Here is a 144179-nt window from a genome sequence, read left to right as displayed (position 1 = left end):
CCTTAGGGATATTTTTAGAGGAACTCTCAGCTAGGAAAAAGACAAACTCCTGAGAACAATAAGAAGGAACATTTTGAAAAGTAGATGAGAAGTACAATTCAATTTTATCTTTGTTTAAAATTAGGATGCCTTGTTGTACGTGAAGGAATTTTATTCATGTGCATCATTTCCTTGTTTTAAATAGAAAAGGATTTGTGACTGACATAGGGTCTGTTCTGTTCAAGTGACGAAAAGACAGCCCTCTATATACTTATAATATTATCTAAGTAAAGAAGTCCCTACTTTATCGAAGTAAAGGTAGTGTAGAAGCTTTTTTTGTTGCCATTGTGGTTATTTTCATTGTCATAGCTTTGACGCAGCATATAGGAAAAGCAATGGGTGCTGGCACACAGGATCCGTGCCCTGTACCATGGGAGAAAATGGGAGCTCTTGCGTCTGGGGCTGAGCTGGGGACCCCCTGGCAGGGGCAGAGTCTTCTGTCTTATAGAGATAAATGAGCTAAAAGCTTTCCAAATGTTGTCTACATGTGAAAGAAATAATAACTTTCTCCTGATATGTTTTGCTAAGGTGCTGCTTCTCTTTTGAACGAAAAGCCTCTTCAAAGGCTCATCTCAATGCTGTAGTGAAACAATTCTCAATTCTTGGTACTGAATGTCTTCAATTACCACAATACCTTGCAGGATATGACATTAGAAAGGTTATGCATAGAGAGGATAATTTTGGTTCATAGCCTCTAAATGTTCCCAGCCGCAATAGCGTGGTGAAAGAAGATGTCTTCCAAGAAGTTCACATTACTGGCTGGAGTAAAATAAAATAGCTATATTGTTTCAGCCAGCAATTTCTTCCCATTGTCTTCGCTTTAAAAACCGAGCATACTCAAAGGCGAAGGGATGTGTTTCACTACAATTTGAGAACTGTACTGTAACCAAATATTATCTTCATTTTGCTCCTTGTTTCATGTTACTTTTTGGTCCTTGAGTTCTCCAAAGTTCATCACTGTCTGTGACATTACTGTGACTTGCTAACTTTCTCATTATTTCCCCAATCAATAGGAGAACAATATATGGTGTTATTCTGTGTTTCAGTTACCTGTCACTCAGTGTTTTATCTCCATTGATACTCCAGGTACTGCTCACAGAAACCAAAGTAGGCTGTCTTGTCTTCCGCTAATCTTGAATGCCTTTTGTTCAAGAGGTGTTTTGTATTCATCAGTCAACTAAGGACTCATCCTGAAGAAGCCCTCAGTCAGCACATAGATCTCAGTGAAAAAGGGATATGCAGCTCGTGAAATATTCATGGCAAAAGGTACCTCAATCATTTTCACCTTTTGACCCTTTGAGGCTAAAAGGATTATCAGCAGTAAGTGGCAAATCTTCTGGATGGGAAATTTTCATAGGTGAAATATCTTGCCATTCCTTTTAGCTACTTTTGGTATTAAGCCTATTCAGAAGGTCCATTTATCTACCCACTCTACCTGCCACTAAAATTATGTCAAACTCAAAATACTTTTAATAAAGGTCCAAAGTTAAAATGATAGTGATCAAAACCTGGAAACAGCCAAGACTTTTTTGAGAAATGAAAAAATGCCGTGGATGTTTTCTTCTTCCTGCACTTCACTGGGAGCAATGAAGAGTCCTTTTAGAATAGCTGTAATAAATACAGCATAGTACTATTCATACCCAGAAGTGTCATTTGGGGAATCAAGTGACAAGTCATATCAATTTGTGAAGTTAAAGTCTAGCACAATAAGTGAGATTTTCTGATACTTACAGTCTGCTAAAGGAGAAAGATGAATGCTGATGGTGGGCAATTAACTTGTTCAGGGATCTCCACAGCAAAGAACAAGGCTGCAAAATCTGCAGCAATGGCTTGAGGAATGACTGCAAATAGAAACAGTCTTCAGAAATTGGATATCAGTTCTCCACATCTAAAAAAAATTAAATTTTACCTACCTAAATAAATTAAATCATCTCTGCTTTGGCACTAATCCATACAGTCCAATCCGCAGTCTGTATACTCTAAGTAACAGGATCCATCCTTTCTAAACAGCAGATTAGCAGCATCAGAGGTGTGCTCCAAGGCAATGAAAACAAGTGGCAAAATACAGTGTACACCTGGGCAGAAACAAGGACAAGTTTGGGGAATCCTGAACTCATACCCCGAGGTCTACTGGGAAAAGGAAAATTTTCTTGATGGGGCAATCCCATTGGAAGCATCAGCATAAACAACCCTGATGTCAGGGCTGTCCAGATGCATGGCTTGTCCCATGCAGCCCAAAGATTTGGGTGACTCTGGTGTCATTGTCTAAAAGGCCAGGTGGTCACCAGACCACCCGCCAGCAGTGTTGGTCATGCCTTCCGCTGGCATGGACTAGCACATGGCTTCATAATCATCCCAGTGTAGAAACAGCTCTTCTGGTGGTATTTCATCAATGCAGATGAACAGTCAGACATACATCCATTGCTTAACAAGCAAATACCAGTGGCCGGGAGATAACACATCCTGAAACATGAAATGCAGTCAGGATCCTTGAGGATAAGTCAGTGCTGTGCTCTCAGGCCAGAGAAAGAACAGCAAAGTTATCCAAGACGGCAGAGATTGCCTGTGACAAGACACCTGGTTTGTGCCTCAATTTCCTGAACTGCAAATCTGAGTCAGGATCAACACCTTTTAAAAAATATTAACAACCCCCCTTTTCTGTAGGGGAATTTGGCTTTCTATGTTCTGCAGCATTCTTTTGCCTCCTGCTGATGAATCCATGGGTGAAGTATATACCATCAATAGACAGAGAATGCTATTGTATCAAATTTTACACAGAAATGTCCTTGATTTCGATAACACCTCTGCAGGTTCTTGCCATGGCTTGAAAATTACTTTGGAATTGCTTGCAGTGTGCCCTTTGTGCTTGAATGCCCTCTGCCTTCCCTCCTTGCTAGAAGAATTTTTGGTTATGCATTCACATGAGAAAGACTCATTGAAAAAATAGGGCAAAACAAAGACAATTAGTGTAAATAACAGGCCTTGTGTCCTCTCTCCTAAATATTTTCTTTACATCAGGGAATGAACAGAATATTTCAGTCCAATGTGATTCTTGGAGTGCATGAAAAAGTATGCTTGGTGGAAATAAATGGTAAAATGTTTTTCTCTTTGATTTCTGTTAGAAGTATTCTTTCAATAGGCATATTGGATAGCAGATTGACAGAAGAATACTCTTGGTTGGAGGTATCCTTCTGGATGACAAAAGCAGGCTTCCCTTCAGTGGTAAATCATATGGATGTAGCTACTATAAAGATTTATATTTCTCTTGGAGTCACGTGTTGTGATTGTTATTCTCTTCCCTATGGAAAACCACAGGTCTGAGGCTTTAAAATGAATTAGCAGATTTCCAGAGTTATTTCAACATTGTTGCTATAGGGGAGAAATGAATGTGTTTCTGAAAACACTCCCCAGCAGGTTCAACACTTAACTCTCTTTGAGATGTCCGTGTTTCCAGAAATCTGTCAGTTGGTGGCTGAAGTTGGAATATAAATGCTGATCTGGACACCTGGAGGAAGAAACATGGTCTGGGAGGTGCCAGGAGTCCAGCAGTTTTCCCAGACCCTACTAGGACTGGCTGAGTGAGTTACACTGGAAATCAGAGCATGCTTTTGTGGATTAACCACTCGGTTTGAGCACGTTTAAGCAGAAAGAAAGAGCTCTCCGAGGTCTGGATCATGCAGTAGAGTGCATGGCTCCAGGACATTCATCCCTGATGTGCTCTCTCTGTAAGCTCCCTGGCATCCTGTAAGGGCCTGGCACACTGAAGGGAAAAGCTCTACCCTGCACTGCCGGGGCAAAGAGCCATGGAGTGCCCATCTCCTTCAGGAACTGTAAAAGTGTCACTTTCTGTGCTGCGGAACCCTTCTTAGATTGTGTCAGAAAACATAGGATAACTAATTACACTCCTGGGAGAGCTATACCCATTACATGCATGCATAAACCGGATATTCCCCGAAATCTGTATTTGTTTCCCCCATAATGGATCCAAGGCATAGGATCTGTGTAAAATGTCAAATTTTACAAACCTGCTGGAAAAGAAGCTTCTGCAATAGCAAATCTACCTCTGTTTCTCTCTTGGAGGCCTCAAAATATTCAATGAGCAATTCTGAAGCCAAAAAAAACACAGACAGAGAGGCACATCCTGCCATTAACTTCAAAAGAAACTTAACAAATGAGTGTGCTCAGAGGGAAACCCCACGGCTCAGGGAGAGGTGGGGCAACCCAGAGCCTTTCACCTCAGGGTCCTGGATCCAAATCCCGTTGAGCTCACAGTCTATCTCCAGGACAACACCAAATGGGTCCTTCACCTCAGCCCAGCTTCAGGTGTACAGATCTGCTTCTTGCTAATACCTGGGAAAATGAGCAGTGTTGAGGCATATGCATGATCCTATTGGTTTCACTGATTGAAGACTCATACTTGTTATGCGTCTGTAGGTCTGGCTCTTTAGTATATACACCTCTTGTCTGATCAAAAAAATAATTATAATTTAACCACTGAAACCAGAAGTAGGAATTAACATAAACAAAACCAGTGATTAGAGCTGCTGATTGTAGGCAAAGAAAGTGTAAAGGATGGTATCAATAGCCCACTGTCGCCTCATAAAACAAGAAACATCCTTAGAAACTCAGCACAAACTTCACCATTTTAATGCTCAAGATAGCAGCACATGCAAAGAGGTTTTCCTTTTAACTTCTATTAATGTACCCAATATGAAAAAAAAAGGCAACACCTTGCTGTCACACCTACTTAAGTATCAAAGAGCAGCATTAGCTAGAAATGAATCCCAGTGACTGTCTGCAAATGGGCTGAATGTTTTCATTTTGCATGCTGAACCAATTGAGTCATGAGGAAGCAGCAGCAGCAAGATTTTAATTCCATATAGTACATCCCAACCTCTGAATTTATTTACCAAGTATAACATTTATTTAATGTAATTTAGTTCTAAATATTTAAAAGCTCACTTTGTTTAATATGTTTTCAAGTACAAGATGTTAAGTAATTATGGATGATGTGGTGGTCTTTTATTAGGTAGTTAATGACCATCTGGGAATTCAAGCCCCAAGGCAATGCCAAGGGCTTCTGAGTATTAGCTGGCCATTAACATAGTGGTAATGGACTAGCACACTCTACATGATTATGACTATTAACTAAGCATAAAAAAGTAACATTCAAATTAAAATAGGAAATTCAGGTTTAAGGCTTCTCTAGCATCCTTAATTTAATCAGATCATAGTGACCCATATGGCTGAGTCTTGTGCTGAACTGGATCATACAGCAGGGATTCAAGCTGGCATCTCCTCTGGCCATAGCAGAGCTGTAGTCAGGTCACCAATGCTCCCAGGTGCCACTGTCCCCTTGTCACAGTCACAATCTGGGACCAGCTCATGCTGGGACTGCTGCCATCCCAGTCCCATTGCATCATCTGGGTGTCTGAAACAGGAGTATGGAAGGATGCTGCTCTTCTCTTGCACCAGGAATGGAGCCAAGAGGGATGCCCCTACCTCCTTCCCACCCCTGGGGCTTGGAGACTCCTTGCTGGACCAGCTGGCATTTTGGAGACTGGCATTACCCCAGAGCAATGGCAAAACAAGCTCAAGGCTAGGATTGTATTTCCCTACTGCACACTTTGCAGTCATTGCATTTTTTCTGCTGCTTTCTTTTCTCTTTTAATTAGGTGATGAAAGACAAAGATACTCATTGTGAACAAATCTTAGATAAAAAGGTTTAGGGCAGTTTAATATGCTCAGGCAGTGTTGCAGCTCATAAACAATACTTGGGAGAGGAGACGAGCAGATACTGATTTCATTTTGCTGCTGGCTCAGTTCTGCACTTTTCTTAGGCAGGTATCAACACTGCTTTCACAGAAGTTAGAGGCAGAAAAGATCTATTAGATTATACTGTTCTCTTGACATGATAATGTGCTCTGTATAGACTTGTATTGAGTTTGTTTTGCCATTGCTTGTCAGAAAGTCTCTGCAGGCTTGAATTGCCATCATTTTGCCATCAGAATGACATCTTAATATGGTCTCTGCTCCACAGAGTTTCCGTGACATTATCATGAGATCATTAGACTATGCTAAGTCACATGTAAGAGAGAAAAACATGATGTTATAGAAAACTGCTATTGGGATTTGAAAATTTGATTTCTATTTCTTCATTGCACTACAGGTCTTTGGTCAGGAAAAAGACTTCACTGGAAACCTAATGGGCTGTGATAATCTGTGAAAATGCTCTTTATTGTTATCACAAAATGCTAAAACATTTCAAAAATGTCTTTATTGTTATCACAGAGTCCTTTAAAAAAAAGTGAAAAATGTGCAACATTAAAACAAAACAAAACAAAAGAATCAGCATCAAATAAATGTTCTTCACAGAGAAGAAATCACAGTACATAAGGGTTTAGCTGAAGACTTGACATATTTTTCTTTCTTTTTTTTAAATGTAAAATAAAATATTTGGAGATTTCTTACCCATTTATTTGTATAGCTCAGTGCATCCCCAAAAGAGCCAGAGAAATCTGAACTCTTAACAAGCCCTATGCTTTTGAGGTAAGAGTTTCTCCACTGGTGAATGCAGCCATCTCTGGACTGAAATACAGCAGTTTAATAGGACATAGCAATGCTACATGAAGCTGAGAGCCAAAGGAAAAAAAAATATGCCCAAGTTGTGTGCAGTTAATGCAAAATATTTGTACTGCTGTGTCCCTGGAATACACATGATCTCAGGTTCAGGAAAAAATTAAAAGGTTAAAAAAGTTACAACCAAAGAAACAACAGGACAGTGCCAAGTGAAAGGTCACAAGACAAATGAAAAACACATCAAATGGCTCACCCACTGATGTGCTCTAATAGCAAAATGACCCCCATCAAAATGTTCACCATAAGTGCAGTATCAGAAACTCTTCAAAGAATGCATGAAAATGCTGGCTTCCTAAATTAATCAAGTTTTATGGCTTGCTTGGAAATTTTGGTCAGGACTTCTAAATAATAATATACCACCTCAACTAATACAATTTCCCCTTGAAAGCACACCTTTTCCAGTAATAGGAAGTGTGCTTATTGCTGCCACCACCCCAATTTTATGACACCCTATGTGCTCCTGGTAGTGCCCAATACTAGGAACGATCTTGGCTTAAATTCTGTGTCCATTTTCCTTAATGATTTCACTCCACTGTTCAAAGGGGAAAGAGCAAATAAAGGTTTAATGTGAAATCTGAAAGCAAAGGGACTGCACTTTCTAACACTGTGTGGTATGCTCATCCAGAGCAATTATTATTGCTCATTACATTTCCATGCAGAAATCATTACATTTTATATCACAATATGCATTTTTTTATAAGTAAGCTTTAAACAAATTAGAATACTTAATATGCTTTTTGAACTTTTGCCAGATGTGTGCTCCCAAGCCGGTTCCTTCTATTTACATTGTAGCATTTATCCATTTCCAAATATGAGAAGATTTATCTATCAGATTCTGTGCAAATTCAGTACACAGATAATTTGTAAAAAGCTTTCTTTTTCAAAATGTTCTGTGGTTTTTCTAATCTCATCTCTTTTCTAATTTCCTAATCATATAACCTTGAAGTCTAAAGACACAGCCTGTGATAATCTGTGTAAACTGTCTTTATTGTTATCACAGACATTTATTAAAAAAAAAACCAAAAACACATACACACGCATACACATTCAAAGCTGCCTTTTAAGTAATACTTTAGTCAAAGTTCAATCAGATCCACATTACTGCTACTCATCAGATAGAAAGTGTTTGCGAGCAGGAGGGGGATATTGACTTTAAAAATTCACTGGCGAGGCGTACAGAGCCTGCAGGAATGTCAAAACTCCAACCTGCATTTTGATGTTTTTGCCTCAGGTTAGTCTTGACTGACATGCTTGGAGCACTCTTGTTTGTGCTCCGGCATCCATTAACTGTCCTTGACTCAATGTTACACGGGCCTTTACGGTCAGCTCGGTGCCTAATGGTTACGGCAGATTAGATGCCACGAGGTGTAAGAAAAGCATACGCCTCACTTTAAGGGATCACATTGGTCGGTCCCTGCTTCATTAGGGGGTATTGTTTGATCCTAAATTAATGAGAGCCTGTTAATTATTATTCTGATAACTCTGCTTCACATGGGAGCATGTCAGGCAAGTGGTGCTGTAAAGAAACAGAGTTTTGCAAAAGAAAACAAAATGTCAAGGTTGAGGTGTCTTTGAGTGGGCTTGGTTTACATGTAAGGCATTTCACTCAAGTGCAGATGTGGCTAGATGAGGGGAAAAGAAAGTCTCAGCTGTACTTTTGTTCAACATTAAATGACTGCCTTGCAAAAACAGCTCAGAGAAGGCTTATCAGTCCAGCATATAGATAGATGTATACATCCATAATCCCCTGCAACGTGCATTGCTGACTTTCCTTCTCTTTGACTTTGTCCTTCCCTGGTTTCCACAAAGTTTTTGAAAAATGATCCAATACCCACTTACATTTGGGTTCATGGAAAGTCTCCCTTTCAAAATAGGGTAAAATGGGTGCTAAAGCAGTGTTAGCATTAACAATAATTTTAATTATTCTGATGTCACTCACGTTACTGTAGAGAGAGATCTCTACAGTAAATGCTGACAGGTACAAATGTGCCCATAGAAATGTTTTTCTTTAACATCAAGCTTAGATAAGCTTCTGAGGTGCCTATATTCATTTACTGGGAAGTACTGAGATTAGACAGATGTCTCAATTTAAAAAGGGAGAAAAAAAATCTCATGTAGATGTGACACTTGTTCACCTGTGTTTTTCTGCCAGTCTATATAATGCTATCAGAACATAACCAGAGTTTTGATTTATACACCTCATTTGACGTTGACTGGCAGCTCTACAGAGAACACATGCACAGAGATGGTAATTTAAAAAATATGGAGATCTTATTAGGCCAAATGGAAAGAAAAAAAAGATAATTTCATTTTACTTCTTTTGAAATTAAATGGGGGGACAAACCACCAAAACTGAATATCTCCGCACTGAGGCGCTGGGAGAGCGAACCTGGACGGGGCCCAGGATGTGCAGATGGCCCCCGTCTTTGAAAAAGGCCAGGCGAGGAATACCAAGTGCCCTAAATTCTAGCATTGGAGGGGCTTGACATTTTAATCTGACTTAATAGTTGAGGGCAATCTAGGTTATTAAATTGACCTCTTCCACTTATCTGAGATATTTCACCAGAGAGAGAGAGAGAGAGAGAGAGAGAGTGAGAGAGAGAGAGGTGCTCCTCACTGCTCTGTGCCTTCATACTACTCAGCTGCTGTTCACAGGAGGAAATGCAGAAAGTGCCTCTTCAGCTCTCCAGGTCATCCATGGCCATGAAGTCGTGCCTAAATTTAGCATCTTTAAGTTTGGAAACCTTTGCCTGGGCTCAGCAAATTCCTCAAATTTGAAAAGCTCTAGGCAAAAAGGGTTCTAAAATGAGCAAAATTTTTTCTGGTAGTGTCAAAGTTGACTCCAGCCAGATAGTGTTCCCAGCAAAAGCCTGGGACTTGTGATACGGTGAAATGTTTAGAATTAGAATATGGCAAGAATATAAAAATAATTGAAGGAATGAAGAAAAGGAAAGAAGCGTATGTCCCCATATAACTTGCAAGGATTTTGGTTAGGAAATGTTGGGAGGTCAATGGCTGGCTCCTTTTCTTCGCTAGACCATAAATTTCATTATCTTGAAACAATGTTGTTCTTTCAACAAATAAAAAGTTAAGAAGGAATTGGAATGCTTTAAGTGCAAGGGTGGTGAGAAATGCCTGTAGATTTTTCTCACTTTTTTATGTTTTGCATTGCTGAAACCACTTGAATTGTCTTCTGTTTATTTTCCTTTGGAGGAATTTCTACTGTTACTGAATAATTCTCAGCCAACAGCTCTTGAAGACCAGGAGCTTTCTTCTCAGCTGCAGAATGCAACCACGAGAAAAAGCAGCTTCATTCAGCTTTCCCGCAATGTAAAGCCTCTCTGCCTCAGCCCTGACCTACTGGGTGGTCAGCTTAGGCTGTGTAGAGTTTCCAGGTTTCCAGGAAATACTACTGTCAGTAGCCAAGGTAGGCTTCCACTTGGTGTTAATTTTCCTTGAAATTTCTGAAAGGAAAAGTTCAAAATAAAAACAGTTTAAATAGACAAAGCACTCACTCCTTAGCTTGACAGTGAACTCTAAGTGTTTGGGGCATTGCTGAAAAGAAAATTTCAGTAGAGCCAAAGTCAGGCAGCTCTGTGGTCACACCACCTCACAAAGAAGTACAGAGCTTGCTTTAGACCTTCTGTGAGGCGTACAAATCTGGAGTGGGAGCTGCAGGAGGAAAAACAAGTTCTGCTTTGGCCACTTTCCTGCAAACTTTCTCTTGCTTCTGCTGTCAGGTGCCTCAGAAAGCACATGGGTACATCAGGAGCAGTTGCATCAGAGTACCTCAGGTCTGCTGGGCCAGACCTGGGGCTGCCTTTTGCAGGTTTTGGAACTGGGGGCCCGTGAATATGACTATAAACCATCACCATCTGCCAGTGCTTCTCAGTGCTGCAGGTGGACTGGTGCTAACATGTGATTGCAATCCCATGGAAATGTGGGGGGAAAAGTGTATTCCTGATCTATCCTGAAGTCAAACCACAATATGTCTAACAAGCTGTGCCTACTTGAAAAAAAGTTCTCAGTATCTTCTGGAGAAGCTCCATTTCCTGGTGACCATCTTGTCAAGGCTGCAATGGAAAGCAAAACTTGAGGTTTCTGAGAACTTCCTTTGAATGGAGATTTTTCTAAATGCATAAAAGTATTTATATGGACAAGAACAAAAGGTGTGTCATGACATTTGGCATAGTCTTGCTTCATATACCTTGCAGTGTGTGCTTGTTTCTTTTGGCCCTCAACCATTGCACAAAAGAAATTTCAAGCTGACTTTGAGCTTTCCATCTCTTCAAGAGGGTGACACAACAAGTGAACTCAGAACTGGGAAACCTTGATGTATATATGTACAAATTTCTGAATTGCAATGTGCTTCACCTTTTTACAGCAGACAAAGACAAACCCTGCATGCACGCTGTTTCTTTGCAGCACTCTGCGGAAATCACGTGCCTACTGGAAGCATCCATGTGCAGAGGATTTCCCCCACAGAATATACATGATGTAAATGAAATTTTCAGCCCTGTCTGGGGGCAGCTTTCATTGCTGTGATGGAGGCAAGACCAGGGCAACGTGCATGGCTCCCACCTGGCTGAGGGAAGGCATGCAGGCTGGGCTCCGCCGTGTAGCTGCTGGTCCTTGACATTTGATATGCTGCGGTCGAGTGACAGGAATTGGGATCTCTGGAGCTTTGCAGGCATTTGTCACAGTCCAATTTGTTTTGCTATGAAGTTTCCTGCAGTTTTCAGCTGTGTTGGAGCGGCTGTGATTGTCAGATAAGTGTGCTTGGCTGTGGGTGCGGCTGAGCCAGAGGAGGGTGCCATTTCGGAGGTTTTGCTTTGGGATATTTATAGCTGGAGGAATAAGCACGTGCATGAAAGAGTTTTCCAGATGAAACACATGATTTCAGCACACTATGGAGCTCACCTCGGTGTGAGATTAGCTGCTCATAGCGGACATGAATAAAAAGAAAAGATAACTTAATTTGGCTGGCACTAATGCTGATCAGGAGTGCAGAGGAGCTCCTGCTAGCAAACCACCCACCCATTAGTCTCCAATGTCACTACTCATGTGCAGTGCCCAGAAATGAGAAAGTGATGTCTGGTTTTGATGGTGCTAGTTGACTCTCTCCTTTAATGTGCAAACCTTGCTTTCACCTCTTCACACCTACACATTTTCCACAGGGGGGATGCTGGTGAGTTGACATTAGCTTACAAAGTGGTGCCCATGCCCCTTCCCAGAATAAAGATGAGAACTGACTTTGGCAAAGTTGGAAAAGCACTGAACATTAATCTTACAATTCTTGGCCAGATATTTGTCATGAAATTGTGAAGGTGCCTACTTCTAGAAGGGGATTGAGGGGCTGTCTTGAAGTAAGGAAAGATGATAAACTGCAGAGGTGGCACTAGAGTTCAGACAAACATCAGCTTCATACTTTTAATAACAGTGTGCAGGAGTTTCAGAGCATTTTCCTGGAGCAGTGACCTCTCAGTGCACTGCCATGAGCTGCTTTTAAAACTCCTGCCTTGCTGGTATCTAAACCCTTCATTTGATCTGGCCTGACCGTGTCTGCACCAGCCTGGAGACGTAGTGAAGGAGCAATGTTTGTCATGGCTTCATTAAGGTGTTAATGTAGGCAGAAGGAAAAGTGTCCACCACATAACTGTCCGTGAGCCGTTGAAAAAATAAACACATCAGCATTTTTATTGCTGTTATTCTACATGGATTCTTCTAACTTAACCCTGCAAACACTTAACTGGTGTCAGAAGAACTTTTAAATGTGCTACTTATGTCCTCCATCTACTGAAAACTCTGAAATTACCCATGCTGCCCAATTAAAGCTAGATACAAGTTCATTTTGCAAAGGATGGCTTAAGTTAATCCTCATACATACAGATGAAAGCTAAACTTCTGTAAGAAAACTTTGACAAAGGGGAAGGGCAATTGCTGCATGAAATATAGACACAGGAGAGATCACAGCTGATAAAAGTAGTGCAGTTTAGCATATTAACACTCATAAATTTAAAAGGTATATTTATATTAAGAAAATTACTGTCTAAAGATAACTGTTTTGAAAAAAAAAATCTTCACTTTAGGGATCTTCCTGTGTAGTTGCTTTTTGAAACCATTTGTACCAAGGTACAATATGCTTCTACATACACCACTTGGGAATAAGTTGTAAAATTTAATAGAGCAGCACATGTAAAAGAAATTTCTTTTGATTCAGCTGACTCCTCATTTCATCAGGTTGTCTTAGTTCTTGTGTTCTAGGAAATAACAAATAATCATATTATCCTCTAGTCACCTTCTCTGCATTTTTTTGGATTTTCTAAACTTACTTATTTTTCAAGATGTACTGTCTGAGTTATTTTCTCTCTTCTCTGGTTGTATTTTCTCATGCTTATCTGTTCCTACACTTGTGCAATTGACAATTTTTTATTTTAATATTTTGGAGAAGGAGGAGGAGTGAGAAAAGCTGCTCTCAGCACAGGATGTTGCTGGTATTCATCTAATTTCTATTTTTCAATGATTTTTTACATTCATTTTTTCTGTCTGACTGTCACTGAGGTTTTTCAAAGAAGCTCTGACAGGTTTGTGTCCATCACTTCCCTCTAAAGAATTCATAACCCCAGATATATATTTAAACTCAGTTATTTATCTCATTCCTTATTACATTTGCTAAAAATTCTATCAGTATTATAGGACACTCATTCTTATTATTTGTTTCTAAAATACCTTATATCATGCCACCTGCTTGAAACAGATCCACAGCCTCATTCTTTCAGAAGAAACAATCCCCATTCACAGTTTTTCCTGAAAACAAGTGTGAATCAGACTATGTAGAAAGTTGATTCATATAAACATCACTTTTTAAATTACTTTTTTCTCATTTCATTTGCCTGGAAGTGGCTGCATGTTGATTAAACTACTTGCAAAATTGCATCAGAGTTGCTGGATCCGACAAAATCCTTGCAGTGCTTCTGTTTGTTGTTTTCTGGGGTTTGTTTTTAATTTAGAAATGAATGTAGGCTACAGGAACATTTCCATTCCCTTTCTCGTTGGCATTTCTTTCCACACAGAGAGATGCTCCTCTGAAGGTATTCTTCCAACACCAGTAGCTTTTATTTTGAATCACAGACACCATGTAATTCTCCAGTTCCCCTTTTTGGCTTGTTCTGTCAGCACTGGAGACCTCTCTAACAGAGACTGTGAAACTATTTTAATGTTGTACATCTTTTTCTTTCTGGGAATTCATACAGGCAGTTTGTAGAAAAGGTATGCAGTAGATCTGGGGATTGCATCTTCAACTTTTTAGATGCCGTGAGTTTCCTTAACCTGTCAGATATTTATCTTGGATTATGCTGTCAGTGACTTTTTAAGTCTGATCTCAGTTTTCTCATTTCCAAAATCTGTCAAAGAAATGATAAAGCCAAAATTCAGTATGTTCAAAATACATATATGTTACTATAATTACAAATATATTGAATATATATATTGTTGAATATACTGACAATATAGCAGCTGAATTACACAAAAAATATTATATATATATATATTCATATATGTATGTACATGTATAATATGGTCATCAGCTCTTCTCCTGCATTCATCCTAATTCTTTCAGAGGCATCCATTCAATTACACCAATACTTTCCCATGCATTTCCTATTTCTTATCTCAGAATTTCTTTTTCAAAAATAAAAATAAAAATTAAAAAAATAAAAACCCACCTCTTCATTATTCTTCCTCCCTACACAGGCACTTTTCTTCTGTTCCTGAGTATCACAGGCACTTTTAAAAGGCTGAAGAACAGATTTCCACTGGACCCAATGTGGTAAACATATTCTGGGTTTCCTCGTCAAAAAACATCCTGGGAAAAGATCCTTACTTATTTGTTCTTGTGATATCTTTCATTTGTAATTGGGTAACACATTCATTCATAGGACAGTAAACTGGAATAAAGCCTACATTCTAATATGTTCCAAGTCTGGAACAAATAAATATACAACATCTCCCCCACACACACTTCTGCTAGTTAGCATGTGGTAATTAACAGTTGTTAAAATGACTAAAATTTCAAATGTGGACATGCTCCGTGAGAAAACCTCAGTGTGATTACACAGTGAGCCTTCTGTCAGAAGATAATAGGTATTTTTAGCAAACCCCATCTCACTTTTGTATGAGTTTTGTCATATCCCAATCCAAAAAAACCCATAATCAACTTTGGATTCTGGCAATCCTGGTTTTCAATCAGTCAGAACATCAGCATTTTCACATTCCGGAGGATATTCACTCTGTTGTTTTCATCTCCATTTTACCAAGAGATGCTGGAATGAAACCATTCCAGATCCCTGTGATGAAAAGGGTCTGGAAAGGGGTTGATGGGCAGCAGAGGGAGACCAGCTGCTGAGATACTGGGGGAAGCTGTTTTGGAGCAGCCATTTTCCTGTTGCCCTGTGTTGTTTGCGTAGGCTGTGGGAGGGAGAATACTTCACTAGGGACAGAAGAGAGGATCCTTCGCTGATTTTACTCTTTTTGTATAGGTGGAAATAACTACCAAAATGCACAGGAACAGAAGTGCAGGTTCAGATCTATGAGATAAAAGTCACATAGCAGTGGTCTGAGGTATGGCCATCAAAAAATTCAGGAGTTTAGAAGACACCAAGAGAAATTTCTTCTTCCAAGTAGGTTCATTTTGCATAGCATTATACAACAACCAACAAAAGGGGTAGGGAGGTTTTCTGCAGAGGACAGTAGAATGGCCAGTAAGAAAGTGCAGCAGGTTGGTGATCAGAAACTTGTTTGCTTTTATTTGATTGCCTTTAACTAAAACTGGAAAGTTTTGATAGACAAACTGGCCTGACAAGGCACAGAGGCATTTCAGGCTCTGCCCTGGCAGCCAAAGAACAGCACAGCACTGTTGGGAAAGATGGCAGGGAAACATGGAAAGGTGCTGTAAAAGTGAGAGCTAAATAGATTTTTTTACCAGGGAGCCTGCCCTAGCGAAGGAGCTTTAGAGGCTCCATCCCAGGCTGTATGAGAGCTGCTGCACCAGGACGGCAGTGGAAGGAGACTGGCAATTATCACCGGCACTTTTATAAGTGAGGAGCTTATGGGGCTCATGTGATACCAAGTGCTTGTTGCACACTGAGCAGTTGTTCTGGAAGCCTTGACTTTGTTTTCGCTTAGTCCTGAGAACAAAAAAGAAATGTTGCAAGGAAAGCGCAGAATGAATCCAAAAAGAACAATGGAATTACGCTTGATTTGTTTAATTCTGAAATCAAGGTCACTTAGAAGTACTACAGCTTTTATTTGTTTTATTGGGGTTTTTCTTAAGGATTTTTTTTTTTTTTGGCAGCATCTTTCTTTTCATTTGACGGTTCTGTCATCCCAGAACTGTATAGGTTACTGATCCTGCCTGTATTCAAAGCTGTTATTAAGTGGAGTCTTTTAGATTTTAGAGAAATGATAATGGTTCCAAAGATGACAGAAAGTGGCAGCTGGTGACAAAAAACCCCCTTGATAAGACGACAACAGTAAATCAAACTACTGCCACTTTTTCGTTTCATGTTTGTTAATACCACCTCGCCTTTTGAAGTTTAAAGCAAGGTTCAAAAGAGCCAGGTGCTGAATCATAATATTAAAGCAAGTAAGGAGCTCCATGAAAGAGAGGAGATCTGAGAGGGGAAAGCAACAAACACGGCTTTCAACTGCCTTTTGTCGGCCTTTCTGCAGATGTCACCAGTTGTTATCCCCAGCAGAGGCTTCAAGCTTGTAGCAGTGCCTCTGGCTGATTCCAACTCAACGTTTCAAGTGTCAATCAAAAAGGAAGGACGCAGCTTAGGTCCTGGTCATTGTCCTGTGAAAAGAGCCAAGCATTTAACATTGATTTAGCTCCCTCAATATACAAAGATAGAGCCAGCTTTGTGCAGCAAAAGGGCCTTTGGCAAGGTTGCTTGTAGAGCAATTCCATCGCATCCGATGCTCCTTGGTTTAGCTGTCACACTGCAGTGTCTGGAGTCCTATGAAAAGTTATTCAGGAATGAGTGAGCAAATTAAAAAGAAATAACATGCTCTCCTAAATAGCAATGTAAGCTATAGAAAATGCTTTTAGCATCATATAGCCCTGAAAAGCATTTTTAATAAAAGTATCTTGTGCTTCAAAATGCCTTTTAACAAAGAGAATAAGATGTTTTAGGACAACAGGAGGCCCTTGTGAAACCCATCTCCATTGGACTGGATAAGTAATTGCACCCACAGTGTCTTGGCCAAGTACTTGCTTATTTTGTTTTCAAGGAACTTACATTCACTACCACACATCTACACCCTGAATTATGCTTCCATAAAGGGGTAAAAAACTCCCCCAAACCCAATGATGACAAAAAGGCCCTGCCTGAATGCCACAGATGCTCCCCACTCTGACCTTCCCAACCTTTTTCATGTCAAGTCCTGCCTGCCCCTCATATTTCTCTTGAAAACATCTTGGCAATTATTTTTTTCTCAGGCATTGCTCTCCCCACCAGCTCTCACAGGCACTACTGATGTGCCCCACCAGTCACGCATCACAGTCATGGAAATGACAAGTCAGTTGGTGGCCACACTTGGACTATTTTGGCAGAACTCTGGTGGGAATTGAGTTCTCACAAGTGTGGTAGAAACACCATCTTTGTCCTTAAAAAACAAAGTAAAACTGGGTGAAACACAAATAAAGTATTCCTATTGTTTTAAGCAAAGTGATCACAGATACCCTTTGTACCTGGAAGAAATGTTAAATATGTGAGGAAAAAAATTACTATCACTGTGCTTGCAAGTGTGGATCTTCTTTTTGGGGTTTCCAGCATCTTTCCATTCAAGTTCAGTGCACCAGGCTGAGCAACAGGCTGATCTGCTATCACAGAGTCAAGAGTCTGGGTCCAACAAAATTATTTTGCATGCATCCAGCTTGAATGAGGTGAGGAAAGAAGTTTAAAGATGGGGAAAATATTTCCCTTTTGCAAAGTCAGTATTACCACTAATTTCTGATTTGCACAATTCTTATTTCCCCCCAATATTCTCATCCTTTCCTGTGTAGAAATACAGATTAAAAGAAATGGTTAAAATTCTCATTAGAATTAGAACATTTCCGTATGGTGATGGCAATACTCTTTCAGAAGCTTGTTTCCCCTCTTAAAGGCAGCTTTCTGGTAGAACCTTCCCAAGTCAAAACCATGCTGACCAGTCGTACTTCTCAGCTGCAGGGAACCAGCATAACTCTGAAACCAGCCATGCATGGTGCTGGTGTTCCTGAGTGTGGGATTGGGTTACTCCTGATGAAGGAGCCTCATTCCTGCAGATTGTTCATGCAGCTTGTGTTATCTGCAGTTTGGAAATACTCTAACAGAGAATCTCATAGGATTGGGTGTATTTTTAAATCCCTGTGTCATTGTGGACACGCTCATTTCTGCATTCCTCTGAAGACAGTCCCCATAGCTGCCACTCCAGCAGGCAGTTTAAGAAAGTGTGACAGTTCAGGGACACTTGCACTTCTCTAAACTTTAACTGGGATTTTTAACACCTTCAAATGATCTAGCTCACATCCTTTTCTTTTGCACTCACTTTCTGTCACTTGCTTACAGAAAATGTCCTGGTGGAATTTCTTCCTGGCCCCCTGAGTCTGCCCAGCAGCATGAGCTATACCAGGTGTCCATGTGCCACAATTTGTCCTTCTACCAAACATAAAGAAAAGCAGGACACAGATTGTGACTTCCTGCACTGCCATGTTGGTCATCCCAGAATATTCAACAGGCAGCCCAACACACACTTTGAACTAGGGATCAGTGAGAAATCAGAGACTACAAATCACCAATGAAAAAGAAAGCTCAAATTTTGGTTGCATTTTTCTAAACAGCAACAACTTGTTGAATATTTTTGACCTCTTAGCTAACAGGGACACAACAACAGCAATAATTTCAAAACAGCATTTTGTTGGGGCCTTTAGAACTTGTTTGGAAAAAGGTTCCAGGAAAAAGGAATCACATGAAAGCAAATATGGAAGCAGGTGCACATGGACATGTGTATATGTTTGTGCATGTGAGAGGGAGAGCAAAAGAAAGGCAAAAACAAGCATTACAAAGCAAAGCTAGGAAATCAAGGGCTTCAGTGACCCTAATAATAAAACCCACTAAAGGTCAAATTTGTTTACCAGCCTGTCAATATAAGAAATGCACAGTTAAGGTGTAGAGACAGTTTTACCATTTCGTCACAGTAAGAAAATGAGGAGAAAAACAACAGTTAAAAAATTACGCAAATGTCAGCTTGATCAAAGTTTTGGTCATGATCACCAAAATGTATCATTCACACCGTGGGGTAGTGCAACAAGGGAAACAGGACACAGTTATCATTTGTGGTCTTGGTGGGCTCATCCCTGCAGTCCCTGGCTTCCTGTGTGTGCTTCTCATTGTGCTTTTCCAGTAGCACATCTCTCTTACTTGTAGTGTTGGGTTAAATTCAGGCTTAGTTTAAGCAAATGCACCTTCCTTGAAGGTGCCAAAAAGCCCTGGCCTGCACAAGGACAAGACTTGATGGGCCCCAGATGGTGAGTGACTAGTGAATGCCTTGTGATACACTTTCAAAACCACCTTTGTTTAACCATTCTTGACCCTCTGGGAACCAAAAAATCTCTCCAACAGCTTTGCTGGCTTGTTTGCTATTCTCCCATGTGACCAAGATTTTATTTCATTCCCCACTCACAATAGCTCATTTCCGTTAGGCCTCCTCAATCTGCTCACTCCAGGCCTTCCTGCCCTTGATGTGGACATGTTTTTAAAGATCATCTATGTGAGTCCATTCATTCTCCTCAGAGGTCAAAACAAAACAAGTGATGGGAGTCATTTTCTATGAGCAAGTAGACATAAGTACTTCGCAAACCATTTTCAAAACTTTTGGAACAGCAGTGCCACATACCTCCCATCCTGGGAGGTCATGAGCTAATGTATTTGCATTCTTCAGTATTGTGAGTGTAATGATCCTGGTGGCCATTGTATCCCTTGGAAATAATGGCTTCTGGTCACCACCAGTTAGTCGATGCAAACAGACTATATTCCCAGCAACTTCGCTAATGCAGGAACTATTGTGCATCCAGATGCTCCTGCCTTACCCATAAAGAGTAGCTGCCTAAGGGTTTCATTGGAAAAAAAATGCCACAGTCCTCGGAGTGTCAGGGATGTAGCCTATACAAATCAATTAGTAATTTTGTTTATATAAGGATGCATTTTTTATTATAATCACACAATATAATCTTGCTTAAGTGCCCATTATTACAGGCTAAGGGTTATGGCCCAAAGAAATTTAGTTTGTTTTTATTTTAGACACTGGAACTCTGTATTTTTATTGTTTTACTGTTTCTTTATTAACAAACCTCAGTGTATATTCTATAGGGAGCACTTTCATTCATCTTTCCCACTCAAAACTCCTTTTCTATCCAGTGATTATCCTACATCCTCACTGATGACAGACTGAAAAATCTAAATTACAGGCATTGCCTTCTTCTTCATTTGTCATTCAGGTTTGTGATGATGTCTCCAGCCAAAATTTTCCAGAGGTGGTGGACTACAAGAAATACCAATGCCTCTAATAACAATTCTTTTCAGTGCCTCTAACAACAATTATGTCTCAAATTCGAATGTTGTTTTCAGGGCTACCAGGAATCCTCAATACCAGACTGAACCATCTTCATAATTAAAAACATTGAGTGTTCCAAAATTATTAGCCAAACCTGGAGGGTCCGTGCCATAATGGACTATTCTGATTGTTAAAATCACTTTACTAAAGATGTCTCAGTGGCAGAGCTGTTTCTAAAAGCAAGGCACATGCTCTTATACCAGGACCTAAAGTTAAAGAAAACAGACAATTTTTCCAGGACCTCTCTGTTTATCTGTAATAACATAAAAGCAAAGGAAACACCAAAGAAGTGAATGTTCACTAGGATAACCTAGGCTGGTCTGTGAGGTACATGTGTTCCACTGCTTCACTAGTGCAAAGAGGATTAGCACTATTGCTACAGTCCTGATGCTCTCATGACAAATATGAGGTATGTTTTTGCAGAGAGGAAAGTAACATGTTAAGCCAACAAATCTACCTGCAAGTTATCAGGCTCACAAACCACTGCTCAGATCCAGTATCAGTGTGTTCTCTTTTTCCAACTGAAACTATTCTGTGAATGAGAATGCAATTGCAGACAGTTTTGGCTGCTCTGGAACAGCATTTTCATCTGATTCTTTATTTTGATCACCCCTATCAGATGTATCCTCTTATGGCTACCATCAGCAAGCCACTGCTTCCATGGTAGGCATCAAGACTTTCCAGTTTCTCATGCGTTTGTCCCACACTCTAGCTAGCTTCTACAGGCTTTGAAATCACATCTCTTTTCATGATCCTTCTGCTTGCAGTGTGCACACTTCCTTTCCTCCCTGACTCCTTATGTCACTACTCATGCAAGTAGCCATGACTTTAAGTAACAGCTTGCAGCTCGTGTTTGTCTGTGTAAGTGCAAGAAACTTGTGCAGGCAAACTCCTCAGAGAGCGGATATGGTTCTGCTCAACCTTTCTATGTGACAGCATCATACCTCAGTCAGCCTTTTCCCTGTGAATTTGCTGGGTTTGTGTTGTGCTCTATGATACTCCCTCTGCCTGGGACCACCAACACTGGACTGGGGCTTTCCTGCTGCTAGTCATCTGCTTGCAATTTCAGTATTTTTGAGATTCATCTGTCTTCTGGACTCTGTACATTTAAGGTTCAGGGCTGGTTAAGTTTTGTTATATTTTTTAATTTCCCTAGAATCACAAGTATAAAAAAACTTTTCTAAATATATGAGTGAATAAAAGTTGCACTTTCAGGCTGTTCACAGATAGGCAGAGGGAAAGCTTTAGGAAAAGCCCTGGATGCTCACTACCATTTGAAGTACACTTAAGACTGTAACTGAGATAATGTAAGTCTGTCACAGAAAAGTTCATGCATATATAATCTTAGTATTACATACATGAAGAAAGCCATGCACACATGTTCTTGTAGATCAGATGTTAACACTGCTTTTTAAAAATACTGATCAGGAAAAATAAAGTTGGTAATTAGCATGTGTCATTAATGTATCAAAATACTTTCTATTTATAGTAACACTAAGCATTAAATATACCATAAATATAACTATTGTATGCTTTTATCCCTCCCCTCCCTTTTCTATTTTTATTCAAGTTTGTGATACTCAAAATTTTTCTGCTTGTGAAGTTGCTGCAAGGTGGTACAGGCTACAGTGTGCTGGGATATGTGTACAGTGTGACAGCCACATCTGCAGAAACAGCAAACTAGCTCAAACACTGGCATCACCAGCTGAGGATCTGGCCCCTACTGTGTTTATTATTAGATGGAATGGACTAGAATATATTCATTTTATGCTGAACTTTTTGATGGCCTTGCTCTTTCTTCCTTTCTTTCCATTTCTCATACCCCATCCAAAATTTGTGCTGCAGAAATTCAATGTCCCTGTTGCTTTCTTTCACTTGAATCTCAATTGCACAGCCAAGCAGATTTCATCATGGCTTATATGCTCTTCCACTTGCTATCTGTAATCACTGTCATTGTCAAACTCAAAGCTAAGTCAAGAACTGTTGCCTTTTTATGGCTTCCTCTTTTATATATGTTGTGTTGGAGAGCGGTCGTTACCGCTTTTTTGTCATTATTTCTGGGCTTCACTCCATTAGCTACTGAGCAGGCCTTCTCTCATTGCTTTCCTTCAGTAAATACTGTAACATTCAGCTTCCTTTCAGCCTTGTGCTTTTAAAGAAAATCTTTGTACAATTAAAGATATGAAATTGCTAAATACAAGGCTGCATTCATTGTTCTCCCTTTTTAAAGGTTTAATCACACTTAATGGCTCTCTTGAAAACTTGAATTTTCCATGTGGATGGTTTTACCCCACTGAAAGAGTTTGCTAATATACTTTTCAAGTGTTTTCTCCTTAAATGAGCTATTCAAGAAATTTTGTGATTTTTAAGATTGAGGAAGGATATATCCAGAAACAATTATGAAAAGTGTCCAGGACTATCTTTTTATCCATTGGTGGAGATTCATGACGTCAAGCAGCAGCCAGAAATAGGAATGAGAAAATATAGTCCTGTCCTGGCGTGAAGCAAACATCTTGAAATATCTCATATTCCTTCTTTTGGACCACTCAGAGCAACTGTTGCTCCATATTGAACCCTCACAAGATGCAGCCCCTGATTGCCACATGATGAGAATTGGACATGGTGAAAACTAGGCTGAGTATATATCCCAGAGAGGTGCCAACTTTGGTCCTGTGTGTCTCAATCCAACCTCAACCACCAGCACATTCTCTGAGAGCAGGTCTCCGAAGCGCTGGGAGCTGCAGTGCTTCCTGCTGTCGGCTGGAGAGTTGTCGATAAAAAGAGGGCAAGTGCACATCTTTACTCAGTCCTTGGCAATCAATTTTTGAACTGTGACTGACCAGCCAAAAGCATGCAGCCGTCCCTATGAGACACACGTTGGACATCAGTGTGCTGTTTGACTTTGAAGTCTTGCCACAGCTGTTTATCACATCTAGGAATGAAGCCATGAGCTCTGGAAACTTCTGAACATATCAATCCATTTGTTCAGAGGCACAAATTCCTTTGGTTTGTCCAGTGCTTCTGTCTTGATAGTCAAAGCCATTCAGGGTATTGGACTTTGCTTCCTGAGATATCACATCTCCTTCCACCCACATGACCTCCCATGACATTTGACAAGAACAATCTGGACTGTGAACCAACAGGGAAAGTTTGTGAGCTTGTGCAATGAAATTCTCACAGCTCCTGGAGCTAGACTTCATTATTTGCTTTTATGCTTTCTGATAGTCATTGTTCTCAATATATTCAGAAATAAATGTTCATTTCTTTTTGGCAGGCTTGTTCTTCTCAAAAGGTTTAAAACAAACATGGAGATTCCCAGTGCCATTCACTTATGCATAAGACCTTAAACAAACCAAGGGCAAACCTTACGGGAAATCTTACATGAGAAGTAGGGAGGCAGAGAAGAAAATAATCTCTGCTATTTTATTTATATTTCTAAATAATTGGCAGCTGCTCAGCTACTTTGGTAATGGGGTCCATATAAATAGGTAGGTACAGGTCTAGTCAGATGAATATTATAAATTAAATGTAGTAGCAGTAATATTTCATCTGTCTGTCTCTGGGCTGGTACCACTACATAAATCCTGAGATACTTTAAATTATATATATTCGTGATATGCCAATCTCCACTTAAATATTTTGGGGCTGCTCCCAATAAAGTTAATGGAAGTAGGATCAGCAATTGCTCCCATGCTATCAGTGAATCTTTACTTCCCATCAAGCAATTCCTGTGTTGTATAACATTGATACAAAAGCCTCATTCTGCTAGTCTCAAAGTCAGCAGGCTTTGTTTGATCAGTGGGAGCCCCATTAGGGTATTAGTGCTTTAAACTGAAGCTCCCATACTGGATTCCCATGGCTCAGAGCCACTCAACCTCACTGCAAGCGCTCTGTCCTTACTGCAGCGTGTGTAAGAGCACTCAGCTCTCAAGAGCTTTTTGCCTGGGGAGACCGAGGGACACACACAATTTTACATCATCTTTCTGCTCCCCTTGCAGCAGTTCTACTCTGGAGCCCTTTCAGGCCCTGCTTGATTAAGGGTTATCAGCATCTTTGGGGCAGCCCTGCACTGGGCTGGGTTGAAAGCAGCAGGGCATGCAGCATGGAGCAGCTGCACTCACTGGGCAGCAGGAGGGGCATCAAGGACACCCCACCACCACCAGTGGTTACAGTCATTGTACAGAGTCATTTTAAATGAAGTTGTTTCACTTCACTCTTAGGATTTGCTTAGGTTAGGTGTGGGATTGCCTAACAGTGAGGATGCAGACGGATTACCCAAGGAGCTTCCCAGACAGGACGGACACTTAAGGCAGGAGTCAGCTGTATGGTCACTGACTGCTAATGGCTCAGTTTATCTAAAAGCCCTCTTGCTGTTGATGAAGTTGAATTTTCAGTCCAGGTATTTGAATTATCACTGACCATGGATTCCAAAACCTGCCAGTGATATGAACCTGAATAGCAAATGCTGCACACCCGTCTATCACTTCTGGATTTGCTACATACAAACAAATAGCTAGGGAGCAGAGACAGGATCAGGTGATGTACATTAACATTATGGAGCACGGGTTCTGCATTTATGAAGAATCATTCACAGAAGATTCTTATTCAAAATTATGGCAAAAGCAAATACAAACCAGCATTCTTTATTGTAAAATGTGTAAATAGGAAAAAAAGAAACCCAGGCTTTAGAGGCTTCATTAGGACCCACATTCTGTTATTTTTGCATGTCACCTGGTACCTGAAGTGGTCCTATCTGGTCACCGGCATTGCCCACAAAAGTCCCAGCACACCCTGAAGCATGGACCCCACTTCCACTCAAGCCAAATATGTGCTTTGGGAGAACAGTCATTTTGAGCACTGTGCTAATGCCAGATGCCAGATTTGCAGTGGAGAGGTAAATCAGCACTCAAGGTGAGAGGCAGAACCCAGGTCTGTGACTTTTCCCTCAGAGAGAGTTAACCAGCAGAATGCATTATCAGCTTTCATTCAAAGGCAGTAACACTCACTTCCAAACTCATCTTAAAGTGGGCATCATCAAACGATGCCCTGTCTCATGCTCTGGTTCCAGTTTTCTTGTAAGCATTGCACTGGAAAATACTCAGTCCTTTAGCGCCCCAAACCCACTGGTAATGTCACATGAAGACATCTTTAAAAGCCATGTGATGTTCTTTCAGTTTGTTTTCTTAAACACAGAGTGTCTCCAAAGTTACTGAATAATTTCTCACAGTACAAGGAGAACTATTGATTTCCCATGTCTGCTTCTGACCCTTTAAGATATAAAAACGCAAATGCATTGCTTAAAGAGAATGTTTATTTATTCCTTATACCTGATACACAAAAGGAGCTTCAACACAAAAAGCAGCTTTTGCTGGATTTGTTTTAATAAATGCAGCATGTTTGGTATTTCACTGAAACAATATGCTAACATGCCCATTTCTGAGCTATTTCTCATCTCAAATTCCCCCTTTTCTGCTCTATACTCCGTGGCTCTCCCACACTGCCACAGCACACACAGAGTGGTGGACCTGCAACTTTGCTGGCAATGTTTATTTTCAAAAGACAAATATTGTGCCAGTGTTAACTTCAATTAGGAGACTTATTTGACAATCTGACTACTCCATCTGATGCCTCAAGGGCAAATTTCAGCACTTTATGAAAGATGTTGGCCAAAGACTGATCTATATGAATAAAATATAGGGGAGAGAAGTTTTAATGAAAACTCAAAACCAAAACTATCAAGAATTAATTGCAAATATTTACATGCAAATAAAGGTGTTGGTTTATATGTGTGAAGGCCGGCGCATTCAGAAAGAAAGCTGCCACTCCATTCTTCAACTCACCCCGCTGTGACTCTGTATTGCAGGCGTCTCTGGTAGAGTATAATCAATACTGCAGGAGGGGCAATGTGCAGCACCTATGGGCTGCACATCCCCTACGGGCTGCACATCCCTACTACCATCCCATGGCAAGGTGCCCTGCCCACCAGGAACCACACAGGGAGGCTTCACCTCACCACATCTCCATGGATTTTCTCTGCGTTTGACCATTTTTATTTACACCCAAACATCTGACAGAAGTTCTTTTGCGCTGCGTTTTGATTACTTAACGGTGCTTTACTCGCAGAATATTTCCAGAGCATGTAAAAGGCTCCTGTGCTGTTCTGTGAAAAGCTGCTCCCATCAGGCAGTACGTCAACTGCAGCAGAGAGCCTGCACAAGGCCTGGCACAGCTCGGGAGCACAAAGGCAGCTACACCTGCCCCCCTTGCAGCTCCCGTTCAGCTGAAGCTCCAGGTGCCTTCAGCGGGAGGTTCGCCCGAGTGCGGACCGTGCTGTCTGCTCCTCGCTGCTGCTGCGAGGGCACTGGGGAAAAGGGAGTGTCACAACACATGGAAAGGTTTTCAAAATTGCTACTACTGCCCCACTCGGATACTAACAACAGGGATTGTCCCCACTCCTCTGGAAACCTGGAGCTGGCATTTGGCATCCCTGCTAGGGGAAAACCACAAAAGTGGAGGCATTATCTAGTCCAATCTACAGTCCAGCAGCTGGAAAGAAGGGCAATGTCTTCAGCACAGAGTTGAAGACATCACAGAGAGAAACCTTCTCAGGACAATGGGTCCTGACTGTCTGCAGCTTCTCATCTCACACCCCTATGAAAGCTGTGCTCAGGTCATGCACTGGGATTCCCCAACATCACTGGCATCGGGGCAACTCTGCCCTGAAATCCACAGATATGCACGCTACAGGCAGGACCACTGGCCTGTTTACCACAGAGAGAATTGCCCCCCACAGCAGGCACATGAAACAAAGGTGACATTGTAGCACAACTCCGAGTGAAAAATTCTTTTTTTTCCCTTCTCTCTCACAGTGTCTGATATGCCACTGCTGAAAAGGTTTCTGTTCCAATGAGGCCACAAAAGCTGGAATATTTTACTGAACCAGTTTGGTCATAATTGTGAGCTGGGAATCATTCTCACAAGAGTTCAGGACCATGTAAATTATTCAGAGGAGACATAACCTTGCTATGTAAGTCTAAATTATCATCTCTAGTACTTTATAGGAAAGATACTACCCCTCATAGCTCCTTTAGGAGCTATTTACCTACCTTTAGGTCAGGTAAATACCCCACGCCTGATCCCTGGATGATGGGACCCCACACATTGGTTCCCAGGCAGTTTTTATTTGTATTTGACTGTTTACCCACCCTTTTTTCACAGCCAAACACACGAGCAGCGTTTTTCTATAGACTTTAATTCAAAGGTCTCTCAAACTACAGCAGCTGGGAATGTTCTGTTGGAATGACTTTCTGGGGGGAAAATATGCCTTTTATAAAATTGGGATTTCTTTTATGGGAAAATTTCAATTTTGCCAGAAATTTATGATTTGCTATTAGGAAAAAATGAAACTGATGGCTCCATGGCTGCTTGGCTGGAAGGCTCCTGTCGATTTTGTTGTCGTCTGCAGGGAGAGAACAAAATTGACAATAGTCTTCCAGGCAGGCAGCTGGGGAGATGCAGCAGGTCTGGAAGAGGGAGGAGGGGAGGTTGAGTGCCCTGGCGCTCTGCCGGCCCTGCAGCCCAGCTGCCTCCCCAGCAGCCAGGCTAGGGGGAAGGCGAGGAGAAGGAGGAGGAGGAGAGGCAGGCATGGGGTGGCCAGCCTGCAGCAGCCTGCCGATGAGGCTCCTGCCGCTCTCCCTTTTTGCCAGGCAGCTGGCACGCCCCAAGAAATTCCAGTTTGCTTCCCCTAGAAGAGATTTTTCTTCTTCTTTTTTTTTTCTTTTTTTTTTCCTTTCTTTTTTTTTTTTTTTTTTCTGGAGAGCATTTACTGGAAAAAAAAAAAAAGAGCTTTAAAACAAAATTTAAAATCTCACAGTTCAAAGGGGGGTGATGAAGGGAGAGGGATAATTTCAGAATGACTGTTTTCTCATGAGAAGGAACTTTTATGATTTACACAGCTCTACCTTACACCTGGTACTCTACTGGTGGGAAAAAAAAATTCTCTGTTTTGGTAAGAAGTACAATGCAAGAAATAAACACTTTGCTAGCCTGGCTAAATAAACACTTTGCCTGCGTGGCTAGCAAAAGAACGCCACTAGTCACACTTCAGATTGATTTGGATAAGTCACAGAACTAGGGTAAACGTCTCCTTCTGTGCCTCAAAGTGTCTGGTGGGAGCAGTGATCCCAGGCGAAGCAGCAGCACTGCCTTTACCAACAAAGCCAGACCCCAAAATCCCCACCAACCCTGTGCCTCTGCCCACAGTTAAGCAACAACCAGAGAAATCTTTTAAAACCAAAAAGAAAGCTGAAATACATTGGCAAGTTCAGTCTGATGCAATTTGGAAGGGCTGGCTAATAAATCCTGAAATTCAAGGATATTTATGGAATTGGTCACAGACCAATTGCAATTACATAGACCAAGTACAAGGCAGTGAGTGTGTCTTGCTATAACATAGACCATAAACTAGAAGCTGAGCCCACTGCAGGCTGTTTTGCAGGTTGTGAAGCCTCTTCCATTGTGTGTTTGTGTGTATTTCTCAACCTTTCTAAACACGTTCAAGATAGCTCCTGTTTATTCCACACTGACGAAAAGCACTAGAAGCTGAAACTATAATGACAGGAGGAAAACACAGATTCACTTCCCGACTCTAAAAACGTTTAGCCCCAGTAATGTGTTGGGGGCCACCCTTTGAGATTTCGCACACAAGCACACACAAAAGCACTCTCATTCTTGCAAGACTCATTATTCTTATGATGCTAAGCAGACTTTTGTAAAAGAGAAAGACCAAGAGTAATGAAATCTTTGGATGATAACATTCAGTAAATCAGAGAAAATATTTCTACAAGCACCTTAAAATAAATAAAAAAAAGTTACATAATATTTTTCTATATTTCAATAATCTATCTCTGATTCCTATATTCCAATGATCCATTCTATAGATACTCTGTGGTCCATGACATCACTATTGATAAAACACCAAAAGGTAATTGTATCAGCACAGAGCAACATCAGCAGAGCACAATAGCAAATATGAATTTAATTGTAGGCTCTCTATTATTATTTTATAGTGTAGGTTTTTGGGTAATTTATTAATCCTAACAAAGATGAGTGATTTGGAGGCTGCATATTTTTTATTTCTTAGGAGTTATTTTATTTGATAATGACATTAAATATTAGAAACTATAACAGCTGGTGTGTTTATCCTTACTTGAGTGTATTAACCTCTTTAGCCCGTTTTTCCAGAAGAAGGATTCAGCATTACAGATTTGACTGTCAGCTGCAGTGCCTGGCGGCCCGTTGGATTGGCACCCTGACAGAATCGAAAGTCCAGTGCTGCAAGTAAACATGGATGACATTGCAGATAGATAGAACTGGCTGACTTGAGGCACCTGCAGCTGTTTGCATCAGAATAAAAGCAAAGGTTGTGTTCACTGGAGTGGAAAAACACTGAATTTACCTCTAGTTATTTTGCCTGGGAAATCCCCCCCCCCCCCCCCCCTTTTTTTTTTCCTGGTTGTACATTTTGGAATCTTTCCACCAAAAGCATATTAGGCTGAAATACCTAAGTGAAAAAATCCACCAGACACCAAAGTGTTCTATAACCTATTTCCCCTCACTCCCTTTTTTTTCCTTAAATTCATTGAACAGTTTCCCCACAAGATTCTGCCCAGTAAAATTCACTCTTTACCAGTGTTAATACTGGGTTGCAGGAAGAATGCGAACACTGAATAGCCAAAAACAATTCTCAGCAGCTGATTTTTCAAATGTTGAATAGATAGAAACACTTATAAACAGCTGATTTTTTTTTTAACACAGAATACACAAGGACTGCTACAAGTGACAGTATAACAGCGTACCTAACCATTTGCTCAGCAAAAACTCTTGATCTCTTTAGCACTTCCACTTCCCAGGACAGGTCCTCAAAGTCCTTGGAAACAAGGAAGACATCACAGGAACTTCACAGCAAATCTCACTGGTAGGCTGTGATAGATCTGCACACCAGCCTCATAGCCAGAATATTCATTTCTGGAGCATGGAGGATATCGGCGTGCTTTACAAACAGCATTTAATTGCCATAATCCCCAGTAAAAGTATTATATCTGGTTCACCAGTAGATAAACTGACGCACAAAGAGCTTAGGGGACTTGCCCAAGGTCACACTCTGACTCAGTGGTGAGCCAGTGACAAAGACGTGACTTGGGGCAGACGGCACAACCCGGGGGTGATGCTGTGCCGGTGAAGCCTCTCTCCAGAGCAAAGATCAGCAGCTGGACTGACAAACGAGTGGGAGAGGGGAGGGTAGGTAGGTATGACAGAAATGAGGTGTTTGATGGCTGGGCTTTTCCCCTATGCCACCTGCATCCCTTTATAATATCGGATAATTTACATTTTTAAAGGAAGTGTATTCTTTTTCATCATGGGCCACTGGTGGGCCTAGTGCTATCTTTTGTGTGGCACCCCTGCTAACAGAGGTGGCGGAGTATCAATCACAGCTTTCCCTGGGGTCATACCTTACTATGCTGGCTCTTGATCAGAAAGAAGCAGATGGTTATTTACAAACAAAATAATCAAGACCCCAAGAAGGTTGGGGTTTTTTTCCCCAAACCCTCCTACAGATGAGGCCAAAATAAGGCAGAGTTGCTTGTGTCCCCTCCTGTCAGCTTTCAAGGACACTACAAGGTGCCCTACCAGCACCTTTAAATGCGCTATCTGTTAAATTTGCCAGAGAAATGCATGGCACCTGACAGAGTAGAGTTGCCTTAGATAATTCAGTGTCTTTCATGAGGATCTGGCACTTAAACCACAGTGTGAATTACTACTAGATTATTGTTCAGGAATATTGTTATCTGCCCTACACTACATGTTTGCAATCAGTTCTATACAAGCAATGCACAGGCTGCCTTTGAATTTTTTTCAGTAGTCATGGTCACCCTCCTTCTTTATTTAGTGTTAAGTGTTATTCATTTAGCAGTAAAAAATGAACAAAAGGGAAGAAAGCAGGTGCTCTAAGTTTACTCTACAGCCAGCTGTCAGGAAGACACACTTTTTTTTTCTTTTTTTTTTCTTTTTTTTTTTTTAGCACATAAAGGGGATTTATTGAAAGTGTTGGGGGGGAAAATATGAAGCATACGTTCAATCAGTCTTTTCTGTAATCAATAAGATTACTGAAGCAGAAAAAAACTATAATGAGTTGTCACAGAATTTGAATTCCCATTTACTTCCTTTTATATGTATTCAGGCAGAAAATCATCATGGAAAGTGAAAGTTGGGAAGCAAGGTCTGGCTGTGACTCTTGGGTTGGGCTTGTTTTGAATTTTCTAGGTAGCAGTTGACCAACTGTTGGCTGAGTAACAGGGGCAGGAGAAGTCATAGGCACCAAGGTGCAATTTCCTTGCATTTCAAGCGGAGAAACCCCCTGGTGAAGTATGGCTGATCTTCTTTTTAGAAGACGCTCAACCACAATGGTTCATCCAACTGGGCTCTCTTGTAAATTCCTTATCCATCTAAGTATTCAGCATTTCCAGCCAAGGGTCAAAGTGTCCCCAGCTCTATTATAAAGGAAAGAAGAGCCCAGCACGTACACTAAACACATAATTCCAAAGGTGTCTGGAGAAGATTTGACCATATAGCCCAAGAACTTTCACTTCCCAATGTGTTTAGAATTTCTTAAAAGCATTGCCAAAGCATGTAGAAAAGGGAGGCAACAAAATCCTTTCCTCACATGAAGGCATGCTCTTGAGGATCCAAGGATCCATGTATTTAAGGCCCACACTACCTTGAATTGGTTCTGTCTCAAATATTTTTCTTTAGGAATCACCCAACATGATATCATTTGCTCAGTCTGCTTTCAGCTTGTCTTACCTATATATTTTTCATGTTCTCCTTCTTACTTGTTTGCCTGAATATCCCGGTAGCTTTCAAAGATTCTCATTTTTCCTCAGTGTTCATCTTTAATTTTTTTTTCCCAAATCTTCATCCAAAGATGAAGTTTTGATTTTAAAATATCCTGGTACTTCATGGGCTTGTAACTCATGTGTTTCCTAGTCACTCTGACTGCCTGATCACCCTTTGGCTCCATGATTCACTAGTCCAACTGAGAAACTGCAGAACACCTTTTATTTATAAGAACATGCTATATTTATATGATAGAGAATGGATGTTTTGATCTCAGCACTTGTCAGTGTGTCTTGGGAAAGGTAGGCAAAAACCTGGCCCACATAAAAGAGTAAGAAATTAAGGTCTCTGATATCCAATCTCTAGCAGCCAATATGGTGGCTTTTAAAACACAGGTTCCTGGTAACTATCAGTTTAAAATTAAAAACTTTCTCTTAGATGTTTGTACATATGTAAAGACAAAATATGGAAAATTCCAGAGTAGATAATTTTCATAAAGCATAAAAACCAATTGGTGACTCAAATAAATAGATATGGAAACTTTGTGACCATCTCTAGACATCAATCAATTCTTTGCATTCTTTGAATGCTTCTGAAGTGTACTATCTCCACCAGCACATCATCTTTTGGTGATGGGGATTTCGACTTTAGGCTAAATGGTAAAGCCAATGTTAAATGGAAAAGAATTTTCTCTGATTGGCTCTAATTCTTCCCTCTTTCTCTCCTTGTTTTTTTTTCCTGCTTTCTTTTCTATTTACTGGTTTTTAATTTTTCTTTTTTTTTTCTTTTTTTTTCTTTTTTTTTTTTTTAGACTGACAGTCATAGAATTGAGACAGGGAAAATACAGCACATTGCCAAAATCACATAAATTTTAATGGCTTTCCTGTTCACTTAACCCCACATCAACAGTGTGACCTTGCTAGTCTGAACCATGAACCATCAGGGTGTGGAGGCCAAGAGCAGGGTGGATCTGGCCTTGCTCCAGTGTCTATTGCAGAAAGGAAACTGTGGGGCATTTTGTGGGATATTTTTGAAAATACTGTGTGTCTTTTTCAAGACACTTGTGCCCTAATTACATGGAAGCTGGCACTAGATTTGGTAACCAGTCAGCAGCCACCTCCAACAAGACTGACAGACAATTAGCACTTGTGCAGCATATGTTACTCAAGCTCTTTCTAATAATCTATGTTTCTTCAGCATAATCTAAATTTTTAATAATCCTTCATTTCTAGGATATTTACAGACCCCAAAGTCCTTAATGGCTTTGTTCTCCTAGGTAAGGAATTCTAATTACTGTTAACAGGAAGGAAGTTTAAGAATGGAGAAAGACTTAAGGAAAGATTTTTTTAAAGGTGTACTATCACCATAGGACATAGAGGCCCATATCATTAGCCCAGAAAGGACAAAAGCAATGATCTTCTCTGACCTCTTGTACCATGCAGGCCGCTTAACTTCCCCAAATCCAAGCATTTTAAGTAGAGCAAATCTTTCAGAAAAACATTCCATCTTAATTTTAAAATTTCCACTGGTGTAGAAAGCGCCACAACCCTTGGCAGTTTGTTCCAAAGGTTAATTACATTCCCACAGAAAAATGTGCACCTGATTTTTAATTGGAATTTGTCCCTATAAAACTTTGAGCCTTCAGAGCCTGCTATTTAACAGACTGGAGAGGCTTCATTTTAAAAATTGCATTCCCCATGAAGGCAATTAGTGTGGGATTATCTCACTCAACGTTAACCACGCAGAAATGAAGCATCTTGTCTTACCCAGTGTTTGGGGATCCTTCTGTAACCAACTGAGAGAAACAGGTGCTACCTGAGGGCAATCCATTGCGGCTATCCCAATACACTATTAGCTGCTCACTGGAGATACATAAATTCTGCACTTATTGAATAAGGGGACAAAGCAGTGAGTTGAAACCCTATTCTTGTCATTCACATGGACAAAATTGGACAAAACAAATCCCATCATTCTGGTCTGGGATCAGCTCATTTCATTAGTCTTCTGTCTTCTGGAGGAAAATAATTCCTTGAGCTCTTCATGATAAATCACCTCTTGCAGTTCCTTACATGCACTTTGGGGTGTTCTCCCAGCTACTCAGTTTATCAACATCCCTTTTGAAATGAATTCACAACGGGAATGCCAATATTAGTAGTAATATAAACCCAACCTGCTCAGACCTGACATTCCCTTTTGAACATGCAAATACAACCCTTTTAGGTACCATACTGCACTGGAAGTTTTGTTTTCCTGATTATGCACCTGTAACGACTTCAAAGTACTTTTAAAAGTCACACCTATTACAGTAAAGTCTGTAAGGCCAACTTTTGCTGTTTCTAGAAAAAAACCATTAGGTTTTGTCCAAAACACCTAGCTTATCATCAACACATTCATTTTAATAATGTTCCTAGTGTTTGTGTGGACGGTAAGTGTAGTCTATATAAGCTATATAATCTATAGGGACTGCTTTTCTTTTTTCAGGACATGTTTAGAAATGTTAAATAGGTTTGGATCCAGAACCATTCTCTGCAGAATTCCAGTGGTGACATACTTGCTCAGTGAATATTCCCCTTTACAATTACATACTCAGATGTACCAATTAGCTGTTTTTTAATGCATTTGATGTTTGCTGCAATGATTTTGTAGCATTCTCCTTTATTAACCAAAACGTCAGGTGGTACCAAGTCAAATGCCTTACGGATATCTAAGTACCTTACATCAGTGCCATTACCTTTCTCAACCAAGCTTGTAATCTCATAAAAATGATATCAAGCCAGTTTGACAAGATCTATTTTCCATAAACCCATGTTGAAAGGCATTAATTATATTACCTTCCTTTAATTCCTTATTAATCAAGTCTCATATCAGCTGTTCCAGTATTTTGCCTAGGATCGATGTCAGGTTGACAGACCTATAATTACTCAAGTCATCCCGTTTAACCTTTATAAATGTTGGCTCTATATAAGCTTTCTTCCAGCCTTCTGGAACCTCCCCAGGGCATCAAGATTTGTTGAAAATCATCATTAATGGTTCACAGAGCTCCTTTGCTAGATCTTTCAAAATCTTCCATTAGCATCTGCAGCCTCTGCTGTGACCATACGTCATTCTTGTTGCAAAAAGGTCTGGGAGATCCATGAGACACTTTTTGCATCTTCTAGTACAAAATACCTAGGCAAGCCTGGCTGCCAGCAGGCTTCTTAAAGAAAGGAAAACAGTGAAATAAAAAAAAAAAAAACAACATTTTCCCACCACTCTCTGCTCCTGGGCACTTTAAATATAATTTATTCACATGGGAGTATATAAATTCATAAGAATATTTGTCACATAGCTCTGCCTGGAATAAAACATCTTATGATCCCACTTGAAACTCAGAAAAGTGGCCATCATTCCAAGGAATTTCTTTGTCCCAAGGAATTCCAAGGAATTCCAAGTCCCAAATTTCTGCTGAGAAGCAGGCCTAGTGCTGTAGCATAAGCCTGGTCCCACAGTCTCTGCAGCATCCAAACCCCTGATGTGTTTGATGATGCAAACCCGTTTTGCCCTTTGAAGGCGCAGTTTTCCCTCTATCTGCATCATGGCACAGCTGAGGTGTAATCAGGCTAGGGATGTACCGCAGCAATCTGATTACTTCAATTAGTTTGTAAATACACAGTACTGATAAATTCTACATGAAAGAGACTGGCATACATATATGTGTGTGTGTGTGTGTGTGTGTGTGTGTGTGTGTATAAAGTCCTGTCAGAAAGAAAAGCAACTACCAGTGTACCACTTTTAAAAATGAAATATTTCAAATGCTGAATTGTAGGATGTTTCCAAAATGCTGACACCTACAGATGGGACACTGAAACATTGTCAGTAGTGAATATTGCATTTTTCTAGTCAGAGAATTGATACTTTGGTGGTGTGATTCATATAAAAATGCCATAGTGGAAATATATCCTGTTGTAATTTTTTAACATCCTTGTTAAAGTCCGGGTTTTTTTGCTACGAATTTGTTTTGTGAAGATGCAGGCAGCCCATCTTCTTACAGACAGAAGATCAGGTACTTCTGTGTTCCCATTCTCTATGAACTCATGGCCTCTGGGTGGCAGGCAGAAGGGGTGTTTTCAATTCTAAGTGTGCATGCCTAATTTAACTTTGCCGGTAATTTAGCTAAGTTGTGCACTGAGATTTTTTGTGAACAAGTAATAAAATGCATGGACAATTTTCCACATAAACATTTTCTGAGGTACTTGCATGCTATCTGAATTCTCTACATGTTCATTCTCACAGATGAAGCCCCTGAAGTTTTTGTTTCTGTTGGTTTTGGTATTTTGTTCAGGTATCCTTGAGATTAGTTAATGAATTAATTATTTTCTAAATTGCCCTGTGCCAATACTGCTTGTAGGCAGGATGCATGAAGGGAGAGTTTTTTAAAAAGCTGAGTGAAATAAGCAGAGTAAGTTCAGATGTGAGTGTATCTATACAAACATATATATACACAAACCTACATGTAGGTAGATCTATAAATATATATGTTTGTATGCATGTGCGTGTATAGAATGTCAGTTGTTAGTATATTTTTGGATAAAGAAAATCACACCAAATTTATAAAGGTAAAACTAACAGAAAAAATTAAGAAACCTGTAAATTAGCAAACATTTAAACTAATGAAATATTTAAAATTAAGTCTTACCAGGTGGAATATATTTTGAATTGTAAAGATGTGTGAAGTGAAAGAATAACTCTAAAAATATTGTATTATTCAATAATAAACCAACCAACCAAAAAAAGATGTATTTCTTAGCTGGTGTCACGGATCTGGTTACCTCAGTGAAATAGGTGCAGCAGAAAGAATCATTACCAAGAAGAGAAACCAAAGTGATTTGATGCACAGGCCTTCTTCCTTCAGTACTGCATGTTAGTTCACATGAACATGAGCAGAAGCAAGTGCCTTAATGCATATTCTACATGGGATAAATCTGAGACTCCTAAATAAACTCATGCAGTAAAATTAAAACTGGAAGCACAAATATTTTACATTCCATATATTTAACTTGTAGAACAAACTCTGCTGGAGGATGTTATTGAGAAAAATAACCAAGGACATGATTAAAAAGGCAGCAATGTGAATAAAATGATGATATGAGCTGAATTACCACTAGTTACATGCAAAAACGTATCTAAATACCGAAATATTATAAATCAGGGATTTTTTTAAACTTGATATCCCTACTTGGTGTCTTACCTTTCTTCCAGGGCTATTTGTGCCATCGTTGGAGGTAAAATATCTAATCAGATAAACTATGGGCTCATGACATAAGTTTCCACTGTTTATGCAGCACCACACTGCTGAAAGTGTACAGTCACTTCAGATAAACCCATTAGCCACACCAAAGCCATGCAGGGATAACACTCCCCTTATTGAAACAGCATAGCTGACACAGCTAGGGCAACCAGCTCCAGGCAACAGCTCTACCTGAGCAGTATTTGGGACCCTGAGCTCAGCCAAACAGGGTTTCTGTGTTGGCACTGTCCTGTACACAAATGCATCAATCACAAATAAAAGTTACCTTTTTGGAGGCTTTATTTTGGCAATTCACAGTTGAGGGACAGTCACAAATCATAAATTTCATACCTTTGTCGCCAGGATTTCAAAAAATCTGCAGGGTACTTGTTTGGATGCAAATCTGAATAGTTGCACTCCCTGTGATGAACATCAATAAAACTTTTAAAAGGTTTTTATTTTGGCAGCTACTGTCAAGCAAAACTTTCTTTCAACCCTCTCCATGTCTTTTTGGGGAAGGCTCTGCTTCTTCTGCACAGAGGTCTTGGCCCTCACCTCTTGTACCTGCATCTTTGAAGCCTAACAGGAAAACTGGAAGTTAGTGATATTTTTGGGGTTTTTTTTTTCCCCAAGCCCAAAACATCCCTTTATTGTTTTGCAGTAACCTCTAGTACCCTGCGACACACTGACAAAGGTTGCCTTTTCCCACAAATGCCTCAGAATAATGAGATGTGACAAATTAAACTGTGTTTGCCTTTTGTCTAGCATAATCCTATTTTAAATTATTTTTTTATTCTATGTTTAATGTATTTTACAGCTCATTGGAAGATCCATGTTGACAGCCCAGGTGAGTAAAGTTTTCTTCAGCTCCACAAACCTACTATTCACGGACAGCTGCCAAAAGGAGCTCATCCATACAGTCCTATACCTGCCCTCAAAGCAGTGGGGTGACAGGAACCAACAGATCCCCACTGCAGACCTGACCAAGCACGTCCTCCCCAGCAGGAGAATTAACAGCAGAGGTCTAGATCGGAGTTTGAGAAGCAAACTCCCACAAGGAGCTGTGCAGGACATTGTCCCAGAACATCTGGGTGAGATCACCCAGCAGGGCACCACACTAAGTGTTCCTGGGTGCACCTAGAAGGAGCTGGGTGAGCCACAGTAGCCTTGATGGGAATCTCAAAGAAACCAGTGCTGTGGAGATTTATTAAGACATGGGGACCTCCACAAAACACCTCCTGATGCCCAAATCCTCACCTCTCTGGAGGTTGTATACTCCTCCTCCCCAAGCAAATAAAATCCTGAAGAAAACTAGTTTCCTCCTGTGCTATTTTCCCTCTGTCCTTCAGGCTGGCACTGCTCAGCCTCCACATTCAGGCAGCGTGCGTTTCCTCTCGAGCACATTGAAGGAGCACAGACACGATTATTTAAGTGCAGGCTTTACTTAGCTATCCTTAAGAACACAAAATAGACCCAGAAAAAAAAGACGGTGTCTGTATGCTCATTAAAACGCTTTCAGCCCAGGGCAAGGATTTGATCAAAAGGATTCCTGCCAATGGAAGGGCATGCTGGAACCATTGTAAGAAGTTATGTGTGAGCGTCTGCCTTCCTTTCCTTTTCTTTCTTGTGCCCTGTCCCTTCCACTGCCACCTCCAATCTCTTTTCTTCCAGCTGGGGGAACAGAAGAGATTTTACTTCCTTGATGACAATTGTGTCCTTTGAGCAGCCAAAGCAAAAGGCACTTTGAGTTCAAATGAGACTGTGACTTAAACCAATATTAGCCAAGACCAACACATGTTTATTGTAATATAAGTAACCTTCATTCTGATCAGCAGGTTTTCCTCACCCCACTGCAGTTTTACTCATTGCCTCTTTCATTCTTCCAAAATGAATAAATGAAATGGCTGCACATTTTTATTCACAGCAGTGGGTTTCAGAACTTCAAATCAGAGAGGCGTTTTGATTTTAGAAATAAACTCCAGAGGAAACAGTTTCAGCCAGAACTTTCATATATTTTTTTCACCAGTTTAAGGTAACATCAAAACTCACCTTTCCAAAAAAATGAAACCTCACAGCATTCTTTTAATCCAAATTAAATAAAGTGTCATCCCTGTGTCCTCTTCCTTCATATTTAGAGGGAAAGAAAACTATCCTGCCCATACTTTAATGGTTTTGTCTGCAAATCCTAAATGCTCTGCTGCAGCAAATTTCAAATGATCTTATACAGCCAAAGTCTCTTTGGTGTCAGCAGCTGCCCAGGTAGCAACACAACCACGAGAACGCTGCTGATCAGAACAATGAATGCCTGATCTACAGATGTCATATCAAGGTAGAAATCTTGATGAGCATTGTAGTGACATTACAAAGTGGATTACGCATGCCGTATCTGGGTCAGAGAAGGAGTTATTTCAGTAAGGTCAACAAAGTACTTCGGGCCAAACTTATTTTTTCAGCATTTTGAGAGATACGCTTTTGTTTGTTACTTCATGTTGCATCTAATAACAATGCTCTCTCTGTTCCTCTGTATCAGTCTGGAAGCAAAGTTAAAAGGAAGGCAAACACCCCCATGCCTGGGGTCATGCAATTTCAGAGATGGGTTCCAGCTCCCTGCTCTACTTTCCTTCATGACTGGGGGCCCAGCTGCTGGTGCCCAGAGAAGCTTTTGAGCTACACGGTCAAAGTGTGTGTCCCTTGTGTCCCTCTCTCCCTGCCTGTACTCTCCACCCAGTGAGAGGATACAATTAATACTTTCTTGCTTTGCAGGTGTGTTGGTGTTTGTCAAGGAAATAAATATAACAAGGCTGTAAGGTCCTCAGATGCTCCAGCCCATGGATAGAATAAGCACCAAAACACTTTTTTTTGGATGTGTGGGTCCCTACATGGCAAAGTGGTCACTGGTCAGCACAAAACACGCCTCAGCTTCAACCATCTTTCCCAGAGATGGACAACAGGCCAAAGGCTAAGGTACCATCCCTGGTTGATGAAGTTGCCCTATCCAGTGAATGTGACATTTTAAAGCTGTTGGTTTACAGTACTGTTGGTAGGAGGAAATGATACCTTTTTTTTTTTTTTTCTGTACCAATGCCTTTTCTTGTCTAAATTTTGAAACTCTTTTTTCTTTTTTATTTTTTTTTCAAAATTTTGGGCAAACCAAATACCAAATGTAGTTCTTGATGTCTGACATCTTATGCTTCCAAATTCAATGGGCTCCCTGAGATGCTTGCTGCTGCAGACAAAATTGGAATGACTGTCTGTCCCTTTCAGCTGTGCGGGGGCTCTCAACACCAGTAGCACTGCAGCACTGAACTTCCAGGCTCCTCGACTCCCCTGCAGAGGACACCCTGGGTCTTGTGCCTAGCCTGGTATGACTTGGGCAAGATGTGCCTGCTAAATATATTGCTATGAGATTGTCAAGAGAGCAACACCTTTGTGTTGGAAAGAGAGACGTTTCAAGCCAGTGTTTCAGCTCCATTAGTCCTTATCCAACTCAAAAGCTTAGAATGCAACTTGGGGATGCACTAGCAATCCCATCTGATAATCCACTGGACCTCCTTCCACCATTAAGGGCTTAGAAACTTTCTACCAGTTTCAAGTCTTGACAGAAAACTAGTTTAATGCTCAAGTATTACTCAGAGTGAACTCAGATAAATTGACTTTTGGTCAGGTCCTTTCCACCACAATAGCCTGCCTAAAACTGCAGAAGCAGATCTTAAACTGAACCACTGATGTCACCTCTGAACAGCTCAAGCCTAAAAGAAGATACGTGACTAAATATATATCTAGAGATAAAAAATGTTCCACTTATCTGACCTAATTATAAACATAATCCAATAGTGTTGTTTCTATGTTTCTAAGGGAAAAAAATATTTCTACTCACTTGAAGAAGTGGCAATCCTAATACCACAAACCTGCACATTTCTGTAAGATTCAAAAATGGAAGCCAGATCTGTAACTGAAAGCTGTAATTATCAAGGCTAACCTCTCCTGACTGAGAAACGCAGAATGAAAAAAGATTAAAAATCAAGTTAAGAAAAAAAAGTTCAAAAGCTTAAATAATTGAAAGCAAGCAAGATTGTTTGGGGTTTTTTTTCCACTTGCTATCTTGCATGTCAAAAAACCTGTGAAACTGTGTGAGGGTAGCTAGACGCCTATGCTGTATTTATTTCTCCATGATGACAGTATACCTTATTCCAGAACAGTGGTACATGTGTCAGACACATCTGGCCCAACAAGGGTATGATCCAACACGCAAGGAGCACAACTAAGATTATCCCATTGACTTCTCTAGGCATTCCTCCAAGCTAGTACCCCCTTGGTGCTGCAGTACATCCCTTAATGGATAATTCTGAGCTCACATCTGTGTTCTAAAACGTTGCTGGTGGTACACAAAGAATGAGTTTATTTGCTTTTATTATGATGTATGGTTCACATTCTATCAATATAATCCAAGGTTTAAGTTTGATGTTAAATAATCGACCTGTTTAAGGAGGGAAAGTAAGCCCCCCCGCTATGTTTTAATAAAGCCTTACCACATATATAAATAACAGGCACAATTTGTTTCCATTAGGAAGATAAGCTTTCTTCAAAGCAGTTCACTGTTTAAGGCTTTAAATTTTGCCAGCACTTGCACAAGGTTGCAACAAACCTTGACTTATTTACAGAGAGATGTTGAGGGGAGATAAAGCCACTTAATGATCCACCAGTTCTTGCTAAATACATTTTCCTTCCATGCCCTCTCTGAAAGCAGGTAGGCTAGCACCATTCTTTGGCGTATTCTTAAAGTACTTGAACTAAAGGTTTTACAGAACAGTTAAACAAATGGAGCTTATGGCACCTCTGACTAAATCCTCTAAGCACTTAGGGCTAACAACAACAACAACAAAAAATCCTTAGGCATTTCTTTGAAAATAACTATATAGCAAGAATGGAAAAGGGGACAACAATGGCATAAACAAACCAAAAGTTTGATTTGCTTTGGTGCCTCATTCAGGACCAGGTGGTTTCTGTGACAGAAACTGTCAGCTTTCAGTTTTTTGAACTTTTGTCAGGTTTGCAGCAACAACAGCAAACAACTGCCCCAAATGCCCCAAGCATTGAGAAGAAAATATTCCCATCAACAGAAACATTTGACCTCTGCTTGTCTGAGTGCATTCCAGCTTCTCTATGTTTGTTCATAAGGACTCTGCTTGAGTGGACATCAGCTCGCAGCAAGGACTGACTTAGTAAAACCAATATGTTGCCATAGGGACCCTGATGTATTTATCAGAATTTCCCCTTCCCTTGTGTTCAGTTTTGACTTGAACAGGGTAAGAGTGGTTTGGGGCTTGTTTGGTTTTTTTCTTTTAATTAAGAAAGACAAACAAATAAAAAAAAACCACAAGAAAGAAAATCTAAACCAACCAAACAAAGCAAATCAAACAAAAAAAACCCAACCAAAAACCCCACAAAAACACCCTCCAGTGCTCATTTCTAATCATTGCATTTGGTACAGTTCCTAGGCTGCCCAGAAGTACCCCTCTCTGCTCACCTTAGAAATGTGCAACTACAGGTTGTCTACTACATTTTGCAGGCCCTTGGGAGTCAATGCTAAGTGTCCATGTGCCTCTGTTATGGACAACACTGCTGCCCAGGAAGCAAGAGAGGAGTCTCCCTCCATCTCCCTCACTTCTTTGTCTCCTTTCCCTGCAGTATTAGAGGTGGTAATCTCTTACAGAGACAATGTGGAGGTAAAATATCAACATCAGCATTGACTACTCCATCTCTACAGGGGAACTCGAGGTTAAGAAGTGAGGGAGAGTTATAACCTGGCATAATTCCAGCATTGTGTGTGACTGGTGGTGACTGTTGCAGGTGAGGCATGGCTCTGAACCCAAAAGATCTTGGAACTCTTTATTAACTCTGCAAGGAAGGTGAGCACCTGGAGCATTAGGCATCACACAGCTTACTCTAGATTCCTCCCTCCAGTTACTGCCTTGGTCATTTGCCTGGGGAAATGCATCTCTCTCCCCACGTGAAGTGAAGCTGACCAGGACAAGCCCTTTTTTCTCCTCTGGCTGCTTTGTAGTGAAAGCAAAGCAATCAGCAGGGTCTGTTTGCAGACAGGGTTTGAGAAAATCCCCCTTTCCCCCTCCCACAGGTTCTGCACACACAAGTGCCACATGGGAAACAACAAACACAACGTTAGTCATTTCCTCCGTGCTGCCAGCTGCTGAAGGTTTGCATAAGAAGAACCCTTGGACTTCAGATTATTTCTTAAAACACCTCTCACCCCAAATCTTTCAGCAAACAAATGCTGGACTGGTGCCAGTGAGGCCAGTTGAGTCCTGTTTCCTGGTGTGCCCTGCCACTGCCACCTTCTTTGCCATCATTGCCCCCACACGCTCCCATCCCTCACCCCACAACCACATGACACACCTGCTGTCTTGGTAGGGACTGGATTTTAGAAGCCTTCTGCCTATGCTGCAGAATCAGGGCAGATGCTCAGGTTTAGATGCTTTTTTTGTGATCAATACTTAGGTGATGGTGGCATCTAAAAACTTTAGTTATGGATCAGGGGCCATGTGACACTACAGGGCTGAGTGACAAAGGAGACAGCCTTTGCCCTCAGAAAACAGACAGCCAACAAGTCAGTCAGGAAATGACGTGTGTGGGAGAAAGGGAAATGGGTGCCACGAGCCAATAATGAAAAGAACAAATTTAGCAATAAGTTAAAGCTTCAGCCTCATACATAAGATTGCAATTTTGATGTAACCCCTGCTCCTGAATCAGGAGGTGAAAGCTTCTGATCATTATCATCATCACCATGATCATTATGCTTCTGATGCTCTCGAGCATTTTGTCTTGTCTCTCATTTGTTGTGGCCTGAACATGTTTCCTCAAGCCTTCCTTTGCCCTCTTCAGGGAAACATATGCTTGGAGAGACCTGGCACAGGCTTTCACTGCTCTGAGTAATTCCTGTGCTTTAGTATACAATAGTTGTTATCCCTGAGATCACCATCATGTTTGAAGCCTGCTGCCTCATCTCCTCACACCCAAGTGGAACATGTCCTTAGGCAGGTGGGAGGATGGCAGCATGTCCTGATTCTCTGCCCACACACAAACCTCTCCCCAGTGTTTTGTTGAAGCATTTCCACAATGTGGAGCAGAAAGAACCAAAATGAAGACCACAGGAGGTAGGATGGAGTTGACTAGGAGGTCATCTCCTGGTCCTGTTGGCCAGCCCTTGTTGGGAAGATCAGTCTAGGGTCATAGGACTGTTGGAGAGCACTAGAGAGTTTCAAAACAAAACAAAACAAAACAAAACAAAACAAAAACCAAAAAAAAAACCAAACCAAAAAACACCCCACAAACAAACAACAACAAAAAAAAAAACAACCAAAAACCCCAAAAAAAAACCACCAAAAAAACCCCCACACACACACAAAAAAAAAAAAAAAAAAAAAAAAGGGAAAAAAACACCCAAAGCTGAGCTTCTGCAGCTGATGCAGCCACTCTGGTGCCTCTGTACACCGTACTCTACCAGAAACCTTTATTTTTTGCCTTATTCTGTAGCCCACATAAGCTTTCTTCTTTCTTGGTTTCACTAGAGGGAAGTTTGATATTGGGGTTGAGTAGTCTTAGGCATTATGCTCATCTAGTTTAGTCTACAAATGTGTCTCTCCTCTTTGCAACCACTTTATCCCTATTTGACCACAATTTCCATTTCTTGTTTCCACCAAAATATTTTGGTCAAATAGTACATTGCCAAGTCTGCACCACTTATCTTAACAGGAAAGGCATGTCTTGCGTCAGCCCTAGTCGTAAGAAAGGTACTCTTTGGAAAATATGTTTTGACATAGGGAGCTTTCCCATTTTCATAGAAGCTTTCCCATTTTATTTACTATTTGTTTTTCTTCCTCCTCAACCCCCAGCATCACAACCCCAGAAAGTTACTTTCTGTAACCATCCTCTTACATGAGCACACTGAAGCAGTGAATTTGTTAATGTTTCTGGCTATGTCTATCTATGCTGGCAACAAATCATGTTCACCATATCCTTCACTGATCTTCTGTTCCTTACATACTTGAACACTTTCTTATTATTTATATTAACCTCCTCTGCAATCTTACTACACTTTTTTACCTGTTCTTGCCTTATAACTGTTTATTGACTCATTTTGCAGTCATGCTCAGAACCTCTTTATAAGATCTCACATGCAGCACTTCTCATATATTTGTTACATATTTGTTCATTAATCATTGGTCTTGGAGGAAAAGTTATTTTCTTCACTTGCTTCCCTCTTGGAGCTACATCACAGACCTCTCCATCTTTGCTTCCTTGTAAAAAAATCTATTAATATCAAAATTTTAATTTTATCTCAAGCTGACCATGGGTTTACACTCCTCAACAGAAAACAGCCTGCCAGGAACAAAATACATGAAAATAAATTATGAAGACATACAAATATGGGCTTCCATGATGAAAACTCTCTACCAGGCTCCTGTAGTCTGTGGGTATTGCCTCAGGACAATATTCTTGGTCTCTTACAATAAACTCTATTTCTAGACTTTACAGTCTTTTTTTACTTTGGGTTCTGGTCTCTCCCTTATATCTCCTCATTACTGGTCTTTTCCTACCTCCCCATCTCTTTATATAAGTGGAAGGAGTGGGTAAAACTCAGCACACAAGTAGAGACAGGGACACATGGGAATACACAGGCCGAGCTGTACTCGTACATACACATATTCAGCCATCGGATTCTGTTGGTGTGCTAGGACTAGAGTGCCAAATACATCAGAACAAAGGCTATTTACAAAATATTCACACCAAAGTTGTAGATGCTAATCTTTGTAACCACACATGCTACTGAAGGCTGATGAGATCTAAACATGTATTCCAAAGCATGAGGGAGTACCCTAAATATAACTCCTCTGACAACATTATACACTGATGTGTCTTTCAGTACTCATAGAAAAGAGCAGCTGCTCAAGCCAGTACTGCTTATGTGTTAAGAGACTTTCCATGCTGTATTTTTGGATTCTCTTATTCTGCTATTTCTTGTGAATTTGGGAAATAGTCTTTGACTTGATTGCTAGATTAGAAATCACTAAGGTGAGTAGGGTTTTATTTGTGTAGATCAAGATACACCATCAGCCACTTGTGCATTTTCAAAAATCATGGGGCATAATACTTGCTCAGAAACAAATGGAAAATTTCATATTTTTTGTTCATATATAGGAATATCTTATATACTCTCTCATTTGCTAGATGTTCCTTAATATCGATCAATGAGTGATCAAAGGAAACAAAACCTCAAGCATTCTTACCAGAATTCACCAGAAAACATTCAGTTGAATGATCGACTTGGAGCAATGCCTTTCATCAACACTGAAACTCTTTATTGATACATACTGAAACAGATTTCAAGGGAAGAGCCCAGACAGCCAGAAGCCCAGTGAATATGGCAGTAATGAAGGAGGTAGGAGACAGTCTGAGTCCCTGCTTTGCCTAATGTAATCAGGGACTTGTTGCACTGACATTGCAGGCCGAGTGTAAGCTTCATCTGGCCCCTTATAGATGCCTTCAATACAGGCTTCTACATCTGAGCTCATCATCCATACTGCCTTATGGCTGCTGGAGAGATGCAGGAATTTTTAGTACATGTTACTCAAACCCTGAGTATGCTGCTTTCCATCGGCAGTAAGTGGAGCCAGAGGGAGTGAATCAGAGGGAGATCTCTACCCTGCACACCCTGCAGCTGAGAAAGAACCCCCCTGGACACTCAGTCAACTCCACAGAATGAAACAGTTTGAGAAATAAAGGTAGATGGGCTCATCCCACCTACTACACGTATGGTCACTTACCTGGGTCAGTGGCTGCCTTTTCCAGGTGCTTCCTGCTGCCATATCCAACATCATCTGCCCTTCTCTGCTGCGTGCAGATCACTCGCACAACACATTGTGAGTTTTGCAGGCAATGCCATGTCCTGGTCTGCTCTGCTGCTTGCTTCTCTTGCTTTAATCTGAGGTGAGTGATGCACTTCACACCTGATAGCTCATCCTCTAGAAAGTCCACACCAGGTCATGGGCTCACACTTTAGTTACCATGCTGCTTTTCATGCTGTGGTTATATATACATTTATTTCCACAGTCCCCTAGAAGGCTTCATGGCAATCAGGTACTGCCAAATAACTTCCTTTAACTGACTATAAGTTTACACGTTTCCATCCTAGGGGCTTGTCATATCACCTGCGATATTTAGTGGGGTTTAGTACTTTTCAAGTAAGGTATTTTTCCCTCATCTACTGCTGCTAAAAGAGAAGAAATAGCTCATCACATTCTTAATGCCATTGTTTCTTAGCCTGACTAAATCCTTCTTCATTCTTGCCTTTTGGGATAAGAATTAGTTTTCTTTAGTGTTTCTACTTATGCCACAGCAACACTTATTTTTTCAGAGTGCTCATGTCATAGGAAACACGAGGCTAAGTTTTAGAAATGGAGCACCAACTGATATACTGGTATACCTGAGAGGACCAAGGTGTAAAGGTATTAATATAGCTGCCAGGGACAGCCAGACACCACATAATCTAGAGCAGTGTCAGGGCTGTTCTAAAATATGCAGGTGTTCCTGACCCCCACTGAACTCTCCATTAGCCAAGGATCATTGCAACTATTAGCCTCTGCTGCCGTATTCCCTCACTAGGCTGAACTAGGATGAATTTCAATTACTGCTCCATTCCCTTCCTTTCCAGCTTTATAGTCTCTTTCAAGAAATATCCCCTATCGCATTTCCAACACATTACAATATTCCAGTCAATTTTCATTAGCACAACTTTCATTTGCTTAAATTTCTTCCTGCGTCTTACGTGCTTGTGTTGCCTCTTCTTGCACATTTTTCCTGGTGATAGACCGTGTCACTGGATCCTAACTACTCCCCAACTTCAACTTAATTGATCGAACTTGGCACGTTTCCTAGAATTAGGACTGTGTAGGCTCAGACTACACAAGCTTGGCTGTTCAGCTGGCCATGTGAGATGGCAATCTTGCATTACTTGTGGAAACCCATTCCCCCACCTCACTTCTGCATCGTGGCTGTCCCAATCAATAGCTGAGTAATTAAAATCCCTCATGATCAATGTTCTAGCTGTTTTACAGACTTCTCTTATCTGTAAAAACATTTCCCAACCTACTTTCTTTGCTTGCCCTGGGGGTCTGTAGCAACATCCAGGAATAGCATGACTGCATTCATTGTCCTTCCTCAGCTTCTGCCCAAACAGTCTCTGCTCTGACAGACAAAACATTTATAGTGTTTCCTGCTCTGGACGTGGGTATACACTGCTGTCTCTGCTGTGATTGAAAAACACAGCCTGACCCCTTAGTAAACTTTGCATCTCCCTACTCTGTTTTCAGTCCATTCTAGCTCACACATTCCAGGAATATCACACTTAGCCTTGGAAATGCATGTTTTCAATTGCTGACCTTATTAATATGCTCACAGCATTTGTATAGAGGCTATTTTCTCCTCCCACCTTTGCTTTACATTCTCATTATCTCCCACAACGACAACCAGTGGATACATTACCGAGAGATCCATGCATTCCCTCCTTTAAATTCTTCTCCTCCCACACCACTAATCTAAAAAAATGGCTAGATCATTTCCTTATTAGTGGACAATCTGTTTGCTCCCATAGGGGGCAGAATAATGCAGGCCCTCTCTCCTTTGCCATTTTGCTTTCTCTGTTTTGTTATTTACAACATGTCAAAGTCTCACATTCCTCCTTCTCCTGACACCCTCCCCCCGTCCCCCCAAATCAATCTAATCTCTTAATTTTACTGTGCTAAAATGAGCCACTTGCATACTGGAAAATACCTTTATGCTGCTTTATTCTTCCATGGGCCAGCCAGGGTGTGCAAGGCTTTCTTTTTACAAATACCTGTATATATTCCCTCTACATAATTTATAGAAATCACCATCCATTATGCTAGACTTGTTTTAAAGCCTTTTTTATCTGCCATAACCTACTCACTGAAAATCCCTATCCTTTCTCCTAGAAGTATTTAAGTTGTGTGCATTTGTGTGAGGATTTGGTGTTTTAAACAACTGTCCGCAACATCAGCTCTGCTATCAGCTCTTCTCTGATCTAATTGTGCTGCAGATTTCCCCATGCCCATTTCATCATTTTGTGAGATTGTGTCTTCTGAATCATTAAAACTCTGGGAAATGTTCTAGGCACTGGCACAAGCCCCCCTCTCTTTATTACACTTATTCCCTCCTTTACTACCACTTTTCAGTTACCCAGACACCATCCTTTATATCCTCCTGCTTCTACTGGAACAAGGCTGCTTCTCCAGCACAAAACTGTGCTTCCAATGCACTCATCCTGCAACTTGCTCACAGCTGGTTCTCCTCCTCCTCTGTCACTCCTTCAGAGTATGAAACCAGCCATCTGTCATCAGTGAACCTCTCATATTCATTGATCTTCCCCAGCACATCAACCTGTCTTTCTAATTCCACTCTCCAGTTTCTTAGTGCCACAGCAACTGGCTGTGTGTGTACATACGAACGTGTGTGCACACACAGGGTGTTGTTCTGCCTTTGCCAGTCCCCATGTTCAAAACACACAGCAGCTGAAAAAAAAGAGTCTTTTTAGCTTTTTGTTTCTGAAACCAGGGCAAGGAGAGGATGACTGCAATTCAGTCACAGACAGTAACAGACAAACTGCACATTATTTCATGAAACAAGAAAGAAAGAAGAACTCAAAAATAACATGGAGAATCCCTGATTCTTAAGGAGCTGCATTTATGAGGAGTGTGCCCACCCAAGCACTACAGCTCCTAGAGAATGTGGTGTGATGAATTACAAAGCTTCTTTTCCCTTCTAGCATGCAGTGCAGTGCAGAGTGGGGTACAGAAACAGAGCTGTGCACTCTCCTTTCTCTCTCTGACCAATATGGATCCATTCTCTTTTGACACTACTCCCAAATCTTCTTCTTACTCCACCTGTGGTCCATTCTCTCACCCTTGGACTGTGGGCTCTTGTGCTGTGTTTGTACAGAACCAGTTCAGTGGCCCTGCCTCATGGCTCCTGCTGGTAGCCACAATGGAGTGAGAAGCAACAAAAACAACAGTAATAACCCAAATATCAAGTCACTGTGAGGTCAGTCCTTCCACAATATAAGTAAACCCAGAAGGAGCTACTATTCTTGTATGGTTTACAGTGCTGGGGGTTTTTTGGATCTCTTCTAATAGCTAAGCTTAGGTCCAAACAGTACTTGTGCCACTAACTCAACCCCAAACTGTTCAACAGAGAAATCAGGCTGGCTGAAAGTAGCATCCAGGCATTCTGGTTTCTTGGATCTATTTCTCTTAAAAGGTGTATTGAAGTCCTCTGTTTTATACACATAGTCCTGCTGAAATCAATCAGATCCTAGGATGACAGTGACTTCTGTTCTTGCATGGCACAAAGATGTTTATGTTTCCAAAACAAAAAAATCTATGAAAATGTGATTAATCTTCTTTCACTTCCACTAAATCACACTGCAGTCTCATGATTTCCCTACAGCTGATGACATCAAATTAAAACATACAGAGGCAATACATCTCACATCAAATATCATAGGCCTGTTTGTAATTGTTGCAAAGTTCTTCTGTGTCAGCCTGCCTGCTGCATATCAACATTCTATCCCTCTGCAAAAAATCACTGTGACATTTTTGGTAGAAGATGTTTACTTCACATGAACAGGGGCTGACTGCTTTTTAAACCTTGGGTATCTTGTCTGAGATTTTTTCCTTCAGAATTCTAAAACTGATTAAAACATGTGATCAGTTTATCTTTGTCAAGTTCCATCATTATGGTAAGACACTTCTGCTGTTTTACAATGGAAAGAGGAGGCATCTTGTAATACTCAAAGCCCTTGCTTTGCACATCTATGCTTGAACGTTTGCCTTAACTGGTACCTGTGATCTTGCTAATTCACCTAAAGAAATTAGGAGAAAAACACTTGGCCTATGTGGAAGATGTTTCATTATATATAATTCAATTTGTTTACCAATTATACCCAGAAATTCTTGTTTCTCTGAAAAATTGTGAAGAAAAGGAACTTCCCCATTTAAGAATTCAAGCTTGTCTCTCAGGCTTTGGTAAAATCTCTCTTGGATTTCTTCCAGGACCACCTCACCCTGCTCCTCTTACCTCCCACCATCTGCTCAGCACCAGATCCCCACATTTGCAATGAAAAAAATTCTTTGGCCTGCACAAATTCAAGTTGATTGACTTCCCCTGAAGCCTAATTCCTTAGGTGAAGCCTTTCACTGTTTTTATCTTTCTTCATTAGGAAAACTTTCTCCATAGAACACCAGTGATATGTGGCTGCAAACCCATTTGCCTTAATGAGGTCAGCAACTGCCTGCAGATGACAGACAACTTGATTGCAGCCATTAGCACATTCCAACATGACAAACACATATTTTTAGTGAATATTTTAGCAAAAGGTACTGGACTAACATTTCTGTAAAGCGAGGTTCTCTCTTGACCTACAAGGCCACTCTCACACATGCATTTAGCCCATTTCCCCCTTGTCACCTACTCATGCATTTGGCAGTCCCGGTGGCCAGTTTCAGGCAGCCTGATTTCAGCTTGGTGCTTCTACAACTGCCTCTGATAGCAGGCACAGGTTGCATCTTGAGCTGGGTCAGAGGACTGATCTGGCTGAAAAATAACGGGAAAAATCCAGGATAATTTTCAAGAAAATTGTTTTTCTAAGCTTATTCACCAGAGAATCATGGGAAATGGATGGGAGCTTCATGCTTCCATAAGACCTTCCATAAGACCTTAAGGACATAAGACCTGTCCTTAACTAGTCTAGGACATTCTGCCACATTGCACTACAGCTGTACCTTCTTCCCATGTTGTGGATGCCACTGAAGTCAGTGTCACACAACCAATAAGAAGCTGAGATTTCCCACTTCTTAGAGCAGTCTGATCGTTGGCTTTGTTTAAGACTGAATTTAAAGAAACTAAATTTTTTCCGCCCCTTCCAGTTTCTTTCAATAAAAATTGTTTCCAAATTTCTGTTCTCATATTGAAGACTCTTTCTCCAAAGTTTCTACCTGAGAAAAATCTGGTTTAATTTTAGCTCCTTCAGTAAGTCCAAGGAATCCACTCATATAACTTGCCTGACAAAGATTGTCCATGCTTGCAGATGGTGTACTCAAGCAGTAAGGGAACTCTTGCAACAAAATACAAATGGTACAACCAAAAAAAAAGAGAAAAGAGAAGATCAAAAACTCAGTCATGGCCAAAATTATTAGAAAAGTTTTAAGCAAGGACTTTACACAAAGTCATGATGTATAGCACTCACAGGAGCATCACCCATGTCCACATCTAATCTTTCTTGGATATGTTGAACTGCCTCAGTCAAAACAAACAAGAGTCCTAAAACAGTTTGGACCAGTTAGAGAAAACTTTCCACAATTCTTCTTAGGCCTATATTGGATTTTCTGCTGGGATGATCTGCAGGTGTTCTAATAATTTGTGTAATGTAGGCAGCGCTCACCAGAGGAGATGTTGTAAGGTGTTGCAGCTGGTGGCCACTGCTCCTCCAGAAGGGTTTGGTCTCTCCTTATCATGCCAGCTGGCTCCAAGGAAATATCTTGAATAAACATGGGTGTCCCAAACAGCAGAAAAAAGACTGAGTTTAAGCAACTGAATTTCTCCCCTGTGCTTAAATGGCTATTGAAGCTACAATGTAGCTGTGGGGAAAGGAACCCTGTCACCTTTGTCCCCAGGCTCAGACATGTGCTGTGGCAATGGGCACACACAGAAAACCACAGGGAGATGAGCTATAACAAGTCACACCAAGGGCTCTTTCACGACTCCCTAGCCAAGTAAAAATGAATAACGAGGTTTGGGAACAGATTCTTTTCTGTAGTTGCAATTCACTCCCTTCCTCAAAGGCTGACTGTGCCAGAAATTAAGCCAGCCCTCGTACGAATACTTGCTTGGCTCAGGCCCAGCCATCACAGAGTGAAACAGGGCCTTCTGCTAAGCGGGGTCAGGACTATCTCTGCACTGCCCTCACTTCTCAGGGACTCTCTCCAGGGATTGTCCTCACTTTCTGTCACTTTGGAGCAAGGATCAGCAAGGATGATCTCAATGCCTTCGAGCATGGCACTGATGTCCTAGGGACACAGGGTCTCCCCATTTACTGCTTCCACCCTTGAGCAGCAAGCTGCAGCCCTACAGCTCCCACAAGTCTGGTTCATCACCTCATGCATGGACACAGGCTTAAGTGGAGTGCTCTCTACTAAGGATCAATAGCAGCATTACAGCTCCTCAATTCTTCTTCTATCTTCCCACACACTTATGCTTCCCTGCATGTTACAGAAAAGCTTACCTTTGATCATTCCCAGTTGTTTCTCTACCTCACTTTCCCTTCAAAGCCGGACACACAGCCGAGCTTCTTGTAATTCCTGGAAATAACCTCTCTGCAGCAACATCCATCCAGAAGTGCACCAATAACTGATGATCACTGCTAGGACGGATGGCTCAGGGAAAAAAGAGAAATATGTGGGCTGTGGGTGGTGGAAGGGAAGACCTCATGGGTGGAGTAGATTGCTAAGCAATTTAATTGCTTTTTCTGTTTTGCTGTGGAGGAATATGCAGTTTAGCAACATTAGCTCAGCTTGTGAGTTTTTGTGTGTGTGTGTGTGCAATAACATATATAATTAAATATAGGTATTTGCACACTTAGCTCTGCATTGTTTAAATACTCCATTGTAGAGTATGTTGTAGAGTCATACTTCATTTCCACCTATAAAGAATAAACCATGTAACTCATGTGGGTGCCAGAAATCTCAAACAACTAGTTTCTATAAACCCTGGAGGGAATGCTAAATTGAGCTGAAAACTTTCATTCCAGCATTATGCATCCACTTTTCCTGTTAACCTGTTTTTCCCTCAATCAGAGGATTTTGGGTTTGCTCCAGGCAATACCCTCTCAGGAAGGAGAAAGTATGTGATGTGATTTCTGTTCTGGTTTTAAAAGCTATCCAGAAAGAAAGTGTGGGAGGACACAGATTGCATAACAATGATATTTTTAAAAAGGGAGAAGTCCACTTCAGTTCTGAAGACTGTAGGGGCTCAAGGATTTGTTGTACTCCAATATCTAGAGTCATGGGGGGAGATAAACACCTAAGTAGAGAAGTCAATTTGGTGTATGAAAGATGAGACTTCATATCTTCCATCTGCTTGCAGTGACTTGAACCTATACATTTTCATTTCCACAGCTTTGTGCTGACCAGTGGTCCATAAAGCAAGCTGGGATGCTGGGAATACTCTGCTAAAGCTGTTCCACTACACATGGAAGACACTGATATTCACTTCACTGCAGGAATAAAGGAAATGGCTTTAAAATTCCCTGGTCATATCAGAGTTCTAGCCAGGGACTTGGTTTAGATTTAGACATGAGATTTAGGGAATATCTTCTCACATTTAATTTCAACACAGCATATATTGTTAAGAGCTGTGGTGTCCACTCAGAATTGTAAGACTATTGTAAGACTACAGTGAAGTCAGCAACTTGTACCTCACTCTTATAGCTCAACACTTTGCTTAAAAGACTTCTGACATTAAAACTTCTAAAGGTGGCAGTCTGAAGTTCCTGGATGAAGAAAACACCTTGCAACTTCAGCCATTGGCCATCTGATCTTTGAGATGGCCAGCACTGCTGGTTGTACTTTAAAGGCACAGGGATGGAAAGACTCACTGGTTAGTAACGTGAAACCAGGCCTGGAAGCACCACAGTGCTCCAGGGAATGATACACGGTAGCAGTACAAACTCAAGTAATAGGGCAGAAAAATACTGTCAGATGAGGAAATGTTTGTGAGAATCGGATATTGGCTAAACAGTTCATTAAATCCTTCATAGTTCCATCATTGTTTCCCATTTCTTGTCTCAGTTCTGTCTCAGCCAAGAACAAGCGGCTGTAAAGCAATTTCCCAGAACCAAGAATGCCAGAATACTTCTCAGCTCTAGTACTTCATTTCTATTTTACTTTGGATTAGATATGAAGTGGTTGTTTTTATGTGCGTGAAAGAATCCGAACAGAGGATGAAATCAAAGTGTGGTAGAAGTAGTTACAGCTGCCTTAGACTCCAGGGAAAACAGTGAAGTAGGAACAGACATAAAGTTGTAACAGAAGGTATGAGAGAACAGCCAAAAAGTCTCCAGTGTTGGTTTGGATGACAGAGATTGCACAGAACTCTTCCCACAGAAATCTGTATGTGCCAACCCCTATAGCACTCCTGACTTACAGCTAACATGGGTCATCAACAGACAATTCATTTTTGGACAAATCATGATAGATTTCCAAAGCTGTGTGCAGGAGGAAGAGAACTGAGCAAAGCCTGAGTGTTAATCATCATTCTGACAAAAGGTGTCTATTTTATCTTTAATACTTGGTCACAGGCTCGGTGTGACACAGTGGACATTGCAGAGAGATGATGAGTGTGGATCTTATTTCATTATCCATGTGCTCATGTGTACAGAGAGACAGTTCATGCAGCCATCTGCTCTCACTGCGCAGTCATGCAACAGTTTTTCACATCTTTGTCTTCTGATTGGCCTTCTTTCACTCTAATTTTCTGTCTTGTTTGAGCTAAGGAGGACAAATGACTAGAAAGCAGTGCTTGCTTTTGTCTGTCAGCTCACAGTATCACAGTAGTGTATTTATACCAGTAGCAGCTCTAAAGCAATTTGCAAGTATGAAACAGGACGGAAAAGCCTTAGAGCATCCCTCAAAGTACTGAAGAGAGTGATTTTTACTTCTTTTTTTCCCTTTCCACCTGCACTCTGTGTTGACATATATGCTTAAAGAGGAGTCAAAAATAAAAACAGGTTATATTCTAACTCTTCAAAGCTGACAAGTGATATGGAACAACCTGTATTTTGACTCTATTAATCCTATCTTCCACCTCATAACAATAAGTAGATACTGTCCCTCATCACACCTCTTGCCTCCGTTTTGCAGCCAAAACCCACTCCGGTCCCCAGTTCACGAATACAAAAGTGCTAGTACAAATAGTACCTTCGTACATTTGAGGTCATTCTTACAAGATGTTAGAACTAATTAGTGCTTTCACAGCTTTTGGGCTTTTTTTTTTTTGCTAGCCACTGCACTTGGTCTAATAAAGTCAGTTAAAACAAAGCAGGCTTGCATGCTGAAGTTCCTTTTCAGCCCAACAGGGAAAGCCTTTGAGGGTGTTTTGTCTTTCCCACTGTATATCAGAACCCTGCAGATTCTCAGACATCCAACCAATCTTAGCTTCGTCTTGAAACAAAAAAGGTACCAAGAAACCTAAGCTGAGCACATAGATTTGCCTGATAAAATTGGCTAGACAGGAACCCAATGGGAAATCCAGGAGCAGTCTATATTCTGTTCACTCCACGCAATTTTTGTGCTGGATAGACAACTTGCTAACAACCTGTATGCCAGTTGCTTTAAGGAGAGGAAAGGACAGGCTGAGGGATGAAAGGAGACAGCCAGACAGTTATAATTCAGACTTTCATAGAGCTTTTAGACTCAGATGCTCCTGAAATTCATTTATAAAATCATGTGAACTTTCTCACTGAAGGAATATCAGCAGTGATACCATTGTGGGGGAAAGAAAAGATCTCAAGCTTTGAAAATATGACCATAAGTGCTTTGCTGAATAGTGTTCAAGTGGGTTTAAAACTAGGCAAAATGAGTTTGTCTGTCCCTACTTAAAACCACAGATTAGATAAGTATGAAAATATTTTCTCTGCTAAGCTATCAGCACTTGGCTTCTCTTTTAATTATAGTCAAATAATGTAACAAAGGGCAATTTCCATAACATTTATTCTAACAATTTCTTTCATTTTACATCACAAAATTATTCTGAACTTTTATCAGGACATGTACAACACCTACCACTTTGTACTTTACCTTGATGCTGATGCCTCTGAAAGAGCAGTAAAACCTGTTAATTGCCTCGCACCTTGCCTTCAGAGACCTGTTCAGAAAAACTCTGTAATTCCTGCGCACCTCCTACTCTTAAATGCAACTGCACAGGTCTTTGCAGATAAGCCATCTCACAATCAGAAATCACTTGATTTCTGACAATGTGTTGACTCTATTGTCTCAATTTCCACTTCTCAGCCTGGCACTTCTTCACCTGTGCACACACTGGATTACTCATAGCGAGTAAACAGCTGATCCTGAGAATCACACCAGTTTTCCTCACTCGAAGACTATTCTGAAAAACGATGAAGACCAGCCACTTGTGCTAGCTTTGAGTCGTCTCCTGTTTTCTCCCAGAATTTGAATCGGGAGCTTCCTCTGAGTCTGAACAAATAATGGCTCACATTTTACAGACGGAGCCTTATTTCAGTTGTCCGAGAACTTTAAATTAACAGCGAAATGCTAAGTGAAAATATTAATGACATCCTTTTTTAGGGGAGAACATTTGAAACTAAAGAAATTATATCCTTGAAACAAAAAGGAAGAGTGAAGGGTCTTCTACATTATTATTTAGAGAAATGTCATAGAAAACCAAAGCATGAAATATTTATAAACTCTGCTTTGAAGACCCCTATAAAACTACTACTGAGTTACTTTAAAATGAATATGCAGTCCATGATTTCAAAGCTTACTGTATCGGATCCTCAAGGTCTTTTAAAACAATTCATTTTCACTTCAGACATGAAAGGGAAAAACGAATCTAACAAGTCTCAAAGAAAGCTTAAATCTTTGCATTTCAGGTTATGGTTTTGGTTTGCTCTTTTTTATTGATCATTTATATACTAATTCTAAAAGGCATTGCTCACATTTAATGTCATACACTAGAAAAATAGTTCCTCTAGGCTACCTTTAAGGAAATAACATATATTTTTTAAACTCATAAAATTAATTTGGAGGAGTTCCTATACTTAAAGCATCCAAACCACATTGCTCAATACTGGCAATAATGCTGTCCAGTAGATGTCTCCTCAAGAAACTTTTGATCTCAAATGTTACTTTCATTATTGTTAAAAACTGAACCCTATGAAATTGTCCCCTCCATTACAAGAAGTGTAAGAACAGTGTCCCTCACACAGCCTGAGCCAGTGGCAACAGGCTTGTTAAAAGCAAAATATTTTATGTCAGGTCTGTAAAAAGGAATGAAGGAAACATTTAAATATGAGAGAAAATCTCCCATTGCTGCATTTTCAAAGAAAAACCAATCATTTGCAAGACAAATCATCATTTTTCCTCAGCAGACAGGGATTTTCTTTCTGAAAGGATATTACACTCCTAAAATGTTATGCCCTATCTGAAGCCCTGAACTCCTCTGTTCAAAGCACAACATCAGAGAAGCAGTAGTTCTTTGTTTAATGGAAACAAAATCCCCAGAAAACTAGGGCTGTTCATTCCCCTTTTCTTAGAGCTTTCTTAGGAGCTTTAAGATATTTTTCTACTGATGGTTTTGTGCATTTCCATCTGGAAGGCAATGATTTATTTTTCCATTTTCTGAAAGGAACTGGAGTGAACATGGCTGTTTATTTTTCTACTTAGATAGTGCCTTACCATGCCAAGACAACTCTGAGCACCAGCCTCATCAATTAATATCAGCACCACTCTGAGAATGGTGTTTGCTAAGAAACTGTTGCTACAGAACAAGCAAAATGAGGACAAAACATTGGGCCAAGAGCTAGAAGAGGCAGAGGGGAGCCAGGATCTGTGGATCCTGGCCCAGGGAGCACAGACGGGGTAGTGCTGTCTCCCTGGCATACTCCCCTCTCCTGCAGACCACCCCCCTCCCCACCTCCTGGCTTTGGGCTCTACACCTGGGTGGGAGGGGCTGTGCTGGGATGCCATTCACACACCATATGGAGCCTTCCTCCATGTGCAAACCAGCAGAGCCGAACGCTGATTCAGCTGGGGCTGTGAAACCACACCTCACAAGGCATCTGCGGCGCTTTGGGACATTCCTTCAACTAACCAGGGGACAGCCAGCCCTGGAAGAGACTCCCGGAAACAGCTCCATGCACCAGTTGCCCTCCTCATGTTTAATAAAAGAGAGGGCAAACAGCAAGTTCACCTTCCCAGGTTACACACGGGACACACTGCAAGCAGTAATTGCTCCTGCTGAAATGCGGCTGCACCGGCAGCACTGGACAGAGAGTGCTCACTGTGACACTTGCCACTGTGTTTTTTCTTCATCTGGAAGGAAAGAAAGAGGTTGCTCAGTGGACTGTCTTTTCTCTGTATTAGTACACATGTATGACCCCAGCTATGCTTCATCGACGTATTTCTTTTCCTCTCTCTGTGGGCCCATATTCCTGCAGCAGTCCCACCAGAAGTGCTACGTAGTGACCTTTAACAATTGCTTTGCTTGATCTCCACAAGTAACAGACTAAGGTACCCTTTTTATGCCATCTGCAGTGGTGAATAGCAAAGAGGAAACTATAGGCTTTGACCAGTGAGACATAAATGCCTTTTCAGGCCATAATTATGAGTGTGGGTCATAACTGTGAATGATGACAATCAACTGCTCATGGAGGAGTACACAGACTAACCAGCAAGGCAAACAAAATAAACAGGAGCAGAGAGAGGAGGCAGGGGAAGAGGGGAAAGAGAGGCTAAAAAGCAGGATTTATTTAAGATCCCACAGGAAGGTACTAAAAGAGACAGAGAAGATTCATTTTGTACCTCCCAATTCCATGTTCTGTGTATTGTAGCACACAGACTGGGCTGCTTTGCTGCTATAACACACTCATTGTACACTTCAAAGTTGATATTAATATTTTCTCTGCCTCTTTACACGATCCCATAAAAAGGAATCTCTCTGCCTGAATGTAAAAACTATTATCAGGCATGCAGTTGACCAAATTCTGCCCAGATGTTGCAGCGTGGTTGCAAACTATATGTCAGCTGTTCTTTTTGCTGCTCACCATGCAGTCAGCCTGTTCATCTGGCCATATGGAAGATCCATGGGAAAAAAAGAATAGCTATTTGTGCATTGGTATTGAAAGTCAGAATAATACAGCCTTTAAGATTTAATGGGTACTCAAGCTGGCTTACAAATAACCTGCTTTGTCTGCATTATTTTGTCTATGTCTTTCCTTATGAAAAACAAAGAATAGAAAAGAAAGATCAAAGATTTCAAAAGCAGCTTTGTTTTGAAAGCCAAAATGCCTTACTCCCTTCAAACAACAGGGAAGGCTTCTATGCACAGGCTTCAGACTCACACTGCACCTTGGCCCCCTGCAGTAGATGATGGCTCCACAAGAAGCATTTCAACTCCACGTGCCTCCCCACATCCTCTCCTTCCCCACAGACATGGAGTCCAGCAAAGCCTGAGGTTCGCTCCTCCTGCCAGCCTGCCTGGAAAGCCTTCTGCACAGTGGAAATAGCAGCAGTTCCCGAGGGAAGGGGAACACACAAATTATGAGAAATGGATATTTCCTGTTAAACAGGATAAGGCAGAAGTTTGTAATATGATTCCCAGACATTACTGAAGACAAGGGGAGATCTGAGGTGGAAACTCAAGCTTTTTATCACACTGCATTTGCACAACACAATGAAGCTCACATCTCATATGCTGGAGGCTGATGTCTTGCAGCCACCAGGACTTAGGTGAGCTGGACTTGCAGTTATGCTAGTGGTGGGACTGGGATGGGGAAGAAGCTTTTGGAGGTTTGGGCACTGCAAATTTAAGCAGCTAGATTGGGTACCTACAGCCCATACATACCCAGGAGCAACTCAGAGTGCCTCAGTTGAGCTGGCACCAGTACTTACATGCTTACAGCACTTCCTGAAGCCTCCTTTTATCCCTGTTGACTCTTTGGGCAGTCTACATTCAGAGTTTAAGCACTACATTCACATGTCAAAAATTTGTTCTCCTAACCCCAGGGACATGCAGGTACCAAACTCTCTGAGATAACAGCCTTCCACAGTGCCTGGATTGGGAAGCAGGGTCTGTCCAGAACATCTTCACGCGTGTGAGCACCTGTTTGTACACAGTTATCTGTTTGCATGTGGAAGCCCGAGCCTGTGCATGGCCACACGGGCGCAACTTCAGACGTTTGATAATTTGGCCCTGGCTGTGCTGTCAGCTGCTGTCACTTTCTGTTTAGCGCAGCGTTCATAAGGCAGCAGCTAATGGGGCAGGAGCATGGGGAGGAATTCTGGCAAAGACAAGTTGCCGGGATATTTATTTGGCCATCCTTATGTGAAAGAGTGCAAAAATGGAGCAGTAAAATATTGTAAAACTTAAGCTGATACTTCCACTAATTCGAAGTGGCAGTTTTTAAATAGGGTTGCTTCTGTTTGTCACTTTCAATCATAGAATGCCGATAGTGGTACTTAGAAGGACTTAATAGTCTTAAGAAAATAAACTGGCCCCCTCCCCCAGAGCAGAACAAACAGAGCCATACTGTCATGCCTTGAGATACATCAAGTGTGCCGTGCGGGGAGGGGGTGGCTGCGCATTTCCTCCTTGGCCGACGCAAACGAAAGTGACAACTTGTCAACTCTCTCGTCCTGTTCACTTTGCATCCTGCTCCGTTTCTTGTGCTCTCTTGCCTTTCCTTGTCTGCTCTTCCCATTTCCAGTCCTGGTCTTCAAAGGAAAAGGGCACTCCCATGTCGGCAGCTTTTAACTGCATTTTATTTGTGCACACCCTTTTCCTGAATTAAAAATAACCCTTTCCCCAACTAGTTTTCACATGTTCACAGGACTTGTACCTGAAGTGAAGCAAGGCACAGGCACGACTTAGGCTTACTGAGGGATGAGAGCCATTATTCCGGGTAGGGAAAGGCAGAGTGGCAGGTACTAGCGCTTCATGCCCCATGCACAGGCCAAGCCAGAAACAGGCAGCAGACCTGCCATGAGGCAGGAAGCTCCCATGCCATGTCCTCTTTCCCAACAGCTGTATGAATCTGTGACATTTGCAATTGTTATTACAAAGCCCCAGCAAAATTATGGCCCAGCCCTTGCCTGGACTAATCCTGGTCTTGCTAAAGGGCCAGGGATGTGCTGCTTGCTCAGGTTTACACTATGTAAGGACCACTGGGCAGCAGCAGCCGTAGTATCAGAAGTGTACTATATTCTTCACATGTATTCTTCACTCTTATTCTTCATTACATACTCTGTTCCACTCACTCTGACTTCAACAAAGTGCAAATCCAGTACTTTCTGTGGATGGGCTTCCCAGATTTTAGTGAGGGAGGTGAGGCTCTGCTCTGCCTCGAAGGACGGGCACAGATAAAAACCCCGGTACTTCCTCTTTAATATCCTTTGTCAGCTCCCTCCACGACCTGTTCAGAATCACTGCCCGAATGACTTTGCCAAGCAAAGGCAACAGAGTCAAACCAGCAGGGACTGCTGTAGAAAACCTGCAGGCAGCAAGCAGAGGGGCACAGGGAGGGGGGTCCCTCCAACACTGCCGAGGAGCTGTCTCAGTATGGAGAGCATGTTGGGAGGGCTGGAGAGGGATTGTGCAGCCAGGAAACACAGAGTTCACCTGATAGAGGACACAGGGGTCACTCCAAATCTCTTTCACATCAAACCTCTTTACCTAATAAATAAACAAGCAACAATAACAAAACAACAACAACAACAAAACCTGTACAATTGAACAAAGATTTCATTTGAATCAGAACAGAGAGAGGCAGATTCATTTTCCAGAGTGAAAGTGGGTCTAATAGCTAAGGTAAGAAAGTGTGTGTGTGTGTGTGTGTGCGCACGTGCGTGCGTGCAAATCCAGGAGGGGGAGTCAGATAAGAACTATTAACCTCTTGCGTGAAAGTAGTTAAGCTGTCATCTTAAGCTCACTCTGTCAGAATTATTGCTGTTTATTCATAAGAATACTAAGGAACAGATGTTCACCTGGCCAAGCAAACCTCCTGAAAGGAAGATATCCATATGTGGCAGTGATCAGAGTGTGCTCTGATTCTTAGAAAAAAGTTTTGTTTCCTGGTATCGGTTGAAGCATAGCAGAAGAGTGAAAAGGAGAAAAATAAAAGGTAGGTGGGGAGGAAAAACAAAGGGAAAGAGTGCAAAGACACAAAAAGAAGCTAAGGTGAAATTACAAAAGCTAGGGGGAACTCAGGGACATTTCTTGAACACCAGTAAAAGCATTTGTAAGGACAATGGCTACACAAGAGACAGCATAATTAAAAGAGTACAAGTAAGAAAAAGAGTTGAGTTTCTTTTCACAGTTTCTTTATTCATGTTTTTTCAAGTTAGCAGGTAAAATGTGCAAGCAGCATCTATTCTTTTCTGCTTCCTAATGTATTTTCTTTGCTTAGTCTTTTGTCTTATTCATCTAATGGATTTAGAGCATTGGGATTCTTTTGTGTTGAAGTTTCATGAATCAGCCTGTCTGCTACAGCCTGGGACAAGCACATCCTCCAAACACAGTCCAAAGTATAAACCAAAGAAAACACAAGAGACAAGAAAGACACAGACTCATGGGTACCTTAGAGGTTAAGAGGAAATTCATCCTGTTAAATTTCTAGAGGATTGCTCACTGCAGCTTGGGGCTGTCCAGGGCACAAGCAACCAGAACAAGTAGAAAAGCAAAAACTCAGAGGGGAACTGGGGATGAGGAAGGTGATACAGGGCTGAAGAAAGGTTAGGGGCAGCTGCATTAACTGGGGTCCTGCTCCCTCTGAACTCAACAACATCTAGCAGCTCCAGAGGTGCAGGGCCGAGGAGAGCCCGAAGGAAGGTTCACTGTTCGGCATTTCTCCTCATCCAGCAGGGAAACAGGACACAAGCCTCTGCCCCACCAGTAAAGCATGTTTGGGAGCTGAAAAATAGTGTGGGGAACATGCAGCAGCCACATTCACATTTAGTATCTTCAATGAAAAAAGCTCATTATATTATGGCATTGCATAATCATCCCTGGAAGATACCACTTCTTCAATTACTACTTTGCAAGGATCCTATTAAAAGGCAATAAGCCAAACTGTAAGTTAATTTTGAGTGTTTTTTTCACCCAGGCAGATCCCCTTGTGTTCAGAGCAATGGGCGATGATGCTATAGCCTAAACCGTGTCAAGCTGTTCTGTATACTCGGCAGTCAGTCGGATATTCCTTCTGCTGGAAAGATCACTAATTATTCAGTCAGCATTTGCCTGAATAAGGCCTCAAGATTTGGTCCAAAGACAGCAAATGTTCTTTCTTGATTATTTTTGCAAATTAAATGAGAAGAATTTAGAAAGAGAGCATATGAAGCCTATTTGTAAGACAGATGTTAGACAGACTAGCAGCTTCCCAGTATCCCTCTAATACTTATCCCCAGTACCAAAATATATTTCTTTAGCCTTTATAATGACATGGGAGTACTTAAGACTTTACTGATAGTCTCCTAAATGGCTTTACAGGTCAAGAAGCATGAAATTATTTATTCTATTAATAATATTTTACATCAGATTCAGGACACTTTGGAGTGGACAGAATTTTTTAATTAATAATTTGTTCACTGAGAAATGCAGTTTTGAGTCAATCAAAAGTATTCATAAATACAAAAAGTCTCAAATGGGGGAGGGTTTTTTAAAATGTCTTATTTTGAAGTCATCTCTTATATCATCTGACCTAAAATAAAACTTCCTATCTTTTGAGGGTGCTTGAACTAAGAACTGAAAATCCTAAGTACTCCTGCAGCTCTGAGCTAATCAAACCTTTGAGCTGTCTTGGGGCACAACTGTAACTTCCTTATGGTAAGCTTGGAGTGCTCCACTCCAGCAGAAATGGGACAGATGTGTGTGCTTGGTCCCTTCCCTCACCTTTCACACCTTCTTCACCTGTTCACAGCAGCCTCTGAGGTGTGTGAGATGTAACAACCGTTACAAGTTAATGAACATACATCACCTTTCTTCCCAACCCAGCCAGCAGCAACAGTCATAATAGATTTCAAGATATAGCATATCAGAACTGTAATGCAACTATTTGTTAGCCCTGGAGTGAAGTCAGAATATTACTCAGCAATGTTAGGAATAGCAACTGGTATCTGAACAATATTAGGATGCCAAAATAGATTTATTAGCTTTTGCTTAATACAGTGCATCTAGCCTTCTGAAAAACAGTAATGGAAATAATGAGGCATTCTGTAAATTTTTTTCTCTTTGTGCACCTTCCTTATAAGCTTCTGTTCTGTTTACAGATCCAATGATGATTTTCCCAACTGCCTACTCTTCCATATCATCCCGAGACTCAAAAATCTATCTGCCACCTCTCTCCTAGTAAGAACCTCAGCAGTGATATGATTTCCACAGCTCAGACCTCTCCTGGGATCTGTGCTGACTTGGACACCCAAGATAGACCTGCTCAATCTTCCACAGCTGGATGGAAACTTTGATGTTAACACACCAACAGATTCAGCCACACAAGACCTAAGTAGTCCTCCTGCAATTTGGAGTCCTCCTGTTTTCATTACAATGAGTACAAGGCCACTATTTTCACATGGCTGCTTTAAACCAAAAACATCTTTTAAACCAAAAACATCTTTTTACAGAGAACAGGAAGAACATACACCAGGTCTTTTGTTGCTGTAAAGTTTTACTAAACAACATTGCACCAGCTTGCACAAGCTGAGAAACAATCTCACGAACCCAAGGGAACAATCACCATGAAGCAACAAATGAGACTTTTTTCAGGCTCAAACTTCCAAAAGCTGTGTGTGCAATCTTAATTGAAGTGAGTCATTCTTCCAACACTCACAGAGCTCAGACATGCTCCAAGACACATAGTGAACTTGTCCAGGCTCAGAACATTTGACACTGAATCTGTCATGGATCAGATTACTTCACTGTCCTACTTCTGAAAACATGGGGACCTTATCTTAGCATTCTTATGCGCCCGTCTTGAAGAAGATAGCCAGTGCTGTCAGCTTGCAGAGGTGATGGGTGAGCCTCTGCCAAGGGGATGGCACTCCCTGAGAAAGAATTCCTGGGGCCCAAAGATGTAGACAACCTAGATACATGTTGCTTGCAATTGCCAGCAAAACCAGACACTTCCGTTTATTTCTCTTCATATTTGTTCAAATAACTTGATTTTTAATTCTGGACAGTAATAATGCAAAAAAAAAGTGTATGCCCTCTGTAACATTACTGCAATAAAAATGATAAATATTGAAATTCTGAATATTTTTTGTCATAGAATTACAACAGTGTTCTTTAAACGCTGACCTGAAACACATATTAAACCAGTTTAAACAGTGAGGAAAGCCAAAGGAAAAAATATGAAATTTTTAAAGGCAGGTTTTAGTTAGACACACAAACATGGATGAACTTTCATATTTATCTGAGATTATATTTTTACCACAACCATTCAAACCACTGTCTCGCAATTACCAGCTGTCCAGCTGATGCTCTGGTTTTCTCCAGTGTGGAGAACTAAGTCTTATCACTTCCTGCCTGTTTTGAGCCCTCTCCAACTTTGCTCCTTCCAGCAGCAGTGTTTCTCGGCCCATTCTTGATAACACCAGAGAGGGGAAATGGTCTGGAGGAAGAAGAGGCTATCGTGGCATTTGAATTTCCCAAGAAATTTCTTCATGCAACATTTTTAAAGACTTGTGAACAATCCCTGTAACATCCTGACTCTTTTTTCCTTACTGATTAGTATATCAGTGATGGTCATTTCCTCTGCCTCCCCCCGTCCCTCTTTCTTATGCTACCTAATCCACCTATTCTGGTTTCATTTCACTCTATCCCATCTCCCCTTTGACCTAGATTCCATCCATTTGCAAATGCTTTCTTTGATATCAACACCAGTTCTTTATCCACTGATGTACCTCACATTCAAACCTGCCCACCAACCTAAGAAGCCATCTTTTGTGTGATACCAGATCAAAAAGGTTTCTTGAGGATCACATGAGTTGTATCCAGGCCTTTCCTCTGCCAGTCTTTCATACCTCCCCTTAAAAATTCCAGTAGGTGATCTCTTCTATGAACCTACAAGACAGTATCTGCTGTAATATCATGACTCTCTTCATCTTTTTCCTTCCTTTAGACCCTGATTTATGATTCTTTTCTCTTCCAACTGCTACAATCAATCAAACCCATAGACGTGCAATTTTCCAGATCTTCCCTAGACATATTTGTGAAGTACCAGCTGAATTTCCTGTAGCCTGTGGTATTGGTACTGTGGAAAATGCCAAAGCATCTTTCCCTTGCTGCACAACTGTGTTTCTGAAGTAAAGCTTCCATGTTATCTTGCCGAGCGCCACGCTTGTGAAGATAACCTTGAACACATTAATGGACCACAAACCAATAGTTATCTGACAGGGCAGAGAGCTGGAAACTGTATCTTTGAGAGGTGTGGACAGCCCCATTCCCCTCACTGCTGTGTTAATGCTGAAAGAAAAATTGACAATTTAAATCCCAACATTATTAATGATTCCACTGATGATCATTTTAGCTGAAGCATCCAGCCAATGCATTTACTCCACAATCCCAAGCTGCCTCCCATGCTTTCCCAGGTGCCAAAAGCTCCAACTGTCCCCTACCCAACTGCCAAAGACTTCAGCTTCCCCATGGCAACTCCTACAATGCAGTTCTGCATTGTTGTTACAGCGCTGAACCAAGCAGGGAGTGAACGTCAGGAAAATAGCATCAATAAATTGACTTCAGTATCAAAATAAATAATACTAATTGTTTTATTCATTTAGGTATTTAGTTGAGTAAACTTTTATATAAATTTAATTTAAACAAATCTGCTATTGAACTGCAGGCTGCTTCACCAGAAGGCTGCAGGACTAAGGATGCTGCCAAATAATTGAAGTCCAGTTTGTTACAGAGTCCATAATGCCCAGAACAGAAATACTGCTTTAAGAAGCTGACTCCTACATTATATGCAACTTTTTTTGTATTTTTTTTGTTTTGTTTTGTATTTCTTTGTTTTGTGTGAGCACTTTTGATGCAATCCACAGCAAAGTGACAAGCATTATGTTACCAGACCCTTTCCTATAAAGTCCGCGGAGCCCTTGGGATCCACGGAAGCCTGAAATCTGGAGCCTACCAGCTCTCTCTTTAGCCATATGTTTTCCTACAAACAGGGTCTTAAATGTGCCTGCCTGGGGTTATCCTACCTTTCTTGATATTTTCTACTGAAAACAGACTGCTTCCCATCTGAACAAGTTATTTTTCAAATCTTCAGATATTCTAATTTCTTAATAACCTGTTCTGGCATGATTCTGCTTTCCTTTAGTGTTTCTTTCTCCTCCCTAGGGAAATTTATGCCTGTTTCTGACACCTGTGTCTGCCACCATTACCTTCTTTTCAGAGCACAAGAGCAAGAAGTGCATTGAATATTTTAAGCAAAACCTGAATTTTCTTTCAATAATTTTTCTCTGCCATGTCTTAAAGGCCCTTCTGTCTCTTTCACAGGACTCTTTTTTCTTGTGTACTTGAAAAAAGTCATAATTTTTCACAACATCCTGAGCAATCTTTTTTTTTTTTTTCATTCTCTACCTTTTCTTATAATTTTTATTACTTTCTGAACTTCACATTGTAATCTTTCTGGTCTGCCCCTGTACTTGATGTTTAATACCTCACGTATGCCTCTTTCTTACACTTGATTAATTGAGGGTGGACTTGTTCATCATAGTGTGAATGTATTTCTTTCAAGCCTGCATATCAGATGGCCCTTGGGTATATATTAATTTCAGTTCCGTACATTTTCAGTTTCTCATCAATGTTCTTGTCCTCTCCATTACTCTTCATTCAGCTCCTCCCATAGACTTCTGAAACTCACACTGAAATTTTGGAAAGTCACCTGCAAGCCAAAAAAAAAAAAAACCTTAGGACATGCAACACCATTGTGACCATATTACCCTGGATATACCAAGCTCTCAGCCAATTTCATGCCTTTCCCAAGCGTAGGATCAGCAGAGATCAAACTGGAAGTGGAAGCACCTTGTGAGCTGAGGATGTCTTCAGCCAGAGGAGGATCACCAGACTGGAGCAGATCACTGCACTGCCCTTTCTGGGACTGCTGTACTCTCTCCACATGTTAGGATGTGGGAAAGTAGACAACATATCAGCTAACCCTATCAGTCTATCAAGGAGATGCACACCCTGTGCCTTGTTTGCATCACCAAAGTGGAGGAAAACAAGTTTGCTGGGCCAAGGCTGTGTCCTGTGACCTGTCCTGAAGTACTTCAGATAACCTTGTCTCAGTTGAAATGAGAAGTCATTGAAATGAAATTTTAACATATCTTTGAGTCTCCATCATTTTCAGCAGTGATGTCCAGACATCTAGAGCATAAAAAAATTATTATAAATCTAGATTTTTATCTCCACTCACTCCCACTGAAAGCAGCTGTTGATTATGTGATCTGGGAACTGCTGAACAAGGCAGCATACATGGACTTCCACACAGGGCAGTTCAGGGCAGCAGGTGATGCTCCTCTCATCTCCTCCAGCTCCACATACACAGCACCCAGAGGTGCTGTGAAGACTGGGAGCCTCCAATGAGGACCGCAAGAAACAAGCAGCACTCACTGCCTGAAGCTCCTTCGTGTGTGATAGATGGACTAGCTATCATGAAAGTGATTTAATATTTACAAAGTATTTTCTGATATAATGGAGATAGTTTTTCTTTATAGATACAATTTTCTTTAATAAATACTGCTCACACAAACAAACCACAGCCCTGGCTATCACAGCAACTGGGAGGAGCTGGTCAGGAGCTGCTGGTCACCACTCTGGGACAGGCTGGGCATCAGTCAGTAGGAGGTGAGAAATTGTGTCATAGATCTCTTGTTTCTCTGGAGTTTTATGTCTCACTCTTCTCACTCTTCTTCTCATTATCATCATTGTTGTTACCATCAACATTATTTTTAGTGTTATTATATTTTACTTTGTTTCAACTATTAAGCTGTTCTTATCTCAACACATGAATTTTACTTTTTTTTTTTTCTCTGATACCTGTCCCTATTCCAGTGGGGGGAGGAGTGAGTGAGCAGCTGAGTGGTAGTTAGTTGTCAGCTGGGGTTAAACCACAAAACTTATTATAAGATTATTACATGTTTTATAGATGGGCACATAGAGTACAAGTTGTAAAAATATCCCAACTCTTGTAAATGTATGTTGTAATTGAGGCCCTCCTCCTATAGAGATAACACAGACCTTTTGATATATTGTGAGTTCAGTGAAATGGCTCAGAACAAAAAAGTTCATCACCTAAGTACATCTTTGCAAGAGTAGTAAAGTTTTTTACCAGACATATTGTTATGCTTTTTTTTTTTTTTAGGGTAGACAGCACAGTATCAACTAAATTTTCAGCTTTAGAATAATGTTTATCTCCTTCCTTCTTCCTATCCTTTTTTTTCCCTGTGACACAGAAAATTCTATATAAAATAGAAAAAAAAAGGAGAAACCAAAGTTTTAGGCTTCTATTAAATACTGATACTTTAAATTTGGAGACTTAATCCGGCCCCTTGTGGTTTAAGTCTTGAAACACTCTCATACAGACAGATGACAATTTGCACAAACTTTCATTCAGGTTTGTAGTCTTCTCTACTACCAAATAACACAGATTTTTCATAAGGAATAATTTCCTGAAAGCAGCCTACCCTTTCTTTCCTAGAGTTTCCATGTGAGATATCACGCTGCCGCTATTCCAAAGGATTATTTTTATTGATGTGGTTTATAGCAGCCCTTTTCTGGGAACTCCAGCCACTTGTACCTAAACGCAAGAAAGAATATAACCCCTACCTCAAAGGCTTCACTCTGCATTCAGCTGGGCTGGGGAGAAACAATTCTGCAAAGAATAGGTTCAAGTAATTAAATAGATATAAAATAAACTAATCTGGGAAGGAAAAAAAAAAAACAAAACCAAAAATACCCAAAAAAACCCCCACAATTTATTAGCAGCCTAAGAAGCTCATTTTTAAAAAAATCTTCAACAGAGATGGTATCTTCTTGCCACCTGGAACAAAGGTAAGAGAAAAGTAGAAGGTGGTTGTCTAAAGAGAGGCAATATGGGTCACGTTTGACTTGAGTGTGGCTAAAAAAGCCCTGCTCACTGTCACATCTGCAACCCCCCTCACAACAGAAGCAGATGACAGCATAAGCTCCTTCAGTCCTTATGGCATGCAGAAATTCACCATTTTTCCCAGCTATTCTTTTTTGTCTCTTACAAAGTTCAGATTGAGCCCTGAGGGCACTAACAAAGGAAAAAATGCTTCACAGCATTTTCCCCTTGCTATTGCTTTGGGGTATGTGTAAGATGAGATCAAGTCAGTATTACATGAGGAGCATTCTTAATTCACTGTGTGGTCTGCAGGCAGACTGGGATTTGATGATTTACTGCATTTTGAACAGAAGCACTCTGAAGCAGATTCAGGAGGCACTCTAACACATCAGCTGGGCATTTACCATATAGTCTTCTGGTAGGCTGGGAGAAAAGAAGGAAGATTTAGTTGTCTGCCTTTGGCTGCCTCACCCTGAAAACTGAGAGAAGCCTGGTGTCCTGCTGCAGGGAGAGAGCAGCTTTTGCTGCAGCTGGCTGCCCTCCTCTTTCTGATCTTCCCCAGGAGTAGGGGAGGTGGCAGCGCAAAGGTGCAGGCACACCCCTGTACACATCACTGCCTCTGGTCCTTACAGACACATCTTGGGACTGCATCGTGGTAGGAGTCCACTTTTAAAAGGTCAACATAACCAGCATCACCATGTGCTGAAGTGAGGAGCAATTACTGGATTGTGCTCTGCAGCCCATGATGTCAAACCTTACATCTGTGGGATGGGGCTCCTATTTGCAGTTGCAGATGCAGGTAAGGCATCTCCCTTCCATAGTGAGAAAGTGTTTAATGCAACAAACACAATGCCTGTCTCTTGGCCACAAACCCCTCAGATCAGAAAGCCACAGACACTGTTTAGTCACCAGCACTGCTCAAGAGGATCTGCAAACAAAGGGAATTCCTGTCCTGCTCTGATCTGGTTCATCTACATGCCACTCCTCTAAGGTAGGCCTTTTATCACCGTATTCAGAAGAGAGGAACAGACCCACAAAATTTTCCAAAGTCATCAAGGAAAACTGTGGCAGGAACTGGATCACAAAAACAGTACCAAGTGCCCCATGACCTCTTGTCACTGTCTGTGGTTTTGCAACCAGTTTTCTCTCTTCTTTGCTTCTCCCACCTCCACCCTGCCACTTCTTACCAAATTGTTCTCCATTTGCAAAAGACCTGGCTAATTGATTTATTGTCAGATTTTAAGGCCGAAAAGCTTCTGTGAGCCACTAATTTGTGTTTCAGGAAATCAGCGCTTCAGGCTGATTCAGCGCTTCAGTTCCTGCAGGCAATTCCATGGCTATGGCTGTGGCCAGGACACTACTTTTAAAACGAGAACCAGCATTTCTTTGTGTGTGTTCGGCTCATCTCTTTATATTAAAATTTTCATCCCATTTCTAGATCTATTAAATTTCTAAGTGGCCATAAAAGAGAAACAGTGAACCTGACTGACCCAAATTCATGTTAAATTTGTAAACTAAATAAGCTGAAAAATTTTTGATGAATATTTGATTTCTGACCTCTGTTTATATTAAACCTTCTGTTTATACTAAAAGCATGTCTTTATCCTCAGATATAGAAATCTAGAAACATTTTAGAACAGTTACATAAAATACTAGCTAGTGCTGCACTTTTGTCAAAGATTTTTGGGTGCAGACAAATGATAGACAACTCCTAAATTAAACTGGATATTGACGTGCAGTGAAATTTCTACACTGGATTTCCTCAGAGGATCAGTTTCTGACCTGCTATTTGGAACACAGTATCTGCCCCTAAAATGCTGCATGATTATTGGACTTGTCTTGTTATTAAACAAGTCATTAAATCCATAGTGTTTTATAAACAAAAGAAATTACGCTGTTTCAACATTTCCTACACGAATCCTGAAAAGGGTCCTGGTGTTCACCGCCTCTCTGGGAGCGACACGACTGTTTCAGGAGGTGAACATAAAGTGTGTGTATAAGCAGTCAATGCTCAGAAATTATTTGCATAGCACTGCATCTGTAATGAAAAACAAGAAAAAAGATATAGTCTTATTTCAGAAATGAGGTAAAATTACAGCATTACAGGCTGTAACATAATAATGGAAGGCTTTCCACCCTGCAATAGCTGAATGAAAGTTAGTCCTCAATAAGCAGGGGTGGCTATTGCCCCACGTAGATTTATTTAATATTCTGGTGATTCCTTCCCTAGCTCAGGTATATCTACACAGAGCTGTACAGACAAAATCAAATCAGTTTTGCTGAATAAAGATAAAATTCTGAGCGAAAGCCAAAACATAGTTTAATTCTCACACTCACAGCTAGCACTAAAGTGTCTGTGTCCTGTGACTGGCTTGCAGCTGTCTGTGTAAAAGAAAGCAAGATAAAAGATACAGGGAAAGCTCATCAAAGAGTCAAAACATGTTGCATCCACAGTTAAAACATTTTAAAGGATCATAGTTATTAGAAATTCAAGTTTTTCAAGTATTAAAAATAAATCTTTAATTCCCCTACAGATTCCTAGTATCCAGAGTATTTTATAGAAACATCTGGATAAAGGAATAAAGGCAAATCCATTGTGTTCCTAGACATTCCTGGAGCACTGATGTTCTTGAGATTATGCTATTGGATTACTGGTATAAAAATAATAAATATTTTCAGTACTTAAAGCTGTAATGCTTTATGTTGGATTTGAATTTTGGTCTCATTTTAGTAAAAGGTGGATGGAGATTCAGAGTCTCTTCCTTAGCCAGAAGGATGTAGGGAGTTTATTGCTTAGTGACCTACATTTTTCTCCTCTACATTATTTGAAAAGTTATTTAGCAACTTCCCCGCTCTTCAGTCAACCTTTTAAAATAGCTGTCAAGAAAAAAAATATGGTCAAGACTCTGTTCCTCATTCCCACGACACACGAAAGTGAGGGTTTGTTAATCTATGCTAAGAATGCTGTAAAATATTCTGGTCTTCAAAAAATGCATTAATTTGTGTTTATTGTTTTAAATGGAGGGCAATAATACATCCAGGAAAAAGCTGTGTCTCACACAGAAGGGGTGGGAGATGCACCGAAGTGAGATCTTTGGACGTGCTTCCACAAGGTTTTGCAATATTACAAATACATTTTCTACAGGTTACTAAGCTAACCAGGAACTTAATGATATAACTGGCTGAGGCTCCTGTTTGTTAACAGAAAATGTATACAGGCAGTTACAAACTTCAGCCTGTGCCCAGAATGTTGCTCCAGCATAAACACAGGGTATGGTCACAGAGGCACCCCGAGCCCTTCCCTGTCTGAGAGGAAAGCACGAGGTGCAGCAGCTCAGAGTGGGCTCTCAAAGCTCCATCGTTGCAAGGTTTTCACCCTTCCTGCTTACCATCTCCCTAGGGAGCAGCAGTGTGTTGTGGAAAGTACTGGTAACCAAAGAGAGCAATGCAACAGCCTCAGCCCAATGGCTCCAGCCCAGTTTTTTCACTTTATCCCCTTTACTGTTCCCTCTCCTGTTGTTGCTTTTTTTTTTTTTTCTTTTAACATGCAAGTTGCCATGAAAAATTTGTTAATGAAATATTTGCTTAGAAGTCTGCTCTGGGCTAGGCTGATAACCTATCTGTGTTTGAGTTTGGCTTCCCATATTCTAAATACTCATCTTCTCTCTGTTTAGCTTATTGATTGGTTTGGCAGGAAAAGCAGCCTTGTCATCAGTGACCAAGGTCAAACCAAACAAAAAGGGACAGGAGGGGGGGAGAAAAAAAGGAAAGAAGTTGGACGGATGAGCTCAGTGAGATGGGAGTGGAATATCTGACCTCCTGCAACTTTCCTTTGGGAGATGGGTCCTAGTCTGCCCAGGAGCCTGCTGGCTTTTGCAAGGTCACAAGAAATCACTGACATCATCAGAACCAGCACTCGGAAACTGCTGGAGAGACAAGAGCTGGGAGTCAGTCAGAATCCACAGAGGGAAGAGGTGGTCACGACCACACCAAGGTGGGGTGCAGATGCCCACAGGAATATCTCCTGAGGGCTCTGGTGAAGAGCAAATGGGGTGCTAAGTAAAATATCCCAAACAACTAAAATTCGAAACTTAAACCCCACATCTTGAAGCCATATACAAGTAGCAGTCACCTATTCCCAGAGGTGCCTCAAGCTCTTTTTCAGGGAGCCCTGCAACAGCACCAAATAATATGATTTAGTAGGGTTTTTTTCCTTTAACATGACTAGGTGTGTAATTCTCTGAATAAATTTTACCGATTTTTGCCTCAAACTTTCAGCTCTACTCCTAACATCTGAAACAAGAAATCTGTTGAAAATCAGTCAGGAAGATTAAAGGGCTAGCACAGACACATGTGCAATGTAAGCACAGGCTCTCAGCAAAGCAGTGGATAACTTCGTATCATGCCAAGTTCAACCTTATCTGGGAGGAGTTTCATATTACCTGAAAGTCCCAGTCCACAAAATTCGTATAATGCCCTTACATCTATACAGTGCATTCTACCTAAACATGCAGATGAATCAATGAAATATGTCCAGAACTGTATAAAACTCCTAATGGAAAATCCTAAATATAAGGTTAAGCTTCACTACATCACCATTTCAAACTCCCTTGCAAAATATATTTATGTTTATGTAATTTAGTGTGAACAGCAGTCTGCAATTTCACAGAAGATATGTGCAACTGCAAGGGAAGGTTATATCATGGCTAAGAAAACTGAGATCAGCTGCAATGTAGTGTAGCAGTACCTTCCTGTAAAGAAAATGTACTTTCTGATTTTTTGCATACTGTACAGCTGAGGTGTTCTGAAAGGAAGCTGCAACAGAATAGACCTGCTAAATAAAATACCTAGCAATATTGTTATCTGGTACAATACCTTCATGTTAGTGACTTTAAAAATGAATAAGATGGTGCCAGAGGCTAATAATTATGTGACATGAACTGACTGTTAAATCCTGTAGTCTTTACTCAATATTTATATAGTCCTGGCTTGTGGGGAGTTCAGCTTGATAAATGTCAGAGTAAAAGAAGTAAAAGAGAGCTAAATCCATTCCCAGGTTTCTCTTTAATCTTGTTACTTTCCTTCCCACTAAGGAACTAATTCAGTGATCAGTGTGTTATTCACAGGATACTGGAAACATTATTTTAGCAGAAGTACTTCATAGTTTAGAGCACATGACTACAGCATTTGAGAAATTCAGCTTCACTGACCCAGCTTGACATATGAGAGAGAGGAGTCCAACTTCCTACCTGCCAACATGGTCTCATTAACAAACTGAATAAAAAGGGTCCTCACCACAGCAAAGAAAACAGATGCAGAAAGATGCTGCTTATCTATAGAAGGTGACGCCAATTTATCCAGGAAATGATTCCTCTTTCTGCTTCCCAACCCACATGACTTAAAAAAGGATAACATTTTTCAAGGAATGCAGAAAGCAAAACAATTTTTTGTACACAAGGTACTGGAGACAAGGTTATCTGACAACTGTCCAATTTGCATAAGCAAAGGCCAAAGGCTGCACAAGTACACTGACCTCTATTTTTAGTGAGAGCAAGTTCTTTTGGTGGATCGACACTGAAACACATTGCCGAGGTTGATTTTAAGGATGGGGTGCAGGCCATGTCTCTGAAAATTAGGCCCTGTCAAAGATGCACCACTGGGAGCTCTCAAAATCACCAGTTGTTCTTCATCCTTTGGGGCAGAAGAACTTGACCTTCCCAAAGGGTTGCAGGATGAACCTCATGAGACAATTTCAAAGGCCTCTCTAATAATCTGGGCCTATGTGTATGGTGCTGATTTCCACTGCAGAAAGATTTACTCAGGATTACCCAAAGAAGATGGAAAACTGGGTAACAAGATCAGAAGAAATGAGATGTCCCTAAATAAACCAAGGCTCTGGTGTCTGACATGTGGATTTATCTGCCCTTCGCCAAGAGTGCTTTAATTTGTATCACTGTAATCGGGTTAAGAATTATTGTAGCCAAAGTAATTAGCAGCAAGCTACCAACCAGCTTCTTGACACAGAAAGCAAATGGGTTTCTCCTCCAAGTATTTGCCCCCCTGAGGGCTGGGAGGTAAAGAGGAGAAGGAGGGAATTAGGGGTGACCTTGCATTAATGAACAGTAACATGCTCCTGGATCAATGGGCAAACCTGGCATAGCTCAGAGAGGAAGCATCAACTGTGTCATCGAAGTATCTCTGATATCCATGGGGGTTTTGCAATGGATGCTTATGCAAAAGAGGTAAACACAAACAAGGCTGGTGCAACAGAAAAAAGAGCTATAGGAAGAGAGAGAGAAGGTGTGAGGATGTAAACAAAAAAATAAACAGAGAGATTGCCGTGGGGTGGTTTATTTAAAGAGTCTCTACATTTGCATTATTGGATTAAGCATTTTGACCAAAGTTTGTAGAATTTATTTTGGCCAAAAATGACTAATATGAATATTGGCCTCATGCCTGAATAAAGGAATGTAGTTTCTCTCTCTAATCAGGTTGCAACAGATAAAGGCTAAATAGAAATGAGTAATTCACCGTGACTCAATATTACATGGGCTGTATTTTAAGAGCTGAATTTCTGTTCTTTATTTCAGCTGTGCTATCTTTCGCTCACCCTCGCCACACTGTGTGTCAGCCCGGTTTGGCAAAGGGGAAATAATTTTCTTCTATAAGCCTGATGTACTTTTTAGGAGACTCTGTCTTCCTGGAAGCAAAATCAATTCAAGTATTCAGGAGGCCTCTAGTGGCTTATAGTTACAGAGGAAGTTTCCTCTGACTCCTAGCCTGTGAGGCTCAGAAAATATACAGAAGGTCAGGGAAACAAAAGGGACTCCCCACTTGTTGATTAATGCCATTGACAATAAACAGCAAAGCTTAGTCTCTGACTTCAGTATCTAGGAATCTGGCCCTCAAGGCCCGAGATACATTTACACAAAACACTCAGAACGTGCAGAAGAGAACAATAGGGTCTCAGGCTTCTTGGTGTTTTGCATGTTTCTAAGCATATACTGGGAAAGAATTACAATGTGATGAGCCCTATATTTGAAACAGCTGTCAAAGGGGAGCCTATGCCAGTTTCATTTTGATCCACAAATATAGATGCTTTCTATTACTGACACTAGACTACGCAATAGGTTTCCAATGTGGTGCATGAGCGTGTAATCCTCCATTTGCAACTCTTCACCTCGTTCCCACACCAGGAGAAGCAGATATGGCTAATCCTGACTGGGGTAATTGGCATCAGGCAAGCTATTGTTGTTTCCAACAGCTCAGGCTCTGCCCTGTACCCTACTATACACAAATACTTAATATTACATACTGGGTGAGAACCTGGATCACCTGTAGGCTATATTTACAGGCAGGGTTATTAAAAAGGAAGAGAAGAGTAATCACAAAAGAAGGTGAGAGAAATGAAGTCCCACTGCTCCTCTGGCGAGTTTTGGCCTAGACAGTCAATGCTTTCTTCATCACATATGTATTTCCCTGGGCCTATTTTTATATGTCATAGGATAGTCGAAGAAATGTCCTTAATTCCCGGCACTTTGATTCACCTCCACAAACTAAGCCTTGTTGTAGGTGACTTAGCAACCATGTGATCCACCTATTATTAGAACAGAGTTAGCCCTCCAAGCCCCCAAACTCCTGCCTCCCCTTGTCCTTATATATATATCTGTCTCCTAGCAGAAAAGTGGCACATGACCTCCTATCCTCAAGAATACTTGGCACAAGTCCCTACTTCTCAGCCGAAGCTATTGTTCTAGGAGAGAATGACACAGGCGTGCAAGAGTCTTGCTGACACTTTTGACTTTAAACATGAAATGCCATTAATCAATCAGCTGCATCTGTTTGGAAAAATTAAGTGGCTGGAATCAAGGCAAACATAATAAATAATCCTTAGGCAAACAGGAAAGAAAATAAGGGAAGACATGCTTTTGACTTCTTGTGGCTTCAATTTCATTTGATTTGTCTTTCATGTTCTCCTTACAAATATTAGGGCTTACTAAGTGTACAGTATGAAGATACAAAACTCTAAAGGCTTATGCAAAGTACTGCCACAAAATTAAAGGTGTTAAGCTTGCAAGATATAAGTGTCTGCCATGGAATTCACACATGACATGGCAGCAGAGGGGTCTGAATTCACAGATGTGAACCAGACTAGACTCACAAAATGCCCAGGCATCACTTGAAAGGTTGATTTCCCTTGCTATTCAGTAAGTTGCAGATGTAATTTATGGTCTCAAAAAAACACGTTCATTCCTGCTACAAATGCTTCAGAGACTTAATACTACAGGGAATCCTTCCTGGCAGGTGCTCATATCCATCAAAATAAACATCTAGTAGATTTCAAACAACCCATAATTCCTTTCAAGGTGGACACCCACACAAACAGCACCTCAGCAGAGCCTGCTGCTGTCACCTCTTTGCAGGAATGAATGGAAAAATACTAAGCTGCACCTCGCAGTGGAAGAGTATCTATCTCTGCCAGAAGGAAAAAACAAGGAATAGCTGTGAACAAGACATCAGGCTCAAGAGGGTCCTTGTCTTCCACACAGTCTCTTTGTTTTTTGCCCAGCCTGGAGTCCAGGATTGGAGCGTGTCCAGTTTTATTGGCCCCTGTGACTGGTTCAACAGGGGAAGAAAATATGTGAAACATTACTCCCTGCCAGTGAAACAATGTTCAACACTTCCCCAAACCACCAGGTTTATGACCATGCACACCTGAAAGCCTGGTGTGAAGAAGACACAGAGAAACCTCATCCCCCTCCCCAGCTGTGGGGATGAGCAACAGTACTGCTGCTGGCCTGCACAGGATGGGAAACACAAACCCAACCAGTTTATAGAGTGGGCACGTGCAGCAACTGAACTGAGCCCACACACCTATTTCACACAGCCCATTAGAGGAGAGCCATTTCAATCCAGGCTGGTGACACCCTCAAATTTCTCTCACTGCCAATTCCTACCACAAGGATCTGCCTGAACATTGTAAAGTAATTATATAAGTGATATGTATAGGTCAGAATGATACAGGAGCAGGGAATGGGAAAAAACACAGGAGCAAATCATCTCCATTGCTAAAACACAACATGTGTGTGGCTGACTATTGAACTATTTGATTAGTCTCAATCTGAAATAAGAATTTGTTTCAATTTTTGAGCTTTTTAATCCTTTTGAAAACAATATTTCAAAATGAAAATGTCTCTTTGAACTCTACACTTGCTTTGTACTGGCTGAAATTCACACGAGAAAAACACTTCAACTATACAGAAAAACAAACAGAAAACTGTGAGGAGGGAATTAATCTACAGATATTTTGGTCCCTTACACATTCTTCATTTCAGAGTGGATTTCCTATTTGCTCAATAACAGAGCTTGCCAATCTGTATGTGCTCCTGGAAAGCAGCATAAATGTACCTATGCCTTGGTCATGGATGAAGACTGAGCTGACATAAGTTTAACTTTCAGCTCTGTTGGTGTCCTTACAGAATGCACTTCACTGTGATGCCTCTCTTTCCTCTTCCACCATCATATTTGGGACAGAAATACCCTATTGCTCTTACGTGTTTCTGCCATAATGGCTGCCACAACATTCCTGTTACTGATGATATCTAGATAAACGAGAGTTTGTAGGAAGAGCTAATATCTTTTATGAGACTAGCTGATACAACTGACAAAAGTGAACAAGTTGTGGGGTTAAGTGTCCTTCAGGTACAGTAGAGAATATGCTAGAGCACTCCAGTTCCAACAGCATTGCTGCTACTGGATAGATAAATAGATAGAAACCTCACTACACAAAATGAAGAGCACATTTGAGATGTTCCAGTCACTTCCTCCCAAAACAACAGAAAAAGGAATAGAGTGACATACATCTTTTTGAAGGAAACAAAAGGTTAGGAAAATAATTGTGGAGAGTCTTCATCCTCCAAATCTTTAGAATGTATAAAATGAATCTGCAGTAACAGCTCTCCACAATGCCAAAACCCCAAACTGCTGTCAGTCATTCCACTAGTAGTTGCCTGGGGCAACTGCTTTCACAATTATCAGTGGATTCATGAACTTGCTGCAGTAACAAATGATGCAACTGATTTTTTTTTTTTTTTTTTTTTGGTGGTCAGGTTCCAAGTAAGCACAAGAATACTCATACTTTCTAATCAGAAACACATAAATATGAGAAACCCTCTTTATATCAGGCACACCTGTTATAGGCCATGGCCAAGGCCACACCATGTCAATTTGACAGATAAATGCCGAAATACAGGGATCACAGAAACGGCAACTAGATCTGTGACTGTGGTGTTCCAAACAAAGCAGTGATTCTGGTAAGACTAGCATGAAGCTGGTACACAAGACAGCACAAGTTAAAAGCCCTTTATGAGCCTTAGCATATTCTTTTGACTTTTCTAGTGACCTAATGTTAAATAAGCCCTTTCCTGTAGGAATAAGAAACTTGGTTTACAATTTTTGATCTTTAAAAGAGCCCATTTAGGCATGAGCCCTCCTGTACCACGGGCAATAAAACATGCTCAGGGTCAAGAAGTTCACTACAGGAAACAGCAAAGGGTTTTCATGAAAGAAAGCCAGATCCCGAATCCCAGCAGAGGGTGACATTCCTATGTGCTCATCCCTGCTTTGCCGCAAGTTATTCACAAACTTAATCTCTGCCACAGAGCTACTCTAAATACAGGAAAACTAAGGTTACACCAAGTTTAAGTCAAGGAAGAAACTTTCCCAATGGATACTGAATCACTTCAACTACTGCAGTAGACATCTCCCTTTAAGATTTACAGTGTGTTGGAACTTTTTCTTGCTGCAGTTTTAAAATCAGAGTTTACCAAGACAGTTATTTCTAAATGTCCTATGTTGGGCTTAGGGAGATTTGAATAAACAAAACAAGACTTGGTGGTGAAAATAAAAATAAAGCTTTTGCAACATATTTTTGCAAAAAACTAAAGGTCCAGCTGATGCCACAGTGCAGTCCCTTAAAGATGAGAGGAGCAGCCCCTAATTTCATTGTGTTTAAAGTACTTGGCACATCAGGCCAAGATGAGGGAAGAGACAGAAGAGTTTTTTAAGAGTCCAACATACAAAAACATGAAGTCCAAGATATATTGGTCGCAATTCCAGTACTGAACAACAACCAATAAATTCCTCAGCTGCTTTATTGAAAAGACATCTAAACATGCCATCTTTCTCAAAGCCACTCTTCTGGAGACAGCTACTTTGTGATGCACATAGTGATAATTAAAACTTTAAAAATAAGAACCAGGTTCCATTAAGCCTGGACAGAATGTGCTGCTTTACAATTGAAGTTACATCAGAAAATAAAGAACATTCTAGAATCATGTAGGGACCAGGTTTCATTCTCATTTACAGCAGTTTTATCCAGAAACCTTTCCATCTTGTTCTCTGGAGTCACACCAAAGTTACATAAGTTTAGGGGAAGTTAAAGGGCGGGGGGGTGGGTAGAAGGAACACTGAAGTGTTGAAACTTCTATACAAATTGCAATGACAAGCCTCTGTTTCAGGATCCTTGCAGCCCAGACTGGCAAGGCTGCTTGTTGCCCTCTGGAAGAGCTGCAACATCTCAGTGATTGAGCTGCAGAGAGACACAGATCTGCTGCAGAGTAGGGAATATTGACTGGTGTGCTCTTTGCCAGCTCTACCAAATAGTGCCTTTCCATGTACTGGGCCATTTGGAGAGTCAGACAGAGATTTCCATCTTATTGGGGTTGTGTTTGAGCCATTTCTGCTTCAGGGTTAGTTAATCCAGACATATGCTTAATCACACCTACTTCAGGCAGACTTAATCCCCCTATTTGGTTTCTGTACTAAATTCCTCAGAATTTTCATCCTAACCAGACACAATGGGCTCCCCAAGACCTAAGAGACTACCAGTGACACATGAGTGCAGATTTCATGACACCAAACTAAGCGTTCAATGGAAAGATTTATATATTCCCAGATGAAAGTCAATTTCTGCCTTTATTATTCATTATGTGGCTGAGACCCGTGTTAAAAACTGATTTAAGGGGCTGTAAGCATGGCCAAGCCAGGAGTGATATTTGTCATCCTTTCTCAGATCTGAATTGAAGCCCTATGGCCAGGCATTAAACCACCAGTGAGGACACATAAAAGCAACTTCTGGGCTGTCACAACTCAATAAAGCACAGAACCTGGACCTTCTACGAGGGGAAACAATGCCTCAAATGTTTTTGCAGTTTTCAGACATTTCAGACATATTAACCTCATAGGAATGGAAATTATTACGTGTGCTGTTCAGCGATATAGGTGAGAGTTCTAAGATGAAACGAGGAACACTAACACTGAGAGGAAACTTTGCAGCTACTGTGAGCAGAACCGACCAAGTTACCCCAGTTCTCAATTTTCAGCATAAAAGATTACTTAAGAATTTTATTCCAACCCAGTGGTAGAATAAACCATATCAACATGTGGTATAGAGGTTTCTTCTTAATTACAGCTGCTGTAATTTAAGCTTACATGCTGTATTTTGCTACTGGGGCAGGTTAATGTGTTTTTCCTCATAATTACAGTGGGCTACTTCATTAAGCCTCTGTAACCCATCTGTCTTTGCTTACAAGTTCACATTCTGAAGCTGAGCAAAAGACCTATAAGGAAAGCACTGAAAGGCTGGCTTCAGGAGACTTTTTAAACTAAATTAGAAAGAGCATTATGAAATGCAAGGTAAGTAGCATTGTACTGGCAAAGAGATGGCCTGGGTGATCTAACAGGTCTTTTCCATCACTAACATCCCTTGTCCAGGAACAACCCATTTAATTCCAGGCCAGTCATTTATTATGACAGAGAAGCAAAGTAGAAGGACATATATTCTACTGGGAAAAACAGCATTTTATTATGCCAACTGAACTCAGAGGACAGGCAGTGAAAACATTCTTTCATTTTGTACCATTAGCTCAGCCAGGCCTCTGCAATGTAACATTCTGTCACTTTCTTTGGATTAGCTCATTTACAAAAACGTGCTGTTTTACTGAAATTAGCACAGAGAGAATATCGCGCTTCCCGAGCTGCCGCAGCATAACTGTTTGTCAGTAGATTTATGTAGTGGATTGTTTTCCTGCAATCCAGGATAAGGGAAATACTTAAACAATAACCGCCATGGGGAGTGTGGACAAGGCAATAATTACTTTCCATGGTGTTAATAAACCTCAAGGCTACTGGCCAAAGTATATTTGCTGAAGGAGATGTCTGTGGAGATTACATAGGAAATTTTAAGACAGACAAGGGTCAGGAAGCCCATCTAGGTCTGCTTCCTCTGCTGAATTAGCAGACACCCCCGCCCACCCATAACTGTTCTCAGCCAGGTTTTTTTAATCAAACACTGTCTAGTGTTCACTAGTTCCTTTGGTGTCCTCTGCTGAGTGACTTGCTTAGTATGCTGACTACGAGCAGCCATAATTTGGTTGTTATCCTTTTGTTTTCTGCTCAACTTTTAGTTACAAACCCTTCAGCTGTAAAATTGGAATTCCACTCCACAGGAAACACCTAATTTCTGTAAAAATAAGATTATATAAGAATTATTTAAACACTTAAAACCTGAGTGATTCCTGTAAGCTCAAGTCATGTAGCTCAACTCAATCATCATTTCCAGAGTGGTGTGCTCCCAATTCTCTGCCAGCCCTTGCAGAGAGCTCCACATCCCTGAGAATCAAGTTGGGATTTTTCAGGTTTCTAAGGCTCCTGTCACAGTATCAAAGAGATAAGCCTTGGCTCAAATTAAAGATAACAAAGCTTTGGAGCAACAGGTAGCCAAAAAGTAGGCGCCAAGCTTTCCAATGACTGCAAGATTGAACAGCACCTTGAGTCGATGTTTGCATAAGTAACACAGACTACAAAACCTTCTGTTTGCCATGGGACATCTCCAGATGCACCACTTGTCACAGCAAACAGTCAGACACCTCAGGCCTTGATACAGAGCTGTCCCTCCCTGTGGAGGTTCATCCAAGGGGATGTTCATGCTTTGACCATCACACCGCAGGACATTTTCCGTGGAAACCTACTTTCACAGTCGTGTTGTCTTTTTTTTGTAGTAGAACAAACAGGAAAGAATTTAGGGATGGTGACACTAGTGCAAGTCTGGAATGAAATAAAAGTCAGGTCCTCCATACCATCCTCTGACAGTAATGCTATGTCATTTACTGACAGATAAAGCTTGTCTCCACTAGTAATGAAAAATCCCTTGGATCATTCTTGGGTACAGAGGATAACTGGCATGAAACAGACAACATCTATGCCATTTAACTCTCCTTGTCTGCAAAACAGGGTGGCCACATCCAAAACACTCACTGTGAAGAGCTTCTGGGCTGTGCTATGCCCAAGTCATGCCAGACAATTGTTTAGACACTGGTAGGTGACAAAAGAAAAAGTTTTACCAAAAATTTAACCATATAAACAAGCAGGTTCCAGGGCTTGGTCCCACAGACTGGCACCATCTGATGTATTGGGATAGGCTGGCCAATCTGTAATCTACCCAGGCTTCATACATGTCAGTATTAAGCATTGCAAAGCTAACAGTTTTTCTTCATGCCCACATCACCAGTGAGCAGGGCTTTAAAAGGAGATTGTCAGGGTTCTCAGCACTCTGGAAATGGTTATGCCCATAGACATCTCCAAGAAAATGTGCTTCTAATTTAAATGTTGTGTCAAACAAGTGGTTACTGAATTTGAGAATGGATATTGTGAGCTACATTCAACTGAGGCAATTGGCTTAGATGTTCCCCCATTACAGGAATGACTAATCACAAAAGTATTTATTGGATAGAACACATCCCCCTTGTTCACATGAGTGAGCACGCACCAGCTCACACATGTTACCCCCAGAAGAGCAAACAGGAATAATTATGGGAAGAGATTGGCCAAAGTAAGGGCTGTGTGATTTGGTGGTATCGACTCAACCTACCTGCAGTGAAGAACATGAAAAATTTCCTGTTGCCTCATCAACTTTAGACTGGATTTTTTTTCCTCCATCTGAACTGCCCCAGGTAAAAGGAAAAGCCATCTGTGGCTCTCTCAACTCCCTTGCTTTTTGTGTGTGCTGCTGGAGCGAGTACCTTCATACCAGCTGACAACTGAGCAGAACAAAACACAGCTGTATCCCATTCCCAGGACACTCCCTGTCTTCTGCCTTATGCAAGGAATGGAGAGAACACCTGGTGCAGGAGACAAATCCAGTAACTCTCATCCTCAGAGATTCTTCATTTTTAGATAAATTCTTCACTAAAAATTGTCAGATAATAGTTGAGAAAGGACTTGGGAGAATGAAAAATAAATTGGCCTCATAAGTCTAGACTGAGAAAACAGCTCTGGAAACCATAGGGAGATTTTATAAGAGCCTTAGGAATAGCAAAATGACACAAAAACATACTTGGAGTATTGCATCAAACTCCATTTTCCATTCATTGTAGCAATTCTGACTTGCACCAGCTAAGAGCCAAGCCCCAGACTTTTTGAAAAGAAGGTCTGTTTTATGAGTACCCAGGAATATCTGTAGAAGGCAAATAGCAAAACGCAGTATTTTAAAGGTAATTTGACTACAGCTTAGAGGTATATTTATTACTGCCCTATCATGAGAAAGTTCCCTATACAAATTCACATAGTCACAATTATTTCTCAATGAGTACAAATATCTTGGCTTGAAGCCATTGCTTATTAGTACCATGGGAAGTCATCACTGCCTTAAACATATTCCCCACAATAGTTAAGTATTTCCCTTATTTCAGGACTGCAGGAAAACAAGACACATATAAACTGAGTAACTTAAAGCTAGCCGTGACTTCAGAAGCATTTTACAGTCTTTTCACCCACGTTGGGCAAAATAAAGTTGACTTTCCAGACAAATTAGTTCCTTGTGAGGCCACAGAATGCTACACAGAAGCCACTCAAATGCATTAGTAGTGGCCTAAAATGACAGACTGGTTTTGCTTTCAGCTCTCTTCAGTTCAGCTGGCACAATGATAAAAGATTTTTTTTCTCAATTAATATCCCATCCTGACACTGTTTGCCAGTCTTCAAAGGTCACAAAGCAGTCCTGTGTCAGCCTGACACCTTGCCCCTTCCCCATATTTCTTCTTCCTCTCTGGGGAAATTTATGTCCGCCTGTGGCATCTGTCCCCTGTCCTCCTTTTGTGAGTATCAAGCCACAGCATACGTTACATTTAGAAATGTTTTCTGACCATAAATTACCTTCACAGCATCTTAGAAGCCTTCTGCTCTCCTTCACTGACCTCATGGCCCTGACACTCTGGAAGCATTTTTCATTATCTTTCTTAACCTCCTGTACAAGCTTCCTTTCATTCTCACCATTTGCTTTTCTTATCTCTTTTTGCACTCTTAATTTCATTCTGTAATCTGTTCAAGTCTTCTTCTTTCCGTGGTGTTTTACACTTTAGGCTTGGTTACTCCTTACACATCCAGCTGTAACAATCATTTGAGCTGCACACAGCTTTCTGCTCCCTGTGGCAGCCCAGTTAAACTCCCTCATCTTGCCCACTTGCCTCATGTCCTTCCCCTTCGTCTCAGGCTTCAGGGCTGAAATTTAAGTACCATCCTCACCACCAGCCTATTCCCCAAAACTTTTGCACCCCTCACCTGATTAGCCTCCCTTGCTTGGGCCCTGAAGCCAGCGTGGAACAATGTGATGCCACTGTGCAGTGTGACAAACCCAGCTGGAAACCTTGGAGTGCACTTGAGTCAGTGCAAAGCAACACTGGTCATTCACTCAGTCACCCCAGCCTTCAAACCCACCCCCATCACTCCAGCACTGGGAAAAAAATGCTTTCCTTTTCTGGTCTTTTCCAGCTGGTATTCCTTACTTGACACTATGAATTGTAATGCTGCCATAGAGGTGAGTTACATAAATGATAATCCTCACTCCTTTGAAACTCAGAAGAAGTTCAGATTCAGCTCAAGAAACGAAAAAGGCCTCCAACAGGTTCTCATTTTCACCTTTTCCAAGGAAAAGTGAACTAAAGAAAAATACTGATTTAGAGAAAAAATAGGACAAAGAATTTCAGTCTCAATAATAAAGTTTTCCTATGGTACCCTTTTAAATTAATGGGCTAACACTGTTACTATTGATTATAAGGAAAACTAATCCAATTCACACGTACAATTAAATAATAAACTTCCCCTTCTCCACTTACATTTCCCTGGAGATGTTTTGCAGAAGAAAAATCTCTTCTGCCAGCTGAAGAGGGAAGCAGCCTGCGGTTTGCGTGGAGAAAGTTAGCCTCTGTCTGAACCAACATCCTTTCAGTAAATACCATGAAGCAGAAATACAGTATTGCTCGCATTAACATTTCCAAAACCTTTCAAAAAAAAAAAAGTGACTTTTCGCTGGTTTCACCAACAGCAAGAAGCTGCTTGGTCTCTCATCATGCTTAGGCTGCTTCATTGCCTGAGCTCACTTTAAACATTGTCTTTTTACAGTCACTCTCAGAAAATGTGGATTTGAACAAAGTTGTGGAATTGGTTAGCTGGCAGGTAGCTAATGTATAACGTATGCACATTCAGTTCAGATCAAAAAACTATTTTGCTAGTGATGTTGTTTTCAATACTTGATCAGTCACAGACAGATACTTCCTCTTCACCTTCTCATCAAAATATGGCAAATTTAGTCCTGTTAAATGCTAGAGACAGTGATCTCTTCTGACTACAGCTGGTGATCAGATTATGCCCTGAAGCATATGACTGCTAACACTTCTCCCTTTCATCCCAATTACTGGCCTTGCTGCCACACACCTACCCCATTCTTCTGAGAAGCTACAGCAACAGGCAAAAAAAAGGATAAAATTCAACTGTCGTCTAATAGCTAATCTGAATATATTTTTATATTGATAATTACTGGAAAATAAATTATGTAATAAAGATGAGAAATTTTTTCAGCAGAACTGCTGGGGCAAAAATTAGTTTTCCCAAAACTGCATTCCTTAATAAACAAAATAAACTTTTTTAAAGTGTAAAGTACTGAAGTTTTAATATACTTGAAATGTCATCAATATCAACAGAAAACACCTTTGGACACTGAAAAGCAAACTTTTTTGCACTGTTAAATAAACTTAATATTAAACTAATTTGCCCTTTAAGAATCAGGGCAGAAAAGTGTGGGGAAAAAAACTAAACTATTTCTAGGGAAAATGCAAAGCAGTTTCAGTTTTAAACTGGAGAGAAGGAAAGACGGAACAATCAGCAATGAGTAATATTATTGAGGAGTGAAAGCATTTCAAAGAAAGAGGAAGGATGACCGTGTTTCAAAGCAGAATACAGGAGGTAGAGAAGGACCCTGTCTCCCACACTGGATTAGATTGGCAGCTCATCTGCTTCCAGTAGCTTGAACCAATGAATCTCTAATAGCGGATCAGTGTTCAGCAGATCTCAGGTCAGACACAGCATATTTCATCTTAAATCTTTGCCTTTAGCTATTATATAATTTTTAGGAAATTCATTAGCCAAATAAGAACCTATTCTAATCTTTAATCTCACTGAATTAATTCTCTCAACAACATCCTGCTGCAATGACCACCACAATTTATATGCTTTTTTCCTACATGTTTTCCTGTTATTTGTCTCCTTCCTAAGGAAAGTCAAGCCAAATCCTTTTGTTTGCTCTCATCAACCAGTTCTTTTCATTCTTTCATATCATCTCCATTGCCTTATCTGAAGAGTAAACATCACGGAGGAGTAGTTCCTTTTGACATTAAGTAGGTCACACCTGTTTTCCTTTCCTGGCTCAAAACATATACATGTAGGTACATTTGCTTGACAAGAAAAAGATATTTAGGAACAGAGGAGAGTCTGTAGCTTAAGAAATAGTATCTTTGGCTTTTCTCATGGTTGTGACCTCTAAAATCCCAGGTGACAAAAGGACAGTTACTGACTGGTGAGAAGTGGTCTGCCACAACCTAGAGGTAGCCCTGAGTGCAGGTGAGCAGAGGGGACACACACAGGCAAGGGGAGGGATACCAGGCCAGTTAATCATGAGGCAGCTCTCTCCATACACATTTCTTTGCCTTTATTTGCAGCATCCTTCAGTGCCACCACACTGCTCAGCCTCACCTAACCCAAAGCAGCCCACCGCATGCAGGTTTGTATAATCAGCACATTTACCAACACAATTCTGTTCATTCCCTTAAACTCTTGAAAGTAAGAAACAGTTGATTTGTGGCCCTATTTCCTGGGGATAGGCAATAGGTACCCACTTTTCTCACTGAGAATGAGCTCCCTATTCCCTTTTACTCACCCAGCACAGGGTCAGGATGATTAAGTGTGTCAGGATAGACTGTGGTTAGGTCTCACTACTGAGGCTGGCTGCTTACACTTCCCTATTCACTCACTCCCTGGCTTGCCTGATTGCTCTCCCAGCCACACTGTACTGATATCACCCCTGGTCAATAGTCTGGGGTTAATTTTTGTTTCTGTGTCTGGCCATTCTCAGCCAGCGGAGCTCCAAACCATTAATCTGTTCCACACTTGCTTCTCAACAGCCTTCAGTTAATAAAAATCTTTCTTCTGACCCTGCTCAGTGGGGTGACCTAGCAATGTAGAGATGTTTTCTACCAAGGCCAGTCCCTTGAGCCAGCATTTGACTGTTCTTTTAGCAAAGCTTTTGATTTATGTAATAACATTTTTTCCTTTATCCTTCCAATCAAGGAAAATGTTAGGAAATCCCATTGCCAGTTTACTGTCTCATTACCTCTGGTTTTAAGACATAAGAGTTGTATTTCAACCACAGCCTTCCAGACCATCCTTTACCAGTTGCCACAAACTACTCATCCCTGTTCTCCCTGCCTTGCCACCCATTGGATTTTCCTTTTTATTTACTAAACTTTTGCCTTCAGTAGAATAAGCAAACACTCACGTCAAACTGCTCTGCACTACAGATCACAGACAAGGAATTAAATACTGTACATTCTTCATTCATCTTTAATATCATTACAAGTCTGTTAGAGGATTTGTGTCCATTGAACAAAAAAAACCTGGAGGCATTACTGCAGCTGAATTCAGATTGCTAAATGTTTAACAAAGATGCTGACATTACAAAAGCTGGAGTCTCTGATCTCTCCTCTTGAAAGCTATTCAGGTTGGTTGCAGGGGAAAACTATGTCATGGGCACCTGGGCACCTGCATTTTATTCTGTCTCAGTAACCCCCTCCCAGAGGAAGTGAAGCCATAAGGTCCTGTCCCAGTAACAATTAAGAGAAACTAATGAAGAGCTGGTTTATAGCCTTTTCCCAATCCTGATGTCCTGTCTGTGTCTGGAGGGCAAATATAAAACATGTTTTTCAGTGCTACAGAAGGAAGTACAAGTAATTAGTCCTCACCACACAATTCACACATGAGGTTAATCAGGCCCCTCACTGGTTTTAAAGCAGAGGGGACAAACAGGAGGCTGAGTGCTTAGCCAGAGGAGGAGGTCAGCACGAGCATTGGGGGAGGCAAATGGAAGCATGTGTGCATCAGGAAAAGAGGGATCTGAGTAAATGTTTTTAGGGAGCCTAGCTTGGCCCTTTCTTCTTCCCATTATCCTGCCTTTATCAGCTCTGTGATCTGTGAAAGATTGTCAGACGAGCCCCTTTAACCTGCCAGTCTCACAGCTGGGCAAAAGGGTTCATTGCTCCACAGAGCTGTGCTCTCTTCCAGACCCAGAAAAGGCACCAGAAAAAATTTTCCCCATCCCCAGATTCTCCAGCTCGCTGCCCTTCTCTCACCCATGGTAGCAGGCAGCACTTCAGCTTCTCCTGAGGTCAGATTTCTTGGCTCAGAACATGCCAGGTAACACATCAGGGACAGATGGGACAGTTTTTTTCTGTGTTTAGAAATATCGAAAGTATAGGTGGTTTACTTGGAATAGCTGCAATCCCATCTCAAGAAAGAAGATTTTCCTCACCTTAATACCCCATGAAGGATGACTACAGTTTTCTTTCTAAAACATTGCTTTTATTCCTTCAACTTGCACATACAACACCAAGCTAGTTCTTTAATATCTTATGTAAATCAAGGATTTCCCTGTGAGTGCCAGAGGCTCTCATGATGGGAACCTTTGCTCCAGGACTTTGTAGATGACACAACACACTTGGCTGCAAGATGTGGCATGTCCACCTTCCAGTTCATTGCTGAGTTTGTCCACTGTTAAAAAATCTGGACTAGGAGTCCACTGGTCTCATGAAACATCAGCAACTACCATAAGAACCCACAAATTTTTGGTCTGCAGAACACACCATCCTCTGAAATGAGGCATTTAGACTAACAGAAACATACTCCTGTTTAGAAACACCTACAATGACTATTACAGGCTTGAAACTCTAGCTTCTCTTTTCAGGGCTTCCTCATTGCAGAGCATTTCCTCTCCATGACCATCTTTAGCTTTCTTTACTAAATGAGTACACTACCCATATCATAAAGATTTGGCTATACTATCTGAAGTTAGGAGAATTCACTCCATTCTTACCTTCGAAACCCATGAAGAGCTTTGCTTTGAAAACCCTGAACTCTTAAAATACAGGGAGTTCAGTTACTGTTCATGGGTTTGCTCAGATGGAGCAGCTCCCTGGCTTTATGAGCACAAGGTTCACTGCCTGTCTCATAAAATCTGCAACATGTGAGAGTTTGCCTTCTGAAGAAGAACCCCACACAGTATCTTCGGTCCAAGTAAAAGATTTTTGCTCTGTTTCTACAGGACATTCACAGCGTTTTCTTTAAACAAGAGTGACTCCACATTGTATCAGGCCTTAACAACTGTATTTTTGCAGTAGTATGGTGTTCATTCTGTATTTATTTTACAACCTCATCAAGATTTCCTTATCACTGATGTATTTCTCTCAGCAGTATGTTTTCACACTGGCTTCTGTTGCCCTCAGTTTTCACAGGTAATATCCATGTACATATGCTATAATTGCATACACATAACTTTTTAAAATTTCTTAGCAGCAAACACAGTCCAGATGACTCCAAGGCTGGTACACACAATCCTGCTAAGAAGCAGAGGAAAAAAACTAGTCTCAAAATTTTCTGTATTTTGGTAAATATAAGATGAGGTGTTTCCTCTCCCTCTTTCAGGCATTGTTCATGCAGTATCAGGCTTTTCCTGCTAATTCCTTTTTTCATCCTGAAAAGTTTTTCACTCCTGAGCTAGTCCTATTGACTTAGGTGGTACCCCAGACAGCGTAAGAGATTTGCCAGTGAGGATCTGATTGCAAAGTCAGGGCCTAGGATTGTAAAATCTTCTTCGTCTGGCATTCCAGTGTGAAGTACTGTGAGCACTTACCCTGCTCTGAGATGGATGGCCAGCGTAACGATATCGGTGTCAGAAACATTTCATAGTGCTTTTCAACAGTATGCCAGGCAAGAAAGGTTTCCAATCTCTGGCCCTCACCTTGCAATCCAATCCCCACAAATAAACCCTCACTCCTGTACAAAGTATTACTGAAGTTAATGGGGCTCTAAACAGATACAGACTCTTTCCTGAGTGACACAAACAGAAAGACCATGAGTTTAGGGCACAAAGTGGCTAAAACTTGACAAAGCCCTATGCAAGTACCTTTATTTTTGAGCCAGAGAACTTTTATAGTAAGTGAGATGGTCATAATGGGTTTGAAAGTGATAACAGAGAGAAATTGGAAGGTTAAATGGTTGGGTTCCACAGATTACTTGCATTCTTTCCCAGAATGGTCAAACACTCACAGATCTGGTTTTTACTCCATTTCTAAGACTGAAGCTCCACAGGTCTGACCCTTCACCAGCTGCACAGTAGTGGGATGCTGAAAACTGCACCTATCCTTTAAGCTCTAGTCCAATGGAGAGCATGTTCCCATGTTACTTCGAGCATGTGAATCTGTGCCATTGTCCTTATTAAGTCTGCCTGATTGTCTGCAGTTATGAACACTTGAGAGTTTTGCTGGATGAGTGCTCTTTGTTTCTGGAAGGCAGAGAAGATGCAGGCCTGGAAACACCAACTAGTACAAGTCCACCTCTCATTTGTCTCACTTTTATAACTTTGAAACTCTTCCTTCACTTTGGTAATAATGTAAAGTATCAACTAAAAATTGCAATGCATGCATTTCATTTGAGTTTTATTGCCTTAACAGACAGCATTAGATTACAAAAGAGGACATTTTTCTTCTCAGTTTTAGCTTATTCTTATGATTTATGATTAGATACAGCAAGAGTTCATAAACTTCCCCGACCTGCTGACAGTTTTTACAGGCTCCTTGATTTATTTCCATCTCAAACTTAACAGCTTTCATGTGACTGATATTCCTAGAGTCCTGGCATGGCTGCAGCACAGCCTGCAAGAGCTCCTCTAATCTCCATGTTACTAATTTAAATGAAGTCTTGGTCTGTTGTTTAAAAAAGACATTCGTCATCTCACGGAGGTTTACAGATCCTCTTGTAATGTAATGTCAGACACTTCTGAGATATGAGTTTTATAAAGCCTCCCGATATTGAGTGTTGTAAGACACACCAAGGTCACTTCAATAAGCCAAAGAAAAAAACATTTGCAAAACAAGAGAACAGGAATTCCTAAGAAACTGCATTGTACCAGGGACATTTAGAAATGATTTATACCATCTGTGAGTACATTTCAAAGATAAATCTGGTATTGGGGAAAAAAGCAGGGGGAGGATAAATTTGAATCCAGAAAAATCCACAGACACTCAGCCAACAGCTATGAGTTCCTGATAAAAAACAACTCACAGAGCAATATTCTCACAGTCATAGAGGTTGCAGCATCAACAGTTTCCCAGTGTGCTCCGAAGCTACTGTGCTAACTAAGGCTGCTCTTTCAGCAAAGATGCAGCTGGCATTCCGTTTTCATTGTACACTTTCCAAACAACAAAAAAAAGATACATTTTGTAATAACAAAGACCTAACTAGTAAGAGAGAGAAGAGGGAACAAGAGCGAGAGCGCCATAAGAAAAGTGGGTGTCTCTCCAAGCTCACACAGAGTCCAGCTGAAGACAGAAAGATATCATTGTTTTTGTCTCTAGATCATTTAGAAAGTGGCAAAAGGTAAGTGATGGGAAGGTGTATGAAGGCAGAAGGAACCTTCAGGGAAAAGATTAGGTAGGTTTTCTTTGATACCAATGGGTACAGTAGAGAGAGAACAAGACCCATAAATATCCATGGGGCTTTGGAGGTTCTCCAGTGGGTATGCTTAGACATTTGAGGTCAACCGTGATCAAGCCTTAGTCTGACAGAAAATTGCTTTTGTAATATTTGTAGATCAGTTAAGAAATGACAAGCAACACTAGGTTATGACACACTGGAGATATAAATACAGGTTGCCCAGATCATATGATTGATTGAACCCTTTTATTTTTGCTGAAGAAATTTAGCTAGTGTTGCTGGCAACACACACAGAGCACTAAATAAATGTTACATACAGTAGCTTGTCAGAATTTATAAAAGAGCAATCGACATTTGCTTTACTGTCAAAACATCAGCCTACGAGTTTCCTCTCTTTGGAAGGAGAATGTGGGAAATAAAAGAACGCTATAACAGGGTATTACCTTCAAATCACAAATGCCATGGGTAAGCCTGCACCAGAAATGAGAGCTGCTCTCATGCAGTGAGCTCTGCCTGTCCTCTAACAAAAAAAAAAACCTGCTTGGGAGCCTCATTGCTACAACCCACCAGCAGCAGTTGCTGTATTGCTCAGAATATAGAGACAAATATATCACAGAGCTTCCTATTCCACAGTCCAAATACAGATACTTTCACTGCAGATGGATGTGGAAAAACAGTGCTATACAGTGCCTGCAACTATATTGCAGTGAAGTGGATTATTAGGAACACAACGAGACTTTATGCCTAATTCAGAGTTTGCACATGCATGGGAATTAAAGTCCACAGATCTCGTTCACAATTACACCAAGTCAATCCTAAGATTTCTTTCCACTCTTCAAACAACATAAAAGAGCCACATTGCACATGAAATAAAAACTCTCAGCAGTTTATCTTCCTAGGATTACATAGTGTTTTCAATGTAAAAATCACATCCTCTGTTGGGCAAAGGTTCATTTTACAGACCAGATCTATTGGATCAAAACAAAGACTGCAATAAATCAGCTTTGTGGAGCTATGCTGATTTTCCCTCGCTGGACTGTATCTCAAGAACCACCTTTCAGGCATTTGTGTAGGAGGAAAAGTTTGTTATTAGTATTACCCTGGGAGATGGATATTATTCCCCAGGGAGTAAAAAAGAAAAAAAAAAAAAGCCCAGCATCCCATGACCTACCACTTCTCACTCTGATAAGGGCACAGAACATGTGTGTGCACAGACAGATCAATTGTCAGCAAGACGACCCTGCTGCATTTAAAGACATTGCATTAATTAACACATTTCTAAAGAAGTATTTGTGTATCTATGTGTATATTTGTCCTTTCTAACAGGATTTCTCACAAGGAAGCCCTCACTCTCCCTGAGTGGTAAACCCACCTGCATCAATCCTCTGCAGAACAGGGAGTTCAGAGGGACTCAGGAGCCCACAACTGCAACTTATAAACCAACTGAAGGTGTATCTGCACAGACATCCATTTCCTCACCTCTTCCCATGGGCTTACCAGGGGACAACAGACTTGGGTAACAGGTCAAGGACGACCACTTTTTCATCCCTCATTACTGTTCTAACTTTTTCTTACTTCTGCCTGCTGGGAAACAAGTAATATCTGCATTTTTGGTCATGTAGAGCAAATGCTGTCTCTGGCAGGACATGTGCCCTCCTATAGAAAGATTTGAGGTCTTAAAATCAGTAGCATAGTCCACTACATCTGTGTATAACCCTCTTTTCTATGTTTTTCATTCCTTCTTAGAGGAAAAGGAGACTTGACAATAACCTAGTACGTCATTGTGGACACATATTAATGTCTCTCTTTTTAACTGTGGAAATAGCAACAATCACAATGACTGTATTTTAGTAGAAACTTTCATTAACATTATTTTTTTTTCTAACTACAAGGTTAAAAAAGGGTAAAGTTCAAGTACATTCCAGGCCAGACAGAGCAACTTAGGACTAGACAAGTTCTTTCAAACACTCCGAGTCCCATTGTGAGCAGCCTCTAAATGTTTCAGAAAGCCAAAATATATCTGTCTCTGGGGCAGTGCAAAACATTATTCAGTCCTTCCTTTACTGGATTGAGTGAGCATGTGTCAGTCTGCCTGTAATTTCCCCCACCATGGTAAGAACTGGTACCCAGATTTCATATCCTTCAAACAGTAAAGGTCAACAGATTGGTGTAAAAGGCAAAACTTGAAATAGAGCTAAGAAGGAAACAAAAGAGGGAGGAGAGAAAAGAAAGAATTCCAATATCATACACTAAATACTTAGATGTTAATAAAAAATCCTCAACGGTTACCTGACAGGGTTTCACAGAAAGAAAGCTTGAAAAAAAACCACCAAAAACAATATCTATCCATTGTGCAGCATTTTTCTTTCTAACTCAATTGTATCCTTTATATCAGACTTTCATCTTCCCAAAGCTAACTCAGGGCATATTTTACAATAAAAATAGAGGTTGGATTTGTTACAATTTTTTGAGACTGCAGATTTTCAATTAAAGGTGATGATATTACTTCTGACTGTACAGGTTTTTACTTGGCTACTGAATGTAAACTAACTGACCCTTTAGTATAGCCTCCAAAAAAATCACAAACACTGGTCTCCTTGAGAACCCATGAAGGATGAAAGAGGAGAATTCCTGCTTTGTTGTCTAAGCTTTACCCAGTAAAAGGTAGAGAATGTGAGTCTTCACTAGTTGTATACTGATTGTCTGGCTTTATTTCCTAGAACAAAGACAGTGTTCCTTCAAAGAACACTACCAGTAGCACAGGAAAATCATTTTAATATTTGACATCCGTAATATTTAATGGTGCAACTGGATTTTGTTCAAGCGAAAAGAATTTATCCATGCCAATTAAATAATTCACTGCATAGTTCAAAAGACCCTGATAAGAGGTACACCACAAACCATACTGTTTTTCCTGCTTTAATTATGAATTTGTAGTTGAAGCACATGACAGGGTTTCAGGGCTGGGCTCCACTTCCCGCTCTCTGATGGGTTACTGGGGGCAGTTTCCTTCATCTCAGCCTTCCTGAGCCACATCCTTGCTGGTGTAAATCAGTAGAAGTCCCCCAACTGGAAAGGCACTCTGCTTACTTACACCAGCTGTTAACTTGACCTCTTGACCAAGAGAAAAAAGGGGAATGGAAATGCATTTTCTGTGTCAGAAGAGTTGCTTGTTGATGTTGGTTAAGGCATTTAAGAAGTTTCGTTCTTTTTAATGAATGAGACCAATATCTAACTTCAAAGCCAGTAATGCAAAGAGGATTCAGATGAGTATTTTAGAGCCTTTAGAATGACTAAATTGTGTACTACATTTAATTGATGAACAATATACAGAAGAACATTCCAGGAACAGGTACAAAATTACATCTAGAATTTTCTTTCCATTTTCTTCCTTATATTTGGTTGAATATTTTCACTCTTTTGGATCAACAGAAATAAGAATAGCCAGATCAGCTGTGGAAAAAAATATCCTGCTGCTTTTGCTGTGGCTGCTCCTATTCATCAAGTGTTTTAACTAACACAGGGAAAATGGCTATTTCTTATGGATGGGGCTGTAGTATGAGTAAGTGAACTTCAAAGATGCCGGGCCAGATTGGATAGCAAACATCAAAAGCTTTTGACTCGTGCTGAGTAAACTTTGTATTCTGACACACAAGTTCTTATCTGTTCTGTTCCAGACTTGAGAGAGAAAGGGGCTGAATCTAACCAAATCACATTGTTTTTCCTTGCAGCTGCCAACTTGGAAAAATATCAGGGCACAAAGGAACCATTAAAAACAAAACAAAAAAAGACATGTTTTTGTTAGTTCCTAGGCAACACAATATTGCCAAGATGGTGGCTCCTATGAAAATTAGAAAATATTAGTTACACATCACACTGTTATTTATTTATACTGCTCTGTGAAGCATTATTTTTTTCCTTCCTGCAAACTGACAGATATTATGGAAAATCTGTTCTTTTGAGCAGTGTGTTTACACGACAACTGTTATGTATGTTTTGTCAGCAGCTTTTCCCATTTGTTAATTCCATTTCTATTTTAACATTTATTTTGCTAGTTACTGTAAAAAAAAAAAAAAACAGAGTATGAGATAGAAAGAGGAGGTAGAGGGAGAGAGGAGAGGAGAGGAGAGGAGAGGAGAGGAGAGGAGAGGAGAGGAGAGGAGAGGAGAGGAGAGGAGAGGAGAGGAGAGGAGAGGAGAGGAGAGGAGAGGAGAGGAGAGGAGAGGAGAGGAGAGAAAAAAAAAGAAAAGAAAGAAAAGAAAAAAGAAAAAAAGAAAAGAAAAGAAAAGAAAAGAAAAGAAAAGAAAAGAAAAGAAAAGAAAAGAAGAAAAGAAAAGAAAAGAAAAGAAAAGAAAAGAAAAGAAAAGAAAAGAAAAGAAAAGAAAAGAAAAGAAAAGAAAAGAAAAGAAAAGAAAAGAAAAGAAAAGAAAAGAAAAGAAAAGAAAAGAAAAGAAAAGAAAAGAAAAGAAAAGAAAGAAAAGAAAAGAAAAGAAAAGAAAAGAAAAGAAAAGAAAAGAAAAGAAAAGAAAAGAAAAGAAAAGAAAAGAAAAAAAAGAAAAGGATTAAAAATTTTTATCCACCAAAATGAATCCTGTTGATGAGATTGTAGAAGCTATTTTAGAAAATTGGAAATCCTATCCCATGACTATTAATTGCAAAAATTCCATAAGAACTTTTTAAAACCTCAGCCTGCTTGTTCATAGCACTCTAGGGCAGTGTGGGACACAGGAAACAAGTGTGTTTCACTCCACCTTCTTCATTATTCAGCCACAATGCATTTAGCACATGGTTCCTCCTACTCATGACAAAGCCCTGATTACATTGATGATGTTCCATGCTGGTGAAGGATTGAAATTACAGTAAGGTGACAAGGAAGTGTAATAGCTCTTGGAAAATGTAATTGCAGCAGCTGCCTTGGAATCAAGTGGCAGACCCTCACATTTTGTAAGGTTTTACTCAAGAATTAAGCTAGTGAGACTAGAAGGCCTGACTGCTTACCTTAGAAGGTAGAAGTTGCCTTAGAAAGGGGTAGTCACAACATGCATCCTTTCAGCATTTTGATGGAGAGCTTTAAAACACAGTAGTGAATAAACAGATTACAGTAGGGTATCATTCCTGCTTGCCACAGAGCGCTTTGTTTCCACAAATATTCCACATCAGTTGTAGCACACACAGTCCTTCCATTACAACTGAAAGGTAACCTATCACAGATAGAGAGAGAGAAGAGAAAATGTTTAAAAATGTTTAAATGTTTTTATTTAAAAAATGTCATTTCCTGATCCACAGCTCACAGACCTTCTGAGACACTACAATTTACCACACCGAACTCCCACCTTTGAAACAGACTGAGGAGTAAATGCTCCAAGGACAAATTCCAAGTCAACACAGAAATCTGAGCATGCATGAACATTTGAATATATTTCATCTGCACTTGTTAGAATGAGCTGTGTGAATGTGGAAAGAGGCCCTTAAGGAGAAAAAGGCACCATTAAGGCATCCCAACAATTTAGAGTCAGGGCCCTTCCAAGACATCCTTCCAGAACATACCATGAATCTTCCAGTAGCACTCATGGCTCAGGCAGCACTGCACAGGAGGGGTACAAACCAGAAGGCTGCTTCACCAAAGTCAACAAAGTAATTTTTTGCTGACTCAACTGCTGTACTAAGACATAAGGGCCACATCTTGGCCTTCCTTCTCACTCATCAATGGAGAAGAAATCCTGTCTGCATACCAGTATGAACAGCAACCCTTGGAATAGTCTTGTTTTCAAAGTTATAAGGCTTATTCAACAGAAATATTTTAAAACCTCGCTTTTGAAAGTGCAGATTGCTTCGAGGAGGGGCATAAGAACAAATGGCTCATCCATAACCAGGGTTGACATGAGGAGACAGGTTGCCATACATCTCAGCTTGCTGTAAATTCACCTCCAGTGTACTCCTGTCTTTTGCTTTATGTCCTGAAACAGGCACACTTGGGATGATTGAATTAATTTAATGAAACAATCTGAAGAATTTTAGATTTCATTCAGCTTTAGGGTAATTCTAAACCCCAGTGTCAGACTGGAAGTTTAATCATTAGTGTGAACAGGCCCTCCATAAGGCTCTTAAACACTTAGGATATGGTTTCATGCAGACCTTCAAAAGCTACCCCCAAAATTATGACAAAACTGTTTTCAAGACTTACTGGCTTGTTCCACAGAGGGCTACTTTTGGCTTCAGTGCAACTCAAGTTTGCATCCCATTGTTTGGGAAGACCACAGATTGTTTCACTCACCTCAATGAGATTTTCTGTGACATCACTTTTAGGCTATGTGGATATTCCAAGATAAAATAAAGGACTCCTAGAGAAATGCTGTAGGACTGTGAGAAATACTTGCTTTAAGAGAAAATTTGGGGGACTGTAAGTCAACAAGTATTAATCACATCCTTAATTTTCTTCCACATTTACCTATAACCAGAAAATTTGAACACATTTTGAATCTTCGCTGCTCTTGTGGCAAACATAACTCAATCTAGTTAAATGATGAATTTGCAAACACCCAAAATGACCTGAAATGAACAATCAATCATTTTTCCTGCAGAGTTTGCACAGATATCTGCTTTATAGAGCTCTTAGTAAGGTAAAAATCATAGAGAGAATAAATATTTAACTTGGGCTGCAATGGGAGAGTATATTAACACACCTCTGCAGTTCTGGATTTTTGCTGGAATTCTAAGCAGAAGTGGCAAGAAACCACAAAGAAAATCAGTTTCAAACTACGCTTAGATTAACTGCAATGTCATTAAGACATGCTATGAGTCACTTGTTGCATATCAGTTTTATTGAACAGAAATATTCAACACAATATAAAATTGGACTTTTCAGCATATACTAAGCAAAGTTCTCCAAGAACCTTAATTTATGTGATAAATCTAATCTCAGTTTGCTATGAGACTTTCTGTGAAACAGCCATGGGCCCCATGTGGCAAGTGAGGAACAAGAACATTCAAGAACAGCCACACTAAGCAACATTGCAAAGGAATTTATGGCAGAGGTATGATTTAACCCAAGTTCCTTAATCCCCAGCCCATCCCTGAAACCCAGCTTGGAAGTTTATCTCAACTGAATCAGCGGGGTTCTTTTTCTGGTTCTTTTCACTTTATATCTCAGTTTGGAACAAAATAAAATAACAAGCAACCAGGAATTAGATAACTCTTATTTTTTAACTGGGATAGGCACCTGCCTATACCAAAGTTCTTCTAAGCTGGCTGGCTGACAAAACTCATTTTTGTTATCCTGGACCCAAAAGCTAGCGGCACCTTCTACAGGCACCAGAAGGCTCTGCTGCTTAGGTCAGGCTTTGGGCTTTGCTCCCCTTGAGCTTGAACATGAACTTTGTTTGTTTTTTTATATAATGAGGGTTTTCCTTGGGTAGGGCGCTGCCCTTTTTTATCTTTTTTTTTTTTTTTTTTTGGTTTTGGTTTTGTTTGGTTTGTTTAAAAAGCAGCCTGTAGGAAGGAGTATGCAAGGATATCAGTTTTGACACCATCATTGACATGGTGTATATGACTACCATCTTCTGTAAGGACTTTGGGAAAGAACTATGACCTACACTAACTTTGACCCAAGCCATCACATGCTGCTCTCTCACTTGAAGGTCTGACAGTCCTATGAGACATGGCCTCAGCTGGGTCAGTACCCTCCCAGCCAGGTGAGGTTCCCTATTTTGAGAAGCACAGGCACCCAGGTGTTCCAGACTCCTTAGACAAGCAGAGCCATTTTTGTGTGAGTTCAAACCCAACTAACGTTTGCAGTGTCTTTGCAAGCACAGGACACTTGTCTCAAAGCTGGTTTTACATGTTTTTCTCTCTGTGCTAACTATGGCCTACAAACAACTGAGTGATCAGGTGCTGCTTGGTGAACAGGGGTGTGTGAGACACGATGTACACAGGCACTGGCAAGTGCAAACGTGGCCTCTTGTGAACTCCCGGTACTGTTTCATTACCTGAATTCTTTTAATTAGCAAACATCTGCCAGCTCCTGCACACTGTCAGAATATACCACTGTTGTCCCCTTTGTAGTGCCTTTATAACAAATGTAAACAGGCGGAAGAAAAATTGAGCTGTTATCATCTTTTGATTTTATGAGTAGCTGGGACTGTTTAAACTATAGATTAACTTTTACAGGCCCATCTCTCTCCCCCAGCTCCCCCCACCATGTGTGAATAGCCAAGTTTCCTGTGTGGGTGTGTCAGGTAAAGATCACTTTAGTAGATGTTTAAAAGGGAGGGAGCCTTGTTTCACAAAAACTAAAATCATAACATTTCATCTCTATGTATGTACTTTGTCACTTCTCCCCATAGCCTCAAATAAGTCTACATTCTTTGGGCCAACATCCCAGCCATGTGATGGGTCTCCTGGGTGCTACCATGATGGCAATGCTGGAGAATGATCCTCCAGGAAATTCAAGAAAATTAGTATTTTCTTGCTTTTTCCATGACAATGTTTTTTACAAAGCTACACTTCTTATGGCACACAACTCCAGATCTCTGTCAAAGTGTAGACCAGACTGTGAATACATTGTCCAGCCCAAATGTGAATTACATGTCTTCCCAATGGTGAGTTACCTGGGAACGGTGAAGAGTGTCTGCAACAGCAATTCTTCCGTCTGAGTGGTGTTGTGAGAACACTACACGTACAGGTCTGCAAGGTGGACCTGCATAGCCAAGCACATCACAGGTTAGATACAGCATGGATACCTTCTACAGCCTCACACAGAATGTTTTATGAAGATACATCACTGTCCCACCTCAACTAAGATGCTTTTGTTTCCACTCAGCCTGAAAATTAGGTGTGGTTGAAAAAAGTGGAAAGAAATACCATGCATTCCCTGACTGCCTGTACTTCTCTTGCATTTTAATCTATTTGATTTGTCTTCATTTTAAGATTGACCAAAGAACTAAATACAAAGACATTAAAAAGCTATTATGTGTAAGAGATCTTCTGCAGTTGTCTTTTCTCACACTTCTGTACAAAATAAGCAGAGTATGTACTTCCAGGATTTCACTTCAGGTGTTGCAAGTCAGCAACAAGAAATAAGACTAAAATATATGCAGTTTGAAGCATCCCAGCGACTCAAAGTCCTAGTCCCCTGCTTCTTTTCCCACATAATCTTTCCCCTTTAAATACATCTCCTTTCTCTTGGAACATTATTTCAACTTAATCTGCAGCGTTTGCTTTCTGGTTGTGAATGATTCCTACCTCCAAAATCCCTTTATGCAACCAATTCTTCCCCTCAGCAATCAAAGGAGCCTTAAAACTTAGAAGCCCATCTCTGCTTGCTAACCCTCTTTTTCCTCCCCATTATGCCGCTCTTTCAGCTCCAGTCAGTTCTGCCATTTCCACGATCAGTTCCCAAGAGGACCTCAAATGAGGTCCCAGGTGAGACATAGACTATTCTTTTCCTGGTCACATCATAATAAGTTTCATGTACTTCTCGGGGCTTTGAAAGTTGAAAGCATTTTCTATTACTCATTAAAAGTGAAGTCAGCAGCTGATGTGGCTGAGCTAGGCTTGGAAAAAGAACCTAGGTGTGCTGGAGGCAGACCGAAGGAAGGGCTTGAACAAGCATTCCTTAGTTCAGGAAAAGATAGAGAACGTCCCACCAAAATACAGAAGCAAATTTCATTTTCCCCACAAATTTCCTACAGTCTAATTTTTTTTATTTTTTTTTTTTTTTTAAATTCAAGATACTGGCCGTATCTTCTCTGAGCTTGGATTAACTATCAACATAAGCACTTGTGAAGAAAAGTCAGTTCATGGATACTACAGAGAGATGGTTTTTCTACATCAACCCTTTCTAAAGTGCTTGTAGCCACACAGAACATCTAAAGTGTTTGAACTTGTGCAATTAGAACAAGTTGTCAGGGACACAAAAAGCTTTTCAGAAGAGCACAGAAGCTGCCTGTATGTTATCTACCAGTGTCATATACCTTCAGCCTAGGAATCATCAGAGCCTAGGCAGCAGGATATGAAATAAAAATCTTCAACGCCAACCCAATTTCAGCAAGCTGCGATTTTTTTTCTCTAATAAACCCTCTTCCCTGCAGCTTTTCCTTCTGTCTCTAAGTTCTTCTTTTTTTTTGTTCTCTGCCCTCTGTAGTTTTTCTACTTTTCCCCCTTTTCTTTGTCTTGTCCCTCCTCTCCCCTTATTTCTTTTCCCCTTTCTTTCTCTGCTCCTCACCAGCACACATTCTCTCCATATCTCAGTCCCAGTTCTTTGATTCTTTTTTTCTTTCTCGACTCTTCCCTATTCTTCTCTCTCTTTCTTTTTCTCTTTGACCTGAATTAGATTGCTGCAGTTGCCTGAGCCAAGGCAAGAAGCCCTAATTTCTAGCCTCATTCCAGTACACAAACCTCTTTCCTATTACAGAATTCTTTTGACATTTATAATTCGAATTTTTAAGGAAAAAGACAAGACAAAAAAGTTCTCCTGAATAAATATTTTCAGAGATTCAGCACTTGGATCTAGAGTTTTGGTCCCATGCCCTCTGAACACTGTGTCCAGTTGTGACAGTCATATGAATTTTCCCAGATTTTGGCAAAGGCTGGCAGCTGGCAAAGCCTCATGAATGGCAGACTTCTGGTTCTGGATTTTATACACTGGCTTTGTTCTGAATCAAAACAAAATATCCAAAATTTGAAATGCTAAAAAAAATTACTTTGACTCATGACATTTAGAGTATATAACATCAAAAAAATTATTTTAAAGTAGAACTGGAAATGCATCCTTCCTTTGTAAATACTGAGATGGGATGTCCTTCCTAGACTTTCATCTGCACAAAATTTTAATTAATTCCAGAGGATTTTTCAAACTGCTCAGAAAAGGCAGGAAGAAACCATGACAGTTTGGAGATCTTCGAGAAATAGTGCTGTGATTTTAAATGCCTTGAGCTTGTATGGTCCCTGTGTACACACTGCTGTTCTGCAGTACATCATGACAAAAAGGATCAAATGTCACCTTAGTCTCGGCATTCTATGGGCATAACTGAGCTAGGTTTAAATTAGCTAATGTGACCTCTACTAGCACCACAGTTATGGTTTATGATCCCCATGTACAAAGGAAACAGGGAGATAGTTTGCCCAAAACAAGGCCTCTTGTGTCTTTTCTTCACAGTTTAAAGGTAATACAGGTTTGGCTGCAACAGCTGGAGTCACTGGGTTGATTTCTACAGGGTATGAGCTGCTGGAGAGGAATAGTTGTGTCCTGCACCCTCACTGCCCCTAGCCAGCCTGAACACCATAGACCAGATTTCAGCTAGCATTTGCAGCCAGCAGGACCTGTGCAGAACCAAGCTAAGCTGCTCATTCCCACATTTCACCCCCTTCTGAGCAAACACCCCTGCACAACCATTGCCAAGCTGTCTCTCACATGACAGGAGCCCTGGGACATGAAGGCTGCTGCCAGCAGCAAGAAGTGTCCCGCGTGAAGCGTGGGGCGCACTGAGACAGCGTGTTACACTCAGCACTGCCTCTGGTTAATGGACAGTAGAAAGGACCAAGCTGCCACATGGACATCTGAAGAAAACATTTGCTTTCAGCCCATTTAAATCTAGGAGGCCCATCCAACAAGCACAGCTATGGCACGTCCTCTTCCACAGCCAGGGACACGTGTTCCCACACAGCCCTGTCTGAGCTGTGAATGGCCATTTGAATTTACAGCTCAACCCCTGCCCAGAGTGGACAGAAGGGCTGAGGCATCTACACACGCTTCTGAGGCTTGGAGTTCTGCAGCAGTCTGTCATCACCCCCTTGGCTATAGGACATGTGGACAGAGAGCCAGGGGCAGACTAAAGTGAAGACTGCTGTGGACAGCAAAACACCTGTATGTGTCCAGCAGGATCATTATATCCACCCAAAGCAGAGCAGGGCCTCTAAGACTCTCACAACCCAGTGACCCCTCTCTGTTACAGGATTCTTTCTTCCTTCTCCCACAGCTCATCTGTAAGTGGCTCTGTTAATTTCTTGAATTTTGAAATGTACTATGATGGTCCTTTAGATTAAATTTTTATAGATCAGGAAAGAGAAGCAGTACAGATCCTTCAACAGACAACTCTCATAGAACCCACTGAAGACAGGCAGGAAAGAAAATACAGATAGGAGTGGAACAAAGATGGAAGCCGGCACAACAAACAGGAGAGTAGATGGAGAGGCAGTGCAAAATGATCTGGTTTACAGAAGCTGTGGAATTTGGTCCTTACTAACTGGAAAGGCCTTAGACCATGGCAATTAGTTCCTACAAACCCCCTCATGTACCCTCTTGTACATCTCTGGCAGAAGAAATAAACAGCTCAGAAAGCACCACAGACACAAAAAACTTGGTGATTGATTTAGATACATCATCCTCACAGTGTCTTACAGAGGAGGGTATTTCTTATTTTATTTGTTCATGAAACAGACATACCAAAGGACCAAGTGTTTTGACTCAAGATGAGTGAGCAAAAATGGGGAATAAAGTCTCTGGATTTCCAGCCCACTACCTAGGCAGCAGAGAGAACCAGCTTGAATACAGATATCGGAAATGCTGCTAAGGGATGAGGTGACACAGTTTGAAAAGGTTTTTCCCTAATTTGCATAATAATAAATACATGTATACGTAGAATTAACTAGCAGGTATTTTTTTCCGCCTGTTTGTTTCAATTATTTCAAACAGTAGTGTTTGTAAATGTGATTGACACTAAACCTTTATTTAGACTGTGCTTTGAATAAGTGTATCCACATTAAAATTAGTAACCATAACCTGCAAGTCACAGGTTGGGTTTGGTTATGAATGTTACAACTGCTATATTAAGCTTCCAAACAGAGTTAATTTCTTGCTCTAGAAGACCTTGAGAAGTTGTGCATTTCTACTGCAGAATGAGATGCACAACTTGGATCAGCTACTCACAACAGCTTTAATTTCTGAGAATTGGATTTTCTCATTGCCGCCAGTTTAAGTACACGCTGAGAGACAGAACGTAAGTTACATTCCCAATACTGCATATGTGAACTCTGCCACGATAGGGGAGATTTTCAGTAGTACTACTGAAAATTTGGCATCTCACGCCTTTCAACTGTCGCTGAGAGTTGGATGCCTTTCTTGCTGTTGTTCTTTGTGCATCCAAAAAGAACCTATATGCAATTATGTATTTTTTTGGAAAGGACAGAGCTTGACTTTTAAATACCTTCTAACTCATACACTACTGAAAATCCAAAGGATATTGATCATTCCAGAGGGAGCTCAGTTTACTAATTTTTTTATGTTGTGATTTTACTTCAGATCAAGACCAAGTATCAAGATTACATTCTCCTAGGACTATAGTTTTCAAAATTGATTCTGCCTTTGTTATCTCAATGGCTTATTTGTTAGGCAGAAAAGATATGACTAGGCATATGTCACTGTGGAATACAGGAAGATTCGCTGAGATTGATGCAAAAGCAAAGGACAAGCATTAACCAATCCAGCTGTCCAAAAGCCAGGGCTAATGTTAACCAGGAAGCACATTACTCTGATTCCATCAGAATGTTCTTTTATTTATTTAACTTTCCCATTTTCATTTTTTATTTGGGTAAGATAATTGGCTATGATAAGCTCTCTCTGTGTAGGTGGGAAGCATGCAGAAAGCAAGCCTTTAGACTGGAATATTTACACTAAGCCTCAGCATTAATGATGTGTAATGGCCAGACCATATTTGCATATTCAAATGATCTCAATTAAAATCCTTTATCAGATGACTTCAAAGAGAGAACCTCTCAAACTGCAATATATTTTTCCATGAAACACAGCCTATTAGGGATTTAATGTGTTTATCTGCCTTTCTAGAGACAATAATTTTAGTTAAATTTCATAAGTAACAAAATACACAATTCTTTCCTTAGTATCCGTACCACAAAATTCTTCTATCTTTCTTTGTAATGCACTTACTGAACCCTGAACTTCTTTGAAGGACAAAACCATAAAATAGTCAACAGAACTTGAACTAAATAATGCCTTGGCCTTCAATATTTTTTCTCATCCTGAGAATCTAAGTACGTTACAAAGATTTACAATGTCTAAAAGAGATAAGAGACTTAGAGGGTTTTCTTCACCACCACAGGGAGACAATCTACTTGAGTAGGCACACAAAAACCTTTTATGGCATTGAGAGGCAGAATGCAAGGCAAGAGTCTTTGCAAGAAGCTATAAAGTAAACTACTTAAAGAGGGTAAAATGCTAAAAAAAACCAGAAAAAGATAATTCACCAATTTCTTGATCGATTTCCATTCATTGAAAAAGTCTCCAGCCACATGCAAATTTTAAATCTTATGTTTGAAAAGGCTATGTGCAGCTTGAAAAGGCAGAATTCTGATAGTCTTTTCAAGGGATTTCAGTTATTTTCACAATATTTTAAAAGATCTGTTTGTTAAAATAAAGACAGTAGCTGGAAAACGCAGCATTTCACTTATCATATTAGAGTGAAAGTTAACACATACAAACCTTTGGAAAACTGGGTTCCAACAATAGATTATTTTCTTTCTTGTAGCTAGGATCTGTCATTGAAAACATGCAAATATTTTCTTGATATTTGATTCTTTATTGTTTTCTAAAGCCAAATGAGTCATTATTAGTGAGGTCCTGGACAAGAATTGTGCCATCATAAAAATAACCTTAAGTTCCAAAGACAGAAAGATTTCAGCACAGAGATTTTTCATCCAGAATTTCTCACGGGAACTGGGGCCACCTGCAATTCAGACACCCAGCCAGAGGGAAGGAATGATACAATACCGTGATTTGAGTGACCTACCAACCCTTGTAAATAAAAAAATTGCCAAAGAAGAGGCCCTATTTCCTCAAATCTAATACTACATTTTCTCATGCTGCAAGGAGTGACAATCTTGGAGTCACCTATTAGGGATAAACTCCCTCAAATTACCTCACATATATCATAAGATGCAGTGTACACAGGGAAGCAGCTGCCACATATCAGCTGCTCTGGAGTAATTACCGGTGTATATTCTCACGGTAATGGTGAGGGCACTTCCTCATCTTTCACTTCAGAGTAAACCACCTTGCATTTATGACAGGGTAAGAGAATAGACAGCCTAGTTACCACACAGCCACTGATTTACAACAGCTTACTCTCTTGTGTATGCACTCCTGCTCCTCAGCAAGCCCAAATAAGTTACATTAGCTCACCTTGAACTTAAAACTTATAATTTTCATTATTTGAAATAATTTCTTATCTGTAATGTCAAGGATCTTTCACTAAACAAGAAAATGAAAGTTATTAAAACAAATTATTTATTTTTGTAAGAAAGTGCAGTCAAGTGTTGGGTTTTAATTAAGTTAGGAGTGAGATGGGTTGGTAAGAATTGTAAAATAAACACAAAGTCTTAGGTTCTGCCTGTACTGTGGCTATAGCAGTACAGTGTTCAGGCAGTGTTCTGACTATGAAATTTGAAGTCATGGAGTCCAACAGAAAATCAAAGACTATAACATAGTGGAATCAAACTAAAAATAATGAATGAAACTTACTGTAATATCTCTCTTGAACCACCTGTGTGGATTTATAGGATCAGCCTAGATTTACTCATAAAAAAAAGTATCATCAACATTGAAGAGTCTATAGTCTGAAGTGTCTTTAAAGAATTTCTTTTAACTTTAACAGCACAAATATACTGTGTACTCTATGGTATATTTAGCAGCCTTATTGACTAGAATTGGCGTGTGGCAGTAGTATCTAGAATTCAGTACTACTAGTGCCTAGTACTAGTACCAGGTATTGATGGTACGAAATATTTGTACTACTAGTAGTAATATTTATCTGGTGCAAACACCAGAACACAATCAGAGTAGCCTGCAAAGCATTTGTCATCAGAACACTGCTGTCAACCAGAAACAGAGACAACAGTGTCAGTGAATTTGGGGCTGAATGCATCAGAAGACAATCAAGGGTAGCCTACAAAGCATTTGTCATCATAATCCTACCACTGAAACAGAAATAGACATACCAGTGTCAGTCAATTTGGGGGTTACATACACATTTCCAGCGTGCACTTTAGAATTATTTATTCTCAGACAACCAGCCTTCCATTATAGGTATTAGGCTAGCAAAAAAACCTCCACTAGCTGAGGTAGAACATCAAGTTCTGTGTTTCAGGAGGTGCAACATTCCCCTTGGGAAATAAGAGCAGAAAAATGGCTACTGAAGAAAGAAACTCTATGGCATTTGCAGCAGAATACCAACATCCCATTTAGGTTAATGTTTCTCGGTTTATTCGGAAGCTTGAAAACATTACCATCATTCATGCTTTGCTGTAATTGGACAGAGTGATTAGAACACCTTTTTATATTAAATGCACATTTTCCTTTCAATAATATCCATGTAAAATGAGAAGAATGCCATTCAGCCAGTCAGCAATGATTTATTTTATCCCTCATTTTTAAAGCTTTTTCTAATTTGTGGTTTTGTAGACAAACTGTACATGAAGTCTGTCAATGTACACTGGCTTTGAAAGGGGAAGAATCAGAAGAGAAGCGCTTTCAAAATGTAGAGGATCCTGTAAGGAGAAGAATTGATTACTACCAAATAAGATTTCTGAAAATTTATCATTCAAAACAATAGGTCACAAAGACTGACATTGACAAGGGAAAGACTTCAAACAGTAGTATGAGAAATTCAGGCAGAATATCCTTCTGCAAAGGACTGCCATTGCACAGAACAAAACGGTCTTTGTTGAAGTCAGTAATAGTTGTAAATGGGGAACATCGGTTCAAGAGGGAGCTGAATACGTTTGGAGCAGGGAGCGAATGTAGCCATGCAGTCATAAGAGAGATAATTGTGCATAAGATGGTCAGCTACCATACCTGGTGATTTGTATTTTCTGCTGCCAGAGGGAAGGGTTTGATGGACCATGTGCTTTTCTCTGGGCTATTATTACTTGTGTGTCTGTAAAAAGTGCCCTCTGCTATCACAGCAGCCACAGTAATAAAATGTAAGTTAATAATATTATTTATCCTGCAACCATCACTCATGTTTACTGCTCAATCACATCTTTTTCCCTTCCCACTATACCTCCGTGCTATTTGCATTTAAAGGCTAAAATCTCAACAAAAGCTATTTAGTGTGCGGGTCTTTTTCAGCCATCGCTGTCCCAGCTCTGCTCTGTTGTCCGTGTGTGATGCATACACACACATGCTCAGATACTGTCTCAAGATCTTTCTTTTCTTATCTCCTCTATCTACGTAAATCTGGGTTTGAAATCACTGCACAAGAGGGGGCCATGAGTCTCTCCATGTTTGCCTCTGAAGGGGAATGCTTGCCAGATTCCTACTCAACCAACCACTGCCAAACCTGTGAAACTCAGTTGGCAAACCATGACTTCCGTCAGACGCTTAAGCCACCTTCAGCCCAGCTGCATCTAAACTGGGATGTCCCTAATATCTCAAAATGGAATCACAGTGATTTGGAAAAGGGGTTTAACTGAGACACAAGGTGAAATCCAGACCAGCCCAAGAAACTGGCCCATCACAACCCTCACATGTGCCTTACGTTTCCTCCATCCTCCAGGGGCAGGAAGGAATGGCAGAACACAAACCAGAGAAAAGACTCCAGTGAGTCTGGCAGGTACACTAACACTATAATGGTGCCGAATTGCACCACTTTCAATCCTATTTGTCAAAAAAACAAGAGAGGTAGAGAAAGTCGGCAGCTTATTTAATTCTATAAACTACCCAAACCAGAGGATTGTCTCAAAAAAAACCAGAAAAATTGCCTATCAGGTTTTGTGTTTAAAAACAAAATAAACTCTCTTCTAAGTGGGCTTTTTGCCTTTACATCACTAGTCCCAACCAAAATAATCCTTACCAAACAGACACAGTCTCCTACATGCAACTGATGCAGGCAGGTAGATGAAGGAGGAGCACAGAAGTGAAAATCACACACCCATGCCCACCCAAACTCAGCAGCAAGGCACAGCAACCCTCATCACAGCTAGAATAAGACCTTTTCCATTTCACACCATTCAGGAAACAAACCCCACAGCCTCATTTCAGTCAACACAGCAACATCACTATTTACCTAAAGAGAAGACAACTGCCTCCCATCTGGTTCTGGTATGAAATCTGCTGGATAGATCACTGTACTGGTTTGGAGTGGGATGGAGTTAATTTTCTTAATAGTAGCTTATATTGAGCTGTGTTTTGTATCTGTGCTGAAAACAGTGTTGGTAACACAGGGATGTTTTTGTTATTGCTGAGCAGTGCTTACACACAGCCAAGGACTTTCCTGCCTCTCACCCCACCCCACCCCACCCCACCAGCCAGTGGGCAGGGGGTGCACAAGGAGTTGGGAAGGGACAGGGCCAGCACAGCTGACCCCAACTGACCCAAGGGATAACCCAGACCATATGGTGTCATGTTTAGCATATAAAGCTGGGGAAGAAAGAAGGCAGCAGGGAGGCATTTGGAGCCCTGCTGTTCTGGAGATGTCTGAACACCTGCCTGCCCATGGGAAGTGGTGAATTAATTTCTTGTTTTGCTTTGCTTGTGCACACAGCTTTTGCTTTACCTGTAAACTGTTTTTATCTTAACCCACAAGTTTTCTCGCTTTTACTCTTCTGATTCTCTCCCCTATTCCATTGTGGAGTGGCTGTATGGAACTTAGGTGCTGGCTGGTTAAACCACAGCAATGCCTGCGCTTCACGGCAGGTTAGACCCTTGTGCACCTGAGGTCCTTGCTGAGGGCTGCAATCACCCTGGGCTTCCTCCTGACAATGTCTCCACAGGGGCAGAAACAGGAATCTCTAAGGAGCAATTTCAGCTAAATAAAATCTGAATTGCTCTCTGAGGTGACTGTTGTCCTTCACTGACTAAGGAGGAAAACCAGGTATCTATCCCCCAAATGGATGCAGTCAATTACCTTCTCTTAGCTAGGATGCACCTGGACCCACCTGAGAATTGCACTTCCCTGGAAGTGTTCAAGGCCAGGTTGGATGGGGCCTTGAGCAACCTGGTCTAGTGGAAGGGTTGGAAATTGATGGTCTTTAAGATGCTTCCCAAGCCAAGCCATTCTGTGATTTTACAATATCTGAATAGAAATGCACAAATTGGATTTAGGTGTTCTGCTGGTGACAGCATAGGGTAGGCTAGGAAAAAAGCCATAAATGCATTGTAACACACTGATAGTACCAGTTCTCTGCATCTCTTTTGCAGCCTCCTTCCAGCAACCCTTAAGCACTTCACAGAACTTGAAGCCTTCTCCAGCTAGCAAAAATACATAATCTAGGAATCACTTTGTCCTACTTAGTGCACTTCTAAGCAAATTCTGACTATGCATACAAATGTGAAACTCCTTCACTTATCATGTCCCTTAACATCTTAGCTTCAGTTTGCATTGAAGGTTCATGCTCCTGCATTAACTCCCACTTAAATCCCATTTTTGTAGGATTTTGTGAGATTTCTTTTGTCCTGAAAAATTTACAGTCTCTCTAGGCAAGGCAAGATAATCCTTGCTTGTGTTCTGCAGAAGGGAAACTGAGGCCCAGGAATCATCGTACTGTTCACACTCATTACTGAGACTTAAAATTGTTTGTCCACTAAAGCATAGAATTATCAAGATCCCTTAAGTTAAGAGAAAGACCTAATATATACCTCTGCTTTCTGAAATGGTATTATAGGAAGAACAGTTGAGAAAGAAAAGCAGAAGATCAAATATTGAGGGAATCAGTGAACTATAGAAACACCTATCATTGTACTAGAATTTTAAAATTAAGAGTTCCTTGTGTCCTTTAAGGAAGGTTTTCTGTAGCAATGGGAACTATTCTTTCCCTTAAGAATCCCGTGCAAAAAGAAACTTCCTATAAGAGAGTCCAATGGTTTTGCCCATGGCTCTTTGATAAGGGCTATGCACTTCCATCTTATTAAAAGAAAAATATTTGTTATCAAGCCTTTAACTTTCCTGAAATTAGTTAAAATGTGGGGATTCATCTTCAGTAACATCTTGCTCTTCTTCAGGCCTATTTATCTCCCTCTCCTACTCCTCCTCTTAGACCAAGATTCACTTTATCAGTTCAACAGAGAGGGCTGAATCCAAACCCCAATTCTAAACACATTAGGCAACTACGGAAATTCCAGTCAGTGCCAGCTTTAAAGGCTGATTCTGAAAGACATTAAGCAGTCTTACAGCAGCCACAGAATACAAGGTCCTTTTGAAAAAAAAATCCCCTTTCCCTTCATCTGTGCTTATTAGAGCTCTAGAGACTTAAATGAAAGTATTACTGCACCTGCAGCTTTTCAGAGAAACACACCCTTCTTCACACTGCTATGAAAACCAGGCCAACAACAAAAAAGAAGTAAAATTTCATCTTGAAAACAATGAGGCTTCAGGTGTGAGGAAGGTCATAATCCAAAGACTGTACAGTTCACAAGTGAAAATGGGGACAGAACTCAGCCTGAGTTCTTTATGGTGATGGCAGATGAGGGCTGGCTTTAAATTCCTAGGTAGAATTTTGAAAAACTGAAGTTTGAAAAAAAAAAAACAAACCCAATGTCTTTTTATTCATAAACTAAGTAAATTTGCCTCAGAAAGCACAAAGATGCAAACACAGAGGGCTGCAGTGTGCCATTTTAAGAGTCAGTAGAATGGTTCGGTAGAGTGGTTCATGAAGGAGTATATTAAACAACTTCCCCTCGTCTGTGTTAGGATATCCTTAATGCTTCTTTGTTTTAGTAGCATGAAAGGACATTCCCAATATGTATGCCAGACAAGGATACCATAGACTTCCACAGGCTTTATCTGAAAACGTTTTGGGGTATTTTTGCTGATTGTGCGTCCTATCCATAGGAGAAGGCCTAGCAACAATGCAGTGCTCTTCTTTTTTTCTTTCTTTTTTTTTTTAAGTATGCCATTACTTCTAAGTGTTATGGTCTTCTTTGTAAAGACATTTACACTAGAAAGCGAAGAGTACTTTACAGCACCCTGCAAATTTCCATAAATAACAATTGGCCATGAGAGGTTCTTTTCACCTATTCCACAGAGGGGGACATCCAGAGAAGAGCCAGAAAAGGTGGAGATCACTTTAAAATGCTTCTCTCAGTCATTTCCAATACCCCGCCTAATTCAGCTGGGCCAAAATGTCACTTGAAGGGAGCTGAAGTAGAAGCTTTTTGTGTGTGTATGGAACCGTATCCAGCTGGGAGAGCAGTTAAATGCTTGCCCATCCCCTTAACTCTGGGCATGTAAATTCAAGACGAAGAGAGCTGTTTTGACGTTCTTGGCTGGAAATCACTCTCCACACCTATACTTTAATGCATCTCCTGTACGTGGTAGTTTGGCTGCTTTCTCTCCCTACCATCTGTTCCGATGGCACGGTGCCTGCTCACAAGTTGAATGATATATAGGTGCCAGGCAACAATGTTTTCTGATGGGCAGACTGCACAACACTGCAATTGTCATCTCTTGTGCATGAAGGCCACCTCGGTGCCAGCAGCGAGGCATTGGCACTTTGCACCTCCATGCTCTTGTTCACACCTGTTGACACTTATGTGCCAGAAAAGGACTACTTGAACAAGGGAGTTGTTTAACTCCCCATGAGGAATTAGCAGTACCTGGAAGTAGATCCAGCCCCTGGCCCAGTCATCATCCTGCCTGCCTTAAGCAGGCACTGGGTCAAGCCTGGAATATTTCTGTGGGTTTTCACCTCAATATTTTTTTAGATCTGTATGTCTGAAGGGAAGAAGGAGCTGTATGCCCACTGAGATGAAAACTGACTGACCAGGCAAGATGCTTCTCTTCCATGGTCTTATACAGATATTTAAGTACAAGTCTATGCAAACCTTGTATTTTGCTCATGTCCCAGCTAAGGGCCTACAAATTTAGCATTCATTTCACAAGCACACCCAGCATGCTGGAGGTCCATGCCAGCATCTCTTCTCCTTTCCACATTTTCATATTCACATGGATCACCACTCCAAACCTCACCTATAGACTTTATTTTTTCAGTTTAGATCAGTCTCCCTCTTCATGGATCAGGTTTAACCACATGCACCTATCATTCAGCTGCATGAGTAAAGCTTATTCTTGTAGTTGCCAAAGTAGCAACAATTTATACTGATGGAAAAGAATATCAAAAATTGAAGGTAATATGGAACATCACAGATGAGTTTAATGTGTTTTCAAAACAGTGTGTTTGGGGAAGGGAGAGTTTCCAATCCCTGCAGGGGGTACATGCAGAAATTCAGTGATTTAGAAAGGAAAAGGACTTACACACACTAGCTAGAGCTAAAATATGTGATTTTGTAAGGAACTGTTGAAAGACTCGGGAATGCACAGGGACTGGACCAAAGCATTCTCCTCTAGGGGGGAAAAAAAAGCAACAAATTTAAACCTTAATCTTAATCCTTGCCTTTAGCAGAACAGATAACTAAAATCAGATTTTTTGCATATCCTTGTAGCTAAGAAAACAGCTTTGCTGAAAAGGAGGGGTAGGGGAGGGTGGCAGGGCTTTACTGATAATATCAGGCAAAAGAAGCTGAGAAAAGAGCAAGAGACACTCCACCAGTACCACACAGACCCACCATCTGTGGGTTTCATGTATCTTTAGCAAAGACCAGAAGGAAGCAGGAAATCAGTAAAATATTTCCCTGATGCAAAACCTCTGGGGAACTGTCCAGAAGAAATGGAAATTACCTCAAAATGCTTTCCTCTCTTTCTACCCTAGTATGCCTACTTCAGCTTATTCAAAATCTTATTGCAAAAGGCACTCAAAGTGCAAATTTCTCCTTAGGAGGAAATGAAAGCAGCTGAGAGTGTAGGTGCTGGTTGTGCATCCCCTTGGAGACAGTGGAGAGCACGGTGAGAGCTTCCCAACAATGTGTTGCCACATTCACGTATCAATTGGATTCAGAACCCAGACCTGAAGCATTTTCAGCGGGGTCTTTTTAGATATTGATTTGGGTGTGGGTGTGGATTTTGTCCCAGATGTACCTGCCCAAGACTACCTATATATTTTTGTTAGACTTTTAAGTATCATAAGATTATAACTTTTAATTATTACAACCCTGGCTTATAAATACAGATGGAGAGGCTGAAAGGCGGTAGAGGACCTGATACATGCACTTGGTGAGAGGGAGGAGATCTGTTAAAGACATCAGACTGTTCTGCAGGAATACAGCCAGTAGCTGCTGGCTGCCCTGAGCAGGGCTTAGCTTACCTGGGGACCCAAGCCTTGCACACCTTGGTGCTCTTAGTGGGAAAGAAGAGAGATGCAAACAGGAGAGTTACTGTACATTTGCTGCCCGCTGTTACCAGGTAGCTGCTATTTCATTTCTACGACATATCATAACTATGTAAATAACTCAAGTAATAATTATAAATGGATGGCTGTACTAAGGGAGGTGGGGGCAGGAACCATAACTGCGCAGCTGCTACAGCTGTGAAAATTCAACCTTAAGCAGCCTAAACATTCATTTTACAGTGTACACCACTGATTAGTTAATTACATCTAAAATATAAGTCAGATCACTAAAAACTCCAGGGAGAAAATTACAAGAAGCTATGAAGCAATGTGCATGCATACACTCTACTTTGACTTTAAAAAATTATTGTTTTCCAATGGCTATGAAAGATTTTTCTATTTCTGTTCTGCAAAACATCATTATGTTACAAACAGGTAAATATTTCTAAGTAATATTAGATGTGCGTGGGAGCATCCATCTTCAGCCTTTCACTGTGGACTCTCACTAAAGGTTCTTATCTTTATGTATATTTGAACAAGAAGATCTACATATGCTTGATCTCGGTATGAACCTCTGTATGACCTGATTTTGTTGCCATGGCCACCAATTAGACCAGCCTTGTTGACTGCAGAACAACAGTCAAAGCATCTCTATTAAGTTCTGAAAAAGAATGTCATATTTTATCAGCACACTACAACAGCTTATCCTTGTGGTAGTGTTGTAATGTTTGTTTCTTCCATTAGCTTTGTATTTAAGCATCTAACTTAAAAGACAGGAAAAGGGGGGAGGGGCGCATGAAGCAATGGCTATGTCACTACCCAGAAGGTTCATTTCTTTTACTTTTTTTAGTATCTGCTTTTGTTTTCCAGGTTTCGTCCTCTTAGAAGGTAGAAGACAAAGACTCTCTTTGCTTCATTGAGATTAGCATAAAATTTTTCCTTTAGTTACTGTTTTTGAGGATCCTACCAGCATTTTCCCAAATGCAGTTTTTTAAAACATTTTCCCTTCCTGTTTGTGACAAATCAGTAGAGAGTTGCCTCAAAAGCTCACTTGGCAAACACTGCTTGTTAAACTACCTTTGCCCTGCACTAAGTGTGTGTAAAGATACTGAATACTGTCACGTGCAAGAAAAGACAGTTCAGTGCCATCAATATTATACTTTGTTAATGCCTACCTGAAAAAACCCAAACCCAACCAACTTGTAATGTACTCGGTTTACATCAAAACAAATAGAGGTTGGAGGATAGCAGAGTTCCATGACTAAATCTTTTATTTCTCAGGCTTCCTCTTCAGAAAATAATTTTCTTAGTATTGTTTTCATAAAAGCTTTCAAATGCCCTAAAATAATACAGAGAAATTGGCTTTTATTTTGAACAAGATTTCTCAATATGTACCGCATCTCTTGGCATATCTATTATATTAACTCAAGCCTTAATGATACAATGGTTAAAAACAGGGTACAGATGTGTATAAATGAAAAATGTAATAGATTTCCCTCTTAATGTAATAGAATTGGCACGAGGTATTGGAAACAGGAGTGAAAGTAGTCACTCAAGCATTGTGTTTGCATGTTATTTAAATACAAGTGGTTGAGGTATAAGTACCTCTAAGTACACCTGAAAGAGATGGTGCCTTGTAATCATTGTTTCAGCATTTGACAGTTGTTTACACAACAGCAGCACATTCTCTACTGATTTGAATAATAAACATGTTTAAACACCAGCTGGATAATAGAAGGATAATTGAAACATAGTTTAAAGCTCTGATTTACAGGCATTGTGGCAACACTTTTATTTGTGGTACAATGCTATATTTCTGTGCAGCCTCTTGAAAAAAATTAAATAGGCATTGTTTCAAACAACTTTGGGATATATTTAACTCAATTAATCTATCATGCATTTGTGTGCCTACACACACAGACAGACAGACAGAACAAAGAACACACCATCAAAACTTCCAAAAGCTTTTATGCTGGTGACCTCACGCTACTTGTGCTTAGTTTAATTATATGTTTGTTAAGCCCTTACCTTGTGTTGATACTTCCCAAGTGTGAACTTCAGTGCTTACAGAGTTCATAAAGCCCACTGACCACAGGAACCCAGAAGGCAAAAGAGGTGGAGGGAGAAGCAGTCTTCCTTCAGTCACCTGGCAGACCATGGGCCACAAAGGAACCACAAAAATGCTGTGAGATTTGAGGCATCAGCCACTGCTCCTCCCTTCTGCTCTGCTCCTGAGTTTGAACTGCTCAGAAATTACCATTTGGGCCTGTTTCCTAAAAAGAAATTTCAAAGAGAAGCTGAGGCAACCCCACTAAAACTATACCCTGCTATTGGTTTTCTTAAAATACCTTTGCAAATACTTTCTTAATGCAAAATCTACCAGCTGAGAAGCCTAAAGATGTGGCTGTAGATTTCCATTAGACTTCTTTGATTCCCAAGCATCAGATAACCCAAGGCAGCCTAGCTTTTGTTTTTCATGCTGTTCCTGATGTCTTATCCCAGTTTTTAACTACAATTAATTCACTGACAAGTACTGAGGTGTGGACAGTTCCCACACATGCATTTAGGTTCGGCTCTCTAACTCAGTCTCACACTTTATTCAAATACTGTGGGGCCTGCTTGATTTCAGTCTGTACAGAACCTCCAGCTTACTCAAGAAGATTACAGACATCAGGACTGGCTTCTTTTATGTACCAAGCCCTGGCAGTTGCTCCTGAATAACCCCTAAGTTAAAGGCCTTCAAGAATCACAGCAGCTCAGACCCTAAGAAAAGCTCCAAAATAAATAACTTACAGGAGCCTCCATTTTCAGATACTCTTTACAGGTATCAGGTACATACAGGAATATGGCAAGATCCAAGTCTCTGTCTCCAGGACTTATGTTTTTAATATATTCATATGATAGACAAGACAGCTTGTGTCAACTTTTAGGGAAAATGTCTGCCACTCCCACTGGAAATTTGTTTGCTTTGTACTTCTAACAACAGTACCAAAAATTTTTTTAATGGCATGAAATTTTCCATGTGTATGATTACTTTTTTATTATTATTTTTGCCTTGGTATTTTTTTTTCTAATGTTCTTAAGATAGTGGCTTTTCAGAGCCAATATTTCCAAAAATGGCCTGTTATTTTCCCTGTCAGTGCTCCATTGTTTTTTACCTGGTTATTGACTGAAAAACCAGGGCAGGGAACTCACACCAGGCTTGTGTGTTCATGTCAACCTGTGTTGCTGAAGGAATGCTCCTTCCTTTCATTCCATATGGAGCCTGTTCAGGGCATGTGACTTCATTTCTAGATAACCCAACTTGTACCTCTTATGAACTCACAAAAAGCTCAGAAAACTGCAGTCTTCCAGCACAAACTCAAGACCATACCCCTATGTACGTCAGTTTCACAGTATTAGAATTTTGAAAAGATGGGAAATGAAGCATGAAAGGTATTTCATGATAAATCCTGAAACTTAAAGTGGTAGAAAGTCTTTACCGATATTGTTATGTCTATAGCTGACGAATATACCACAAATACTATTAAAACCAACAAAAAATTAAAGAAACATTCTGCCCTATGTATAGAAACCCACTCACTTGTTCACTTTGTGTCACTTTGTCGCAAATGAATACTTTGTTCACTTTGCATCTCTTGTGTTTAGTATGTCTGAGGATGTGATCAGACCTTCCCTGGAAAGAGTCTGCTAGCTATTGTAAGGTATCCACAAACACACGCATGTGCCCCAGCAAACCTGGCATGGATAAGTTTGAAAAAAGTAGAATCCAGAAATAAAACACAGGAAAACAGGACACATCTATACATACCTTTCAGTTAATAAAAGTACAGTCTATGGCTGCAGCTGGAAACTGTATTACATTAAGAGTCCCTAATCTCTTTTTGATACAGAGCAGAGTTCTGTACAATGTTGCTAAATGCTATGTATGCCATACATTTTTATTTCTGGAAAAGAGAATAATCACAATGAGCAAGTCCTATCACCAGATGACGGATGGATGCTCTGAGTACTTTTGGAAGAGACATAAAAGAAGAAATGCACCCCATACAGTGATATAGGAAGAGGCACAATAACAGAGCGTGGATCAGACTTAAGGAGGCCTTTATCTAAGGAACTAACAAACAGAAGCTGCACTTGATAACAACATACAGTTGGATAAGATGCATGGAAAAAATCACCATGAGCTTCCACAAGATATGATGGGCAGACAATGGTGTGTTGTAGCTGTGGGACAGAGTTAAGCAGTTTCAGTGAGCTGCATGTGTTATGGCTCCTGGGCCAGATTCTGGCCCCTTTGTGCTAGGTCTCAGGAGTGCCCTACAAAAGCCAGGGGATTTTCCTCAAAAAAAAAGGAGCAATGCCAGGTGGCCGAGTGCCAGGATGACTCACACTGCACTACTCATTCCTTACAGGAAGACACAAGTTCCTGAATAGGAAAGGATGAGGCAGGACTGCACATAAATCCAGCTGTCCTGGACCCCAGAGAACAGCTCTTCTCTTGCTAGCCCTGTTTGTGATTTTGCTCGTTGAGTGGCATGGGGAACCAGGCCAGTCCCAGGCATGCCTCTCACTATCAGAATGTCTCTATATTCCTAGGGCAAGGGGCACAGGGGAAAATAAGGCCCAGGGCGATAGAGGAAGCTGTACTATTAATTCTAATATCCACCGAGAAAGAGGCCTATTTCAGTAGTTTTCTGAAGCACTAAAGAAACAGGAAATTAAAATTTACCTTCATGTGATGAATAGCAGAAGTTGAGAGAAAATCTGCAGTAGTGAGAAGTCTAACCCTAGAAAACATACTCTGACTTTGGGCCATGAACCCATCCTATCTGCAAATGATAGAAAGGATTCACAGGTGCCCTGTTTGCTTGTTTGACCACTCTGACTGTGCAACCACTGCATTATTAGCATCGTGCTCTAACCCACTGAGCTAAACTACACAGCTTGGAGGCAATCTCCAGGTCTGGAATGGCTTGCCAGAAGATCAGTAACAGGGAATGGTCACTGTGTGTAATATGTGTAATTCTATAGATACATACATGTGTCTATAGAAAATCTGGCAAGGCAAACACCTTCCCAACCTACATGCTTTGCACAGCTCTTAGACGGAATCATCACACTGAATGTATGGGAAAGAAGAACCTCACTATGGTTTCATCTTCTCCAACAAATTCATGATGTTATTTTTAATGTATTTTGCTAGACAAACAGTTTCAGTCAAAACATCTTGTTGTTAACTGTCTTAAAGGGTATTAGCAATAGAAGGAAAATGACATTTCTTTATCAGCTATAATACATATAATGTGACATTCAAATACAACAAGTGCTACTCAATAGCTTGTAAGTCACAAAAGGTGAATGAAAACACTTACCTCTTTTGTAAAAAAAAAAAACATTAAAAAAAGAAGATGGAGAATTCTCAACAGAAATAAACACTTTGACTTAAAATACAGGATAAGCAGCATCAAAAATTTCTAAGCATAAAGCCCATCTATTAAGATTCTGAATAAATACTAAGTCTAGCTAGGAAGAAGTGTTCCTGTTAATGTAAGGTTAGTTATGTCAAGGACAGTAAATGAAACTGTCTTTCACATGCACCAGACTGATCTATCCAAACTGGGGCAAGCTGTGCCACCAAAAATGTATCTCTATAAGGTGTTAAAGGAGATCAAGTGTTAACAAACACAGAAGAACAATTAATAAACAATAACTTCCCACTCCACCAGTAGCTGTTTAACTCACACGTACTGTTGATGTGATATTCAGCTCAAATGAATACTCTAGTAAACAAGTTGTATGTGTAAAGCTACACACTGCCAGAGGAGCCAAAGAAAAGAGATTTGCAGTTTTTAAGAAATGCTTGGGTTGAAAAACTATTCCCACACAACTGGTACAAAGCCACTGCAGCTATTCCGTGAGACCGTGCTCCTATCATCTGCAAATGAAAGCCAGGCAAATTCAACTGAGGAATCGGGCAAATAATTTAACATGAGCATCAGTAAAGGGATGAAATGGTGGGTTCATCTTTTAGATCCTTCAAATGAAAACAAGATGTCTTTCTGGCTGATATGTTCTAGCCAAATAGCAATTTGTATGGCTCCATGAAGAAGTGACTGGATGAAATTAAATGGCTTCCTCTGATATTACAATGAACTATTTTAGGTCAGCATTCAACAAAGTGTTCAGGAATTTACGCACAGAACTATGGCTATATTTGTACAACAGAGGATGTCCCAAAGGATATCTATCTTTTCTTGAGCTGGCCACCTGGGCATCTCTGCTTAAAGCTGTTTGGGATTCAGGAAAGACAAAACCCAGCATGTAAGTCCCTGGAGAAGTTAGGTATATTCCAAACACTCACTACTCACTCACACTAGCAATGGTGCCTACTTCTCGACAAATAGTCTGGCACTTTCATCACTTATCTAATTGTGAAGTCAAAATATGGGGCCTCACTTCAGCCTGAGGCTTTTGAACTCAAATCCCATGAGACTGAACAAACTATGAAAATACAGAAGACTTTCAAACTGCTGTGCAGTCAGGAATGGAAGAACCATGGCTCCAGAAATATCTGATCCTCAACTTGTAGTTATGTTCCTCATCTAGGAGAGAAAAGGGCTTAGGGCTCTCATCCTTTCCTTCTGAAGAGTTTCTGGATACAAGTCAATAATTAGCTACTATAAATCAGTGTCTCACTGATTTTTCTCACTCCCACAGGAGTGACCTTTTGCACCACAATGTCTGACTCTGCGTATCTTCAGTTCTCAACTGACTAACAGCTTCGGTCCAGCAAGCGAGATGAAAAATGTTGGGGTTTTGTCCTCTGAAAATCTCACAACTTGCTGTTCTGTACATGTTCCTGGGTTGTAAAAAAATGTGACACCTAATGCTACCTGCATGAGTAGACTGGAACTCAACCTTCCTTTTCATGTACAAGTCATTGGATTTTTGTCATTTTGTCAGAGATTCTTCCTCTTCACCTCTCTAAGAAAACAAGGTTCTCTGTCTGTAAAAATACTCCAAATTACTATTTTACAGAAGTACCCACCTGTGGTGCTATATTTGTTACCATAGCTCATAGTTTCAGACAAATCACCTTGCCTGCAATTCCGATCAGCTGGTAAAAACGTCTCAGAAGTTAGTTTGCAAGCGGTTCCCTGCCTAGAACCTAAACTCCCCTATACTGCTTTGGACCCTACGTACAGATCCCAGCTCTGCCATCACCCCAGGGACTGACCACTATCTTTCAGACTATCTTTTCAGACTGCCCATAGATATCTGAGGAACCCCACACCTTTCTTGAAATAGAGCTGTAGAAAACCTCAGGAGCATCCTGTTACCCAGTTTGGCCTCTTCATCATCTGTTTGGCTGATAGGAATTCTCCTTAGCTTCAAATTAAACATGAGAATTTCCCACAGCTGGATAAAATATTCCCTTGCAAGGGAACCAGCTGCCTGGAAACAAAATGTAGGCTACGTCAGGAGTGCTATAATCCTAGCAAATAGACCCAGAACGTCCGTAAGACTGTACAGATTCTTAAGCATACATGTCAGTGCTCCACTGGATTAATGCTTTAATTACATATTTCATAACTACAAACGGGCTCATTTAAGATACAGTTCAGAATGGAAATGTTAAGTGTGTGTTTCCTTTGCCCAAAGCAAAATGTTCACATATTCCATGGAAGGCTGTTTAAATGAATAGCTCAGAAAAAGATGCACACAATGCCTACTGTAATGAGCCTACCCAAAGGTTAAATACAACAGAAAAGAGACTTAAAATTCAGCATTAACACTGAGACCATATTTCATGTTAATTTCCATGGTTCCAATGAAATTCCATAGTCCTGTTTTGGTTTGCATCTTGTTCATAACATATTTCCCTGTGTACTTGAGACAAATGCATTGTGTATTTGAATGAAGATGTCAAAAAGGAATATTACAAAAATAAAAAATTATCTTTGAATTCTGGCAGTCTCTTGGATAATATTTCTGGTGTTCTGTTGACAAAATAAAAGAGGATTGTTACTATTCCAACCACTATTTATCTATTGAGGCAGAACTTTCTTTCTATGAGCTGGTTCTCAGGATTCTTAATGTCCTCTCCTCTTGTTTATACCACCAGGGGAAATTCTCATTGCAAAATTCATCTGGAAAATTAACATCACCTCGGGTGTTTCACAAGCATCCCAAGCAGCACATGCAGCTGTGCCCACCAAAGGCTGTGAAGGACTGAGTGACAACTGCAGCAGCTCTAAGAAGACAGCCTGGGCTGGACCTTGAGCACAGGTCACAGCCACCATCAGTTCTAGACCATGGCTTTGTGTCATCAAAGTGCAAAAAAACAAAACCCCAAACTGAATATTCACGCTTTGGTAAACATCAAGAAGTGTTCTATAAAATGAAACTTTCAAGTTTGAAATAAAATATTTCCTACACCAAAAATATTTTGGTAGTGGCAAAAAAATCTGTTTTATCTAAGAGGTACTTATATGATTGTCAACAACACACTCTCCAAAAATGTTATAAGCAATGGTTAGCCACCTGCCCTGACTTGCAGGATTGTGTCCTCTTCCTTGCAGAGAAGAAACAGACACAGGAAGAGTAATGTCAAGATTTTTTTTCCTAATTTCTGGTGATTTGTACTATCTTGGAGTTGAACACTCAGTGCAAGACGCCTAAGTATTATTAATCCAAATTTTCATAAACCTTCTGAATCCAGATCCCCTGAGTCTGAGTCCAGTGCCCTCACTAAACATTGGAATGGATGCTGCCCAGAAAGGCTCACTGGGGCTGCGGGACAGACTGCATTGCACCCTGGAGTTGGCAAAGTTCCCAGGAGGACACAAAGTGGAGCTGCACCTTCACCTCATCTGTGAAGATGTTGAACTTTCTTGCAAAACATGGGGAAATGTTCAAAGGAGCTTCCCCTTGAAAAACATATATTTATTTTAATTTAACATCTCAAAATGGTTTTGGAATCACCACGCTGTGCTGTTTCATTTTTCAGATGCTGTTTTCAGATATTCTTACAATCAGTGAATTCTGACAGAGTTATGAATATGGCCAATCTGAGTGTCGTGTAACATTTTTAGAAGATTTACAAAGACTTAATAAATTTTGCAAATATTTAGAAAGAGAATTAATGTAATATATGTAAAGATCTGCATATATTTGATAATCTTGAAACAATTTAATAAATCCTGTCCAGTTATAATAAACACTGGATTAGGGTTAAACTTACTACAAACAATAAATTAATAATGAAAATGTTTAATGTGGACTGTATATACAGTACTTTTTAAATTTTAATTGTTTTTCAAAGATCAGGAAAATATCTGCAAATGATGTTACTGTTTTAAAAACTTTGTTATCCTGGAAAATATGCACAGAACCCATTCTGCTATCAACATGACTACTTCTAACAGTCTGGAAAAACATGGTTTTCTTGCCCTTACAGAAACCAAATCTGGTTAGAATTGACGATGTATTACAAGTACCTAAAATCCCCATGATCATAATTTGGGTAATGATAGGACAATCCAGAGGGACAAAACAAATAAAAACCAAATCCCCTCCCCCCGAGAAAAAAGAAAAACAAACAAACAAACAAACAAACAAACAAAAACCCCAAAAATTAAAAAAAAAAAAGTGTGAAATCATAAATTAATAGAGAAAAGTGCAAATAATCATGTTCTTAAATCTGCCTCTGTTTACATATGTAGCCACTCCTCAAGGGCAACACACCTGACATTACTAATTTATGGTGAAGCACAGCACGTGCATAACCTTGTGCAGGGCCTTCCCAAGCTTCTCCATAACATTCACCCTGGGGTACCTGAGTTCTCCAAACAAATGAGGAACTGCTGCTGTTGGAAAAATTGAACTGCTACATTTCTCACAGAAGCATAGCATTTACAACAAAACTTTTATTTCTGTTTTCCATATCACCAGTGGAACAATTAGGTGATGTAAGAGATACAAAAATGCCGCAGCACCTTTCGTGTTAGAAATTAACCAAATGAAACGGTATAGTGGTGATTTCGGGCCTCTTGAATAGACATTTTCTTTTAGTTGGGTTCACCTCAATACAAAAGTTCTTCAATTTAATTTTTTCATTATTTTATTGCACCCTTTTTTTTTTATCACAAGGTGTTTAAAAAATGTCTCAGTCTCTTGGGCCACCTGAACAAAGCGTGCTTGGTTATGGCTTTTACTTCTGGAGGTCCTTAGGGAAAGAAAATAAGGGAGGATCTGGGTGAAATACAAAAGAATGCTTCGGGTAATAGATATAAAATGGCAACTGAAAATAGAAGTAAAATATAAGGTAAGGATCCAGAAAGGATGAAGAAAAAATAGCTAATCTATAAAACAGCAAAATATATCCAAAGAATTGTGATGTTATGATATCTGGTAGAGACACCAAAAGGAGTGTCTTGAGGGATACCTGCCAGTATAGAAAGACAAGATGTAATTCCAAACCGGACACAGAAAATATCATACAGACACCTTAAAAGGACTCTTTTCCACCCCTTTTTTTCCTAAATAATGTATTTACTACAGCATATGAAATACTGTCCCTGCTGTAATGAGACACATGCTTACTGCACAGAGCACAGAAACGATGTCAGGACAGGGACAGCTGCAGGGTGAAGTCCATGCTAGTCTTGCAATTTGATTTCCATTCTATACTTCCACAGAAAACTTCTCTGTGTTTGGAAACCAAAGGCTTTTTCTTTAAAAACATCATATTCTAAAACATAGTGAGGAGAAATGTCTTATCCTTTGAGCAGTGACTTGATTCTTTAAGATATTCAGGAAGGGATCAGCAGATTCAGTCACTGCTTCAGATGCTTTCCACAGTAGAAGCCGTCCTAGAGGTAAAGTGAGCTTGCAGGTCATTGGAACTGAGAATTAACTGTCTATCATTAAATAATTATAGAAACCAAATGGAGGGAATCACAGTGATTCTGTAAGCAGAAGACAGGATACATTCTTCTCTGGTGTGTTCTAGTAACAAAACAAATGATGTCATGCATATGAAAGTTGGGTGGAACTAAAAATTCACGTTAATTACTCATAAAGATGGAGCAATATTGTTTCTGCCTATCTAATTTTCCATTGAGTAACATTCTTCTTTTTTATGGCTGTGGCTGCGACAGCCTGGTCAGAGAGCAAGAAAATGGGATTCGTTTTTTCACAGTGGACTTGTGAGACCTTTTAGGGAGTTGTAGAGAAATGATGGTAACGTGTTAGTATAAACAACCTGCAGGTGGTGTTTTCCTACTCTGTTTTTCTCTCCTTCTCAAAGACTGTGAGAAAGATGTTTTTGTTAATTAGCCAATCAAGTAGAATGTATCAAACCTATCTATAAAAGAAGAGAATTTTCGTATTAAAGCTGCAGTTGTGCAAACCAGCCTTCTGGTGAATTTGTACCATTTCTTGCTCAACAGTAACATATGGCAGAACTAAATACCTGAAACAATTAGGAATCTTGGTTTATCAAATAATAATTATTCTTAGAAATATACAGCAAAGTACATGGAGAAATGTCTATTAGAGGAATGAACATCTAATAGACATCTATTAGGACATCTATTACTAACTTGAAATTTTTGCAAATGAGTCATTTATTGCCTGAGAGTCAAAAGGCCATCAATCATAATATCTCAATGCAGATAGAGACAACAAAGTTTGCAAAAATCTTCCACTGTCTTGCTCCAACAGCGATTTCCCTGGTTCTTCACATGCTTCCCTAGTCTCAGTAAACTGGAATTCTAGCAGAGCTGTTTGAGGCGCATAAGCCTGCAACAAAAATTAGATTGATTTTTAAAACCCCTCAGCAAACTTTTAGAGTGTATTCTGTTTTTATATCCCACCGTGCAATAGTTCCTGTCCACCTTCAGGTATGAATTGGCACAAATTGTATTTTAATAAACTGCTCACCTAAGCAACAGCAGGGAGAGTCTTTGCATCAGCACAGCAAAGTTTCCTCCCCAAACTGCTATAGATCAGTGCCTAATAAAATCTTTCCTGAGCAAATCTGGCAATGAGAGGAACTTCTGAACAGAGTGCTAGAATCCATCAGCTACAATGCCGGAGTGGCATCCTTCCCCCTCACTTTCTGTTAAACATGTAGGTGGAATAGGACAACAGCATTCTGCTTGGCAGGAACAGGGTTAACTCTGTGATACACCTTGATCACCAGCAGGTATCAAACTTTGTCAGGAAAGGAGATATCCTCCAAACAGGAAGAGACACAGCACTGCTGAGAATCCCCCATCAAATACAATAGAACATGAAGGTATGGCTCAGTTTTTAGCTCTGGCATCCAATAACGAGTCAGAACCCTGAGGACATTGTCTTACTCAGAGATGTGAAATGCAAATGAATAGTAACATTGACAACTCAGGACCAAGCAGAAAACAAAGGACTTGAAAGCTACCTGGAAAAGTCTTCCATGAACACACTTTTTCTTTCCTTTTTTCTTTTTTTTTTTTTTTTTGTTTTTTTTTTCCTTTTTTTGTGGGCTAGAAACATATTCATTTATGTGAAGAAGTTAAATGGGTGGTTTTGCTGATCACTGGAGTCCCTGAAAATGCTCCAGCAGAAACAAAACCTTGAGATGGTACAGAAATCATTTAACAGTGAAAGTCACCAGGAGCTCAGAAAAACTGGCTTAACATAAAAAGTTATGCTGTGTGAAATAGAATGGATGAATTCACTTTCCTGAAATATGATCATGGGACTTTCCAAGATACTTTCCATCTTGAAATGTATTCCTAATGATGTGAAAAATCTAAGGTAAATCTTCCTATCTTCCTCTAGTGCTCTGTCCCAAATTCTCTGAGAGCCAGAGTAACACTGTTTGTACCTGCTTAATTCTCCTTTGGCTCATGAGCTTGTATTCTGTTAAACAGAACCATTTAGCTGCAGAAAAAAGAAAATCTGTATCAATCTTGGTTTATGAAGGCAAAGAATTATTTTCAGTAAGCTGAGAATTCTAGCAAAAAGTCATATATATCAAGACAGAGCATTTTACTGATACCTGAGGGTTAACTCAGCAAGAGGCTCACCTCAGGGGTGCCACACTTGTTTCAAGGAAGAGGTCTATGAGCTGCCCACATCAGCCCCCATGTCACTGACAAAGCCAAGCCAAGAGAAGGGACAGATAGGTCAAACTTTCAGCCCCAAAATATGGTCCAGCCTGATGGGACCAGTGACAATTGCCTTCTCTAACCTGGCTGGGCAGTTTTTCTTTGGGGAACACACCAGCACTCCCTGTCCCCACAGTGGGAGGGAATCTGGGTACAGAGGGAACCACAGCACCCTTGGCACCCACCCCCAGCAGCCCATCACAGAACCACCCACCCACTGTCCAGGCAGAGACCCGGAGAAGGAAGCAAGAGGATGAACAGCTGTCCCCTGCACTACTTAAACCCACGAGGAGGGTTTGCAACAAATTTAAAACAGGTTCTGCTTTGAGGCATGTTAAAAGTTGGGTGATATTTACAAACTTTTCAGTGAAAGTGGGGCCAAATTTCAGCAATCCAATGTCAAGGCTGAATTTCACTTTCTCCAGACAGGGCAGCAGGCAGCTTGCAGCTTCAGGAAGAAGCAGAACAAAACACATCATGAGACAGCACTGTCTGATCTAAGGTTGAGGACATGCAAAAAATGAATTAATTTCACATGATTCCACTCCAGATAGTACTCTCTTCCCAGCACCTTGGGGGAAAAGATATTTTATTAGAAACTGAGGGCAGGGTCAAACAAATTTGGCCTGTGTTATCGGAATGTGAAGATTATAAAAACTTACAGGAGAAGTCAGGAGACCTAAGACTAATAAAAAGTACAGTAAATGCTTTTGTGAACCCAAAACAGGAGTGTATGAGGAACAATAACTTCAAGCTGTGGAAAGGGTAATTGTTTGCTGGTAAAATGGTAGAAAATCTGGTGGAAGCAGTGGTTTGGGGAAAGATATCAAAGAGCAGTGAGCTAATAAATACATGGAAAAGAAATACTGAGAGCCCTTCCTGGACTGCAAGCACTCTCCTCTTTTTCCCCCTGGAGCTGGTACATTTCCTGCTTTCTTCTCCTTGCATACATGTACAGCCACATCTCTCAGGGGTTTTTTCCCCTACCTAAACTGCTCAGAGGTAAATTTGGCAGTTCAAACAAAATGTCTCTTTGTTATATATTGAAGGGACAAAAGAAAATGGCAAGTGGCTTTATAGCACAAGCAGACAATTCAGCAGGGTAAAGCACCTGGTATTGACATGCCTAAAAGCTGCCTTACATGTGTCCTAGTGCAAACATACTCATAGTTCTTTATGCCATCAAGAGATTTCTGAAGTTTTTGTCTCCCTCTTTGTTCCTAGCCAAAGAGATGAAATCCCTTTTTTGACACACAAGTCCCAGTCTGAAAGGCAGAGACCCTCCAATGCCTGTTCATATCTCTACCACTGGCTTTCTGTTTTCCATTAATATCCTCCTTCCCGTAACTGGAAGACTGAGTTGTGAGCTGTTGAAACTCTCCCAGTTCAAGCAATGTTTTTCTAGTTTCTGCTTGAAGCCCACCACTTGCTGCTCCTTGCGAAGTATCCAAACAGAGTTGGAACTTCGGGCTGAATGTCCCATCCCCAAACCAATTTCCTAAAGTGTCTGACTGATGCCACATGATGCATTGCTCTCTCCTGGCTGCACTGATGATGGAGGGAGCCTGGACACTTGGCTGAAGTGCTCTGAAGCTCTTTGTGAGGCCCAGACACTCACCTGCCTGGTACTGCAAAGGCAAAGCCAGGCTCTGAACCGGGTGGTGTGAATCTAGCCCACTCAGCCCAGGAAGTCTCTAAAAATCATATGTGTTCCAAATTCTCTCCCAGGATCTGATACTCAGAGAAATACTGCACTATGCAAACAATACATCTGAGCAATTCCATGTGCTCTGCCCACAGAACGTGCCTGAAGGTCCCTTGAGAGCTGCGTGGGGAAAAGCACACACCGTTTAGCAGATACATCACTACACACAAATGTATTTTGTTCCTTTCCCAATAAGGCCTTTTGAATTTGTTAAAAACTATTTGCAGAGAAAATGAAAGGAGCCCCTGGCATCAGGAGTCCTTGGAGAGCGAGCTGTGCACTGGCTAAAGGCTCTGCTGATCACAGTTGGAAGGACAGCCTGACTTTATCAGGAGGATCAAGGAGAAGAAGAGATGGAATATGGGAAAGGTTGGAGGAAGATAAAAAGGAGGAATTTATCCATCAAGGTCAGCTAATTGGAGAGAAGTTTCTGCATTGGGGTGGCTGGAAGCAGTATTAATCCAAGCCAAAATTTTGCCCTTTGGAATCTTATGTGTTCCTCCTGCACGGCTTTTATATTGCCATAGCAAAAAAGGGCCTATTTTGGTACTGAATCATTCTGGGGCAGGTTTTTCTCTCCATATGTTTGCATAAATCTACAGAGGGCAATGGAGTTACACCACTGCATGTTGCTGTGAGATCAGAGGCAAGCTTAGTATCTCTCACCTGTCTGTCTGACAGACTCTTTGACCCATTTCACTCTTTTTTACATTGTCAGCGTTCCAAGGTCAAAGACCATGCCCAAATCTAAAGCAGATTCTAACTCTGATGCTGTATTTTAAAGACATAGCCTCCCTTTTAAAATAATGCATTATTTAAAATAACACTTTCTTTTGTGTTAGCCTTCCTGCTACATCCAAATGATCTTGACTTGGGCTAGGGGGCACACATATTTCTGGGAGGAGAGATCCCATTTCCTTCACACCAGTTTCCATAGCATCTTCATCATCATCATCATCATCATCATCTGCTTATTTCTGCCCTTGATCACATCCTCTGGAAAGCTGGCAGATGTGAAACCTGAGCTACCCATGGGCCTCCTCACATCCCATAGCAGTAGGTATCCAAAATGGTTCAGATCTCTCTAATTTCTCAGTGGATCGTATGTCTCCTTCAGAAAAAGGGTGGGGAGCAGATGTGCAAAAAACAGTGACAGAGATACTGCCATAATCGTATTTCTCTTTTACAGAAGGGAGGGGTGACTGTGTGTATTGGCCTGGGGAGGGAGAGAGAAGTAAATGTGCAACAGAACAGCTGAAACTTAAAACACAGGTATCAGATTGGCTACGTGAACTCTGTGTGAAAGTTTCCTAGTGAGAATATTTCCTTTTGGATGATTTAACAAATGTAAGCTGGATCAAATCTCCATTATGCAAGAAATATGTTAGGTTTCTTCTCTAGCTATGCACAAATGGCTGGGGAAAGCTGGATATAGTCCCATCCTATAAACCAGAATCAGAAATAAATTAAAAGATTTATAAATTGGAGGTGCAATTCTTCAGCTACATTGGTTTAAAGATGGTGAAATGAATGACTAAAGCATTCACTCACAGTGTTTTATGAAGCAGATCTAATGTGCAGGTTTTGTGACCTGCAGTGACTTTAACTTCTCAGTAAATCAAAAGCTTAACAAATATTAAGATGGTGAAGATTACCTGTGTGTGCCAGATTTTATCTTTTATCCGTTATCATTTAGGAAATGAAAAGCTTGAGTCGGAAATCAGACAGCCAGTCACGTGACTCAGGCGGTCTGGCAGCCCCACAAGACAAGAACCTGCAGGAGACACAGAAACTACACATTCACTGATTAGTTTTCAGTCCTTAAGAAATGGCTCTTTTTATTGTTATTATTGTTAGCAACCAATGAGCTTTAGAATCAGAGCAATTCCTTTCTAAATTCCACTGCGCTGAAAATTCATTATCACAAGCTAGAGAAGCAGCTGGGTGTACAGCTTAGTTCACAGCCAGGCTTAGGGGCAGCTCCACACACATGGGAGCTCCAGAGGTGCTCAGATTTGGGGTACAGACCACCAGCACCTGTTTGCCAACACAGAGGCCCAAGAACTCTCCTTTTTCAGTCTTGGCCCAGAGCAGCAGGAACCTGGCTGGCAGATAGGATCTGGGCTACGCCACAGGCTAGGGATCCACAGCATGTGGGGTGACCTACCACAGCTCAAGTACAGCGTGCCCTTGATTTGGTAATACTGTGCTGCAGTTCCTTCCTGAGAGCACAGGAGGAAGCTGCTCCAGCACAGGTGTCTACAGCCCTCCAAGTATGACACAGACCTTCAGGGTGAAACAAATACTTATCTTCTACCCCAGCTCCCAGCATTTCCCAAACGAAGGGCTGAGGGAGCCAGTGAAGGATTAGTGACTACTGCCAAAGCAGCGTTGGATTTTTTTCAAATATTTTTTAAATATTTGCTGATACATTAAATTAAATCAAGTCTGCTGGTGAGAGGCTGAGGTGAAGTGGATAAGGCCTGCTTCAAGGCCACAGAATAATGTAGAGACCTAACTGCAGCAAGAATTTGAGCCATTCTAAAGTCCAGCCTCAAAACCATACAAAGCAACGCCATTAGCTCTATCAGCTTGCATTTTCTTCTTCCTTTTCCATACAGAAATGTAGATAATCCCAAAGGTTAGTCAATTCCCATAACAAAATCAGGCCTACAACAATCACATCAGCTATGGATGACCCTGCAAGTACTAGATTTGCATAAATTGTCTTTGATCCAGAAAGGTCTTCCCCATCTTGCACCCCTGCAGCCCATTGTCCCAGCTACCAAAAGCATTCATGGCCATCCCTTCCTCTTCCATCTCACAGCCATAGTGAATACATGTTGAACAAAAATTAAAGCCCAAGGAGAAAGCAAATGGAAAGAGTTTCATAAAATTATCCCTTTTTTCCCAAGAATGTAACATCTCAGTTTAAAAATCAGTTTTCTTCTATTTGGAAGCAATACTATAGCTCTTTCATACAAAATGTTGATTTAAAGCACAGCAAATAACAATCAATCTCTCAGCTGATACAAAAAATTGTGAGAAAAATAAGAAGATCATTCAGTAAAATGAAAAATAGAACTGGGTTTACACTGTTATTTCCTATATAACTGTCCCTCTGTCACAGTCTGGAAAGGACCATGGGCCAAAAACTGACAAGTGAATCATTTCCTTTGCTTCTCCTTGATGTGCATGGGTAAGAAAAACAGAAATAACTCCATGAAACCCTGCTGCTGGGGCAGTCAGTTTCATTCAGCCAGTGTAAGCCGTTCATCACCAAGCAATATTTGGCCCAAAATGTAGTGCAAAAAATAATGCTATATCAACAATAAATTATCAAGCACTTTGTGGGTAAATCAACAGAACAACTTATATATTAATAAATGAAGGTCAGTAATTAACAACGAAAGTCGAGTAAATACAGAATCAACTTCAAAGAAAGAAACTGTGGGATCCTCTATGTTAAGTAAACAGTTTTGGTGTAGGTTCAAATATGTATTAGAGCTCCATCACAAGAAGATATAAAGACAGGACAAGGGGGAATAGTTTCCAACTGAAAAAGAGTAGGTTTAGGTTAGATATTAGGAAATAAATCCCCACTGTGAGGGTGCTGAGGCACTGAAACATGTTGCCCAGAGAAGCTGTGAATGCCCCATCCCTGAAAGCATCCGAGGCCAAGTTGGATGAAAATCTGAGCAACCTGGTCTAGTGGAAGGTGTCCCTGCCTGTGGCAGGAGGGGTGGAACTAGATGATTTTTAAGGTCTCCTCCAACCCAGGGCATTCTATATGTGATTCCACCACATCCATGCTAAAACTACTGTGGAAACTCAGCATTGATGATGAATATTTGTCCTGAAAGTCAGGCTACTTCCTGAAAAAAAGATGGAAATGCAAGTCTTCAAAACTGTGTAGAAATACATCTGCATTCTGATAATCCTTTGATAATGTGATCATATAATAGATATATATTTGATATAATTAATTAAATATAGTGTATTTATGGAATCTTCACATCTGCCTTCTATTTTTAAACTTCTGGATTTAACATTAAAGGAAATTGCGAAGTAATGTCCTGTATTGGAGCATGAACAGAACAAACTCTGTCAACTAGCAAAGGGCTAAAAGGTAACTGTACAATCTGCTTTGAGCAAGGGCTGCTGTGTATCTTTTTTCTGCCAAAAGCAGATTGCAACTCAGCAAGTCAGTTTTCTGCCCTGCTCTCCCTGACTTTGGGAAGATGTCTCACGACGTGCAGTCACCCCTGCCACACGCACAGCCTGAACCTCTGGCCAGTGGCAGGTGTATGGGGGATGAGGGCAGCTTGCTTTCTATGTCCTACCCATTTCTGCCTTGCTCATACCTTGATAGCTCTGGGGTAAACCCTTGCTAAAACCTGGCATCTGTATCAACCTGAGTCTGAGCAAAGGAATTAACTGACACCTGTCTTACTTCACTTACCAGCCCTGGACTCCAAAGCAAAGGTACTGATAACTGAAGGTTAAAACAGACCAGAAAACCCAAACAACCCCACAAAACAAAACAAGCAACAAAAGAAAAACATCCAGAAAAACCAACCAACCCTACACTGCACAGTCTTATCACTATTGCTTGAGCACCTTACTCCAGGGCCTGAAATTACATGCAAAAACAAACTTGCTATTAAGACTTCAGTGTCAATTTGTGAACAGAGCAGGATGGGGTAGTCAGCTTCTTCTTCAAAAACTCTGTTTTGTCAGGGAGTGGGACAATATTCCTTAAAAAGGCACAGTTGTTTCCATTGGTACACATATCTGAACTTTTATTTTCCCATTCCCTGTTTAAAATCACTGAAGAAAGGACACTACCATACTGCTTTCCCACCCAGCACCAGCGTTGATTTTAAATCATGTTTGCTCACATGGAGCAGACCTTGTAGAGGGTCATGGCTGGAGCTGAATCAGAAGCTGTGGCATAAACATTTCTGTTTCTGCAGAAACAGAAATAGAAACTGTGTTAACAGGTACAAGTAGAAAGCTTTCTCGTTCTACGTGGACAAGCCTGAGTAAAGAGCATGGCAAGTCCATGAACACTTTGACACAAACTACATGCAGTAGCACTGCATTCACACTCTTGTTAGCTGCAGGGTGAGCCACTTTAATTATAAAACTTCTGCTATTAAATGAGCTTTACTAACTAAATGCATTACCATTTCTTCAGTTCTTATTACAATTTAATTTACCCATTCATTTTTCTGTTCTCTGACTTCTTAATAAAATGAATAGCTGGCATCTTCCACTCCTGGTCCCTTTTGTATCCTTGCCAATAAAGTAACATCACAGCATTTTGCAGAAATGTGGTTTGGGCCATTTGACATTTTTATGTCAAATACCTTTTATATGCAATTCTAGTATTTGTTTTACTCTCCATTGTTTCTAATATCCCCTGAGAATCTTGGAAGTAACATTATTTCCTTAACAAGTTTGGCCTTTCTTCCTCCTACTCAGCAAATCATTTTCTTGTGGCCTTACTACTTGCTCTTATAGAACATAAGCAACAGCTACAAAACATTGTTGCTCACATACATCTGGGCTAGTAAAAAGAATCTAGAAATAAATAAAAGTATATCTTGTTTTCTTCCTAATTTTTGACATTCTGCAAAGGATACCACTGGAGAACATCTTCCCAGACCCTGAGTTGTTTACTCCTCCACTATACTTCTGTCACACTTGAGAAATCCCTTAATACTTTGCTTCTCCAGCTGTAAAATTGGGCCTGCAATGATAATCCTGTCATACCTTGTTGTTATTGAAAATAAGAGGAGGAATAGCATTTGCTGTAAGGTCATATGGAAACCTAAATTTTGAGAAAGGCAAGTCCTGGCAGATAAACTCCCACATGAGAATCCCATATGCAACACGAAAACCAGGACATACCACCAAGGCATAATTTAAGATGACCAAATAGATCAAGTTAAATGAACTCATAGCTTTCATTTTATAAGGTGCAAAGCTCAACACTTTTACTTTTTTCCTCTTAATCTTTTGTTGTTGTTGTTGTTACCGTTTGTTTTTTCTCCAGAACATAAAGGTTTTTCTTTGGAAATATCTTTATAGTTACCAAATGTCTTTTAATTGTTCAGTGACAGGGATTATATTCCTCAGAGTGAAAGCAACCACATTAAAGTCCTTAATCAAAGTCCCTTAGTACATGGCATGGAAGGTTTTAAAATCTTTCCATGGGGCTGTATTGACTTAGACTCCAGTCATTAGGTCCATGGATACCACAGAGCTGAGTATCACAGGGACCTGGCTTCCAGTGTGCCTGCCTTTACCTTCCCTGTAAACCTATTTGCGAAGCATTCAGGGGACTTGAATCCTCTAGATTCCCTCTTACCTATTTCTTGGTTTTGCCTTCTAGACTGGCAAAGAGAAACTATTCCCAGGCCTTCTCCTTAGCAATGTAAGTAGCAAAATAGGCAAAGGTAGTTAACATAGGGATTCTCTTGTGACAGCACATCTGCATTCATATTTTTAGCACTCAGAAACTTTTAGGACTTACACATATTTAAGAACCACTGAGACTGGAAGCTCCTAGTTCTTAATCTCAAGGCTGTGGCAGGGAAGGGCAGGAAGGAGGCCAGGCTGAAGTGTTTATGGGAGGCAACACATGTAATCGTATTTCACCAGCACCCCCACAAACTGCCCAGGACACTGCTTGCACAGGCAGAGGGACAGCAAAGAACAGTGCACCCTGCTTGCATTTCACAGACCTTTGTTGGTTTGCTTTGAATGCTGCTTTCCAAAGAAAGGACCTGGGATATGCAACGGCCGACAGGCCAAAGGAGTCCCAACGGCTATTTAATTATGAAACTCTTCTAAGCACTTATAAATTAATTCATGGTCTAATGTGGTGTCAAGCTGAGGTGAATAAAGGTTAACATATTCTATTAGTCCCAATTGTCACAAGAATTTCATAGAACTGTTTAGATTGGAAAAAACCTGTAAGATCATCAAGTCCAACCCTTAGCCTAACACTGCCAAGTCAACCAGTACACCATGTCCCTCAGTGCCACATCTACACATCTTTTAAACACTTCTGGGTATGGTGACTCCACCACTTCTCTGAGCAGCCTGTTCCAAAGCCTGAACATCCTCGCAATGAAGAATTTTTCCCTAATATCCAATCTAAACATCCCCTGGTGCAACTTAAGGGCATTTGCACTTGTCTTGTAACTGGTTACCTGGAGAAGATGCTGACCCCCACCTGGCTACACTCTCATTTCAGGCAGCTACAGAGAGTGACAAGGACCCCCTCCAAGCTCCCTTTTCTCCAGGCTGCAAGTTGCTCAGCCACTCCTCCTCAAACCTGTGATCCAGAATGTTTTTCAGCTTCATGGCCCTTCTCTGGACACACTCTAACACCTCAGTGTCACTTGTAATGAGGGGCCCAGAACTGAACACAGTATTCAAGGTGTGACCTCACCAGTGCTGAGTACAGAGGGATGATCACTGCTCTGGTCCTACTGGCTTTATCAAACAACACAGTTCATTAAAAACAGACTGTAAAAATTATGTTTCTCTTAATAGAATTTTTTAATATCAACATGACCTAAATAGTTTTGACTTTAATTAATGTAGACATAAATTTAATTAGCAGCTGATTTCAATTGAGCCTCAATCTGAACAATAAGTTGTGTTATATCCCACCAAATTCCAGTAGTTAAGGATCTCTTTGAGAAAGAATTGCTGAAAAGTTAAATGGGCTCTTCCAGGACAAAGAACAGTATGGAACAACTCAGCCACCATGGATGCAAGCAAAAAGCATAAGACTTCCATGTCGAGGAGCTGCAGTAAAACACAGCACAAGAAAATAAGAGGAAGGAAAATGTTAACTCATCCATAAAACACCAGTGCCAAACTCAACCTCCCAAGGCTCCCCTTCACCACATCCCTGCTGCAGCCAGTGGCACATTCTGCTCCCCACAGCTGTGTCCATGCTTCCCTAAAGAGCTGTAGGGATCCACGAGCACCCAACACAGTACCATCCTTTGCTGTTTCAGCAGGGCCACTTAAATTCTTCATTACTCGGTTTTCCCCTCTGCAGAGCAGGGATAAAACTGCAGTCTTGGCAGAGGTCTGAGAACCTTAATTCACTAATGTCTATAAACCCCTCTGAGGTTCTTATTCGGAAGGCACAGCAAAAACGCAAAGTATTATCACTGATTCAAACTGACCTTCCCCTTGAAATATCACCATTTGAGCTATAATTCCAAATCCTGACTCTAACCAAGTGCTACGCTGTGGGATTAACCACATTAATGCTTAAAGCTGTTGCTCTTTTTTTTTTCCCCAGTGTTCACAAGCTAATGCTTGTAGGGGTCTAATCTTGGACAATTCCTTAATGATACAGATTTTCAGATGAAAATTACTGCTACATTTTCCTGTCTTCTAACAGATTTTAGTCTCCCTACACGCACAATGTTGGAATGTTGTTTAATTACAAATATAATATGTTTTTAGATATTTGTTCCCATTCTGAGTGTGTCTATCTGTTGTCTGCACACAAACTGTGAATCATTGTATTAAGAGTGATTACACACCCACTGACACAGAAAATTCGTGATCGGGTTGTGAGACATAAGAGGTTTACCAGATTGAATGTGGCATGGCTACATATTCTACAGAATTTATTATTATTTCTAATCAATCCTCCTCCTCTAAACCAAGATCCCTTAACTATAGCACTCTCGCTGTACTTAAGAAGGACATTTCAAATGGATGTATTTTTGAAATACACTTACATAGCTACACACAGCAGTGCTGCAGTCACATTTTTGAGCACAAGGTTATGGGCAGGTGGTTGGGTTGTCACTGTTAGGCCAAATCTGGCTTCACTTGTACAGACCTAGGGTATATCTGAGTGTATGCTGATTGTTTCTCACCAGCAAAAAACCCAAAAATAATAGGATGAAGAGCAAAGGGTAGTGTCAAACCTATTTTCTCAATTATTGATCTACCCTGGGGCTCTGCCCAGGCAGTGCTCCTGCCACAGTCATTCAGGCTGTCTCCAGTAAGGGGCCTTGAGCTGATGCAATTTAAGAGCATTCCTCATCCCTGCAACACCATGCTGCTGTGATTTCATTACATGCCCAGAAATTAGCACTGGGGAGTCATTATTATTATTATTATTATTATTATTATTATTATTATTATTATTATTATTATGGGAATAAATAGTCTTAAATCTTGTTAACCTGTGAATCTCCATAAATAAGCAGACCAGATGTGTGGTAAAGGACATAATGCTGATTGTAGTGATGTCAAATGTGACCAAGGGAGAAGGAGCTTACTAGCCCTGTAACCACAGGAGCCAGGACACTGTGGCAGAAATGCATTTCTTACTTTTTATATGCATCTCTTATTTCTTATATTTCTTTAAGTGGGCATACCAGCACTGATATGTTAATTTTAGTACAGAAAAGATCACCCCTGGGGAGGGGATGGGCACAGCCATCCACATTCCCACAGCCTTGGGAGGGACTGCCATGTGGCAGGAAGGTTTACATTCATCCCTGTATCCTGGTGAACTTGTGGTGAGACATGCTGTTCTGGCCACCAGGCTGTTTGACTGCTGTAGGTTATCAACAATTACTTGTCCCCAAAGGTCCCTGGGGGTCCCTGCAGTGCACAGCAGCACTGCCATGTGCAGCTCAGTGCACAGCCATCCAACCTGAGATAAGATTCAACATTTAGGGGAAAAAAAGGCAAATTTGCCCCCACACAAGAAGCAGTGTGGTGATCTCTGCAGTGCTCTGGGGCATGGCCTCAGGGTACTCCTGAAATACCTCATAAAGCAGAATTTGCCCTCATGGGACGTAATGGTTTAGAAGTTCAGCTTTTCACTAGCATTTTAAACTCCCCGGTGTTAGAGTGCCCAGAAACTTGGCATTTCAAGGAATATCCAAAGGACAAAGACATTTACATATTTTGTCCCAGAATCCCGGAGTACAAAAGTCGGACAAAGGGACAGACAGAGGATGAGCGAGATTAACAGGCCAAGTAGGTCAGGACCAGTGTGATTCTCAGGCCAGTACAACACAGCACATTGAGAAAGCTTCCAAGAAGCGTAAACAGGAATGGATGTTTGAGACAATGAATGCCCTAATTGGATGCCCATTCTCACCGCTTCCCTCAATTAAGAAGAATCATGGATAATTCTGCCAAGATATTGATGGACAATGTAAGCATTGGCTTGAAAACTTTGCAATTTAATGAACCAAACCCTACTCAGTTGTGAATTACAAGAGATCCAAAAATAAATCCAGCAGAAAACAGTCCAATGACAGTTAAGTCAAAAAGTTACAAAATTATTAATCACTGAATCTTAATAATTTCTCATCAGAGTTACTACAGTGATAGCTTTTGATTTCATATGTTAACTTCATGAAGTTTCTGAAAACCTTGGAAGACATTAAGAAAGAGGAGAGTCAGCATTTACTGAAATTGAAGATGAATAATTCCAAGGACAGTCTCAAACATTGACATTCTGTTAAA

The 144179-nt window shown here is 40.6% G+C and overlaps 1 long non-coding RNA gene across 1 annotated transcript; it reads right to left on the bottom strand.

Moving 5' to 3' along the window:
* Nucleotides 1–68714: 68714 nt before the first annotated feature.
* Nucleotides 68715–120922, bottom strand: LOC119699704. The gene is made up of 4 exons (XR_005256503.1): nucleotides 120807–120922; nucleotides 104153–104241; nucleotides 100545–100747; nucleotides 68715–69251 (listed from the first exon to the last, which is right to left on the bottom strand). It is a non-coding gene; the product is annotated as an uncharacterized LOC119699704 (long non-coding RNA).
* Nucleotides 120923–144179: the final 23257 nt, after the last annotated feature.

This window comes from Motacilla alba, chromosome 3 (genome assembly GCF_015832195.1).
Source record: "Motacilla alba alba isolate MOTALB_02 chromosome 3, Motacilla_alba_V1.0_pri, whole genome shotgun sequence".
Taxonomy (NCBI): domain Eukaryota; kingdom Metazoa; phylum Chordata; class Aves; order Passeriformes; family Motacillidae; genus Motacilla; species Motacilla alba.
This window is presented reverse-complemented; position numbering and strand designations above follow the sequence as displayed.